Source organism: Trichosurus vulpecula, chromosome 1 (assembly GCF_011100635.1).
Source record: "Trichosurus vulpecula isolate mTriVul1 chromosome 1, mTriVul1.pri, whole genome shotgun sequence".
Lineage (NCBI taxonomy): Eukaryota > Metazoa > Chordata > Mammalia > Diprotodontia > Phalangeridae > Trichosurus > Trichosurus vulpecula.
Window position 1 is genome coordinate 173256899 of NC_050573.1, and position 106480 is coordinate 173363378.

General features: G+C 38.3%; 2 protein-coding genes across 3 annotated transcripts; both read left to right on the forward strand.

Annotated features, from left to right (window-relative positions):
* Nucleotides 1-13809: 13809 nt before the first annotated feature.
* LOC118834812 (desmoplakin) lies at nucleotides 13810-65825 on the forward strand. 2 transcript variants are annotated; one of them, XM_036742253.1, is made up of 25 exons: nucleotides 13810-14250; nucleotides 14422-14539; nucleotides 30462-30567; nucleotides 33528-33676; nucleotides 35041-35215; nucleotides 38847-38975; nucleotides 39887-39937; nucleotides 41475-41636; nucleotides 42657-42761; nucleotides 43148-43243; nucleotides 43908-44033; nucleotides 44603-44755; nucleotides 45886-46040; nucleotides 47351-47477; nucleotides 49373-49574; nucleotides 49995-50215; nucleotides 53099-53265; nucleotides 53945-54083; nucleotides 54535-54728; nucleotides 55375-55537; nucleotides 55867-55950; nucleotides 56345-56452; nucleotides 57118-57216; nucleotides 58299-60593; nucleotides 61814-65825. In XM_036742253.1, the coding sequence occupies exons 1-25, from the start codon at nucleotides 14121-14123 to the stop codon at nucleotides 65030-65032; spliced, it is 8673 nt and encodes a 2890-aa protein (XP_036598148.1). In that variant the 5' UTR covers nucleotides 13810-14120; the 3' UTR covers nucleotides 65033-65825. The 2 variants fall into 2 exon arrangements, with proteins under 2 accessions (XP_036598148.1, XP_036598149.1); XM_036742254.1 differs by having other exon boundaries at nucleotides 13810-14223; nucleotides 14452-14539; nucleotides 58299-58796.
* Nucleotides 65826-76739: 10914 nt separating this feature from the next.
* Nucleotides 76740-100504, forward strand: SNRNP48 (small nuclear ribonucleoprotein U11/U12 subunit 48). Its single transcript, XM_036742059.1, has 9 exons — nucleotides 76740-76948; nucleotides 79315-79428; nucleotides 79874-79934; nucleotides 80645-80719; nucleotides 90955-91143; nucleotides 91522-91643; nucleotides 94580-94698; nucleotides 95071-95235; nucleotides 98498-100504. Exons 1-9 carry the CDS (start codon nucleotides 76772-76774, stop codon nucleotides 98535-98537), a joined length of 1062 nt encoding a protein of 353 aa, XP_036597954.1. The 5' UTR covers nucleotides 76740-76771; the 3' UTR covers nucleotides 98538-100504.
* The last annotated feature ends 5976 nt before the right edge of the window (nucleotides 100505-106480 follow it).

Below are 106480 nucleotides of genomic sequence, written 5' to 3' on the forward strand. Positions count from 1 at the left end.
AAGCTTCCTTGAACTCACACAAAGAGATCCCACCCCCAACTGTAGCTGTAGGGAGTAACCTTGATTTACTTTTTGAGTGTAGAGAAGAGGTCAGGTGTGAGAGGTATTGTTTGTGAAAGAATGTAGTAGCTTCTAAAAGGAGGTAGGTTTCCATGAGAGCAAGAAAATGCAAAGAAGGTGAGACAGAGATCTAGGATAAAGAGAAACTTGTCAAAAGTAAAAGATATCCCAGAAGAATAATTCCTAGCTGTTAAAATGACAATATTTAAACAAGTTCTTTGTCTACCATAGTTATTTCTTCAGAAAGAAAAATAGCTACTACTAGTTTAGCATCTTTTTAAATACTGGCATTTAAAACTAGGATTCTGCTATATTTCATTTTATTAGTCTCATCATATCTGACCAAATAAATTAAGTTCTTAGCAGAGAATGGTCTTGATCCATTGACCCTTGGGTTATTTATTAAATGTGTTTCCACTCTACCACATGCTATAGGCTTGGTCACGCCATGAGAGTGAGGAATAATCAGGGGCGGAGCCAAGATGGTGGCTGGAAAGCAGGGACTTGCCTAGGGCTCTCCCTCAGGACCCTCCAAACACCAATTAAAAATGGCTCTGAACAAATTCTAGAACTGCAGAACCCACGAAATAGCAGAGGGAAGCAGGGCTGCAGCCCAGGACAGCCTGGATGGTCGCTGGGTGAGGTCTATCGCACAGGGAGCTGGGAATGGAGAGGAGCAGAGCCCAGCGTGGACTGTGCCCGGATCAACCAGACCGAGAGCCAGGCAGAACAGGCCCTAGCACCCTGAATCAGTGAACTGTGGCAGTTACCAGACTTTTCAACCCACAAACACCAAAGACAACAGAGAGACTAGTGGGAAAAGCTGCGGGGGACAGAGTGAAAGGAGTTTGAGGTTCAGCCACTGCCCCGGGGGCAGTGGAGGTGGTGCAGCTACAGTACTACAGCTGCAGTTGCTTCCAGTCCCAGGCCCACCTGGTGGGAGGAATTAAGTGGCAGATTCAAAGAGGAGTGCAGAGCCTGCTCATATCTGAGTCCAGTCCAGGTTGGTGGTTCTTGGGAGAGGAGGAGCGCTGGTGTGGCAGAGCTTGCTCTGTAGAAATAGCTCTGAAAACAACAGTGCAGCCCCTCAAGCTTGGGACAAAGTACTCTCTACTTTATAAGCAGTCATACCCTGACAAAAAACTCAAGGGTCAAGTAGTTGGCTGGGAACATGGCCAGGCAGTGAAAAAGGATGCAGATTCAGACTCAGACTTTGGAATCTTTCTTTGGTGACAAAGAAGATCAAAACATACAGCCGGAAGAAGTCAACAAAGTCAAAGAGCCTACATCAAAAGCCTCCAAGAAAAACATGAACTCGTCTCAGGCCATGGAAGAGCTCAAAAAGGATTTGCAAAAGCAAGTAAGAGAAGTAGAGGAAAAATTGGGAAGAGAAATGAGAGTGATGCAAGAAAACCATGAAAAATAAGTCAATGACTTGCTAAAGGAGACCCAAAAAATACTGAAGAAAACAACACCTTAAAAATAGATTAACTCAAATGGCAAAAGAGCTCCAAAAAGCCGATGAGGAGAAGAATGCCTTGAAAGGCAGAATTAGCCAAATGGAAAAGGAGGTCCAAAAGAGCACTGAAGAAAATACTACCTCCACAATTAGATTGGAGCAAGTGGAAGCTAGGGACTTTTTGAAAAATCAAGATATTATAAAACAGAAACAAAGGAATGAAAAAGTGGAAGACAATGTAAAATATCTCATTGAAAACCACTGACCTGGGAAATAGATCTGGGAGAGATAATTTAAATATTATTGAACTACCTGAAAGCCATGATCAAAAACAGAGCCTAGCTACCATCTTTCAAGAAATTGTCAAGGAGAACTTCCCTGATATTCTAGAGCCAGAGGGCAAAATAGAAGTTGAAAGAATCCACCAATGGCCTCCCGAAAAAGATCCCAAAAAGAGAGTGAGGAATAATCAATGGGTAGCTCCTGTGCTTACCTGGTATCTTCCTGGTGTCAAGAAAAAGGTAGCACACTTCACAGACTTATGGAAGGATATAGACAAGAATCACACAGTGGGAGTAGGCAATCTGTACTGTTTGATGGAACATTCACATTGATAATATCACAGACCCTTTTAAGTATTTGAGAAAAACCAAATACAAGTTCAGGACTGTTGGACTCTGGACTAAGTTGTTTAGCATGACTTAAATCCATTGTTTTGTTCTTTACCTAGGTATTTGGCAATACTTTCAAATGTTAAATATCTCTGTGAAGAAATTTGAGTGTAATTAGAGCAATAAACTTTGTCTGTTGTCCAAAAATCAACTTGGCATGGTGCCCAGATGGTCATAACTAGTAGGTTGGCCACTCGGCTTATAAGTTCCTCAAGGTCCCCCAAAACATGGAAGATTGCTTTGATAACTCATCCTGTTTCTGGAAAGAATTAGCTGATTTGGTTCTTTAGTTGCATTTATTGCTTTTTTGAGCTCATACCACATTTATCATAGGGATCATAAAATTTGGAGCTCAAAGGAGTTTGTTGACAATATAATGTTGGTTATTAAAAATAATTTGTGTTATTGGGTATCTTAAATTGTTAGAACTTTGCTAATAGAGCCAAAGCATAAGGCAGAGGTTATAAGTTTGAGCCCATATGGACCAGGTAGCTTCATTCTGTTTTAGGACCACAAACTTCATACTTAGGCCCAATCAGTCATCTCACGAACTTGGACTATTGGTTGAAAAGCAGATGGGGGAGATTACTACAATTAAACAGTACAATAGTAAGACGTTTGCCCTATGCATGGTAAGTGACTATTGTCATTTTCATATGGGAAGGATAGAACATCCTAGTATCTGCTATATTGGCTTGTAACAGAAGAGATCAGGAGCACCCCTGCTCAGGTTGATGAGTCATCCAAATCTACTTAATGAGATGATAAAGTATGGACCTTTGTTAAACTGAAGTACCTCCAATGGAGTGGGCATATACATTTGGCACCTTGCTGAAAAACATGTACTTTTGCTAGAAGGGCATGGTGAGAGCCTTATTGATTTGATGAGTCCCCCAAATCCATTTGACAAAGCAACAAGGAATAGACTGTTGCTATATTGGAGAACCTTTCATGGAATTGGACTTGGCCCCATAGTTTGGGGCATATTTCTTATCTTGAGATTTGACTGTCTCCAGTGACTAGTACTGTCCCCTGATGTTTCAACAAATAAGCAAAAGGGAGTTCTGCAAAATCAACTAGAATATTATCTCTGTGATTCAGGGTTGACTGAGGTCCACGAAGACAGACTCTGACTGGAGGAACCTGCCCCTCTCTAAGAGATCCAAGGAGAAACAGCTATGCCCATTGTTCAGTTTCTATGGTGGAAGAAATAAATAACTGTTCTGAATCAGACATCCAAATTGTACACTTAGTATCTTTTATAGAGAGAACTTGTTACCCACATTTAGTGGAAATCACAGATATGAGTTATATCTAAGTGTTCTTTTAGAAATTTCTATGGGGGTACCTAAGGATATTAAGCCAAAAAAAGAGAAACTTGCCCCCATCCCTTTTAAGAATCAGTTTCCCAATATATTGGGAGGAGAAAGGGAGAGACAGAATGGGGTAAATTATCTCACATAAAAGAGGCAAGAAAAAGCTTTCACAATGGAGGGGAACAGGGAGGACTTGAGAGGGAATGAGTGAACCTTATTCTCTTCAGATTTGGCTTAAGGAGCGAATAATTTACACTCTTAATTGGGTATGAAAATCTATTTTACCCTACCGAAAGTAGGAGGGAAGGGGATGGGGGCGGGAATGATAGAAGGGAGGGCAAATGGGAGGAGGGGTAATCAGAAGCGAACACTTTTGAGGAGGGACAAAGTCAAAGGATAGAATAGAATAAATGGGGGGCAGGATAGGATGGAGGGAAATATAGTCTTTCACAACATGATTGTTATGGAAGTGTTTTGCATGACTACACATATATAATCTATATGGAATTGCTTGCCTTCTTGATGGGAGTGGGTGGAGAAGGAGGAAGGGAGAAAATTTGGAACTCAAAATCTTGTGGAAATGAATGTTGAAAGCTAAAAATAAATTAATAGAAGAAAAAAAGAATCAGTTTCCCAAGCATCAAATCTAGGTCTACAAGTCTGGTCTCCTTTGTGGATCCCCGGTCCACAGGATACACTATGGAGACTTATCTAGAGGGTATGATCTTAACAAATGCAAGAAATACTCCAAAACAGATGATCTAAAGATGGGGGAGCTATTTCTCCTTGGCTCTCTTATAGGCCACGGAGGGAGACCTTCTCTGACAAGAGTTCCTCCTCCTTGTTCTCAGGCAGCCAATCAGCAGAAAACAGCTCTGGTCACTAGGAACAATCAGAAAAGCTCAAAGTGACTTCCAGAAAGGCACATGTCCCTCCGTAAGGGGCTATATCCAGCTTTGTGGGAAGTGCCTGTACTCTTATCAAATGGATTTGAGGGATTCTCCAGATCACCCAGTTACAGATTCCAATATAAGACATATCCTTTTCCCAAATATGTTTTTTTTTTTTTATAAAATGCAGCCTTTGTAAGAGAATGCTAGTGAAAAGGATAAAGAAAAGACAATAAAGATGATAAAAAATAACTGATACCTTTATTTGAATGGTAGGAATTTATTTTAAAGTTACTTTTTACAGTAAACATATTTTAATATTTCAATTCTGTACAATAATTTGATCAGTAAGGACACTCCAGCCAAAATATCTTTCTTGCTACTGAGTCCTACGTGACATTCAAATTCTCTCTTCCAGGCCTTTGCACAGTGAATGTCCTCTCTCCTTACCTCCTCCTCTTGGAAACCCTACCTTCCTTTAAGGTTCAAGTGTCATCTACTTTAAGAAGCCCCCAATTATTAGTGTCATCCTCCCCCACCATACTGTATTTATTTGATTTGGGGTTTACTTTATCATTAGATTTTATTGGTGTCTTTTGCTTTCCTATCATATTTTTTCTCTTAATAACCCTTCTGTCCCAACCCAGTGAACCTTCCCTTGTACCAAAGGTGATTGATTAAATAAGCAAACAAAAAACTAAGTCAACTAAGTCAATCAACACAGAGACCACATCTGACACCATATGTTTTTAATTTTATTATCTATTCTATACTTATCTGTGAACATGTTATATCTTTCTCCAGTAGAATGTAGGCTCTTTGAGGGTAGGACTATCCTTTTGTATTTGTGTCCACAGTACTGAGGCATAGGAGGTACTTACTTAATGCTTGTTGGTGGTTAATGGTGGATATTATTTTCTGGACCTGTGATTTCATTAGTGTAGGGAACTTACCAATGTAAATGGGCACTGTGTCAATAATTTATAGTCTTAGAGAATAACCTAAGTAACTGAGAATATAAGGAAATCGACTACAGTCACACTGAAGTTGATAGTAGCTGTTAGATGCAGGATTTGAATTTAGATCTTCCTGAAACCAATGCTAGCTTTCAATCTATTATTCCATGTAGCCAGTTAATGATGGAGGATATTCCTTGATATTATAGGCTTTTGAATAAAAGTGCTTGAGTGCCACTTGTGATCTAGCTCCTTCAAATCTCTAATTGCATTTCATACCTCTCCTATGCAATTATTACATTCCAATTTGTAATATAGTTATATGTGTCCTTCCCTGTCTTATCAACCCTACTATCATTTAAATTCCCTGAAGGCATCTTTGTATCTTCCACAATGCCTCTTGCCTATAGTAAGTGCTAAATGTTCCTTGAATTTTACTTTACATCTTCTATGTGTGAACTAAAAAACCCAATAATTGTATTTAACCCAAAACTTCAAGATTTCTATGACAATTCACCTCAACTATTTAACTTCTAAATAGTTACTTAAAAAACAAAATACCACATTCCTGTTCCTAAAGGAAACTTGAGCTAATCAAATTTTATAAAGACTGCCAACCCAGATATAGGTTTTCTTTCTTTCTTTCCCTTTTTTTGTTTTAAAGAAAAAGGGTACTTCCTTCTGATTGTGTTTCATCAGTGATTTTCCATTTCTGAAAAAAAAAAAGTTGATATTTATTATCAAGCTTGTCGACTCATGTAAAATCCTTTAATTCAGGATTCCTTAATCTTTTTTTATGTCATAGATCCCTTTGGCAGTCTGGTAAAGCCTATGAACTTCTCAGAATAATGTTTTTAAATGAATGAAATAAAATTCATAGGATTATAAAGGGAACCATTTATATTGGAACATAATTACCAAAATTTTTTTTTTAAAAGCTCATGAATCCCAGGTTAAGAGCCTCTGCTTTATAATTAGTTTTAACAATGATAAAATGGACAGTTCCTATTTGTTGACATATAAAGTCTTGGTTTTGTAATCTCTAGAGCACTTGAATTTATTTATAACCATGGTAGAATTAGAAGGTGATGGAGATATGAAATGTACTATTAAATTTCTATTAAGCACATCATCATTCAATTGAATCTAAGTCAATAAACATTTATTAAGGTACTTACTAGAAGCAAAGGCTTCTATTTTTATTTTTTAAATAAATTCTATTTTTATTTTTTAAAAAAATTTTAAATAAATTCTATTTTTATTTTTTTTAAAAAAAAGGTGAATGAGCTTTTTCATTTCAATACTTCTTTTTCTTAAAGTCTAATCCCTTGCCCCTAATCCTGTAATCTTGAAGTTGTGAAAATACTTACCACCCAGGCAGGGTGGCTGTTCATTCTAGGACCAAAAATCTTCTGTGTTGAACAGATATCTTTTACCAAGGAAATACAAAGCTTCCATGGAATGTTGAACAGACAGAGAATACCTATGTTCAAGGTGTTTTGTTTGTGTAATAAATCCAGAATGTGTCTGATTCTTTTTTTCTTGATTAGCAAGGTCATTTCTTTGGTCAGTCAAGGAGAGAGAGACTGTACCAATGCTTTTATCAGCTCAAGGGGAGGTAACCATAAGTGGGTGGAAAAAATAGCTGACTCTAGTAGAGCAGCTTGTCAAGAAATGCTTCGCTTCAAACTCTGGATCACTGACTTTTAAAGCCATGTGGTGAGAGACAGCCTGGCCCAGTGTCTTAGATTCAGGTTGACCTGAGTTCAAGTTCAACTACAGGTATCTACAGCTTTTTGACTCTGGACAGCTCTGCAAGAGTGTAAGTTGCAAAACACTTATAATCAGTTTGCATTGGTAGAGGGAGTTTCCTAACCTGACTGACTTTTCCTGCCCTGATGAAAGCACATGTCCAGACCAAAATAACAATAACATCCTAATACCTTATGCTGAGTAACTGACTACTCTTGGATCACTGAATCTGAAAACTTTGGAGCTGAAAGAACTCTTTCAATTATGTATTCTAAATCTCCATAGGTTTACAGGCTCAGTAGATAGAGCACTAGGCCTGGAGTCACAAAGACCCAAGTTCAAACCTGGCCTCAGACACTAGCTGTGTGACCCTGGGCAAGTCACTTAGTCTGTGTTTGCCTTAATCTACTAAAGAAGGAAATGGCAAACCACTCTAGTATCCTTGCCAAGAAAATCCTATAGACTGTATGGTCCTCAGATACTTACTGTGTGACCCTGAACAAGTCATTTAACCTCTGCTGGCCTCAGTTTTTAATCTGTAATAATACCCTGCCTACTTCCCAAGGTTGTTGTGAGGATAAAATGAGGAAATGTTCTTTACGAACTTTTTTTGCACTTTGCAAACCTTAAGGCAATATATAAATGCTACCTAATACATTATTATTACTATAGATGAAAAAACTGAGGTCCAGAAAAGTTAGTCATTGACTCATCACATAGCTACTATTGAGGCAGTTAAAATGGCAGTGGATAGAATACTGTACCTGGAGTCAGGAATACCCAAGTTCAAATCCAGCTTCAGATACTCATTAGATGTGTGACTTTAGGCAAGTCACTTAACCCTGTTGGCTTCAGCTTCCCAAATTGTAAAACTGTACCCACCTCCCTGGGTTGTTGTGAACATCAAATTAGATAATATTTGTAAGGCCCTTAGCACAGTGCCTAGCACATAATACAGAGTATTTCTAAAGTCTGGACACATAGGCAAAAATGCATATTTTCAAGAAATAAAATGAATGAAATTTTCAACAACTTTTTATTTAATTGGAATATTAACAAATAACATCTTCAATATGATTTCCATCACTTGTGATGCAAAGGTTGATGCACTTTGCAAGATTCACGTAACTCGATGCAATAACTCCACATTGCCATCAATTGCCTAGGTGTCCAGACTTTAAGAACACCCTGTAGATCCTTTACAAATGCTTGTTTCCTTCCTTCCTACTTAGTAACAGCTAGGACTAGGACTCAGGTCTCCTAATGCTGTTCTTTTTACTATTCCATCCTAACTCAAAGTTAGGTTAAATATGACACAATGAGTGATAAATGCAGACTCATGGAGGTTTTTATTTCTTTGTGAACGTGTGTTTTTAAAGGATGTATTTTTGGGTGATAATATCCAGTTAAATGTTTTTATTTTTAATCATTTAATCCAAGGAATAAGAAAGCTAACAGAATATTGCTGTTGAGTAGAGATTCTCATAATTAAGAATAAGGAATGAGCATTCTGATGTATATAGTCACATTGAGAGCAATGCTTTTTTGAACTATGTTCATTTTACAGACCACAAATGTTTTTAAATTGTACCTCCCTGTTATGGTAATTAGGGTAGGATTTTTTTATTGTTTTTCTCTTTGGAATGCTGAGGTAACCTTTGATGAATCTTGCCTTTCAAATGTAATGGCAAGCAAAGTGGACATTTGTTGTCTTTTGTTTCTTTGATTGAATCAAGTCTTTGATCTGCTTAACAAACAAGAAAGCCTAGTTCACATGGGTTTGAGTCTCAAGGTTGTGATGCCCTTTGACCCTGAAGATGTGTATATAAACTCAGAGGTTAGCATTTTGTTTGGGGGCTCACTCATTGTGGAGACTCTGGGTAGCCATTAAAGAGCACCCCCCCCCCCAGCTTTGAAAACCCAGATGTTAGTGCTTCTCTCCCTGTTAACTATGTATGTATAGCTTTGGTCAGATAGATAGAAGCCTGTCTATTGATCTCTGTGTATTATTTGCTCTGTTTATATGATGTATGCTTATAATTTTTGGTTGTATTTGCTCTGAAGTTCAGGGTGCTGACTTTTTCCCCTGAACTAAGTGAATGATATACGTATGTTTAATTAAAGTAATATTGTTAGCCCCTTAAAGTTGCTTTCCTTAGAAAAGCAAATCAAAAGATCTGTGCTAGCAGCCCTTCTGTGTGCTCTTGTTGTTGGTCTTTCACCCCCACAAGTGTTGTTACACTGCTCCCTTCCCCATTATAATGCCTCTGGGAGATAGCCTGGTAACTTAGTGAAGAAAGCTTCAATGTTGTAACTAATGAGTATAAAAACAAAGCCCCAAAGGTTACTCCTGAATAGACCTGGGATATTTTGGTGGAACTAAGATAGAGAAGGGAAAAGCAAGAGACAATCCATGACTTCCTGATACTGTTAGGTAGCAAATAATACAATATAATACAATACACATTTATTAAGCACCTACTATGTACCAAACACTGTGCTACGCAATGGGGTTACAAACAAGAAAAAGAAAGACATTCCTTGTCTTCAAGGAGCTTACATCTAATGGGGAAGACAGCACACAAAAGGAAGCTGAAAAATAGGGGTGAGGTGGTGGTAGAAGGTACCTAAGGCAAAGGGGCATGATAATGGTGGAGTTGAATCCAAGGAGTATAGTTGGTGGGAAATGAAGAGTTGGCTGGACTTCTGAGTCCTCTTTAAAACTGGGCTTTGGGAGGAGTTTTTTGGTCCCACTTTCAGAGGGACAGAGGCTACTGTCCCTCTGATGACAGTGGAAACAATGATGCTTGAATACCAAAACTGATGCAAACCTCTTTATATAAATAAAACTCCTTTATAAAATCCCTTTATAATGCAGATGCTGAGACATAGGTGAAAGGCGGGATGAAAGACACTTTGCCAATTGACATGTCTTTTAGCCTGGCTTTCATCAATTTTTTAAACCTCGAATAAGTTACAGGGATACACAGGTAAGCCTTCACTCATTTGTCTTATGCTAACCTTGGTCTGCTATAGAACTTTTTTTTTAGTTCCTCACTAGACCTAACTCCATAGTAGATTTGTGTATATATTTTTGCTTACTTACTGCTCTCTTTTGTTAACTACTACCTACATAGACAATGGGATAATATAGGAGGATTTAAGAAGTATGGCAAGACACACCTATCACTAACTTGCCTCAGTCTAGATGAAGGTTAGATGAAATGACAGCTATCTGGAACTGGATTAAAAGGTTTGGACTCCATCTTTTGGTGTTGCTGATCTCTTTCTTATCTCCTTTCATTTCTTACACCACTCTTGGCAGGCATATAAAAAGCCCTGTGGGATCTAAGGTCCTCAATAGTGCTTCTGCAGAGTCACATACTAAAGAAGGGTGACCAGTTTCAAGAGAGGCAGATGGAAGTGTGATGAGCTTGGGGAAAGGATGGATCATACAGAAGAACTTACGGGAAGTGAGATGTAATGGGACAAGAGCCTGACCTGGATTCAGGAGACCTGGGTTCCTGTCCTAGTTCTGACACCTACTAGCTGTATAACTTTAAGCAAGTTATTTCACCTGTCTTCCAATTTCCTTTTATGTGTTTTCTTTCCCCACTAGAATATAAGCCCCTTGAAGGCAAGGATTTTTTTTTTCTGCTTGTGTTTGCAGTCCTAGAGTTTAGCACACAGAGCATGGCACATAGTAAGTTTTTAATAAATGCTTATTGACTGGTCTTTCTGAGCATTACCTAAACAAATTTTCCCCCTTTAAAGGAGTAAAAAAGTGTGTTACTATTTTTAATTAGCAAATATTTATTGAACATCTTCTCTTTGTAGGACAAGTCATTATCCTTTCTTCTTTTCTGTTCTTCTACCAATATACAAATATACTTTGGAAAAGCATAGATTGGTGCTGGTGGTATAAGGGTTGTGAGTAGCTCTTTGTGGTTGTAAATTAATTATTTTTTGATATCCCAGGATCTTTTAGAAATAAGAGCATGTCACCTGTAAATAGTTAATATCTTTTTGCCAATGTTTATCCTTTTTTTCATAGTAGCGCCATTGCAAGCAGCCTAGCTAGTGCTCCTTCCTTTTCCTATTAGAATACTGAATTGAATAAATATAAATTCAACTACTTCATATTGTTGTCAATACTGGTTCACCTGCAGAGATATTTTGCACCCATCAGTTGTTCAATATATGTCCTTTATTGTTTCAACACAGTTTGGAGGGTCCTATCCTTTTCTGAAAACTTCCTTCTAAATTTTGTTCTGAGAATCCAGAAGCAGTAGGTGGAAGATGCAGAGACAGATTTAGATTTGAATCATGTAAAGGAAAGCTTTTTAACAATTAGTACCAACCAGACCTGGGATGAGGTACCTCAGGAGGCAGTAACTACAAATGAAGGTCTAGGAGATCACTTTTTTGGTTGTTGTTAAGTTGTTTCTGTTGTATCCAACTCTTCATTTGGGGTTTTCTTGGCAAAGATACTGGAGAGGTTTGCCATTTCCTTCTCCAGCTCATTTGATAGATGAAGAAACTAAGGCAAACAGGGTTAAGTGACTTGCCCAAGGTCATACAGCTAGTGTATGAGGCCAGATTCGAATTTAAGGATGACAAATCTTCCTGACTCCAGTCACAGCACTCCATCCATTTCAACACTTAGCTGCTCAGATCACTGGAGATCTACAAATGAGGGAAAGTTAAACCCTTGTTAGGAATGTTATAGAAAGGATTGTTGTTTAGGTATGGGTTGGATTAGTCAACTCCTAAGGTTCATTCCAATTCTAAGAGCTTGTGATCCTGCATTTATCAATCCTAGACTTTTGGTTATCTAGGAGGTATTCAGGAAGGTTTATCCTAGGTGTGGATAGTCTATCACTGATACAGACGTTAAAGGAGCATTTTAGTAGCTACACACTGCATATATGTCTTCTGAGATTTATTGGAGGAAAGGGACTCATATTGTTGTTGGTTTTTTTTTTTTAATTTAAAGAAGTCCACAAAGGGACATTATCACCAGGAGAAATAACAAATACCCATCATAGCTATTTTCTCCTTGGAATCTACATATTAACTAACTTTACTTGGGAAAGAGAGAACATTACTATAGGACTCATTAAATCTAGGGCTTATTACTACATGCTTAGGATGTTTTCCAACATACTAAATACAATGAAATTACAAAATCAGAAGTTGCTTGTAGCTTGAACTGTTAGACTGTTCTCTATGGAAGGTAAGGAGACAGCCCAGAATAAAGTAGGATTACTAGGCAGGGCTCTACTGTCACCAACTAGAAGAGTGGCCGTGGGCAAGTCATTTAATTTCTTTGGGCTTCAATTTCTTACTCTGTAAATATGAGATTAAACTAACATCGTTAACATCACAGATCACAGAACTTTAAAAATGAAAGGAACTTTACCACCAACTACTCCAACACTTTCAAAGAAGCAGAAGAAACAGATACTATCTTACTCTAAAATTTTAAGAATCTAACACTATTGCTAGTCTCTGCAGATCACTGTGGTCACACACCATTAAGAAAAAATGGGCTTGGAAATAGGTAGCTTTGGATGGAGAGGTATTGGTTGCAATAAAGGTGCCATACATAAGCTTTTTCAAAACTTGAGGGTTTTTTTTTAAATCCCTCTCTAAAATCGATGCCTTTTCCCATTCCCAAATTAAGAGCACTAGGTCTCTCTTGAAATTGCATGTACTTTGTATTTGTATGTCTCCCTTATATCCATCCAAAAGCATGTAAGTTCCTGGAGGGCAGAGACAACTTCGGTTTTTGTCTTTCTGTCCCCAGCTTCCAGTCCATTGACTAGCACATAAGTGCTTAGGAAATGTAGAATTAAATTCAACATTGTTTATGCTCAATAGATAACTTTCTTGAAGGATAAAAACCGTGCTGTACTGTATTCTTAGTGAACCTTATTGGAAAAAAAAAAAGTGTCTTCTCAAAGGAGGTTAATTATTATTGCCAAAACTGATTGACTTCTCCAGGGACTGGTGTCTGTCTTTCTAAAATAATCAAGGAAAAACAGACACATTAAGGCAGCTACCAGGTTAATTCGAAAAGATCTTCCCCTCCCCTCCATTTTATAAATACTTCTCGAATATGCACCTCCCGTTTTGGAAAGCCCTAGGTAAACTCTAAAGCTGGGATATTCTGCTTATTAAGCCAGCCGGAGAAGGGAGGCCTCAGAAGGTGCGCTCTGTCTCCCCCACCCCCAGCAAAGAGCTTTTTTGCTTTAGCCCTACCTCCAAGAATCACCGGCTCAAAGGGCGGAGCTACTTGGGCAGGGCTCAGGTGCTGAGAGGAACGGAAGGAACGAAGCCAGGACAGGCTTGCAGGCTGGGCGGGCCAGGGACAAACGGTGGGAAGGGACCTGGACAGCTGGCGCGTCCGCGAGACCGCCAGGAGCAAGGGGAGGAGCTGGAAGAAGACTGGGCTAGAGTTCTGGGCTGGTAGGTGGGGGAGGCGCGGCTCGGCTGGTCCTCCACGCCTGGGTGTGTTCATTTAAAAAAAAAAAAAGACCGACGTAGAAGAAAAAGAAAGCAGGCAGGTGTGGCTTCGCCTTTCCTGTGCCAACGGGGAGGAGACTAGCCCTCCACCACCGACCATCACCAACACCCAGCGCGTACCCAGCTTCTCTGCCCCAGTACCCACCCGAGAGCAACCACTTTTCCTCCTCAGGAAGCCAGCCCTCGTCACGACCACCGCTGGGCGCTGCACCTTTCCTAAGCTCTACCCCTACCCCGGCCCGGCCCCCCAGTGGGGTTTTCTTTTTGTCTCCCTTTTACTCTCCCTTCCCCACTTCGACTGTCCCCGGAGCAGCGGAGAGGAAAGAAAGCCAGAGTCAAAACAGTTGCTGTCCGCTCCTCCAGGGGCGTTGGGGAACTTTTGGTCTTTTTTTTCTTTTTTGATTATTAAGCTCCTTTGGCTTCTTTCTCGCCCGCACAACTTTCGCTTATGCCTCAGTCCTAAGTTGCTCTATTAACTTTTGACCAAGATGAGTTGCAACGGAGGATCCCATTCGCGGATCAACACCCTGGGTCGAATGACCCGTGCTGAGTCCGGCCCGGACCTACGCTGTGAGATGACCTACGGAGGAGGTGTCTGCGGTGGTGGTGGCGGTGGAGGTGGCGGCGTCTGCAGCGTGGGCGGTGTCTGCGGCGTAGGCGGGGGCGGTGTCTGCGGCAGTGGCGGTGGCACTGGCGGTGGCGGTGTCTGCGGCGGTGGCAGTGTCGGTGGCGGTGTCTGCGGCGGTGGCAGTGTCGGCGGCGGTGTCTGCGGCATTGGCGGCGGTGGAGGCGGCGTCTGCGGCATTGGCGGCGGTGGAGGCGGCGTCTGCAGCGGGGGATCCAACAGCAAGATGTATTACATGCGGAGGTGTACCACCGTGAACGACCAGAACTCCGACGGCTATTGGTGGGTACCGCAAGGGCGGCCTCCGGCCCCTCCAGGCGCTCGCTGGGGGCCGGGAAGGAGAGTTTCTGTGGGGTTGGATACCTATTCCGAGAGGGAACGGGACATTTCCCCTTTTCCCGGTCAGAGAACAGGTTACCCAGGAGGCAACTGTCATTGTACTTCCAAAGAGCTTTGATTTCTTTCTCGTGGGTACTCTCTCCAAAGACAGAGATCTCGATCTTTTCTGTATCTTAAGAGACGGATTTAAATGTTCTGGTTAAAAAAAGAAAAACAGCTTCCCCTTCCACACTTTAAAAAAAAAAAAGGAAATTAAAAGAATACCGAAAGAAGTAAAGTGGGGATCACTTTTCTTGTGGGAAGCCAGCGGAGTTTCAGTACACTGCTAGGGCGACTGATGGGAATAGTGTGGGAGGGGAATGTATATATTTCACCTACAGACTTAGAGAGGAGACAGGTTTGGTTGGGACTCCCCCGCCTTTGCTCAGAGACAGTGGGTGTTTAAAATTAAGAAATCAGCCCCCTCCTTACCTATCCCACCTACTCGCGAGAGGGGCACGATCTGGGGTTCACTCTTTTATTGTGGTTTAGAGGAGGAAGCTGGGAGAGGGGGAGAGGGGAATAGCTGTCATTCATGCAATCCGCCTCCATACTAAACTACTTGTTGTCTATTGGGGAGGGGGAGAGGGAGGGTCTTGGTGGGAGAGACCTGGTTTTGCCTCTGGATTGTGTTTGGAGACAAGCTCGTCTATTTAGTTTTTGTCTTTGTTTCCGTAGTGCCTAGCACGGTACCTAACACTTAGTAGTCGCTTATTGAATGGTTGTCGATTGGTTGATTTGTTAGGAGAGCAGGGTATTAATGTTAAAACAAAATTACACCGTCCTCCCGTAAAATAAGCAAATACTTTAAAAATTACAAAAGGAAAAGAGATTTCTTCGTCCCCCACCCTCACTCCTCCAGCTCTGGTGTTTGGACTTGGGGAACGGTAACTGGTTGTTAATTTGCTATGTGCCTGGTCCCAGTATAGCTCAAATTTAAGTTTTATTGTTCACACGTACAGCCCAACGAAACCCTCCAGAGAGCCTTAGGCGGGGTCTCCACTTCTGCTTTCCTGCTGAGGCAGTGTAGAAGACGTAGACACTATCAAGTCTTCTCCTTGCCTATCTGCTAGGAATCCCTTCGTGTCCTCCCCATCCTCTCCCGCATCCCCAGCCCCGGGGCTTGTCCAAACATCTTTTTCCCCTCTCGACCCCCAGAATGGGCCAGGCGCTGCTTTCATCCCTTCCCCTGCCAGAAGAAGAAACTGAACCCATTCACGGGTTCCGAGAGATGTACCAGAATGTTCAAATTAAGAGAGACCCGAACCTCTACGAGACTTTCAGGAAAACTGGGAAATCCCGAAGTCATTTCTACCTCTCACTCCCTGCCTGGCCTAAGCCCCCAGGTGCAGCAGAGCTCCGCTCTCGGAAGCGAGTTGCCCGGTGACAATCGAAACCCCAGTCACCCCAGGAAGGCGGTGACTTTGTATTCTCTTTTGCAGTACTGATGAACCATAAGGAAAGGGAGAAATGCTTTAAATTGGTGAACAGGGTGCCTTTTGTTTGGTGCCATAGATCCCGTATCATCAAAGGAAGGTTTCCAGGGCAGTAGAGGCTCCCCAGAAAGTGTGGACGGGGTTACTGAGAGATGTTTGTAAAAGTCGACTTTCCACCCACCTCCAGCGTTGTTGTTAACTCCTGGAATGGCGTCTGGTGACTGAGAGGGCCACTTCCAGAGCTGGAAAGCGACGAACAAGTCGGACTTTTGTGGGGAAAGAGATCAGCTAATGTGATTTTCATGATCGGGTTTCTCATGTGTTCCTGGAGTGCGGAGCTTACAGTATATTCAGCATTCTGTTAGTTTCTTCTCTTTTACTAGCTTGAGCTATCTTTCCCCCTTCAATGCCTTAGGAAGAGGAGTATCTGGGGTGCTTTGCTCCTTGTAGTTAGCATTGTGGCCTTAAGCTAGGGTGGAGCTGAACCAACCTGAAAACACTCTTACATTTTTGGTTTGAAAGTAGTTTTAAAATTGTCTGGGATTATTAAAACTCTTAAACTAGTTTCCACTTGGGTCTAATTTCTTTTCAAAGTAACTCATTTGTTCTAGATATTTTTGTGCTTGGCCAAAGATGTCAATCATCTTAAAACTACTCTTGCCTGAACAAAACAAACCGGGGATTTTTCAGAGAAAAAGCCAAGCAAAAGAGGAATGAGGCTGGGATTTCCCTGTGGACATTTTTGTGTTGGTTATTGAATTTTTAAAAGAAATTTGCCAACTTTAAAAGTCTTGCTCTTGCCCCGCCTTTCTTGTTTTTCCTTCATGTTACCCATATTCAAGACACACATTCTTTTTCTTTATCCATGAATTTGCACTCATTCACAATTTATAGGGAGGTTCTTGAAAGTCTTTCAACATAGCAGGATTATTTAGTATTTATCAAAGTTTTATTTCTTGAAAGACAGTGAATATTTTAATTTGCTCCTCTAGATCTAAGGCCCAGAAAATGCTTCTTTAAAATGAAAAAAAAAGTCATGTTAATACAATATTTTATCTCAGCTGCTTAAAAATACTATAGAAAATATTATTTTATTTGTATTGTAAAATTCTTAATGATTGATAGCTATTAGTTATTGAAAAAACATTCTGGGAGATAACTCATATTTTTAAAATGCCTAACAATTTCTTTTGTCCTGTTTTTTCCAATCTTTAGTCCTATTTATGAATTCCTTTAATAATAGCAAGATTTATATATTCTGTTGGTGGGGAAAACAGACATATATAAACAAATAACCTAATTTTCATGCAACATTGTTATTTTACCCATTGGTGTTGGTTTTTTCTTTAAAAAAATGGTACATGTAATGCAGCTTGGTTTGATGTCACTTGGTTCAACGTGCACACAATCGCAGGCTTTATTTGACGTGCACTAGCATGCTCTCATTCTTTTAGACCCATGTAATATAATTTTCTTAGACCTGTTCTAACCTGTATTTGTGAGAGTGAAGTGGTAATGGGATTATCTAGGAGAGGGCAAGTGGAGGATGGAAAATAATAACAAATGCAATAATAAAATTATATAATATATTATATATATATGTATATATATATACATATATATATATAAAATTATAAAAGTGAATATAGGCATTCACTTTTTTCTAGCTGTGGCAATAGATTAGTGCAGATTCAGCCATACATCTGTAAACGATGGCTTGCAAATTTGGGAAAGGTCACTAAGAGAGAAGCTGTGTGTAGTCTAAGTCTGGGAAAATGTAAAGCTCACTTATACAATGGGAGTGGGCTATCTGATCTTAGTGTTGCTAGCACTCTATTTCCCAGGCACTATCAATATCAGGCTTAGAAAATCCTTTGGAAAAAAATCTCCCGCCCCTCAAAACAGTAAGTAATAACATCGGAGTTAGAAGACCTTAAATGAGTTCTGAGTCTTAGCTTTCATGAGGGTCATTTTCCACATACAAACTATTCTTTTCTTGAAAGACTGTTGTGAGTAAAATGCTTTGCAAACCATATAATGGTGAATAAACATAAGCTATTGGTTTTTTCTTAGGGCTTTTTCTGACCATTCTTTGACACAAAATGTTTTGTTAAAGAAAACTATACATGTATAGTTTTACATGTATGGTTTACACATGTATAAACCACTTAAAAAACCAAGGACTGAATCTGTTAAACAGGCTGGTATTTTTAAAACTACAAATTGTGTGACTGAACTAAATTAGGGACTATCAAAAAAATGAGTAGCTTGATAGAATTTAACTTTTTCCCCAAATTGCTTTATGTAGAAACAACTGAAATACAACTTTCCTTCCATAATTGGTATAAAGTAATTGCATTTTGCCTTCATTTAATTTCTAATGTCTATCAGTTTTTAAGAGAGTATTTCTTTGGAGGGGATTCGGCAAGGCAATTGGGGTTAAGTGATTTGCCCAAGGTCACATAGCTAGTAAGTGTGACAAGTGTCTGAGGCTGGATTTGAACTCATGTCCTCCTGACTCCAGGGCCAGTGCTCTATTCACTACGCCACCTAGCTGCCCACCCCCTCTCCCTTTTTAATGGCAACATATTTCAGTAACAGATCCTTTCCCATATTTAGGTTGAGTGGAGGCTGTGTGAGCTGCATATAACACAGTAGATTGCTATAGTGCTTGATAAATATCACTTAACAAAAATTGGACTACACCTGGAAAATTCAACTTTGAATTCCATTTACATGGCATTGTTTGAATATTTTCTTCCATTAAAATAGAATTAACATTGTTTCATTAAAAGAAATCACGACTACATGCAATGCAATTTTATCATAACAAAAAAGTTAGTAAAGTGAATACCATCCAGGCTAGACTGAAAACTCAATCACATACTTATGTCCCTCCTTGATATCAAGATGGATTTGCCCAAAGATTAAAAGCAGAACAATTGAGACATATGTAGTATTAATAATTGTTTTGCCCTGTGTAGCTCTTTGATATTTCTTCTTTTAATTCCCATGGCTTCAAAATCCTAAGGTATGCTATTAGTTTGGTATATAGAAGTCATCTCAGCTTATTTATGAGACTTGTAAGCTTAGAATCTTAGAACCAGAAGGGGTGATAGAGATCATCCAGATCCAACCTTCTAATTAAAAAAAAAATTAAATAAGAAACCGAACTCCAGAACGGCGAAGTGATTTAGTAAAGTTTAGTCACATAGCTAGTCAGAGCTAGCTGAGTCATAGGATAATAGATCCAGAGCTAGAAGGTACTTAAAGGTCATCTAGTCCAACTCTCTCATTTTTATAAATGGGGAAACCCAGGTTTAGAGAAAGAGTTTAAGTGATTTATTTGTCTAAGCTAGTGGCTGTATTAGGATTCAAACTCAGATTCCATAACAGCAAGTTAGTCACTCTTGTATCACCCTGTCTAGTTTTAGATCTTCAGATAGGCAGTCTCTTAATTGCATAATTAGATGGTTTAAGTGAATATGTAAGTGAAATTGTAAAACCATAAATAGGAGAAACTGAAGAATTTTAGTGTTCTAACTCCTAAAATACAAATACACAAGCACTGTGATTTTATCTGTGTGTTCTCCCTCTACTGATGCAGAGAGAAACCCCTCCGTGTTTTCCCAGACAGTTTAATGAGTTGCTGTGGTCAAAACTATGTACCAACCCTTTCATGATGAGCATGTACCAATTAGGTGATTACTAAGTTGAAACTCAAAATATACTTTCAAAAATCAGATCAGTTGTTGGATTGTTTTTGTTGTTGTTGTTTTGAAAATAGTGTGTTACCTAACATCCATTTTAGTTCCTGTTTTACCTGTTGTCTTCCTCTGGCTATGTCCTTTATTAAATATTTGATTTTTTAAAAATCCATTCCATTCATTCAGTTATCTTCTTCTGCAGCCTCCACTTCTCTGGTCTACTTGACAGAAGCGCAATCTGTGTTTAATGTGGTGTTACACAGGCATACTAAATTACGGGCTAATTCCATTCAGTGAGTTCCACTAGTGGTTTTCCCCTTGCTAAGGACATATTCTAATTGTTACTCAGATTATTTAAATATCCTAGGAAGAAAAGAAGAAGAAGAAGAAGAACAAAAAGATTGCTGATGCCTCAGTGCCAAAATGCTGAGTTTTCAGGGTGGGGTTAAGGAGGGACTGGGTGTGACTTTGGGATTCCACCTCCCAACCAGTCTTTCCAGACTAGGAGGTTCTAGAAGCACTCGCTGTCTTCAAGAGTCTGAGGTTTGATTCTAAGCTAGCTACTGCTAGATAGCTGGAGCATACCAGCTAGCCTTCCCATTTCTCCTTTTCTAGCACCAGCATTTGGGCAGAAGGGCTCAAGTGGTTTTAGGACTCAAAAGCAACTGTAATGCAGCTAAACTCAATAAACTACGAGTGTTAGCTCTCAGTGGATCCTTTCTTAAGCATTTTGCAAAATATTTCTATTTAAAACTATTAAAAACTAGAGGTCAAGCCTTATTAACAACAAAGCATCTTGCTAAAACAAACATTTCCAATGATCAGACTTATTTTACTTGATGACTTATTTCTTGAGATAGTAAAATATCAATAATGAATGAATTAAACACCATCTTGTATCTTGTTATAACTTTAGATCTTAAGAACCCAGAGAGGTGACCTGGAGCGCTTTGTAATTTGACTCCAGCTTTCCTTACCAGGCTTATTGCCCTCTCCTTCATATCCTCTGAGTTCTAGACAAACTAATCCTCTTGATCCTCCCAAATGTGGAATGTACTCCTTTCTTCTAACTCATAGAAATCTTTCTTCCTTCAAAACTTAACTCAAATGTCACCTCCTGAAGCCTATCCTGAATCCTCAGTTTGCTGGTTCCTCCCCACCCGCAAATTATTTTGTTTTTCATTTTTTATGCAGGTGTTTTTTCCCAGCAAGAATGTAACTTTCTTAACAAGTTGAAAGACTTGTTAAAATTATATTTTCAAGTCTTTGGTTCTTGAGCATAAGCTCCCCTCTCTTTTTTCTTTTTTCAAGTAATGAGCATCTCTCTCTTCTATATCCCCATACCCCTGAGAAATAAAAAGGAAAACAAAACCTTTGTAGGGAATATATAGTAAGGCAAAACAAATTGCTACATTGTCCACATCTAGCAATGTGTGTATCATTCTGCATATTTAGTCCATCACTTCTCTGTCAGGAATTGAGTAGAATTCTCCCTCATTGGTCCTCTGGAATAATTGCTGTTGATCAGAGTTCTTAAGTCCTACATAAGATCTTTCTAATAATTTACCTGGCACTTAAGTACAATGTCTTATATGTACTCAGTAAATATTTGTTGGATGAATTAATGAATAGCATCTGAAAAAAAATCAGCTCACATATAATTGTGTAGGAAGGACTACTGAAAGTGTGTTTGAAAGTAATTTAAGTTCATGCAACAGAAGAAGTGATCAGAAATAGAAACCTCAATTTTAGTTGTGTTAGAGTTGACAGGCTCTAGCAAACAATTATAGATTACCCGTAAGATAAAAGAAAGAAAACATAGTTTTCAGAGTTATGTCTTTTCTTGTTCTTGAAATCTTATCCAGACCCTGACACTGAATTGACCACTTTCATTAAATCTTCTGACTTGATTTGGTGTCTTGTAGATATTCGTGAGAGACAGCTTAGTAAAGGCCATAATAGAAAGCTGGTCTCAGAGCTAGGAGGACCTGGGATCAAGTTTCAGTTCTGACAAAATGTCTATGTGAACCTCGGCAAGTCATTTTAACCTTTTAGTTTTGTAGACAGATCTCTAAGGCTATAACTGCTGAAAAGATGCATGCCTGAATTCTTATGGGGAGTTTCCTCATCTGAGAGTTACCTGCACCATTGATATCACAGGTCCAGCTCCTATCCCTAGGTATTCTTAGAAACTCCTGAAACTCCCAAATGACAGGCATTTACTTGCCTTGCGTTTTCATTTAGGATGGCCTTAAAATCATATATTAGGATGCAACTTAAAAAAAGCAAAACAAAGCCCAACCAAATGAAAGCTTCAGCATGCTGGTGTAATGCTAATTATTGTGACTAACCCTCTTCTTCTATTACCTGCTGCCCCTAAACCAAGATAATTCATGAACAAGTTCCTAGCCATCACCAAACTGGGATTTATCCCAAGTACAGGGGTACATTTTTGGAGCCTTTAATTTCTTAAAAAGGAAAAACTTTAGAAAGAGAATCAGATGAAGAAAGTGCTTGTGAAAATTGCTTTGAGATTTATAGTTCACTAAACAAATGTGCTTTATTGGTTTTATTTTTCCAGGAAGTACCTTATGTCTTACATCATTATCATTATTATTATTATCAACAAATATCAAGTGCCTCTGACCTGTGGGCACTGACCTAGTCCCTGTATTCATGGGGTTTACAATATAATTTGAGACATAAAACATGTAGATAAAAGAGAAGTAATTGGGTCAGACCAGAGATTAACATTATACCTACTTAACAGAGAAAAGATCCATTTTTATGCTTAACTACTATCTAAAATGCTGTATGTTCCCTTTAAAACAGTGATGTCTCCTTGATACCCCAAGTAGCTTTCTAAGACTTGTTATAGCAGAATTGATAATCTGCAGTAGTAGAGGGAATTTCCATATCAGGACCAAAGAATTTTAGCTGATGTTTTTCTGCAGGCCTGTAATATTTGTCACTTAGAATAGCAAACTCATGCTTGGATCAAGAATTAAATGTCTACTAGTTAGACACTATGCTAAGCACTTTACAAATATTATCTTGTTTGATCCTCACAACAGTCATAGGAGGTAGGTGCTATTGTTATCCCAATTTTGCAGTTAAGGAAATGGAGGCAGACAGGTTAAATGACTTGCCCAAGGTCACTCAGCTATTAAATGGCTGATGTCAAATTTGAACTCAGGTCTTTCTGACTCCCAGCCCAGTGCTCTATCCTTTGTGTCACCTAATTGCCCTATCAGCTCAGATAGGGTTAATTAAAAAAAACTTAATAAGTAGTTATTATTAAAATAAAAATAAAGTAAGTGCTTAATTTAAAAATAGGATTTAAAGTACAAGGAACCTTCCACACATGTATACCAAGTCCAACTTCCTCACTTTACAGATGAGGGAACTGAGAAGTTAAGTCACTTAGACAACATCACAGGTAGCAAATAGAAGTACTGGGCTTTGGACTCCAAATCAGGAGTCCACTCTTTCCACTATACCCCATTGTAGTTGCCAATATGTGAATCTTATTTTTTCAGACACAAGGGTGATACATTTAAAGGGAGTAAAATCAAAAAGTAAAAACTTCTGAAGCAGTTCAGAGTCACATGCATGTTCATGTTACTCATTTTGGATTTGATTCCAGGGCAGATTTCCTTTTTGTAATTCGAAAAGGTACAATCATGCAACCTTGTTTAAACAAGTTTGAAATGAACTTTTTTTATTTTAACATATATAGGCAGCTTGAAATATGAATCATTTGCTTTTGTGAGCCTGAGGATAAAATAGAATTCAATTTTTTTCTTTCCTTCTTTTTTTTTAACTTTATTTTTTAGTAGTATTTTTTCCAATTACATGCCAAGACAATTTTTAGCATTCACTTTTACAAGATTTTGAGTTCCAAATTTTTCTCCTTCCCTTCCTCCACTCTCTTCTTCTGAAAATGGTAGGCAAATTGATATAGGTTATACATGTGCTATCATGTAAAACATATTTCTATATTAGTCACAGTTGTGAAAAAAACAGATCAAAAGAATGAAGTAAGTAAAAAAAAATATGCTTCGATCTGCATTCAGAGTCCCTCAGTTCTTTATTTGAATGTGGATATCATTTTCCTTCATGAGTCCTTTGTACTTGTCTTAGATCATTGTGCTGCTGAGAAGAGCTGAGTCATTCATAGCTGGTCATCACACAGTATTGCTGATATTATGTACAATGTTTTCCTGGTTTTGCTCATTTCACTTTGCATCAGTTAGTACAAGTCTTTCCAGGTTTCTTCTGAAATCTGCCTATTCATTGTTTCTTATTGAACAATTCATATACCACAGCTTGTTCAGCCATTTCCAATTGATGGACATCCCCTCAATTTCCAATATTTTGCCACCACAGAAAGGGATGCTACAAATATTTTTGCACATGTAGGTCCTTTTACCTTTCTTATGTAGAATTCAATTTTTAAAGGAACATTTTTCCAAAGGGGGAAAAAGTTATTATCTTTAAAGATAACTAATGTAATTTCTTTTGTTTTTTAAGAGAATTTTTAACATCTTGTTTTCTCTACTCAAATTAATGAATTGCTTTTCTTTTGATGTTAGGAAATAGTATGGTTTAGTGGAAAGACCTCTGGAGACAGACTCAGAGGATCTATGTCAAAATCCCAGTTTTGCTGTGATCCTATAATCTAATGTGCAGCTTGTCATTTCAAAATGCAAAACAGAATGATGGATTTTAAAATTGTTTCTCCAGTGGAATAGCTTGAAGATTTTATTTCATTACCTTCATAGAGCTTTCAATCCATATTCTTTTTAACACTACAAAATTTCGTTTTAACACCTACTTGTTTACATATATAATAGAGAAAAATAAAAAAAAGTTTTCAAAAAATATTAACACATTTGTGTGCTGTATAACTTTGTTTCTGGAAATCTTTAGGCATGAATAAGCCATCAAGCAGAATTTTTTTTTTAGCATCCACACAGAAGTAACAACGTAGAGTCTTTAGACATGGTTCCTAAGATTATTGGGTACACATTCCAATTGAGGAGACTTTGGGGTAGCCATTTTGTTGTACAGAGGAAGAATGAACATTGCATTTTTAATAGAAGAGAAAGGGATTTTAAAGATTATTTAGTCAACCTCTTTTTTCTACAGATGAGGAGGTTTGGGCCTACGGAGGTGAAGTGACTTACTTTTGGTCATTCAGTAGTTAATTTCTGACTGGGGACTAAAACCCAAGTGTGCTATCTCTTTCTACCACGTAGAGATCATGCTATTCTCTATAGAGTCGGTCTATGTGACTACTAAAAATTCTAATGCACGATGGCTTGTTGTTTCTAAGAAGCAATACATTTGAATGTGAAATGCATAAAGGACTTATTGTTTTCTCCAAGATTTGAAGCTTTTGGTGCCCTTTATCAAAATCCCTCTTCCTCATTCCTGATTTAATGTAATAGGATCACAAGCTATATATCTGGTTTTCTTCCTGACCTTGGGTTTATGTTTCCTTTCCTGTATGCCATTCTTGGTATGCAACCCAAACTATAATGGTATCCTTCAAGACAAATACGTAATGCAGTTGCATCTTCATTTTTGCAGTAGAACCATTTCTGAAAAGGTGAATTATAATTGGAATTTTTGTAAATATGATCATATCTTTTTTTGCGGATTTAGCATTACATTTTCAGCAAGTCCTCTCATGTACTTCAGCTTTAGGTCTTCTAACAGTTTAGGTTGCTTTCCCCTTCTCACTATCTCCACCTTCTACCCCTAATCCCTTAAATTCAGACAGTTAATAATGTGCCCAAACTAAGGAAAACACAAACACTTAAGTTTGCTGAAGTGGGGTTAGGGTTACTTATTATTTAAGCCAGATGTTCTTAACCTGTTTTGTATCATAGATCTTTGTCAGTCTCTTGAAACCTATGAGCCCCTTCTGAGAATAATGTTTTTAAATGCATAAAATAAAATACATAGGATATATATTTTTTGAAATACAGTTGTCTATATATGTTTATATAATATTATACACACATGTATGTATATATATATATATATATATATATATATATATATATATATATAAAGTTCACAGACTCCAGATTAAAAACTCCTGCTCTAGAAAACCTTTTTTCATCTCTGAATAATCAATAATGGCTGTTATACAAATTTATGTGTTCATGGAGGATAAGGCACGGGGCATGTTGTATTTGGAGTAGAGTAGGAAAGACATAGCTGTAGAGAGATACAAATAAGTCATTAATTTTTAAAAATATAGAAAGAGTTACAATAATTCTAAAAAGAGACTGAGAATGTTTTGTGCATGGTAGGTACACAATTTATATTTAGGAGAAGGAAATAAGCATTTATGTAGTGCCTGTTACGTGCCAGACACTGGGCTAAGCACTTTTTACCAACATTATCTCAGTAACCTGGTAGGTAGGTGCTATTATTATGTCCATTTTATAGTTGAGGAAACTGAGGCAAACAGGTTAACTGAGTTTCCCAGGGTTGCACAGCTAGTAAGTATCTGAGGCCAAATTTGAGCTCAGGTGTTCCCGTCTCCCAAGATCAGCACTCTATCCACTGCACATCAACTGCCTTTATTTGATGACTGATTTTTTCTACTCTTCTTATGAGTTTATTGTCCTAATAATATATTTTGTGGTAACCTGAGTTACTGGCCTCTTGCCCCTTTTCTTTCTAGCAAGAGGAAGTATTGTCTAAATTTATAATCTTCTTACTGATGCATGCCAGATAGCTCAGTGGATGAAGTCCTGGGCCTGGAGTCAGGAAGTCCTGAGTTCAAATTTGGTCTCAGACATTTACTAGCTGTGTGACCCTGGGCAAGTCACTTAGCCTCTGTTTGCCTTAATCCACTGGAGAAGAAAATGGCAAACCAATCCATTATCTTTGCCAAGGAAACCCCTGTGTGGTCCATGAGGTCATGAAGCGGCAGACATGACTGAACAACAACATACATCATTATATGTAGAGGTGTACTTTTCAGGACTCTTTCAGAGCACTTTAAATTAAAGATTGTCAGATAGAACGTTTCCTTCCTAGGCACAAGGAATTTCTGGGAATTTAGGCATAAAGGCCAATAGAACTGTTTTTGTTTTCCCGTTTTTATTAAAGCCTCATCAGTCTCCGCTAGTAAATTAGTTGCTTAGAGAATAGCATTAACTCTAAGCTGACTATGGTACTTTGGCAAAACTGATACAGTGCATTTAATGTTTATATCAACTTTTATGAAGAGGGCTAGTCCACAGCAACAAAGTAAAAAAAAAATAAAAGATTCAAATAAGAATCTGCTAATAGGTAAAACAAGACTTTCTTATGCCCCCAATCCTTAAATAATTACCTGAAAGATTACATCAGCCAGTAGCATAATAATTGCTTTGAGGATCTTTCTCTTTTCTCAATGTACCTAAATACCTGACTTCTCATGAGGGAGATAGATATTTCATAAATTTGAGACTTTTTCTCTTGGTAAAATAAATCAAAGAACATCAAGACGCAGAGGGATCTTAAAGATCATTTTGTACAATCTCTCCTTTTTTTTTTTTAATGAATGGGAAAACAGAGGCCTGTTTCTTTTTCTTTTCCATTTCCTTTTTCCCCTCATAGAAAGGGATGGAACTATGATAGAGGATAGGGAAAAGGTAACAAAAGAAAAAAGAGAAGAAGGTCATTGAGACATCTTAAAAAAAAATTAGTGCACAGAAGAAAGGCCAGAAAGAAGCACAGACAAGCGGGACAGCTTTGAAGGCCCCAAGTGGAAGATATTGCATACTTAAAAGGAAAAGCAAGTTGTACATAATAGAGACCTGTAGTTTCATGTGCAATTTTTTTTTTGTTCTACTATGTTAGTGCAGACTCCCATCGTATTTGGTGTTGTTTCGTTATAAAATTTAAAAAGAAAAAAGGTAACAGAGGCCCAGAGTGAATCTGGTTGGAAATGTTCTAGGGTTATTAGTAGTGGAGTCAACATGACTTCAGTCAGAAACAACAGTCTCCTCCCCTACTTCAGTGCTCTGTCCACTATCTTATCTGTGCAGCAAAAAGCTTTTAGCTGTTGCATTCTGGTGCTTTACCAGTATTTGCACCTAAATGAGGTGAACCACTCATAATTCTCTCAGAAGATTTTCTCAGTAGTAAAGTATTTTCAATCTACTGAGAGACCTTGACTGTTCCAGTTTGTGAAAACACCCTTTTGTTTCCCAGCATGATACAGTGGACTAGACTGTGATAGCTCCTTTCATTCATCAGTCAGATTTTTCTTCAGTTCCCTTTGTCCCTAAAGTTGTCATGCTTATTATCGTAGCCTGATCTGTTCCTATAGTAGGATTTATGATGCTGTGGATTCAACATGATGATTCACCACAGGGAAAAAGGGCTGTTTCTTTTTTTTTTTTCCTTTGTATCCTTAGTGACTAGTCAGAGTCTGACACAGAGCAGATACCTAATAAATGCTTGTTGATCAATCAAAGCTATCTTACTTGGATGAGTCATTTAGCCTCTCTACAACCTTATCTGTAAAATGAGGAATTATACCTCAGAGGTCCCTTTCAGCCATGATTGATTATATGGTTAGAAATAGCACCTCTGGTATAATTCATTAAAAAAATAACAAGGCAAGGAATTTAGAAATAAGGAGATTTCTAAAGGTACTCCTAAAAGACACCATTATTCCCTCCCTACAGTTAGTAATTGATCATCAAGCAACTATTAAACCTCTACTTTGTGCCAGGCACTGTATTAGGCTTTAGAGATTTAAGTATAAAAAGTGAGACAATTCTTGAATTCAAGGGACTCCCATTCTCCTGGGGAAAAAAGGCAAATATTCTTTGACTTATGAAATTACACAAATCCTTTTGGATTCCTACCACTCTAAGACAACAATTTCCTTTATCTCTGGAAGAACTAAAAAGATTTTTACATGAAAGGTCTATTTTATTATAAACAACAGAAAGCATTATGATTCAGAAGTCAGTTGGAATTTTGTACAAGTTGAGACAGCAAGTGCAGACTTATTAGCTCTGAGGAGTGATAAAAATTTTCCAGGTAGTTTATATAAGTAAGAATACAAGAGAATTACTGCATTGATACAAAAGGATGATATAAAATCCAGTAGGAAAATAGAGTGGATGTAATTGTCATTTGAATGTCATGAAACCACATGGTTAATGTCCAGTTTTTTTCATGGTTCTTCGGGAATGCTAAGGACAACTACTGTGATTGTGAAAAGTTTTTTCAGAAACTACCAGAAATTGTGCTTAGAAGCAGTACATCTTTAGGACTAGTGACACTGGACTATAATGGTATGGTGTTGCATTTCACATTATTTTTTTTTCAATAGCTTATGTTAGCTTAAGAAAATTGGGCTAAGCTAAACAATCTTTTCATTATCTACAGAGAAGTAAGATCTGTAGAAGAATGCTGAACTTGGGATTAGGAAAACCTGAGTTCATGTTTGACTTCAGTGTGACTATAGGCAAGCTACCTATGCCTTTTAGGCTTCAGATACAATAGGGATAGTAATACCTATCTGAGGAGGTTGTTGTGAGGTTCATGTGAAATAATGTATGTAAATGTAAACTATATTGCAAAATTTAAAGTGGTACTGAAATCTTAGCTATTAGTATCCCTGTCCATTCTCCTACATGGCACTTCACTGATGAAGGTTTCCTTTTGGCTTTTATTGGTGGAAGGCTGATCATGAGCTCAGTCTGAGCTTTCCTGGTTCTCCAGTTGTTTCTAGCTAGAAGAACCAACTATTGCTAGTCTGTTGGAGAGGCATACTCCCAGGGAGAGGACAAAAACCTGGTGATGAAAAAAAATCAGTCCTGTTTGTTTATATTCTCTATGTGATTTTTGTGGAAGGACAGGGATTGGGAGTGTAGGAGAGGCAGAATATAAAAGAGAGTGAAGAGAAATAGCCACCACTGTTCACATAGTGTTAATTTATGCTCCACTAATAATACAGGATACTACATTCATCTTGAGCCATTTTGGGATATGTCTTGCATTCCTCTTACATTAAACTGTAGCAGATGCAGCGTTTTCATGATTTCTTTTAACAATTTTAAAAGTAAATCTATATGTTAGCCATACTTTTAGTTATGCAATGGGACAAAGAGGCGTCTTGTGTATAGTGGTACATTTTACTAAAAGATATAGTTGGTAGCATCATTGCCAGGTTATAGTATGTTTGATCCCAAAAAGTGCCAAATTAGAAATATATGTATATTTGGTTGGGTGTTCCCTAAAAAGGAAGATATTTACGCTATGGCGAATATGGAAGAATATTTTATAACTTTTTCTACATTAAGGACAAATTAAATTGGCCAGTGCTTTTCCCTATACCCTTCCCAATTTTTTTAACCATTGTTTTTACCTCTGTCGTTGAATGAAAATACATTTTCATTCATCAGCCAGATTTTTCTTCATTTCCCTTTGTCCCTAAAGTTGTCATACTTTTTATCGTAGCCTAATCTGTTTCTATAGCAGAATTTATGATGTGGTGGATTCAGCATGATGATTCACCACAGGGAAAAGTGATAATCTAATCTCAAGAAGAGCTGTATTATGTGGGAATATGTATTACATAATTTGTAATAATTTTGTTGCAATTTTTCTTTAATGCTATCATTCCTTTCTCCCTTTTTTAAATTGTTTCATCAGTCAAACTGGCGGCACAATGTCCAGGCACCAGAACCAGAATACAATCCAGGAGCTTCTGCAGAACTGTGCTGACTGCTTGATGCGAGCTGAGCTCATTGTTCAACCTGTGAGTTCTCTTTACTTATCTTTACCAAGGCCAGCAGAGAAACTTCTGCTACTCTGGACCATTGGATATTACCTAAGTCTCTCAGAGCCTCCTATTTCAGCAGACTTCTTGCAGATGACCTCACAAAGGGAATTGCCCTTTCATGGAACAGCGTGGAGTGGAATTTGCATCTTCTTACTTAAGTTTTCATGTTATATCATTAAACTAAATATGCACTAGTTCTGATATATTGCCAAACAAATATTAGGCCAGTCTCATTTCACAGAATTTTACAGCTGGAAAGGACTTTAAATAAAATACTCATTTAGTTTAGAAACCATTTGGATATTCTGGTTTATTGGTTTCATTTATTTGTTTGAAAAATCCTTCACTGTTACATTATTTCCCGTTAATATATTGACCTCAGTGGAAATAAGTCGCAGGAAATCAAAGAGGAAAGAGAGGACATTCATTCCACATACAATCCTAATACAAGAAGGAAGCAACTATAGGCTAGTAAACAGAGCCATTCTCTAGGTGGCGCAGTGAGTAGAGCATGGGCCCTGGAGTCAGGAAGACCAGAGTTCAAATTTGGCCTCAGACATTTGACACACTCACTAGCTGTGTGACCTTGGACAAGTCACTTAACCCCAATTGCCTGCCTTCCCCCTCTCCAAAAAAAAAAAGCCATTCTTGTGGGTGAGGGGTTGAGCAAAACAATCTGAAATTGTCTATTTTTTATATCAATAAAAATTGTTCACACAAAATTATATGTTTAATTAACAAATCCCCAAATATCCTGACCTTTTAGGACATTGTAGTAATACCCTAATTTTTTTTCATGTTTAACCTGTTATCCAGGATCAGGCAATGTCTCTGGATTCAGGAATTTCAGTTGAGAATACTTTTTCTGGCTCATATTAACTCCTAAAAAATACATTTTTAGATGTCAGTCTGCTTCATTAAGTAATTAAGTCACAAAACATTTATTTTTACTATTTCAGCTTTAGTTTTGTTCATAAAAATATTTGGGTTCAGTTTGAAGTGTAGCAAATCAAATCCATTACGGGTTTTGATTTGTCCTTTGGTTACTGCCTCTGCTTTGATGGTTTGAAATATAACACTATGATATCAAAATTCACCTCCTGAATGCTATCCTTTAGAAGGAGGAAATGTCCTTGGGATGGTTTAGTAATGAACACACTACATAGCTTTAAAAATTCTTTTTGACTGTTACTGTTTTATTACTGTGTATGGTACTAAAAATGTACCTGCTGTCATGTCTTTCATGCTTTTCTCCCCTAGTCTTACTGGAGGAATTATGAATAGCTATAGTTACTAATATATTTAAAGTTTAAGTTTGGAGAAAAGATATAAAAGTAAGGCTTGGTTCAAAAAGAGAAGAATTAAGAGTCTGAATTATATTCTTTCCATGTATCCAGCTATGTATACATATAAGCCCATCTTCCTTTAAAAGTAAAAAGGAAGAGTGTGCAATCAAACTGAGATCTCCTTCAGTGCCACTAGCGATATTTACTTAGTCTTGAGTGGAAGTCAATCACATGTCCTTTGTGGCTGTTCTCTTTTCCATTTAGGGACTTCAAGAATTTCATTTGTCTTCTTCCACCCCAAATCTATCATTGGCATGTGTCCAAAACACATGAATTAAAACAAGGAAGAGAATAATTCCAAAATAAGATCATTCATGCCACTGAAATGGCATAACTGTCTGCCCTTTCGACTAAAGACCAAGACAGCTTTCTTGTTTAAGAAGTAAAAAATGGCTTGTATAGGTGACACCATAGCATACTTTCTTTTTCTTAGGAAAGCTTGTGGATATGATAAAATACAGCAGGACTTCTTGATGGAGAAGGGGAAAAAGTCATTCAGTAGAAGGACTGTTTAGAGATATCAAAATAGAAATGTACTAAACTGTTTACCCCCATTTGATTTATGTATTTATTTTGTATTACATAAATAGTGAAGCAAAGCCACTGGGGTTGATGTCAATAAATGTGACTTATTGGCATTTGAAAAATGAAAAGTGAAGTGGGATGATTTTGTCTGCTAAAGAGTCTGTCAGTAATGCCTGTTATTGATACAAAAGAAAGAACTTAGGATTTAGGGTCAGTGGCTCTGGATTCAAGTGCTGATGTGACCACTACTGCCTATGTGACCTTGAACAAATAATTCACCTTGTTAAGCTTAATTTTTCTTTCCCTTTGAAAACTATAATTGGACTAGTTGAGTTCTAGGATCACTAAATAAAAATCAATGAATACATTTTGTGTTGAAATCAACATCCATAGTCACCAGGAAGCCTTCGTGTTGTCCTCCTCACTCCATTGTATTTCTCATTCGGTGGTGTTTGTTGTTTTTCGTTTAGTCATGTGCAGTCATGTCTGACTCTTTGACCCCTTTTGGGTTTTTTTTGGCAAAGATACTGTACTGGTTTGCCATTTTCTTCTTCAGCTTATTTTACAGAGAGGGAAACTGAGGCAAACAGGGTTCAGTGACTTATCCAGGGTCACACAGCTAGTAAGTGTCAGAGGCCAGATTTAATAAAGTAGGGAAGATAGCCTTCCTTACTTCAGGCCTGGCACTCTATCCACTTTGCCACCTAGCTGCCCCATCTCACCTCCAGTGGGAGGTGCTAATGAATGACAGATGAGTCTATACAGGAGATACTCAGGTTATAAGTAGCTTTTGAAAAACTAGTAAAACTTCAGGTAACTATCTAAAGGTTGTTAGTTCATAAATTTTCATGGTATAAAATTGGGATTGTTTCTCTTCCTCTTCCCACCTATCAAATTACTAAGATTATTTTCTTTTAAGAATTTGGTGCAGTTAGCTGGGGAAAATGTATGGCATTTGTCAATACCTGTAAAGAACAAATTAAGCAGTGCTACCTGCTTAAATGAGCTTCCTTTGAGTTTCCTTTTGTGAAGTTTTATATCAATTATGTGTATTCTTTCTCTCAGGAGCTGAAATATGGAGATGGTATACAGCTGGGTCGGAGTAGAGAACTGGATGAATGTTTTGCGCAGGCCAATGACCAAATGGAAATCACTGACAGCCTAATCAGAGAGATGCGGCAAATGGGCCAACCTTGTGATGCCTATCAGAAAAGGTATTGCAAATGTTGGGCGTTCAGAAGATGGCCTAGATTCCTTCATTAAAAAAGCCCCTGAAATTCTAGCAAGTTCAGTTATATTGTTAATCTTCCCATGGCACATGTTTGCAGTTAAAAGGGATGCTTCCTTTATGGAAGCTAAATCTTCCAATACACAGCTATTCTGGCTGAGAGAAATATTTGTGTTATGTTTATCTGCTTTGGATGTCTTTAAAATATATCATCTGAAATGCCTCTAAGACAGACATAGAATGGATCTATTTTTGGGTGTAGTTGTAAAGCAACTCTAAAATAAACTAAAATGACTTCTTCAAAAGGGGTAAACGTTTGATTTTGATTCAGGTGCCAATGGTAAAGTCTGGTTTTTAGATTTGAAAAGTAACAATGGCTCATATTTTTTTGTTTAATTTTTAAATAAGAGAGCATATAAACATTTATTCAGAAGATAGTGGATGCTGTTGACTCTGTACTGCAGTTCTAATTTACATTAAAAAAATGTTTACTGGTATATTTGTTTTTACATCACCTTCATTTCCAAACATATCTCTCTCCCTTCTGCTATCTAGACAGCCATCCCTGGTAGCAAAAAACTTTTTAAAAGGAGAAAAGGAAAAAAAATCAGGTCTGAAAAACTCATCATTACACCACCAGAGCCTGACAGCATCTGCAGTGTTTCATATTCGTAGTCTCTCTACTCTCCAATGAAAGTATGGAAGTGATTTTTTTTTCATCTCTTCCTTGTGGTCAAGCTTGATCATTGGTTAAATGGCATTCAGTTTCATTTTCCCTTCCTCCATTTACATTGTTGCCATTGTGTATATAATTTTCCTGATTCTGCTTCTTTACATTAGTTCATGTAAGTCTTCCTGTGGTTCTCTGTATTCATCATTTATCACTTCTTATAGCACAGTTACGTGCCATTACATTCACTTAACGCAACTTGTTATAGCAATTCCACCATTTATAGGCATACACTTCATTTCTCATTCTTTGCTTTTGACTTCTTGAGAATGAAATTTACAAAATGACATTCTTCTATTTGAAAAAGGTCATTCCAGTGACTTATAGACTGACTTTGTATTTCATGAGAACAAATGACCAAAGAATGAATCAAGATTAAAGAGAGAAGGGTTCTACCAGCTTGGCCGATGACAGTTATGTTTTCTGCGATGTTACTTCATGCTTTAATCTTTAAATCTTGAGGATTAGTTTTGCTTTATTTTGAGCAAGGTTTAGGTCAGATATTTATGATGTGAGTAGGCAAATTCAAGAATTGCTAGCTTGTGCTTTCAGAATTTTCAGAGGAAGGAGACTCTAGGATACCTTCCTGACCTTCCATAATTGTTTTCTTTTCCTTTCAGATTACTCCAGCTTCAGGAGCAAATGCGTGCCCTTTATAAAGCTATCAGTGCTCCTCGAGTAAGAAAGGCCAGCTCCAGGGGTGGTGGAGGATACACTTGTCAGAGTGGCTCTGGGTGGGACGAATTTACCAAGCGTCTCACCAGTGATTGTTTGGGATGGATGAGACAACAAAGGGTAAGCATTTTTCTGGGGAAACTTATTAATCTAGTCCTTCTAAACCACAAAGCAGGGACCTTAAATAGTATTCTTTTGGTAAGTGAGATTGAATAGGGTCTGAGACCACACTGTGCACGCGTATATTATAATGAATGCTGAGACCATACAGCAAAGTCAAGATTGCATATTGAAGCAGGTATTTTTGGTGTTTATAGCTTGTAGTATTCTTCCCTTTACATGCCATTTATGAATGAGTTTAATTCACTTCCATTAAGAAGAATATATTAATCCAGATCTGTCGTTTTTTACATAGATCCTTGATGGCAGACTCAATCATAGGAGGTTTTTGTGTATACAAAGTCTCAGTGTTGTACAGTCCTGTAGAAATGAACTTGTTTGGCTATTGATGTAGGAGGAGAGTAAACTTAAAAATCTGCTCTGGCCTTATTTCAAAGACTTGCTTTCCATTTATTTTTATTTACCATTAGCTCGGTTCCATCTCCAGTAGTTAATGATAACTTTTGCTATGTAAGGTTAAACCCTCTATTAAGTCTAGATTTATAACTCAAGAATAAAGGTAGGGAATTGTTTAAAAAACTTAGCTACTTAAGTAGACCTAACATTAGCCTACATTATTGCTATTATGTATATGATATATATGGGCATGGAGAATTGGTATGTATCTGTCCATTAACACAATATGAGAACACTGATTTCTCTGAATTGCTTAAGGAATCACTGTCATTATTTTATTATCATACTTAATGCATACTTAGCTACCACAATTTGTAGGATAGAAAAAAAAAAGTCATAGGAGTATGCCCATTGATATTTTAAGGCATTTGGGGTTTTTTTAAGAGTTTGCCTTACTTCATTTCTGTGATAAGTTTGGGTTTGCTTTTTAAGCAACTGCAGAGGATTGTTTAGAATATTAACAAATTGGATGAGCTCAGCCTGCATTAAAACCAGATTTTCCAGTTTGGGCTTGTTTGTTGATTACCTCATATTTATGATATGACATTTTCTTTTCATGGGGCCATTAGGTTACTAGAGTAGGAGTAAAGTAAAATAATGAAAATTAAAACACACTCTGACCCATTCCCTAGACCTGCAATGTCTATAAAATATGAGTTTTTAGCTCTCGTTAGTATTTTGTTATTTTAAATATCCATTCACAATTATCATCAACCAGTTGCTATAATGGAGGTGTTGGGGATTTTTTTCTTGGAAATCTACTATTGATGAACTGTAATTCTCAGAAATAAGCATATAACTCAGAAAGATGGTGGGGCGGGGGGAGATTGAGCATTTACAAATGTAATTGGTCTGTATCTAGAAGAGAGTTTTGTTATTAATCAGTGTCATGACAGATTTACAAGAGGTAATATGGTGTAGTGGATAGAAAGCTGGTGTCTGAATCATGAAGATCTAAGTTGAAACCCTGCCTCTGACATAATAACTGTGTGACCCTAGGCAAGTCAGTCAACCTCTCAATGCTTTATACAACTCTCTATGACAATACATTTCAGAGAAGGTGTTGACCTGCGTGGGTAGAGGACATTAACTCACCTAAAGTGACATAGACCAATGAAGTCACAGGTCCAATCTCAGTTCCTGTCCCATAACAAATTTAACAGATGTTAACCTGCAACTAGGGCAGCTAGGTGATTCAGTGGATAGAATTCTGGGCCTGAAGTGAGAAAGACTCATTTTCATGAGTTCAAATCTGGCCTCAGACACTTATGAGCTGTGTGACCCTGGACAAGTCACCTAACCCTATTTACCTCAGTTTTCTCATCTATAAAATGATCTGGAAAAGGAAATAGCAAACCACTCTAGTATCTTTGCCAAGAAAACACCATATGGGGTTACGAAGAGTTGGGCATGATTGAACAACCAAAACCTGCAACTATTTTAAAATGTTCTGATGTGATTACTCTCTGGTTGATGAGGTTTTCATCCAGCCAAACCTTTCCCCTCTGAATATGTAGCTTTTCTTAGCATCTACAACATGCATGGCACAGTGTTCCATACTGTGGAGATTACAAAGAAGTAAAAGAGGGGAATGTTCACGTGAAAAATTAAATAACTTGGGGTATGGTCTGTTATCGATGAGTGTTATGGGCAGCAAGTACTATAGGAATTCAGAGGAGGGAGAGATACATAGTGATAAATAGATGGGGAGGGGAGAATTGAGCACTTGCCAATGTAATTGGTCTTCATTTAGAAGAGAGTTTTGTTACTATTTAGTATCATAAATCCATAAATAGATATAGAGTGATAAAGGAGGCCTTCATGGAGATGGATTGTTTTGACCTTGGGCTTGAAGTCTAAGTAGTGCATTGAGTCACCTACAGACTATAGGAGCAATTTTAGTGCTTTGATTGCAGTTTCAGGCCACAGCCCCTGTAAAGTAGGTTAGTTATATTTTTCTTAACCCATAATGGGCAGGATCATGAATATAACTGAGAGAGTGAACTTGAAAATTACAGAAATTTGATTTTCTATAATCATACTTGGCCCAGCTCTTTAGCTTTTAGTCAGCAGTAGACCCTATGCAAGCTGTCTGATTTAACCTTATAGAAATACCCTTGTAGCAAAGGTCCACCATTTTACAATGCAGAGAAACTTGCATTAGCAAATGAACCCTGTTTCTTCTTTTAAAGCCGCTAATGTCACAAGGGTTATCAGTAGAAACCTAATGAGCCTATCAGTCTCTGAATAACTACTCACCGTTCCCACCTCCAAGGGAAAGTTATCTTATTATTTACTTTGTAGTTTGCCCCAGCATTCTCTCTTCTGCTGTACTTCCTTGCCTATCCCTTCCCAAGCACACAGCCCTGTATTCTGCATTTCAGTCCCTAGAGACTGTCTGTGCCCAGTTTTAAAGATCTCTTTCTCTAATAGCACAGTCCCTGGGAGATCATACTTGGCTTCTTCACCTTTCTAAGGGTTTTGTTTTGTCTTTCCTTATTTGGTATTCCACTGATGGAAGACTCAGATTTCATGTAGCTTGGTTAAATTCCACAGGGCTGGCAATTATTGAGAAGATCAAGCTTGGAATGGTGCCACTGCATGACCATTTCAGTATATTGCACAACTAGGCTCTTTTGAAGGTTTGCTCTAGCTAATTGAGAAAGGGTCAAAGTTCTTTGTAATGTTTAGATGTAGGACTCTGAAATGGCTCCACTTTTTGAAAGCTTGCCAGGTCTATTTGAGCACAGGTGTGGCTTAGCACAGTAGATATGGCAGTTGTTTTTGCTAAATCCTGAAAACAGCCCTCAGCTGATGAGGTTTGCATAGGAAATAAGTAATGGTGACTTGACAATTTGCAAATAATGTATGCAGGCACACACACATATTTATGCATATATTTTCTATATGTTTACATATTCTATGTGCACATACATGTTTGTGCATGTATATAATATATTTAATTATGCATGTTATTTTACATCATTGTTACATAATATATATTATATACACGGGCAGCTAGGTGGGACAGTGGATAGAGCGTTGGGGCTGGAATCTTCCTGAGTCTGGCTTCAGACACCTAATAGCTGTGTGACCCTGGGCAAGTCACTTGACCCTGTGCCTTTGATTTGAGGAGCTCAAAATGAAGGGACATGTTATTTTTTTTCTTTTATAGGCGGAGATGGATTTAGTCCAATGGGGTGTCGATTTAGCATCTGTAGAGCAACATATCAATAACCACAGAGTCATCCACAATGCCATTGGAGACTATCGGTGGCAGCTGGATAAAATTAAGGCCGACATGGTACTACCTTTTACATGCCGTCTTTTAAAATATGTTTATTGGGAGGGTGGGTAATTTCTCTTATCTCTAAGAAGTCTTGTAAATAATATTAGCTTATGATTATTGCCATTCTGATCTGGTGGTATGTTTGTAAAATTTCATTTCACATATGAGGAAGTGGAATTATTTATTATCACATGGCACAAATAGCACTTAAACTGGAATTTTCAAAAATGTCACAAACACAGTCAGTTTGCCTCTGTTGTGTTTGGGCAAATAATTCAGTGTTTTATGAGTAGGGAAGTACCTTTGGAAATGAAGTGCATACAGTGAACATGATGCATTATTACTTCTGCATCTTTGGCAAATTATTTACTTAGTGGTAACTATTATAGTATTTATACTGAACAATCTCTTTTCCCAACTCCTTTCCATTATTCACTGAAAATTAGGAGAGAATAATTGGATAAAAGAGAATTAAAGCAAATATATTTATCTGCTTTCGTTTGACCATTTAAATCATACTTTTCCTTAGGTAAGAGATACTAAAGGTTCAGCTTTATTATTATTATTATTACTTTTAATTCTAACCTTCCTGCCTATTATTTTACTCTAGATATATGTCCATCTTCTTCCCTTACTTTTCCAAGATAGGAGGTGATGAGAAAATCCTATTCGTGTTTTCCACCTTGGAAAAAATTAATCTCTCAGTGCCTTATTGCATCTAGGCTCTTGAGAATGATTTCAGGCAGATTATCTGGGTACAACTAATTTAACTGTGGTTGAAAGATTCTTTCACATATAGAACCAACACTATATTGGATGGAGAGGGTCTGAAGCCATACCTGAGAAAGAGGAGATCAGAAACAATGCCAAGACTAGGTTGAATGCACAGTGAGCATTGAATAATAACTCCTTTTATTTTCTTCAAGCGTGAGAAATCTGCAATATATCAACTGGAGGAAGAATATGAAAATCTTGTGGTAAGTACATATATTTCTCAAGTACATATAAATCATGTTTATGTTCAGGTATAGCTATTGCGAACATCATAGATGTTTTAAAATTCTATTAGATTATCATTTTGTATTTATTGAAGAATCCACTTAAGAAATTAAATTTGAGAAAATTGCTCACACACAGTTCTCTTTGTAACTAGGTACTTGATAAAAGGATTGTGATGATAGGGATCATTAAAACAGTTGCTAAACACTGGTAGGTGAAATAAAGTTAATGAAGTTTTTCAACCTTTGCATTGAATCCTAGTCCTTTTGTATAGAAAGGGAAAAAATAGCTAAAGAGTTTGTATTTTCCATATAGTTTATTTTACCATCATCACGTGATAATGACATGTTCCATAACAGTGAAGGGAGTGTTTACATTTGATTCTCATAGTCTTTCTTTTAAGACAATAACCTGTTATTCAGCATGGTGTAATGGATAGCATACTTGCCTTGGAGTCATAATAACCTGGGTGCAGGTCTAGTCTTCAACGTTTACTTGCATAGACAAGTCATTTAACGTCTCTATGCCTGTTTCCACATCAATAAAACAGATCCGAATTAAAATCTAACCTCGGATACTTATTAGCTGTGTGATCATGGACAAGTCACTTAAAGCACCTACCTCCCAGGTTTGTTGTGAGAATCATCACGATAATATTCATAAAATGTCCTTGACACATAGTAGCCACTATATAAATGCTGGCTATTATTACAAAAATTTAGAGCTAATGGGGATCAATTGAGATGATGCAGACAAAGTATTTTGTAAACCTTGAAGAACACCATAAAGTCAGCTACTTATTATTGGTGCTTTCATGATTATTTCCTCATTGGCGACAGTCTTCACCATTTTTTCATACTTAGCAAACATTGTGGTTTTTGTGGCATTGGCATATCCTCTTTAGCAATGAAAAAAGATGGTAGAGATGACCATAGGCTATTTTATGGCCAGAGCAGGCCATGTTCCAAAGCCTACTCATCTTTTTTGTTGTTTAAAACACAGTATTTCACTGGGTAGCTGAATTTCACCAGTAGCTGAATCCAGATGAGTTAAGAAAGATACTAGTGAACAGAAGTGTTATGTAGCTTTTACAGTATCATTACTTATTGAGTTGAGTATTAGTAAGACACTGGGAAGCATTACAGTGATAAAGAGCTCGTCTTGTAGCCAGGAATGCCTGGATTCAAATCATGCCATGGACACAAATGGCTGTGTGACCCTGGGTAGGTCTTTGTGCTCAAGACAACTCTCTTAAGACTGTAAGTTGTAGAAAAGATGCCAATCTGAATTGGTAGAGGGAGTTTCTTCTGAGTTCTCTATGCCAATGAAATCACTGGTTCAGTCCCTATCCCTGGTATGACGTTGCCTAGTACACTTTAGCTTAATTTTTTACATTGGTGAGTGAGGCCAAAGTTATTTTTAAGTGAGTTTTTGACCCCAAAGAGGGGCATCAACTAAAAGTCTTATATAATTCTGTAATTGATCACTGAATTGACATGTTTTGAAATCTTGCAGAAAGCATCCTTTGAAAGGATGGATCACCTTCGCCAGCTTCAAAGCATCATCCAGGCCACTTCCCGTGAGATCATGTGGATCAATGACTGTGAGGAAGAGGAACTACTTTATGATTGGAGTGATAAAAACACAAATATTGCCCAGAAACAGGAGGCTTTCTCGGTAAGTACACTGCCCCTCTCTGTACCTCCCCTCCTCAACCCTGCCTACATTTTGTCAGCATTTCATCCTAGAAACTGCTGAATAGAAGGGTGTGCTAACTGATCATAATAGACACTAGATGCCTTTCCTCTCTGGTTAAGCCATCCCATATTCCAGTCTAATGATTACCAAAAAGCTATTCACTTGACATGACCTTTTGGTGACTTGTGTAGAAAAGGTAGTGGTCAGCATCATAGTAGTCAGTTTAAGGTCAATTTAAAAGCCAGCTATATAGTTCAGGGGATAGAGCCCTGGGCTTAGAGTCAAGAAGATGTGAGTTCAGATCTGGCCTCAGATACTTAATAGCTGTGTGACCTTGAGTAACTCATTTAACCTGTTTGCCATAGTTTCTTCATCTGTAAAATGGGGATGATAGTAACACTTCCCAAGGTTGTTGTGAGGATCAAATGAAATATTTATAAGAAGAAATTAGCACATCGCCCGGCATGTAATAAGTGCTATATAAATGATATTTTTTAAAAGAAAGATCCATTCACTCTTATGACATCTAGAACTTTTTTTACATTTAATTTCCCCTCCTCAATTACATGTAAGCAAAAACTTTTAAAATTTATTTAAAAAGAATTATGAGTTCCAAATTCTCTCTTTCTCCTTTCCCCTTCTTGAGAAGGCAAGCAATTTCATATAGATTATACATGTGCAGGCACACACATATTAGCCATGTTGTAAAAAAAAATGAGGACCAAAAAAATCAAGAATAATAAAGTTTAAAAAGTATGCTTCAGTCTGCATTCAGACTCAATCAGTTCTTTCTCTGGAGGTGGATTAAATGCTATTATTATTACTATTAAAATTTAGAAAGAGCCGATTTAGAGTTCATTGATAATTCAGGAACTGTTAAGTTGCTAAGAAAATGCAGTTTGTCTCTACTATTATTTAAAAAAAAACAGTGGGAGAAATGGAATGTTGATGGATGACTTGTTTTAAAGGGTTTGTTTGTTCTTGGTCTTGTCTTCATAGATACGCATGAGTCAGTTGGAACTTAAGGAAAAAGAACTCAACAAGCTTAAGCAAGAAAGTGACCAGCTTGTTCTCAACCAGCATCCTGCTTCAGACAAAATCGAGGTAAACTTCTTATGTGACATTTATATTGTAGTGTCTGGGACTAATTGATAAGCTCCACAAAGGGAAAAGGTGAATATGTGGAGCTCTCTTGTACTATCATAAACGCTCCATTCAAAACAGTCTAATTTCTAGTTTTATGCCAGTAAATTATGCCTCTTTATCAAGCCTGGTTTTAAGAATGAAGTTTAACTTGGAGCCAATTGGACTGTTGGACAGTTCTTTTTTGTTTTAGGAGAAACTCATTTAACTTGGCACTGAAACCAAGAACAACTTTCTAAGTTTCTGATCAAACTGAAAAGTGCTGGTTTGTTCCTTTGGCCACCCTTAGGGAAAATTGGCTTTAGCCTGCTTAATGGCATTTTAAACAACTCCTGTTTTCTCTGCAGGCATACATGGATACCTTGCAGACTCAGTGGAGTTGGATTCTTCAGATCACCAAATGCATTGATGTTCATCTCAAGGAAAATGCTGCCTACTTTCAGGTAAGGTTTTACTTCTGCAGAAACAGTTAACAGTTCACTTATTTTAGGGATTCATATCTTAAATCTGTTTTTAAAGAGCAAAAGCAAAAAAGCCCGCAATGCATAAACACATGAATTGTTCTTGATTTCAAAGAGTACTTATTTCCAGGTCACCTAATGACTCTTAGGCAAGGAAGGCATTCTGAGGCATTAGGAGCAGACAATCTAGACATGAAAAAATTTCCCCCTTTGCTAATATTTTTATTTAGCTATCTCTTAATTGCTCTGGGGCAGTTAGGTGGCACAATGGATAGAGTGACAGACCTGGAATCAGGAAGACTCATCTTTCTGAGTTCAAATCTGGCCTCAGACACTAGCAGTGTGACCATGAGCAAGTCACTTGACCCTGTTTGACTCAGTTTCCTCATCTATAAAATGAGCTGGAGAAGGAAATGGCAAACCACTCCAACCTCTTTTCCAAGAAAACCCCAAATGGGATCACGAAGAGATGGATGCTACCAGAAAGGACTGAACAACAAAAAAATCAATTACTTTTCTCATGCTATGAAGTGTAGACATTAGCTTATACAGCTACTCATACCCTATTTATTGGAAAGCAATTATTGCATTTTCATTGACATGCTCTTTAAAAAGTATTTAACTAGATCATCATTCTCCCTGGTAGTTTTTTGAAGAGGCTCAGTCCACTGAAGCCTACCTGAAGGGCCTACAAGATTCCATCAGGAAGAAGTACACCTGTGATAAGAATATGTCGCTGCAACGCTTGCTGGAACAGATCAAAGAACTTGAGGTATCATCAATATAAAATCTTTGGCAATGGGAAAAAAGCAATGTAGTAGGTCTTCTGTTCACTTAGCATACTGCTTATGATTATTGGTCTATTGGTAATATGTAGAAGAGCCCAAGACAAATAAAATAAGATCCTTAGGTACACATGGGTTCTTGATCTTTCATAGATCAAATTATGTGAATTTCTCTGCATGTTCAATTTTTATCAAGTCATGTGGTTCAGAGTGCTTGGACCCTTTGCAAGTTTCATGCCAAAATGAAAACAAAGAGAACAGTGATTTCTTAGCTTCAAAAATCCTTTGGAAAAGAATACTAAGAAGTTTAAGCAATCCTTCCACACTGTGGTGTTCTTTTTTGCTCCTTTAATTCACAGGTAAGTAGCTTATATAATGGTTTATCTTGAAATGCTCTCATTCTCCCCCCCCCACCCCAAATGAATTTTGTGGCCTTATAGTGAATATAAGTATTTTATCAGTTTATGATAACTTTGCTTTAAACTGTCTGGAAGATTTTGCCAGAAAATTCTTAGGCTATCACTTTTTAAAATATGATTTAAAAATACAATTGCAGAAAGAGCGAGAGAAGATCCTTGAATATAAGCGCCAGGTACAAAACTTGGTAAACAAGTCCAAGAAGATTGTCCAGCTGAAACCTCGGAACCCAGAATATAGGAGCAATAAACCCATTATCCTCAAGGCCCTGTGTGACTACAAACAAGACCAGGTATGTACTGACTGGCTGTTGTTGAGAAGAATTCAAAAGTTCCCTTGCCTACAGGCTATTCACAAGTAATTGAAGTTTCAAATAGCTTGACAATGATGGCTTTGCTTTTATATCTGGAAGAATCATTTAGCAAATAAGCTCAGTAGTTTTGCTTTTCATGCTGATGTGCATAATTATTGAACTTCTTTAGGGAACATTAGCCTTGAATGTGTGTGTAGATATATGTGTTCTTCTATATTACCTTAAATGAGAAGTAATGGAGAGGTAGACTATTAAGTTGAATAAAAAGAGCAGTTAGCACAAATTTTATGCAGCAATTAAATATATTTCTTTTTCTAGAGGCTACTCAGCAAACATAAAGATACCAAGTATTGAGCAATTCTATGTTTTAATCAATTAATTAGATTATACTTTCCAGTGGGTTTTTTTGCATGCAAATTGTCATATTTAATAAAACAATGAAATTTAGTGCTAATCGATTAAACAGAAATGTCCAGACTGCTAACTTGGAGATTAATAAGCATGGTATCCAGGGTCAGATGCTGAAAAGAATGTTGAGATTGATATACATGAAAATAAAACTAGTTGTCATTTCTGTTTAAGGAACTAGGGACCCATTATGTGCTAGCATTTGGTTAAAAGGAGGTATTGCTAGTGCTCTAACATGAAACTGAATATATGCTGGGTTTTATCTTTTTATATTTCAAAGGGAGATGAATATGATATCATTAACTAATGGAGGAGGCTCACTTTATCCTCCCCTTCCCCCTTCCCCATATATACTTACACAACATGTATTATAATCTGAAACATTTTGTCCCCTTATCTCTTAACTCCCCCTCCCCCCTTTCCCTGTGGCTTTGACAAGGTGGACTACACAGAGGTGTCAGACATGTGGCCTGAAACATTCCTGGGTACAGCCTGAACCAAACTAAATGGCAATTGGAAATATTTAACAAAATAAATAAAAATACAATAAAACATGGATAATGTTAATTTGTGGCCCACAGGGATCTGATATTACTTGAGTTTGACACAACTGGTCTAGATGATCTTTAAGGTCAAATCCAACTCTGTTTTTTTATTATTCTATGAATAGAGGCAAAAATACTTTTGTGCTTTTGTGACAGAAAATAGTGCACAAGGGAGATGAATGTATCTTAAAGGACAACAATGAACGCAGCAAGTGGTATGTGACTGGCCCAGGAGGCGTAGATATGCTGGTCCCTTCTGTTGGTCTTATTATCCCTCCTCCAAATCCATTAGCAGTGGACCTTTCTTACAAGTAAGTTTTCTATGAGTCTCACTTAATAATGGTCAGCTAGTAGTTGGGAGTTGGGGAGAGTATCTAGAGAATTACTATTTCTCCAACAGTTCAAGGACATTCTTACAAAGCTGTTCTTTAGTTAAAAAAAATTGTTTACAAAGACAACTCTGCTTCTAACTTCAAAATTGTTTTATGTTGAAATTTTATAATACCTGCTATGGTAAGGCTTTGGAAGAAGATTTGGAAAAGGCATTACACTGCTGAAGAAAAAACCTCAGTCTAGCTGTGAGTGAAAAGAGGAGTCAGTGACATTTGTCATTTACTCCATCTAAATTAAAAAACTTTTCTCTCTTTTGAAAAGTATTTTATTTTTATATTTTAAAACTCTGTTTTGAAGAAATTACCCATGAATATTCCAACAAATACAAGTGAAATATCAGCTTATCAGTCAATCAACAAATATGTATTAGGTACTCACTATGTGCTGAGTGCTGAGAATACTAATACAAGCATAAAAAAAAAGATAGTTTCTGCCCTCAAAGAGCTTATATTTTAATGGGGGGAAGACATAAAAAGAAGATGAAAAGGGAGGGGAGAAATATGAAGGTACTCAGTGAGGTGACATGGTAGAAAAAGTTCTGGAGCATAGCCTGGAAAAGAATGAGATATGCGTGACCTGGTTGCCCTCCTTAAATGGTGGTTTTGGGAAAAGCCATCAAATCAGAGGAAAAGACCCCAGGGGTGGAGGGTTCTTCTGATAGGTGAATTCCAGGATTGGAGTGAGCATGGTAGAGAAGGTCCAGAGTGTAAACTGGAAAGGAATGAGAGCCTATGTGCAGTATTCATTTTGATCCAATAAGATAATGCATGTACAGCAAGATATAACCTGGAAAGTGATATATGAATGTCAACTGCTGTCATTATTTGTGTTTTCCATGGTGACTGGCATAGTACCTTGTACAAAATAGCTGTTCAACTGATGTTTGCAGGAAAATCTGTTGGTCAAAATACACACATACAAATACAGATATACAATATATTTAAAAGTAAAGTGTTTTTGGATCATCCATGCAATGGCTCATCTCCATTAGTATGGATAATTTGAGAATTTTAATGGCTATATCCAAGTTTAAAAAGTGAGTTAAATATTGTCATGTTCCCTATTTTGCATAAGATACAGATTTTGAAAAGTATACTTATTTTCTCCCTTTCTGCTATTATTTTGATTTGAATCTTACTCCATGGTCAATTATATGTTAGTCCTTCATTTCCTCTGTTGCTATGAAATTTGAAAGTTCAACTTTAAATTTCTTTCCTTTTAATTCTAGGATCGAGCAGTATTATGAAGCCATTTTGGCTCTGTGGAACCAGTTGTATATCAACATGAAGAGTCTGGTGTCTTGGCATTACTGTATGATTGATATTGAGAAAATCAGAGCTATGACTATTGCTAAGGTAAGTGTCTTTGAGAGATTGGAATGGGACCCTAACCTTCTCAAGAGATTACCTGTTTCATCGGTTTGGTTGGAGAGCTATGGAAGGCAGTGCTGACTGGCCTTATTATGAGATGGACCAGGGTAGATGTAGAAGCCTAAGCATACTCCTAATGGGAGACAGGCAACCTGGTACCTGTGACAATAGAGAGACGTAACATAGAGTAATCTGATGAGACTGAACTACCAATAGAAAAAGTTTAAAGGCACTCATCCCTGTGCTATTTTATGTGTAGAAACCATCGTGCTTGTTGCCTTAAAATTGTCAGATCCCTTTTAAGGACTAAACCTTTGTATTTTAGAGCTGCTGACTGACCAAAAGAAGGAGTGGTTATAGGATTCTTATTTTTAAAAAAAGTTTTATTAAATATCTTTTATTTTTAGATCACTTATATTTCTTAATAAGTCTCTCTCCCCTCCCCTATCCAGAGTACCTAAAATGATAGAAGGGGAAAGTGACAGATGTTGGAAGGGACATGGAAAAATTCAGACTCTAATTGATTGTTGGTGGAATTGTGAAATGATCCAGCCATTTTAGAGAGAGCAATCTGGAATTATGCCCAAAGAGTTATGAAACTATCTATATCCTTTGACCCAGCAATACCACTACTAGGTCTATTTCCAAAAATAATTAGGGAAAAAGGAAAAGAACCCATATGTTCTAAAATGTGCAACACTTCCTATAACCAAGAACACAAAAGGAAAAAAAAAGTAGTCCAGCAAACTAGCCAGCGCATCAACTAAAGCCAATATTATGTACCAAGTTCTACACCCATAATTTGCCCTCACACCTGCAAAGAAGGAAAGGAGATGCACCACTTGGATCTCTTTTTGGGGAGCCAAGCCTGATTATTTTAATTTCACAGCTTTCAGTTTTGTTTGCTTAGTTATTTTTCTTTACATTTACATTGATGTAGACATTGTATGTATTGCTTTCCTCAGTCTACTTCATCTTGTCACTTTTTAATATCCTCCTATATTTCTCACTCCTCATTGTATTTTTTTTCTTACAGCATAACAGTCCATTACATTCAGGCACCACCACTTATTTAGCCATTCTCCAATTTGTTTCCAGTTGTTTTTTTTTTTCTACTATAAAAAGTGCTTGCTAATTTTGGAATCTTTCTTTTTATCATTGATTTCCTTAAGGTATAAGCCTAGCAATAGAATTGCTGGGTCAAAGGATAAGGGCATTTTATTCACTTTCTTAACATAATTTCAAATTGCTTTCCAAAATAGTTGGATCTGTTTACACTCTACCAACAGTGTATTGTTGTGCCTGTCTCTCCATGCCCTTCCAATTTAAATTGTTTCTGTCTTTTTTCATTATTGCCAATTTTCTGGGTATGAGGTGAAACTTCAGAATTATTTTGCTTTGCATTACTCTTATTGATTGTGAGGGAGCAATTATTAATAATTGGCACTTCATTTGAGAGTTGTTTTTTATATCCTTTCACCACTTCTCTTTCAAGGGAATAAGTTTTAGTCTTATCTATTTGTCTTAGTTCCCTATTCATCTTGGATATCAGCAAGATAGAGTTGAGGCAATGTTCCCCCATCCTCAATTGACCACTTTCTTTCTTATCCTTTATGATTAATTGTGGGATTCTTTTAAGAACATCCAAAGCATATTATAGGGTAGTAGTTGATTCTTGGGATCAGTTGTGTCCACAGAATAATCTCTAAATCACCAAGAATCCGTTTCAATTAGGTTGAGCATACAAAACAGGTAGCCCCTCAGTCACAACTAGAGTGAGGCTATATTTATACAACAGTCTCCTCTTTGGCTTGGTTGCATAATGGAGTTGACCATGTACTTGATTGCTTGTTTAAAATTTCCTCCTGTTTTGTTTTTAGCTGAAAACAATGCGCCAGGAAGATTACATGAAGACAATAGCTGATCTTGAGTTACATTACCAAGAATTTATCAGGAATAGCCAAGGCTCAGAGATGTTTGGAGATGATGACAAACGGAAAATACAGTCTCAGTTTACTGATGCTCAGAAACATTATCAGACCTTGGTTATACAGCTTCCAGGTCACCACCAGCATCAGACAGGTTTGCATTTTCTCTTTCATGAATTAAATAGGCTGTTTACAAATGAAATATTCTGTATAACTTAGCCATTTGGACTCTTGGAGGTATTTTGAGACTTTGAAAACTTTTTTGAAAGGAATTTTTGCCAAAAGTTTTTTTTTAAATATATATAGCAGTCTCAAAATCAGGCTTATTTAATTTGCAAAGAACAATGGATTTTTCAGTGAGCAAACAAGATCTAACTGCCTTAGTGGTTCATGGATTTTGCTTCACATTTATTTATATGAGGAAAAATAAAGGTTTTTCACTTTCCTCTGCTGGAAGGGGACAAGGGAGAGGTCCCATGATGAAGATATGCTTGCTCTCTTCAAGTAATTTTACTACTTTTCCCCATCTTATGAACCTTTAAAGTTTTTAATTCCATGATTTTTTTCCTTTAAGTCACTACAACTGAAATCACTCATGTTAGCAAAGATCCAAACCAAAATCAAGTCATTGAAATCAACAGAGAAAATGACAAGCAAGAAACATGGATATTAATGGAACTTCAGAAGGTTCGTCGGCAGATGGAGCACTGTGAGAGTAGAATGACTCTTAAAAATATCCTTCAAGCTGACCAAGGCTCTTCTCACCACATCACAGTGAAAATAAATGAACTAAAGGTATGTGTATGTTAAATTATATTAAACATGTGTCTTAAACTTTCTAGTAAATTCTAATGGTACAAGTCTGGGTAATTTCAGTGTGACTTTTTAAAAATCATAATTTTTATATCATCCTAGCTTTGTGTAGGAAGTGGTTTGCACTTCTTCTGAAGTGCTGAGAGGAAAGAAAAATGTAATAGTAAATAAAACCTTTTATAGACGTGGTCTTTTTCTAAAGTTGCCAATTGCAGAAAACAATTGGCATAGGAAATGCGATATGCGTAATAAAACAGCAGAGTTTAGCGCTATTCAAATTTAATGGTTATTTCTTTCTAGTATTGTTTCATTTCCCCCCCCCCCAACCTTTAAAAGATAATCCTGTCATTTCTTCCTTTCATTCCTTGTTTCTTAGACTTACAGGATGCCAAAGAGGCAAAAGTTCTATTCTATCCTTTCCAATCAGCAAATAAATATCTATTAACATACTCTTGTGTTAGGTATTGTTGGGGGAGCAAAGATGTATAAGATGGTTCTTCCCCAAAAGGGCTTACACACTAGATATAAGACAAGCTTGAAAACATAATGATTGTTGTAAGACAATATATAATAAGTGCCAATGGAGTAAGTGAAACAGTAAAGGCCGATGGGGTACAGAGAAAGGACAGGTAATTTGGAGCTAGGTTGGTAAGGAAGAGAGTTGTGGAAGAGGGAGGATTTGAGATGGTCCTTAAAAGAGAGGTAGGATTTCAATAGAGAGGATGGGGAGGGCATTCTGAAGAGGAGATAGTAAAAAGCTTTTTTATTCTCTCTTCTTTTCTTTTCTGACCAGGTTTCCTTGGTTGCATTATAGAATATTCTAGTCACTCAGGCATATAGGCTCTGGCTATACAGATACTAGGAAAGAGCAATAGTAACTAAGCCTCCTTTGCAATTAACATGATTACTCAGCTAGATGGTTTAGTGGATAGAATATTGAACTTGGAGTCGGGAAGAAATGCCTCTGACAGTTTTTTAGTTACTAGTTGTGTGACCTTGAGCAAGTCACTAAACTCAGCCTCAGTTTCCTCATCTCTAAAGTGGGGATAATAATAGAATCTACCTCACAGGGTTGTTGTGAGGAGCGAAAGATGTAATAATGTATGTAAAGTGCTTTGCAAACCTTAAAGCACTACATAATTATTAATAATCATTATTATCACTAGCATTATAACTCTTTTTATGGAGTCATTTAGTCAAGTGAGGGGCTGCGTGTCAAGAGCACTAGTCTTATACCACTAAGGGTTTCCTTTGTGACAGTCATAGGCAGGCTATACCTTATTTTAAGGTGCGTAGTATACATACCCTTGTATTTGTGAGAGCTGCTCTGTCTCCTTTCACCTTGTAAACCCACACGAGGTTGTCCACTGTGTTACTATACCAGTCTGGATTTGGAGGGCCAGTATTTATATGGGAGAGATGTCATTTTATATCTTGTAAATACCTACCATATTTTATTAATAAACTTAATTCATTCAGAGAAATAGTTTTTCCTTTTCCATGTCCCCCAGTTCGTGGGATAGTCTAATCTATGACAAAATTGGCTCATTTTCCTCTCCAAAAAATGCACACAACTGTCATCTAAATTAGAAGTAGCATTCCTTTTGCCATCTTCTAATAAAGATGACAGATTGCCACTCCTGAGGAATCAGGATGCTTTTGTCCAATGTTATTACTGTTTCTGAATTCTCTTAATATTAGTAAGAGTTTTGAACCCATCTCTCACCATTTTCACATTGCTGTATTTCTGTAAGTAATGCTAGTTTTTGCTGACTAAAAAAATGAGCTGTTTAGAAATGCCTTCACTATCCAACTATTGTAAATGGCAGTTTACCTGTTTAGAGCTCTGCTTTCCATTTTTTTTTGGAGGGGGGAAGGCCAGGCAATTGGGGTTAAGTGACTTGCCCAAGGTCATACAGCTAGTATGTCAAGCGTCTGAGGTGGGATTTGAACTCAGGTCCTCCTGATTCCAGGGCCGGTGCACTACTCACTGGGCAACCTAGCTGTTCCTTTCCATTTTGTTTTTTTGATCAAAATAATACTAGGTATCTTAAGCTTTAGTAGCTTGAAATGGCACTAAGACTTTGCAACACTGTATCAGCTAACAGTCACATTCCATTTAAGATCTACAAAAGCATGTTAGATACATTGTCTCATTTGATCTTAATAGCCTTGTGAAGTAGATGCTACAGGTATTGTCCTCATTTCACAAATGAGGAAACTGAAGCTCAGTATAACTGAGTGGCCTGTGGTTGGATAACAGTTAAGTGTGTCAGAGGCAAGATTCAGATCAGATCTTTGCTGACTCCAGTCCCAGCACCCTTTCGACAATACCACCATGCGTATACCACAGATCTTTGCAGTGTCCGTGTCAGCTGTCAAAGGACCAGCCATTCTCAGAGCCATCATGGTAACTGGGGATCAGGGTGATGATAAATCCAAAGTGCTTGAATATATCTTGGTGTTGTGTATTAGTTTATAATAGGCATCCAGATTCTCTTATTCTGGTGCTGCAGGGCACACTTCACAAAGGCGAGAATTCAGATAGAGAGATTAAGTGACGTGTATATGGTCACAAATGTAGGGACAGAGCTGAGATTAGAACCCAAATCTTTCAACTCAACTTAAAACTCTTGGAGTTAGACTGCATTCCATCAGTATAACCTAAATTCCCCACAGACTGACACATTTATATGCTACTTTTTAGAGTTTTCTAAAAGAAGAAAGGTGAAAAAGCCAACTCTTTTTCTAATATTGAGTGAATAATATTCAGTGAATTTTCTTTGAAGTAAAAATGAAAAAAAAAAACGGATATAGATACCTGAGATGTGTTGACATAGGCATTCCTTCCTTTTTTTTTGGCAGGGTGTACAGAATGATTCACAAGCAATTGCTGAAGTCCTCAACCAGCTCAAAGATATGTTAGCTAATTTCAGAGGTTCTGAAAAATACTGTTATTTGCAGAATGAGATATTTGGGCTATTCCAGAAACTGGAAAACATTAATGGTGTTACAGATGGCTACTTAAATAGGTAAAGAACATTAAATTTATTAACTTAATAGTCTGAGATGTCTTCATTTTCCAAAATAGTCTTTACTTGTTTTCTATGCATAGCTGTCTCTTTCTTTAATAGAGGTTTACTTAACATTCCATAGTATCTTCAGATCACATTTTGAACTTTATTACTTTAAGTTCCTAATACATCTTAGAAGATGCCCTCTGAGAGCATGCTTTAAGGATTAGGCCTTATAATTTTGCCTGTGAATATATTAGGTTGAATCACTATGGGGGGGGAAGAACTTAGTGCCAATGTATTTTATAAATTGTGTAAAATCAGTTTTTTTAAGTTACTATATTTCTTATTTATAGCTGGAGAGCAATAGAGTGGAACAGAAAGAGTCCTAAAGTTAGAATTGGAAATAGACACAGGTTCAGGTTATGATTCCCTATTTGCTAGTTGGGTGATCTTGAACAAGGCACATCTCCAAGCCCTGAGTTCCTCATCTGCCACCTTGGACTAAAATACTTTTATTACCTACCTTTTAGAATTGAGTTTTTCTGATTATCAAATGAGAATTAATGTAAATGAAAGAGCTTTGTAAACTATAAAGCATTATATAAATTCCAGCAATTAGTGATAGCATTAAGACTCTGTTCATCATTAAATCACTGTGTTGGTAGCCTGATTTTTAACTCTTTGCTTATTACAGCTTATGCTCAGTTAGAGGACTCCTTCAGGCTATTCTCCAGACAGAAGACATGCTGAAAGTGTATGAATCCCGACTCACTGAAGAGGAAACTGTTAGCCTAGACCTTGATAAGGTGGAGGCTTACCGCTGTGGACTGAAGGTATTTTCACTTTATGGAAAATGGCAAAGGCCCAATACCCAATTTATAAAGCTAGATAGGCACATATACATAAATTTACACATGTGTGTGTGTGTGTGTGTGTGTGTATAGTGTGCATCTGTGTGTATAGATACACACACACACACACACACACACACACACACACACACACACCCCAAGATAGCTAGAGGTAGCTTCACTAGATTTCCATGGTTTTTTTTTCAGGATCATTAGATTCATTTGACCACATGTCTGTCAACTCATCAGTAGGTATCCTTAGCAAATGAAAATTAGGGGACTAGATTATTTGAGCTATTGAGGTATCAGCATGATTGCAAGATTTTTAAAAAGACAATTTTTAAAAATTGCTCCATTTTGATTTTGTCATCAGTGTTCAACAGCATGGAGTTGAAGGAAGAGATTCACCATTACTTGTTTTGTTTTCTTCCAGAAAATAAAAAATGATTTGAATCTGAAGAAGTCATTGTTGGCTACCATGAAGACCGAGCTACAGAAAGCTCTGCAGATCCACTCCCAGACTTGCCAACAGTATCCACTTTATGATTTGGACCTTGGAAAGTTCAGTGACAAAGTCAACCAGTTGTCGGACCGTTGGCAAAGGATAGACAAACAGATAGATTTCAGGTTGGTAGAGCTTCCTTGTGAGACCTTTTCCTTTGTTGGGTTGTTACTGAGATATTATTAGTCTTAAAGCAACGAGGTTTTTTAAAAGTGATTCTGCTTTCTGGGTGGAATGGGTAAGTAAATATTGAAAATACTTGGCCTCTTGTCAGTTCCTTTCTGTTAGTTCTGCTCTTCTTGAAGTGGTTAGAAGGGAGGCCATCATAAATAAAGATATATCTAGACTATGAAACCTATAAGGACTGGGATCATATCCTACCTAAGCTTTGTATCTTTCCTACTGCTTAGCATGACCCTTGGTACATAGTAGTTGGTTAATAATTATTTATTGAATGGAATGGAATTGAATGTCACACCCTAGACTGAAGTGGCATGGGCCTTATTCTCTCTCCTGCCTAAATTGATCTGGTGCTTGGGAAGATATAGTCACTCTCACACCACTGAGCTATTATTCAGCATACTCTTGTATTCTCTCTGAGTTCTGAGAACGACTGTTGGGATATAGTAGGAAACTTGTGTAGTCTTTCCCAAAATGCCTGTGTAAATGAAATCTAATGCTAATCATCTTACTCAAAAGTTATTGGAATTACAACTTAAGAGCCATTTTAATGAAGAAGCTTTAATATTTCATTATTTCTTTTATGATCAGATTATGGGATTTAGAAAAACAAATTAAGCAGCTGAGAAATTACCGTGATAATTATCAAGCATTCTGCAAATGGATCTATGATGCCAAACGTCGTCAGGATTCTTTGGAATCCATGAAGTTTGGAGATTCCAGTACAGTTATGAAATTTTTGAATGAACAAAAGGTACAAGCCATTTTGATGTAATAGTTTTAAACAGTCATCTCTTCTGGCAGGAATTAGGGCTTGGGGTATTTATTTTCTGTGGTTTGAAATATTAAACCTTTAGTATTTTTAGCATAATTAGAGAATCTTTAGGGCAAAATCAGTTGAAATAATTGCAAAGAAGTGCAAATATCTACTGTGAAAAATGTTCCTTCATATACATATTGTAATTCTGAAAAGCCTTACTAGCCAGAATGAGCCTGAATGTTCTTGACTACTAATTAGGAAGGCTAGAGGATGATGGCATCTGTTTCGAAGTTGCCTGATAAGTGTTTACATTTCTTTTGTAGAATTTGCACAATGAAATATCTGGTAAGCGAGACAAATCAGAAGAAGTACAGAAGATTGCAGAACTCTGTTCAAATTCCATTAAGGTATGTTGTTCTTTATGACCATATTAATACTTCACTAAGAAAGTTACTCGTGTTACATTTCCTTGCATATTTAACACATATAAGCTTCATAGGATAGAGATTGTGGTTCTTATTCCTTATAGTGGAGAGAAAATGATAAATGTTTACTAATAAATTTGAATGCATCCTTGGTTACCTTAGGAATAATTTAATTTTATTTTGTACATTTTAGGATGGATATGTACCACTTACGAGAAAGCAATGTCATATCACAAATTTACGTACTTAGGACTTCATGTGGCCTCTGTTTTGCATTTATTCCTGGGGATGCAAATTGTTAAGGAAATTTAGACCCAAATTATTTTTCTGAGATCCTTTAAGAATTTATTTTTTTAACCTCTTCTTTTTTTTTCAGGATTATGAACTTCAGCTTGCATCATACACCTCCGGACTGGAAACTCTGCTCAATATACCTATAAAGAGAACTATGGTTCAGTCCCCTTCAGGGGTCATCCTGCAAGAGGTCTATAATAATCTTTAAAACTTATTACATTAAGTTGGGGGGTATATTATAAACAAAACATGGTGCATTTGTTGCTTTTGACAATCCTTGACTCCTCTAATGGGAGCCCTTTTTATATAAAGTATTTCAGTTGAGTTTGAATCTATCATTCATAATATTGCAGTCTGAAAAAAATGTATTTAAATTGGAATGGTCAAAAAGAGTTTTGAGTAGTCTACACAGGAAATTTGTAATAAATGATAACTGAATTGAATCTGTCTTCAAGATAATCTTAAAGAACATACATCTGAAATAGGATAATGGAGGGGTTCTTGTGCCATAAACCACTTTGACAGATCTGATGAAGGCTGGGCACCCCATTTTGGTTTAAATGCATAAAATGAAATACATAGGATTAGAAAAGAAACTAATTATAATATAATACAGTTCACGATCCCAGGTTAAGAGCCCCTGGTTTAGTGAAAGCTACCTAGAGGCATAGGGCTATATTATTTGACCTCTAAAGGTTTCCTTGCAGCCTTTTATTTTGCTACAACTCTGGACTTTTGCATGACTAAGCTTACTATCCTGAAAACTAAAATATTATTTCAGAAGACATACTGGTAAACTTTTTTGTAAGGCTGTTTGGAATATGATGTTTTGTTCTTTGTTTTTCTCCTCTTAAGGCTGCAGAAATTCATGCTCGGTACATAGAGCTACTTACAAGATCTGGAGACTATTTCAGATTCCTAAGTGAAATGTTGAAGAGTTTAGATGACCTGAAGGTAATTTGTTTTGGTGATTTCTTTTAACATAAATAACAAAATACATTTGACTAAGGACGTTTATTAACATTTATTGATATCTTTGTTTTAAATTTGTAGTCAGCATGCACTAGACTGACAAAATTCTTCATATTGAGAGTATAATACATTTTTTTTATTGCGTAGTGTTTCTCTCTGCAGTGGTAAAGGAAGTTTCTCCTCCTCAGGAGCTCCCTTTCCCAATGAATTCACAGGTCTGCAACTGGATGGCTTTGAAAGTTACATGTTGAGTTTGTTATATGCTTAAAGGAAGAGAAAGCATTACCTGAGGGACATGTGTGGCCTCATGAGAAATCCTTGTGTTTTGTTTGGTTCTGTATTTGGCGGTGTTATTTGTTTGTGAGCTCCGTGAGGTCAGATACTGTCTTTTGCTTCTTTTTGTATCCCCAGCACCTGGCATGTAGTAGACACTTAATGAATGTTTATTGATTGACTGCTAAGTTCACGATTTAAAAAGAATAAATTCCTAACTTGCCCCAAATAAATAAACAAAAGTTTGGTCACCTAAAGTGTGACCAATAGTTAGTAGAGAAATATTTATACATATACATACATACACACACAGACAGTGTGGCACAATTTTCAAATATCTTCCTTATTTTACAATTGAGCTTTTTAAACAAAATAGAAAAATGATTAAAGTTCAAAAGAAGAAAAGTTTTACAATGTCAGATATTGTACATAGCTGTTTCCTGTCTACTTTATTTATGCAGATCTGTGATTTTATTGGTATAAGGAGCTCCTGGTGGGGAAACATCCTCATCCAAAGCAAATAAGCTACTCTTCATTAATTTACAATATAAGAGAGTTGCCAGGAGGCCATAAGAAGTTAATTGACTTGCCAAGATCCCACAGTTAGTAGGTGTCAAAGGTGAGGTGGGACTTGAACCCTGATCTTCTTGACTCTGAGGCCAGCTCTTTAACCACTCTAATGTGATGTGCATATGCACACATATATGTATACACACACAGAGAATGAGATGTTCAAGTCCTGTGTTAGGAATGCAGTTACTTCAACATGTTTTGTGCTTTCAATCCAACAGCTGAAAAACACCAAAATTGAAGTTTTAGAAGAGGAACTTCGTCTCGCCAGAGATGCCAATTCTGAAAACTGCAACAAGAACAAATTCTTGGATCAGAATCTGCAGAAATACCAGGCAGAGTGCTCCCAATTCAGAGCGAAACTTGTGAGCCTGGAGGAGCTAAAGAGACAAGCTGAGCTGGATGGAAAATCAGCTAAACAAAACCTAGATAAGTGCTATGGGCAGATAAAAGAACTCAATGAGAAGATCACAAGACTCACTTATGAAATTGAAGATGAAAAGAGGAAAAGAAAGTCTGTGGAGGACAGATTTGACCAACAGAAGAATGACTATGACCAGCTTCAGAAAGCAAGGCAATGCGAAAAGGAAAACCTCGGGTGGCAAAGATTAGAATCTGAAAAGGCCATCAAGGAGAAGGAGTACGAGATAGAAAGGTTGAGGGTTCTTCTTCAAGAGGAGGGCGCCCGGAAGAGGGAATATGAAAATGAGCTGGCAAAGGTAAGAAACCACTATAATGAGGAGATGAGTAATATAAGGAACAAGTATGAGACAGAAATTAATATTACGAAGACCACAATCAAGGAGATATCCATGCAAAAGGAGGATGATACCAAAAATCTCAGAAACCAGATTGATCGACTCTCAAGAGAAAACCGAGATCTGAAAGATGAAATTGTCAGGCTGAATGATAGCATCTTGCAGACCACGGAGCAGCGAAGGCGGGCTGAAGAAAATGCTCTTCAGCAAAAAGCAAGTGGGTCTGAAATTATGCAAAAAAAGCAGCAGCTAGAGATCGAGCTTAAACAAGTCATTCAGCAACGCTCAGAGGACAATGCCAGGCACAAGCAGTCTCTTGAGGAGGCTGCAAAGACTATTCAGGATAAAAACAAAGAGATAGAAAGACTCAAAGTTGAGTATCAGGAGGAGGCTAAGCGCCGCTGGGACTGTGAGAATGAGCTAGGTAAGGTAAGAAACAATTATGATGAGGAAATTATTAGCTTAAAGAACCAGTTTGAAACAGAGATAAATATTACCAAGACCACACTCCACCAGCTTACCAAGCAAAAAGAAGATGACACCAGTGGCTACCGAACTCAGATAGATAATCTAACCAGAGAAAACAGGAGTTTATCAGAGGAAATTAAGAGACTGAAGACTACTTTAGCTCAGACCACAGAGAATCTTAGGAGAGTAGAAGAAAATGTCCAGCAGCAGAAGGCGACTGGCACCGAGATCACTCAGAGGAAACAGCAGCTGGAGTTTGAGCTGAAACAGGTCACTCAGATGCGCTCAGAAGAGAGCATAAGATATAAGCAGTCTCTTGATGATGCTGCCAAGACCATTCAGGATAAAAACAAAGAACTTGAAAGACTCAAAAAGTTGATAGAAGCTGAAACAAATCAAAGAAAATGTCTGGAGGATGAAAACGCAAAATTACAAAGAACACAGTATGATCTGCAGAAAGCAAACAGTAATGCCACAGAAACAATAAGCAAACTGAAGATTCATGAGCAAGAACTGACACGCCTGAAAATTGACTATGAAAGAATTTCCCAGGAGAGGACAATAAAGGACCAAGATATTTCACGGTTCCAGAGTTCTCTAAAAGAGCTCCAGTTCCAAAAACAGAAAGTAGAAGATGAATTGAACAGGCTAAAGAAAACCTCTTCTGATGAATGTTCTAAGAGGAAGAAGCTAGAAGAGGAACTGGAGTCCATGCGGAGATCCTTAAAAGAGCAAGCTATCAAAATCACCAACCTGACACAGCAGCTAGAGCAAGCATCCATTAGCAAGAAGAGAAGTGAGGATGACCTTAGACAGCAAAGAGATGTGTTGGATGGGCATGTGAGAGAGAAGCAGAGAACTCAAGAGGAGCTGAGAAAACTGGCATCCGAGGTTGAAGCCCTGAGGAGGCAGTTGGCCCAGGAACAAGAGAATGTTAAACAGGCTCACCTGAGAAACGAGCACTTCCAGAAGGCAATTGAAGACAAGAGCAGGAGTCTGAATGAAAGTAAGATAGAAATAGAGAGACTGCAGTGTCTCACGGAGAACCTGACCAAAGAACATTTGATGCTAGAGGAAGAGTTACGGAACCTGAGACTGGAATATGATGATCTAAGAAGAGGAAGGAGTGAAGCTGATAGTGATAAAAATGCTACTATCTCTGACCTAAGAAGCCAACTACAAATCAGCAACAACCGAACCTTGGAACTACAGGGGCTGATTAATGATTTACAGAGAGAAAGGGAAAATTTGAGACAGGAAATTGAAAAATTCCAAAAGCAGGCTATAGAGGTATTCACAAATATTTGATCATGGCTTTACTCTTTCTCAAATAATTCGCTCAAATTGTCTTCTAACCTTAATTAGTCTTTTGCTATTCCAACTAACTCTAATTGTACTTATTTGCTGTGTATCCACTAAAGCATGACCATCTATCATAACCCAGAAAACTGCTTGACAAGAACTTTTGGTGCTATTTGTCCTTATACCCTGACCCTTAGCCAAAATTTAATATGTGTATAACCTGCGTGTGACTCTTTCTGGAGTCCTCAAGAGCAGGTGGGACGTTTGGGATAATTTCCTATGACGGCAGGACTGTGTCTGTCTTGCTTTGTGTGCTAGAGTCTAGACCAGGGGTGGGGAACCTGCGGCCTCGAGGCCACATGTGGTTTTCTAGGTCCTTGGGTGTGGCTTTTCGACTGAGTCCAAGCTTTACACAACAAATCTTTTTATTAAGGAGATTTGTTCTGTGAAATTTGGATTCAGTCAAAGGGCTGCAGCCAAGGACCTCGAGGGCCACATGTGGCCTTGAGGCTATTTAACACATATCTGTGTGATTTCAAATTTGCTTGAATTAAAAATTATACACTCAACAAAGCTGTTTTCTATGCAGGTTTTTAATCTTTCTTCTCTTTTTGCTTATTGATTACTCTTTTTTCACCATTCTCAGCATGTTGTTTCTTTGCATGTCAGTTTTTGTGTTCCTGGGTTTGTTTTTTGGTTTGATTTTCTTTAACACCTAATTTTTAAAAATTGATTTCTTTAACTTCTAATATATTTGACTGCTATAGACAATATTTGTGTGGGAGGAGAACTGTGTCTATATCAGTGGAAGTATGTATATACTCATGTGTACGGCAATGTGCAAATGCAAAGTATTTACATTGCTATATTAAATATTTTAGTGTAAGCATAGTAGGTATGATCAACTTTAACAAGATTAGACTTCTTTTAAACTCACATAAGAGATAAAGGTAAGGTAGTTAGGGTTGTGACTTCCCCATTTCCTTTGAGGAAATAAGAGTGGTGAGTATGAAGCAATAGATGTTGGGTGGCACTGGAATAAATTTTTTAAAAAAATGTGTAGAATGACAAGCTACAAGTAAACTGGGGGCACAGATTGGAAGGGGAAGGGTGTGCACATGTAAAGTGAAAATATTAGCACCAAAGAGGTTTAATTATGAGATATTATCAATACTGTTATTTCATTTATTTTTATTTTTTAATTTTAGGCATCTAATAGGATTCATGAGTCCAAGAGTCAATGCAGTCAAGTTGTGCAAGAAAGAGAGAGCCTGCTGGTAAAAATCAAAGTCCTGGAACAAGACAAGGCAAGGTTGCAAAGGCTAGAAGATGAGCTGAATCGTGCAAAAGCCACACTGGAATCAGAGATTAGGGTGAAACAGCGACTGGAGTGTGAGAAACAGCAAATTCAGAATGACTTAAATCAATGGAAAAGTCAGTATTCCCGCAAGGAAGAGGCTATTAGGAAGATTGAATCTGAAAGAGAAAAGAGTGAAAGAGAGAAGAACTCCCTGAGGAGTGAGATTGAAAGGTTGCAGGCAGAGATCAAGAGGATTGAGGACAGGTGCAGGCGAAAGCTGGAGGACTCCACCAGAGAAACACAATCACAGATGGAATCGGAACGTTGTCGAATGCAGAGAGAGATTGATAAACTCAAGCAGCGTCCATACGGATCTCATAGGGAGACTCAGACTGAAGACGAATGGTCCATTGACCCCTCCAAATTGATGTTTGATGGGCTGAGGAAAAAGGTGACTGCAATGCAACTCTACGAATGTCAGTTGATAGACAAAACCACTTTGGATAAGCTGTTGAGGGGGAAAAAGTCAGTAGAAGAAGTTGCTTCTGAAATCCAACCTTTCCTTCGGGGAGCAGGTGCTATTGCTGGGGCTTCTGCTTCCCCTAAAGAAAAGTACTCTTTGGTGGAGGCCAAGAGGAAGAAATTTATTACTCCAGAATCCACAGTAATGCTTCTAGAGGCCCAGGCAGCTACAGGAGGTGTGATTGACCCCCACAGGAATGAGAAGCTGACTGTTGACAGTGCTATTGCTCGGGACCTCATTGACTTTGATGACCGGCAGCAGATCTATACTGCAGAAAAGGCTGTCACTGGCTTTGATGATCCATTTTCAGGCAAGACAGTATGCGTTTCTGAGGCCATCAAGAAAAATCTGATTGACAGAGAAACAGGAATGCGCCTATTAGAGGCTCAGATTGCTTCTGGGGGTGTGATAGACCCTGTTAACAGTGTCTTTTTGCCAAAAGATGTTGCTCTGTCCCGTGGGCTAATTGACCGAGACTTGTATAGGTCCCTTAATGATCCTCGAGATAGTCAGAAGAACTTTGTGGACCCCATCAACAAAAAGAAGGTCAGTTACATGCAGCTGAGAGAAAGATGTAGAATTGAACCACACACTGGCTTGCTTTTACTGTTAGTACAGAAGAGAAGCATGTCATTCCAAGGAATCAGGCAACCTGTCACAGTCACTGAACTGGTGGATTCTGGAATTTTGCGGCCATCCACTGTAAACGAGCTTGAATCAGGCCAGATTTCCTATGATGAGGTTGGCGAAAGAATTAAGGATTTCCTCCAGGGTTCCAGCTGTATAGCAGGCATCTACAATGAGACCACAAAACAAAAGCTTGGCATTTATGAGGCCATGAAAATTGGTTTGGTCAGACCTGGTACTGCCCTTGAACTTCTAGAAGCTCAAGCAGCCACTGGTTTTATTGTAGATCCTGTCAGCAACCTGAGGCTACCAGTGGAAGAAGCCTACAAACGAGGGTTAGTGGGCATTGAATTTAAAGAGAAACTCCTATCAGCTGAACGGGCAGTTACTGGTTATAAAGATCCAGAAACAGGAAACATCATCTCCTTGTTCCAAGCCATGAACAAAGAGCTTATTGAGAAGGGTCATGGAATTCGCTTATTGGAGGCTCAGATTGCAACAGGTGGAATCATTGACCCAAAAGAGAGCCACCGCTTACCAGTTGACATAGCCTACAAGAGGGGTTATTTTAATGAAGAGTTAAGTGAAATCTTGTCAGACCCCAGTGATGACACAAAGGGATTTTTTGATCCAAATACAGAAGAAAATCTCACCTACTTGCAACTGAAAGAAAGATGCATGAAGGATGAGGAAACAGGACTCTGTCTTTTACCCTTAAAGGAAAAGAAGAAACCAATCCAGACATCACAAAAGAATACACTCAGGAAACGCAGAGTGGTCATAGTAGATCCAGAAACCAACAAAGAAATGTCTGTTCAAGAGGCTTACAAGAAGGGTCTTATTGATTATGACACTTTTGTTGAACTCTGTGAGCAAGAGTGTGAGTGGGAAGAAATAACCATTACTGGATCAGATGGGTCCACCAGGGTGGTCCTAGTTGACAGGAAAACAGGCAGTCAATATGATATTCAAGATGCTATTGACAAAGGTCTTGTTGACAGAAAATTCTTTGATCAATATCGCTCTGGCAGCCTTAGCCTCACTCAGTTTGCTGATATGATTTCCTTGAAAAATGGTAACAGCAATATTGGCAGTGGTAGTGGTGGAGATGAAGTTTTCAGTAGTTCTCGACATGAGTCTGTAAGCAAGACCTCTAGCATTTCTTCCATCAGAAATTTAACCATCCGGAGCAGCTCTTGGTCTGATGCCTTAGAGGAGACAAGCCCCATCGCAGCCATCTTTGACACAGAAAACTTGGAGAAAATTTCAATCACAGAAGGTATAGAGAGAGGGATTGTAGATAGCATCACAGGTCAGAGGCTGCTGGAAGCTCAAGCCTGTACAGGAGGCATCATCAATCCCACCACAGGTCAGAAGCTTTCACTTCAAGATGCAGTCTCTCAGGGCCTCATTGACCAAGATATGGCGACCAGGCTGAAGCCAGCACAGAAAGCATTTATTGGCTTTGAAGGTGTGAAGGGGAAGAAGAAGATGTCAGCAGCAGAAGCAGTTAAGGAGAAATGGCTACCCTATGAGGCGGGTCAGCGCTTCCTGGAATTCCAGTACCTCACAGGAGGCCTTGTTGACCCAGAGGTTCATGGAAGGATAAGTTCTGAAGAGGCTATCAGAAAAGGGTTGATTGATGGCCGAGCAGCTCAGAAGCTTCACGACACTAGCAACTATGCCAAGATCTTGACCTGCCCCAAAACCAAACTGAAAATATCCTACAAAGATGCTATGAATCGGTCCATGGTGGAGGATATCACTGGGTTACGTCTGCTGGAAGCAGCTTCCGTTTCATCCAAGGGTTTGCCAAGCCCATATAATGTATCTTCTGCTCCAGGGTCCCGCTCAGGTTCTCGATCTGGATCTCGCTCTGGCTCACGTAGTGGATCCAGGAGAGGAAGCTTTGATGCATCTGGGAATTCCTCATACTCTTATTCTTACACATTCAGCAGCAGCTCCATTGGGCATTAGTAACCAGTGGGCAGTAGTTGCTAGATCTTAGATTGTATGAACCTACACTTTTATTAAAACAAAAGTTAAAAAAAAAGAAAACATATTTGTAGTGGTGATCATATAGTTTACTCTTAGGGTGATGGCCTACTAGAAGATGAAGCTATATTTAAACTCAAATAGCGAAGCCATTCCTGGCTGTTTATCTTTTCAGCGCATCTCAAATGAACATAATTTGCTTTGGGTATACTCTGTATGTAGTAGTAGTAATCATTTGTAAGAATATCACAAATTATGAGTTTAGAGTTTTTTTTTCTTTTGTTTCCCATTTAGAGTTTTGAGTAATTCTTTCTGAAAAAGGTTTTGTTGTTGCATATACCTTATATTGCTATTCATCTTGGGATTAAAAAATTAAACGGATAAGATTTTTGAGATTGCAGTTTATTATGTCGCTTATCTAAATTTTTTCGATTTATTGTGTTATAGCCCCCAACTTGAATGTAGATTCACAACTGCAAGGTAAACAAATTAACAAACAAATAAATAGGCCAAGCACTGTGGAATGAGTTTTGTATTTTAGTATTTCGGGATGGGCTCTGACCTAAAATGAAATACTTGGAGTTTTTTGTCACATGCATTTGGATGTACTTTAATGTACTTGTTTGCTACAGCTGTAACTCGACAGGAAGTGCATGATTCTCAGTAGCTTTTCTTTTTTGTTACCTCACCTGAAGTCTGTTAATCTTGTCTTTTTCTTTGTAATCGTAAAAAAGGGGTCTGCAGCAAGTTTGCAATAAACTTTTAAACTTTTAAAGTCTTCTGTGTTTTCATTTTAAAACTGATTGTACATCTGAGGAAAATTAGAAGTAGCTTTTTGATCATTAAAATATATCTAAAAGTGGGCCATAAAAATGATCAGTGATTTCTATTCTTAGGTTTCTCTCAAAAAAACTGACCTTTTTAGAGTCTTAGCTGTTTAAAGATAGAAGCACATATAGTAAAATTTCACAGCCAGGTGATTTTTTTCCACAAAAAAATTTTATTTCTGTTTTAAAATGAGCAAATTCAAATGCAACATTAACCTCTTTTTCTGGTACAATGAAAATAACAACAAATGCACATCTTAAATTTGGTTAGTCACAAATCCTCTCTTTTTGATGCAGCAGAAAGTAATAAATGAAAATTAAATACTTCATATCAACAGTTTGTTATCAACAATTCAGCAGCACCACCCCACATCTGAAGGACAGCACAGTCTGGTTTTATAAAAAAAAAACCTGATATGTCATGTCACTTGGGCTAAAGATTATATTAAGATGATATTAGTTGTTCCTTTTTTCTTCAAAAATGTGATCACTGTCCACCAATGCAATAACACATTTTTAACGGGGGTAAGTGACCAGTTGGTCCATGACACCATCAAATATTTCACACCTCTTGTCAGAATGAAACCTGTGCAAAAGATTCCATGTTTATAAGTGACAATACAAATTGATGATGCCATCAGTCCTTCACACTTTAAAAAAAAAAACTATATTTATCCTCTTAAAAACCAGGTGGTTTTTTTAAGAGGCTAATGTTAAAAGGAAGAAGTATTAAACTGCTACTATGTGCCAGACATTGCACTTAAGTGCTTTATAATTCATTTGGTGCTTATAACAGCCCTGTGAGGTAGGTGCTACATTTTCTCCACTTTTTACAGTTGAGGAAACTGAGGGAGACAAAGGATAAATGACTTACCCAGGGTTACAGAGCTACTATGTGTTTGAAGCTGGATTTGAATTCGAATCTTCCTTAAGTCTAGGCTAGTACTCTGTCCCTGTGCCATCTAACTGTTTCAGGAAAAAAAATAAACTTGCTAGAGATGGTAGAGAAGAAAGAGAATGGGTATCTAGAAGGCTTTCAGTGTTCTTAAGTGAGGAGATAGTTTATTTTAAATAGTGAGTTCTTATTGAATAATAATACTTCATATTAATAAGCATTTTCATCTGAGGAATTTAAGACATTTTCTAAATTATATACTAACTAATTTCTCAATATCTATTTTAGATATTTGAATTTCTGCTTTTGTTTTTGTTTTGATCCATAAATTGTGATATAGGACAAACTTTTTTAGCCTCAGGACCCCTTTACACTTAAAAAGTGAGGACCCCCTGACTCCCAAAGAAGCTTTTGTTTAGAGGGATTATATATTTATTAATATTTGCTACATTAGAAATGAAAACATTTTGTTTTATGAAAATCATTTTGATCTCATAGTATCTGGACTATGAGAACCAGTGATGGAGAGGACTTCTCTGAACTTAATTTAAATTTAGGAAAGTTGAGGGAGAGTTTCTTGATCATATGAGAAGCAAGTAGGATGGCCAGAAAACTTTAGTTTTTCTAGACATCTGGTAAAAAGTATCAAGTATAGTATTACATTTTAAATCACAGGAAAATATGAAGGGACTCTGCATGAATAAGGAAGGCATGAGTTAATATCAAGAAATTTTTCAAGAACCTGCTATGTTCCAGGCATTGCATTAGGTCCTGGGGATATAAAAGCAAAAATGAAAGTCCCTGTCATCAAGGAGCTTACTTACATTCTGTCAGAGGAGACTATACACATAAACAAGTATATGTAAGATTCATACAAAGCAGATACCAGACTCCACGAATAGCAGCTGAAGGAAATTATTCCAGGCAAAAGGGATCAAGTTGCATTTGTTTGATGAAAAATCCTTTTGAGAAATAACTCCAAGTAGTTGGACTGTTTTAGGTCTCTTCAATTTACATTGCCTACTTAGAGGTATGGATTAGTTTTTACTGACATTGGCAGGCAGGAAAAAATATTACTGCTCCCTCACCCCCGCCGCAAGCTGACACTACCCTGAATCTGGCCTCTCCTGGGCAAGCAATCATTGGTAACTTGAATTATAATTATGTGTGTTCATAGGATCGTAGATTTTTGCTTGTAAGGACCTTGACAGGTCATCTAGTCCAGTGGTGTCAAGACTAAACTATACATAAGGATACCTGCAGGCCCATAGTGACTTGGGAAAAAAACACACTATGTTCTATTGTATATTTATTGATTTAGTTAAATATTTCCCAATTACATTTTAATATGTTTGGGCAACACTGAGAAGTGTTCAGCCTCCCTGTTTGATACCTCCAACTAGATTCTAATCTTACCTTCCATTTTATATATGAGGAGGTTGAGACCCAGAAAGGTAGAATGATTTACCCAAGGTCTCAGGTGCAAGTAGCAGGACTGGGATATGAAACAAGGACCTCTGACTCCAAATCTCTGGTCTTTTGAATTAAACCCCTTTTATCAGTTTTACTAAAGGATAAACTCCTTGAAGGCAGGCATTGTCTTTGTCAACAGGACTTTACTGAGCCAGTCTCTAACCTGAGAATGATGAAACAGCAGGCCAGAGAAAAAGTGCCAGTAATCAGGTAGCTGTTTAATTAATTAGTTTCATAACAAGGAACAGATTTGCCCATCAGGAATTCTCCTGATCAGAATTCTGCCTGGCTGAAGGGAAGACAGAGATTATATACATAAATTACAAGTGGGAAGGGAGGGGGGAAGGTGGATTACAAACAATCTTCCCAGGGCCAGAGTGGTTTCCCATGACAAACCCACAAATGGAAGGCAATAGAGCAATTCTGGAGTCCTGTGGGAGCAATGCTGCTAAAGTCCTTGGGGAACATTACTCACTGGGTCACAGGAGCAGAGTTCTACAGTCTTTGATTCATTTCACTTCGGGTACACAGGCAGAAGCATGCCAGTGATTGTGAGCCTAGTCAAGGTTTGATTGATCAGTTCAACGTGCATTGTGTCCAGCTCACAAGCTGGAAAAGAAATTCTGCAAACTCTATTGGTATATTCATTACATACATATTGATTATTATAAAAATCAGAATTCCCTCCACACCTGTATATAGCTTGCTTTCCCTACAAATCTTTAAAAAAATTTTTTGTATCTCCAGCACATTTCACCTACCAGGTGCAGAGCTTTAATAAGCTTTTGATAAAGTAAATTTACCAAATGGAATGGATTATAGCCATTGACTCCTCTACTGAAATTGGTTCTTTGACACTAAAAATGGATGCATGAAAATTTACAATCATCCATGAGGGCGCTCATGTCCTTGGATTCACACCATCTCCAAAATCAGATCTAGAGAGGGAGGAAAAGGGTGAAGACCCCTAACACCGGCCACAGAAATAATATCTTGCATTTATGTAACACATTTATACTTTTCAAAACGCTTTCACATCCATAATCATTTAAATTTTTTGAAGGGAGTGATTTCACTAGCTCCCCAGGAAGAACTTCCTTTACTAATGCAGACAGGTACCTTTGCTGCAATTTACTCTTTGGGAACTGCTTGGAGTCCTGAGATATCCAGGGATGTACATGGCAAGGGTCACACAGCCAGAATGTCAATCTCTGTAAAAATAGGTGGTATTGATCAACAAACATTTATTAAGCACCTACTACTATACCCCAGGCACTATGCTGGGTATGGATGATTCAAAGACAAGAATCAATGAGGAGGAGCATTTATTAAATGCTTACTATGTGCAAAGCATTCTGTTAAGTGCTGGTGATGCAAACAGAAAAGTGAGACAGCCCTCAATCTCTAAGATTTCACATTCTAATGGGGGAGGTTTCTACTGCAAATCAGATAGAAAGGTCCTATGGTCCTTAAGAGCACTGCAAAGCAGATGGTAATGCCTTGAATGTCATTTCCACTGACAAAAATCCTATCAGTTTCTGATGTTAAACCATTTGATGATGTGAAGGATTTTGGTGGCAAGAACTTTCCTTTCTGTGTCCTCAGTACGTGTGGCTGTGATACAGGAATGAGCATTTTCCAGGCCACATCTCCACAGGGCTTGCTTCTCAGGATGAAGGGTAAGGGCACTGGGCTGGAGGCAATGGATCCTAGGGTTTCTTCATTGGGGTCTGAGGGGAGACAGTGGTGAAGGGGGTAGAAGTTTGACTTGCCTGCTGCTCCTGGTCCCTGCTTCAGCTGGGCTGGCTTTCCTGCCCTGTGGGGCATCATCAGGGAGCAAACTTTCTATAAGTGAAGACAATATTTACTCATTCATAATATATATGAAGTAATTACCAGATAATTTCAGGTTGTAGGCAATAGCAGGTGGAAGATGAGTAAAGTCCTAAATAGGAGGATCAAAGGAAGTGAAGAATTCTAAGAGGCAGAGGAGAGGAAGGAATATATTCCAGGAATGGGGGACAGTCTATGCAAAAGCATGGAAGTCAATGGACATGTGAAGGACTACAAGAAGGCAGGTTTGGTTGGAACACAAACTACATGAAGGGGAGTATATAATAAACCAGGAAGGAGAAGTTGAAACTGATTTTGTTTTGTTTTGCTTTTTAAGATTAATTAATTTATTTTTAGTTTTTAACATTTATTTCCGCAAGATTTTGAGTTACAAATTTTCTCCTCACCTCTACCCTCCCCTCCACCCCAAGTTGGCAAGTATTCTCATTGCCCCTTTCTCCAGTCTGCCCTCCCTTCTATCACCCCACTCCCCCCATCTCCTTTCCCTTTACTTTCTTGTAGGGCAAGATATATTTCTATACCCCATTGCCTGTATAGCTTATTTCCCAGTTGCATGTAAAAACAGTTTTTAATGTTTTTTAGAACTTTGAGTTTCAAATTCTCTCCCTTCTTCTCTCCCCATCCCCCTCCTTGAGAAGGCAAGTATTTCAATATAGGTTATTCGTGTATCATCATGCAAAACACTTCCATAATAGTCATGTTGTGAAAGACTATATTTCCCTCCATCCTATCCCATCCCCCATTTATTCAATTTTCTCCTTTGACCCTGTCCCTTTTCAAGTGTTTGCTTCTGACTACCCTCTCCCCCCAATCTGTCTTCCGTTCTCTCATTCCCTCCCTTTTCCCTTTACCCCTACTTTCTTGCAGGGTAAGATACCCAATTGAGTGTGTGTGTCATTCCCTCCTTAAGCCAAATTCTATGAGTAAGGTTCACTCATTCCCTTTCACCTCCCTACTCTTCCCTTCCATTATAACAGCTTTTTCTTGCCTTTTTTTGTGAGATAATTTACTCCAATCTCTCCCTTTCTCCTTCTCCCAATATATTCTTCTCTTACCCCTTAATTTTATTTTTTAGATAACATCATTTCACATTCAACTCATCCTGTGCTCTCTCTCTCTCTCTCTGTATATATGTTTTCCCTTCAACTACCCTAATACTGAAAAAGGTCCCATGAGTTACAAATATCATCTGTCCATGTAGGAATGTAAACAGTTCAACTTTAGTAAGTCCCTTATGATTTCTCTTTCCTGTTTACCTTTTCATGCTTCTCTTGATTCTTGTATTTGAAAGTCAAATTTTCTATTCAGCTCTGGGTGTTTTTCATCAAGAATGCTTGAAAGTCCTCTATTTTATGAAAATCCATTCTCCCCCCTGAAGCATTATACTCAGTTTTGCTGGGTAAGTGATTCTTGGTTTTAATCCTAACTGTTGGAGCTGAATTTTATATGATATATTAAATATAGGTGTTTTCATCTAGTCCTAGAATAGGGAACCACTGTCTGATCACTTTGGCAGCTAGGTGGAAGATGGATTGGAGAGGGGAGGGACTTGAGACAGGAAGATCAATTAGGCTATGTAATATCAATTAAATTGGGACTTTCTTACTGTTTTAAAATGATTAATTAAGTGCTTTGATTGAGCCTAACTAGGTGCAAAGCCCCAGGACCAAACCCCTATTAGGTGCTAAGCCTATGTGGGTGTGAATTGGTAACTACTGTGGGGCTCCAGGTGGGGTCAGTGAAGGGAGGTGCTAACACCAGAGCCAATCGAAGGAGCCTAAGTTCTGGTCGACCAGATGACATTTGATGACGTTTGAAACTGCATAAAAAGGGAAGACAGAGCCATTTTGCTGAAGGGCTCTCACTCTTGGCAGTGCACTGATGTGGAGACTCTGGGCAGCTGTAATTAAGAGCCCTCCAGGTTGAACTCAGATGTTGATACATTTTGGTAACTATGAATTGCATTTGGTCTATTTGCAATTTGTTTGTATTTCCTGTGAAGTTCAGGGTGCTGGCTTTTTCCCCTGAACTAAGTGAATGATATTTGTATGCTGGGTTAAAGTAAGATTGTTAACTCCTTAATGTTGCTTTCCTTAGTAAAGCAGATCAAAAGGACCTGGGCTTGCAGCATTGTGTGAGATGGTTGTTGTTGGTTTTACATACCCACAGCAGCTGCTAGCCGGATTGTTGAAACAGGCTATTATTATAACAGCTTTGGCAAGAAGTGAGAAGGGTCTTAACTAGGGGTGGTGGCTATGTGACTGGAGAAAATAGGGACAGGAGATGTTATTTCAGTAAAATGGATGACTTAGTAAATGTGGGGTGAGGAAGACTGAGGAGTCAAGGAAGGTTACAAACCAGGGCGACTGAAAGTATCCTCAATCTTAACAACAACAATAACAACAAAAGAGTAGTTTGGAAAAAGGCTAGGTTTGAGAGAAGAAAATGTCTTTTTGGACATGTTGAATTTGAGATGCCTATGGGACATCCAGTTCAAAAATTCTAAAAGGCAGCTGGCAATATAGGTCTGGAGCTCAGGAAAGAGAGGGATGGGCATATAAATTTGAGTCTTTTGCATAGAGGTGATAAATGAGGTCCTTGGAGTTGATGAGGTCACAGAGAGAAGAAGTCCAGAAATGATTGTTAGGACGTTTTGGATGATGATCTACCAAAGAAGACGAAGAAGGAGCTTTCAAACAGGTAGGAGAATCAAGAGGACAATGTCCTAAAACCTCAGATTAGAGGGAAAATACAGGAGAAGTGGTCACTAATGTCGATTCTATAGGTGAGAAAAGGGAAACAGAGGTTGAAACTTGCCCAATGTTGCAGAGGACATGACAGAGTCTAAATCTTCTGACTCTTGGTTCTCATTCCAGAATACTAAACTACCTCCACTCTCTTGGCTCAGGATTTTCAGGGTCCCTCAAGCCAAGTGTCCTGATATCCCTCAGGTTCTTGAAAGGAAATAAACAAAAATGCCTTCTGAAATGCTCCATATTACAAAAAAAAAATGAACAAGAATTTTTTCAGCTGGTAAGGTATCAGAAGTAGATATTCACCAGTCTTTAAAACTATATGCATATTCTAATGATAGACTCTTTGAAGTGTGGAACTCAAGGAGACCTCAAGGGGTTATCTGGCCCAGTGTTTTGTCTCCAGGTATATGAAGTACTATAGGATCTGTTCTCCTGAACCCTGCCCAGGCTAAATCTTGGACCTTGAGAGGGGATTATGAAACGTGTTTCCCACCTCTCTAGAGATAGGGGTGGGAGAGTACTTCCAAAAGTACTCTACTACATTTTTCAAGATATTTGGGTCTTTTCATGTAAATGCAACAAGAGATGAGTGATGCTTACGGACATCATGTAAATAAATGAAATTATACATAGCAGTTATTAGGAAAAAAAAAGGTAATCTTTTAAAAGGGGCAGTTGGCTGGCAAAGTGGATCCTGAGCTGGGCCTGAAGTAAGGAACACAACTTCCTGAGTTCAAATTTGGCCTCAGACACTTACTAGCTGTGTGACTCTGGGCAAGTCACTCAACCCTGTTTGCCTCAGTTTCTTCATCTCTAAAATGAAGCTGGAGAAGGAAATGGCAAACCAATCCAGTATCTTTGCCAAGAAAACCCCAAATGGGGTCATGAAGAGTCAGACATGACTGAAATGACTAAACAACAAAACCTTTTAAAAGAGAGCTGTTCATCTCACAGAAATCTTGTAATTTATATCTAATATCCAGAAGTATGTTCACTTAGCATGGAAACATATGTTAAGACCTCAGTTGTGTTATAAAAATTAAGAATATCATATACTTCTTTGAAGTCCCAAAACTTCCTTGAATAGGAGACAGTCAAAATTGGGATTGTACTTAATTCCTCAAATAAGGCAGAGATAATTGGTACCTAGCTCAATAGAGGGAGTTTTTAGTAAGAGTGACCACACTAAATGGGAATATCTTTCTATTACTCAAGAGAAGCTTACCTTTTGTATGTCATTGAAAAGATCAGAAGAGTGAGTCCTCATGCCATCCACATTCATAGAAAGAACTACAGAGTCTGAATGCAGAGCAAAGCAGATTATTTTCTGTTTTTTGTTTTTTTTCTTTCTCGTGGTTTCTCCCGTTCATTATAATTCTTCTATACAACATGACTAATGTGAAAATATGTTTAATAGGAATGTATGTGTGGAGCCTATATCAGATTGCAGGCCATTTTGGGGAGGGAGGAAGAAGGGGGAGGAAGGAGGGAGAGGGAGAAAATTTAAAACTTATCGAAGTGAATGTTGAAAACTAAAAATAAATAAATTAACTAATAAAAAATAAAGAGTGAGTCATCAGAAGCAGTTTTTAGAAGACATTTTCTCCAAGGGCAAATTCCTATTGAAGATGTACTCTTTCTCCCCTCAATATAGAATTTCTTCATCCTTTATTTCATTATTAGTATAAAGTGTGAATACTTTCCCCAGAATGGGTAGAAGAGAAGAGTTTGTTCAGACAGCCATGAAGGCAGCTGAAGCAGGCAATGTGGAGAGCTTAGAGCTTAGTCAGGCATCAAAGACACCAAAGTCATCCACTATATCCCAGATTATCACGAGTCCTCTAGTCTTTTGTTTTCCTGCTGGACTTCAAAGAGTCAGGAACAGAGAGTGAAGCTGAAGACTTGTGCAACCCTGCCTCCGTTAAATCCAATTCATGCACAAGTCAAGACATCACCTATGATGTCACTGGTCAAACAACAAGGACAAATCACAAGAAGGATAACATGTATCTTGGAAACTGATCGGGAAGAAGGACTTTTCTTATACTTCAGGGGAAAGTCTACTAGCCAGAACCTCTTTCCAAGTAGAATTCTGGTATGTAGCCCAACCTATGCAGAAGCTCCCTGGAAGGACAGCTAGTATGCACTAGACAGTAAGCTTCTTGAGATGGGGATGGTTTTTGTTTTTGTCCCCTAAGTTCCCCTAACCCTTTTTTGTATCCTAGTACTTGGCACACAGTAAGTGCTTAATAAATGCTTTCTGACTTACCAACTTAGGTGAGAGGGAGATGTGACTTTTGATTGAGAGATTTCTGAGCCCATAAGATTTTAGAGATAAGAGAACAGTTTGAGAAAGAAAGTGAGACCTTTGGAATGACTAACAGGAGTTAAGCCACAGACAGCTGGGTAAAGCTGCCCCACCATGTTCTTTGATTACTACTGCATGCAGCCCCAGAGACAGCTTGCAGTGGAATTTTCCTGCAAGATTGTTTTCTCTTTCAGCTGAACTGAGAATTTTATCTCACTCTAGAGTTGAACAAATGAATAACCTATTTGTTAAGTGTTTACTATATAAAAGCACTGTGTTAAGCGCTGAAAATAATAATAGGAAAGTAAAAGTCCCTGTTTTCAAAGAGTTCACATTCTAATGGGGAAAACAACACATGGGAAAGGTTAGTGCTGCAAGTCAGATGGAAAGGTCCCATAGTCCTTAGGGTGCAGCAAAACATAAGGCAATGCTTCTTTCTTTAATGTCATTTCTAGTGACAAAATCATATTAGTTTTTGTGAACTATCTGACAGTGCCAAAGACTTTGGTGGCAAGTACTTTCCTTTCTGGATCACCCGTGGCCTTGGCTGCAACATGTGCAGGAGCAGCTGCCAAGCTGCATCTCCACTGGGGCTGCTTCTTAGTGGTAGGGTGGGAGTAATAGCCCTCTCAGTGACTGAGGATAGCAATTCCAGGTTATGTATGTAATATGGTTGTAAACCTGGTAAACATGTTAACCAGCATAGCTAGTTTATTTCTATTATTTTGCAAATGCATATATGTGAGGGTTATTTCCCTCCCTAAAACACAAGCTCCTAGAGGGCAAGGAAGAAGCAGTTAGGTGGTCCAGTGGATAAAGCCCTGAGCCTGGAGTTAGGAAGACTTGAATTGAAATCCAGCCTCAGACACTCACTAGCTGTGTGACCCTAGGCAAGTCACTTAACCTCTGTCTGCCTTAATCAACTGCAGAAGGAAATAGAAACCCACTCCTGTACCCTTGCCAAGAAAACCCCATACGGAGTCACGAAGAGTCAGAGTGACTGAACAACAGAGGACAGGGACTGTTTCATTTTGTCTTTGTAATCAAAGCACCTGGCAAAGCGTTTGGCCCTGAAATGTTCGATTGAGGACAGGAAACTGAGACCTAGACAGTGGCTTGTCCAAGGTCACAAAAAAATTAGTTCTCAGACATCCTCATAGCCGAGCTCCTTCCCACATCCTGTTATTATTTAGCATTAATTTTCTCTCTGCCCAAGGTCCTTCCTCTGAACTGGGTAAGAGATGAGAAACAGAAGGGCTGGAGTCTCTAGAGGATGGTGGACACATATTTCCCCTTCCATTGCGGTTTGGGTAGAAGCATGTACAGCATAAGGATCACAGACTGCAAGCTCCTAGAGGGCCAGGAAGTCTAAGCCATCCCCTCCCATCCCCTGGCTAGGGGCGGAAAGAAAACGTGACGGAAAAGCAGACCACCAACCCATGCGCTGCGCTAGCACCGCGGACTCACTCGTCCCTAGCGCACTTTCCCTTCCAGAGCCCCCGCCTCCTCCTCATTGGCTCTCCCGGTCACGTGGGCGACACAGTTCTGCCCGCCCCCTTCGACGTCCCGGCAGCCCTTGCGCGCGGCTGGCTCGCCCAGAACGCAGCTATGGAGCTAACGCCAGGCGTAGGGCCTCCGCCTCTGGAGGAGCGGCAGCACCTACAGCAGGAGCTGAGCGACTTTGTGGAGACCTGCTACAAGACGCTGGAGGAGGTGACAGCTTCTCTAGGCTGGAGTCTCGACGAGCTGGATCCCGGGGAACGAGACCATGAGGAACAGGAGCAGGTTAAGGCACCGGTCCGCGGGAGGGGCGGGGCGGGAGGCGGGGCCCGCTGGGTTATTCCATCCAGGGGCAGGGGGTTGGAGACTTCTTGTTTCATTCTCTGGGCTGCTCTACCTGTAATAAAAAATAACCTGAAATGTAAAGAGGAGAGAACAGAGAGGAGTTTCGTCTTTGTAAACCAAACACCTAATCCTTCGGTCGCGTTTATGAAATGCCTGAACGAAATTAATAAGTTGCCCTCCCCCCTTCCCTCAGTGGTCGGCTCCACTCTTGTCGCGTGACCGGAAGAGCCAATGGGAATGGGGAAGTTGGGAGAGTGGGACTATGTTGGTTTTGCCAGTGGGATGTTAAGACGAGGGTTTAGTTTTTCTGGATCAGGGAATTGATACTCGAAACTCTTGCCGCCCCATTCCATCCTTGCCTGGGGGATACGTAATAATAGCTAGCAATTTTATAGTGCTTTAAAGTTTGTAAAGCGCATTACATGTGTCTTATTTTATCCTCTCAGCAACCCTATGAGATAGGTGGTGTTGTTAACCATTTTATATATGAGAAAACTGAGGCCGAGGTTAAGGTGCAGACAGCCAGTAAATGTGTGAACTCAGGAATCTGCTGCATTCTGAGTCCAGCCCTTTGATCTACTGGATCACCTGGCTGTCACCAGGTGAGTTAGTAGATCCATTTCTTGGCATTTTGCAGGAGTTGTAGGGTTAATAAAGCGGAATGAGGAGGAAACGGGGAACAAAAAAAATGTCGCTTCTGCCATCCCCGTTAGATTTCCCAAGATGCAGTTGCTGTATAGAAAAATTCACAAACAAGCACAGATTGGGTAGCCCTAGCCATGTCACCAGCAAAATGCCTGACTTTGGGCAAATCTTTTAACTTCACTGTGTGGACAGACTTGGGAGTCTGGAAAAGATCAGCATTTGAATTCGGACTCTGACCTGAATTCTCCATTCAGCCACCAAAGTGAATATCCTGAAATGCAGGGCCACCACTACTTAATAAACCTCAGTGGCTCCCTATAGCCCCCAGGAGCAAAAACGAAATGCTCCGTTTGGCATTCAGAACCCTTTGTAACAGTCCCTTCCGATCACGTACTCTTGGATCCAGAGTTTTGTATATGCTTGTATATATTTCTTTATTCAGTCTCCCCCCATTAGATTCTAAGCCCCTTGAGGGCGAGGGCTGTCTCTTGCCTCTTTTTTGTATCCCCAGCACTTAGCACGGTGTCTAGTACATTGTAGGAATTTAATAAATATTTATGTAATTAATTGAACTTTAGCCAAGTCACTTAACCCTTCCGAACCTTGGTTCCCTAATCTGTGAAATGGAGATAAGACTATTTGAAATACCTACCTCTTAGGGTTGTGGAGAGGGTACTTTGCAAATCTTGATATGATAACATGAGTGTGAGCTATAATTTATGGTAACATTTGAAGAACCTGATTCTTAGTCTCAACTCTCAAATTCTATTTATTTGGACTTCATGATAATGACTTGCCAGGTTTCCTTTAAGTCACCTTCCCATTACATTTAAAATTGTTGATTTACAACAGAAAGAACTTCTCGTCTTTTTATCAAGAGAAACCTGTAGTTTTATACTTCATATGAAAAATATGGTGAAAGTTTTTCAATTGATTGTTACAATTTAGGGTCACTAATTTCCTTGTAAAGGAGAAGGAAATGATTTATTAATGTGAATATCACTGAATGGTACCAAAGGAAAACCTGTTTCCTATTCTACTGTTTGCCCAATATTATAATAGTAGACACTAACTTGTCTCCCTTGCAATTCAGTGGTTATATATGTTATGTTATCAGGTACACTTGAGAGTTGCTGAGTTAGCAGTTTTGGTAAATGATGTCCTTTGATCCTCCCTATAAATAAGTATGGCCAGAAAGAATGGAATTATAGGATTGTAGAATTTTTTTATCTAGAAGGTTAAAAATTATCTAATTCCAACCTTTCAGTTTATAAATTAGGAGTTTAAGCTTGTTGTTTAAGGTCACAGAACTAGATCTAGAATCCAAGTTTGAGGACTCACCAGGACTCTTCTCATTGTGCCTTTGATTTTTCTGCTGACATGTTTGACTTCTTGACATGGAAGTTTCCACTTAATTATCATGGAAGAATTGTTGAGGCCCAGTGGATTTATGTCCTGTGATGCTATATATTTATCTGTAGATAAAAATTTTTATTAAAATTTATTGTTCAAGAAAAATAGAATGGTGTAGTAGACAGAGCACTGGAGGTTAGAAAACCTCCATTCTAGTCCAAGGTCTTCCACTAACTAGCTGCATGCTCTGGGACAAGCTGTTTAACTTTCATCTCTAAATTCTATAATTATAATTATTTTCTTTGCAGAATGAAACTGTGGTATGCCCATATGATTCTAATCATCACATGCCAAAGTCATCTTTGGTGAGGCACATGGCATCTTGTAGGCTCAGGAAATTGGATTATACAAAAGAAGAAGAGGTACCACAATATATATGTATTCTTTGTAGATCTATGTATATCTATTCTATGTAGTAGTCTATGTATTTCTTATATTTTTGTGCAGGGTGAAATTCCAAATACTTTTTGAAAAAATGAAGCTTTGTTGTTGCAAGAAAATGCGAATAACTTTGCTTTGAGGCTTTAAATAAGAAATGTGGGATTTTTAGGATGAGCTGCTCATCCCTCGTGATCACTTTGTATGTTACCCTTTCCAAAATAATTTTGCAGTTTATTAGTAGCACCTTAGTGCCATTCTTTATAGGATGGTAATATTAATGCTTGCCTAATTCTCAGATTATTATAGAAAGTTAATTTAATCACACCAAACTGACGTTTGCATATTTATAAAAACCTTAATGTTAAAATTTTTGATACTCAAGAAAAACATTTTAAAAGTTTTTTTGTTTTGTTTTTTAATGTTTAGGCTGAAATGTATGATTCTGCTTTTTTCTATGGGAATGCAAGGATACCTGTAGTTCACCTGGGTAGGTATCGAGTCATCAGTTTGTTTTTAAAACAAAAATTCTGTAATAACTTCCACATATTCCCTAGTAGAACACACTCTAGTTCTAAGTATACCTAGCAAATAGAAAAGAAATCTTTTTCCCTTATGGGAAAATGGAATGAATGAGCGAATGAATGAATGGTGTACCTGAATCTTTAGTCCATGGTTTGGAGAACAGGTTCATACTTATGTATGGCAGATGCTTTCCACAGATGCTTTATGTGGTTTGGGAGACTATGCCTGTTCTTCCTGTGAAAAAGTGGGACCACAGCACTACCTGAGGATGTGACTGGGGTAAAAAGATTGTTAGCACACATTCACAATCATTCCCTGGTATATACAGCTACTCTTGCTTCATGTGTGATAGAACAGTTCCTTAAATGCTTTTCTAAGCTCTTGGCCACTGACATGACTGACTTCATTACCATTCAAATTGGATGGGCTTTAGGAGAGAATTTTTGCCTTTGGCCTCTAGAGCACGTCTGGCTCCATGTATGATAAGTTGTAGAAGTAGAAAATGGGGAAGACTTCTAAAATGGAAATATACTTGGTGTAGTATTTAATTTTTTAAAACTCCTGTGTGAATTGTGGAATTGAGTTTTCAGCATAAGGAAGATGAGCTACATTTCATAATTTTTATACTTCAGCATTAAGCAAGCCTTTTGACAAATCCTTTATGCCTTTTTGCAGATAAGAATTTACAGTTCCAGATACTTAAACAAGCTAGAGCTTCAAGTGGAAGAGACAGTGATGTTTATAGTCAAAGTAAGTGTCACACATGGCTTAAGTAAGCTACTGACAGATGAAATATTGTCATTAAAGCTTTTACTTGTCTCATTTTGCCACGGGGGGGGCAACCAAGTTAATTTTTTGTACATGTAACCAAAATTGCAATTTTCTTCAAGATAAATCATGTGGAAAGACTATGAGGTGAGCAGAGTATACGTTTTAAGTTTCTAAAATGATAATCTTGGTTTCAGCTTCATTTTGCATCTATGACCATCTTAGTATAGCAGAGCCTCTTTCTAATGGTATCTTAGGGAATTCACTCACCTCTTTATTTTATTTATTTATGTAAGTCAAATTTCATGGCACATGTTGTGAATAGAGCACTTTTCACAACTCTGGTGAAGATGAAGAGTTGGGTTTTTGAGGTAGGGGAACCACTTTCTATGTGAGACTGCCTTGTAAGTAGGTTCTTTTTAGCTTATGAAGTAACTCTTTTGGATGAGATCCAAGATAAATTTGCATTGTTCTGAATTTCATTTTGGTGAATAGCAGAGGCATTCCTCTAAGACAGGAAAAGATCAACATTCGTAGCTGTTTCCAGCTCATTTCTGCTGGCTCCTTATTTCTTGGTTGGCTCTTCTGGAATCCCAGAGCTCATTTGGTTTGCCGCTCTCAAAAGCATGCCTTGTATTTGTGGGTGTACTAACTCGGGACGGATAGAGGTCCATTTCAAATGCCATCTTTCCCTTGAAGCCTTCCCTGATTCTGTCTCTTTTCTTCCGCTTTGTATGTCTCTGATGCTCCTATCACTCCATTCTGCATTATACTATCGTATGTTTGTATATGTATCATGTTCCCTATGTTATAAGCTCCGTGATGTCAGGGGCAATGTTATTATAGTTATTTTTTCCCTAGTGTGTTTGACTCTTTGTAACCCCATTTTGAGTTTTCTTGGCAAAGGTACTGTAGTGGTTTGCCATTTTCTTCTCCAGCTTATTTGACAGATGAGGAAACTGAAGCAAACAGGGTTGAGTGACTTGCCCACACAGCGAGTGGTCACGTGGCTAGTAATTGTCTGAGGCCAGATTTGAATTCAGGTCTTCCTGACTCCAGGCACAGCATTCTATTCACTGCGCCACCAACCTTGGTTTGCTTCTCCCCCAGTGGCAGGCTAAACAAAGATATTTAGCTCTATTACCTGACTTAGATTGAAGTTGGCTCTGCTTCTAGAACTAGATCTTGCTTCTAGTCTTGTCTCCCAGTGTGGGTGCTCCAGCCCTTTGGTACCAAACTGTACTGAGTTTCAACCCTACAGCTGCTTTAATCTTGCAGAGCTCTGTCCTGCCTGCTTCCTGGCTTCCTGGATGAGCAAAGCACTATTACTATCTAACTTTTAAAGATTTTTTTCCTTTGTGCTTTAGGCCAACCTTCTTTCCCTTTCCTAGAAGTTTCTAGGTCCCTGGAAATTTCACATTTACCCTGACCCATTTCTCTCTAAACTCCTCATTTTATGTGAATCATAGCCTCTAGTGGTACTGTCTCTTGTTGATGCTTGGCTTCTTCCCCTGTGATTCTTAGCTAGTCTTTCCTTAAGACCTGTCTATCCCATATCAGGTCAATCTGACAACAGATTCTTTGTCTCCTCTTGTTTCAACACTCATAGTCTTTTGTGCCACTAAGTTCCTGTTTCCTTCCTGCGTACAGGGTACCTGTACCTCTCAGCTCTTTTGCAGAGCAGATATGATTGACGTGAATGACCTCAATGAGTGTCTTTTCTGGTCCAGGTTACCAGCTTTCCTCAACTCCCTATTAGATGATGAGTCATTACCTCTGTGATTCGTGGTAATTGGCCTTCCAGAGAATTTGATCATTATGGGCATTTAATACATTTCTTAAATGTACAGCAAAAATTAGAAATAATTTCCTTGATTTCCACTAAGGGAAAAGACGTTCACTCAGAAGCAGACATGGGAACTAACTAGTTAATTAGTTTAAGGTACTAGAGAGATTTCTGGTGGAGGTTCAGTGACATTCCTGAGCATTGGTGGTGGCTCTGATATTCACATTGTTAAGAAGTTGTCAATGACAGTAAAAGTGAGAACGGTCAGAGGCAAGAATCTAGGTTAAGATATCAAAATTAGCCTCTGTTAAAAGTTGATTCCTTTAACTGTCAGTATTTTAACTTACTGGCTAAAAGGTAAAGAGGTTTAAGGAAATTGATTTTACCTTAACTTTGAATGAGGTAACTGAAGTTAATTCCCATGTCTGGTTTTGTTATAAAATTCCAGAGCGTTTGTTTTGAAAAGTTGTGTACAGTTGTCCTTCTTTAAGATTTGTGCATGTCTTTTTAAAGTGTTTTATATCTTTTCTCATAGGATCTTCATGGAGAGACCTTAGAGATAATTTAGTTTAACCCCTTCATTTTATAGATGAGGAAAATAAGGGCCAGAGACATTAAGGCATTTGCCTAAAGTCACACAAGTAATAAGTCCTAGGACTTCAAATGTAGTAGTACTAGGAGAGGCACCATGGAGTAATAGAGAGGGTGGCCGACTTGGAGTCAGGGCATTGGGGTCATATCCCACCTTGATACTCAAGTAGCTACGTAGCCATCCTCACTTCATTTAACCTACCTGAGCTTCAGTTTTGTTATCTGGAAAGTAGGGATAATAATACCTGTTGGACCTGGTTATTCTGATGTCCAAATAAGATAACATTTTAAAGCACTTTACAGACTAGGCATGATACAAATCTTTTAACCTCACTTCCTTCATGAAAGAAGATCAGTAAAAATTAGATCTTTGGGTCTTTGTGAGGAAGAAAATTTTAATTACTCATAGGAAGACCTATCTTAACTTGATAGAAGCTCCTTTAATAAAGACATACAAAGAATATGGAACAGTAGGAAGTATGTGAAACTAATACTGTGTAATTAGTATCAGAGAATCTTTCATGAAATTTCTGAGAAGTAGGTAGGAGAGAGGGCATTACACTTGTTTGACAGATAAAGAAATTAAGGGGCCAAGTGTTTAAACCATTTGTTGAAGGTCACATCATTAATTAATAGGCTGAGCTGTGATTAGAACCTAGTTTTTCAGACTCTTAGCCCATATTCTGTGTCTAGGATTTTGTGCTTTTCCCAAGGAGCAAACTGCCTTAGAGAAATAAAGGAAGTATGATTCTTCACCTCTAGGTGTTGCTCTAACCTAACTATAACAACTCAATCATAGTTGACTTAAAATTCACGGAATTCTGTTAACCAGCTACATGTGTTTAAAGACACACTCTAAACACATATTGGTGCTATCCACGCTTCACACTGTTTATCATACATTTAATAAATAAGGCTTTCAACAAAAGATTCTTTGTAAAAGTAAGACTGTATATAAGTGACCGAAAATAGTGACATTAATTCTCTATGCCATAGTTTTTCTACTTGTGCAATAAGAGGGTTGGAGGAAATGATCTTTGAGCTTCCTCTGGCTCTACAGTTCCCTGTTTCTAGCAGCATTCTTATACTTGGCACATGTAGTAACGATCATACTCTCACCTTACATTTGTATGTAGTTTTGTGGTATTTCTAAGTGCTTTTATTTAAATTCCCATTTGGCCCTTACAACAACCCTCTGATTAGGGCAGGTGTTATCTCCATTTTATCGCTGACAAAACTGAAGCCAAATATTAAAGGTCGAGATTAGTCCAGTGTGTAATATAGTGGAAAGAATATTGCTTTAGAGCCGGTGGGCCTGCATGTAAGTCTTGGCATTACCACTTGCCGTCTCCATGACTTTAAATATGTTGCTTCACCCCTAATGGCGTCTCTTCCTCATCTGGAAAATAAAAGGGTTAGATTAGATGATCTCCAAAGTCCCTTTTAGTGCCAAATAAGGATCCTGTGATCCGTATCCTATTTCTAACATATCATACTGTTACTATTAAACTATATGGGATACTTAATTGTGCCATAATATTTTGGAAGAGAAGCTTGAGAATTGAATGCCAGTTGTGGGTCAGTAAAAAAGTGGCGGGGAGGCAGAAGCCACCTATAAAGAACGTTCGGGTGTAATATCCTATGTACTGTGATGTTTCAATGCGAACCTTGTTTGTCTGTGTTATGGCATTTCGTATTGTTTGTTTCTCAGTAATGTGATGTATTTATATGTAATACGTTCTTATGAATTAAATGCAGTTTATGGTTAATAATTTTTCCCCCTTCTTCTCTTTCAGTAATTGGGGTGAGTATAAGGAGGATTTAGGAACATCATTGTACTCCCTATTAAAAGATTTGCAGTATCCTTTTTGCAGATATCCTTTCAAAAGTATAAATATGTTACTAAACTTTGTATATTTAACTGGAATTTTTTTCTGCTTAATTCAGAGGAAAAGAAATATTAGCACTCTTTCTCCTACCCCACTTTAGTAACGTAAAAGAAAGGGAAGTGTGTCGTCTCTTCTCCCCTCTCCCTGCCACATTAAAGAGTAAATTGTCTTTCTGTTTTTAAGGATAGTGAGCATATGGGCAAAGCTGATTAGAGAGTCAGTAGTTACACTTTTCTAATATTTGTGTCACATTCCCTAAATTTTCATTACCCTTACCCTAAGTAATTGGATATTAGAGTTAACTTATTTTTGAATTATATCTGTGATAGAAATGAGACTTTAATAGTGATTACACAAAGGCATTCTTTCTTGTGCCTACTAGTAGTATACTCTAGATTGACTTAAAATAGAGAAAGCCTACTAAATGAAACCCTTGCCTAGTAGACATGGCTGGGGTATTGGTATAAGGGCCAGTTGAGGGAATTGTTTTCCAAATAACTTTTGTTTTAATTTACCTACAGACTGGTGAACAGTCATCTGTCATTCTGGGTTGTTTAATTCTTCAGATGTTCTTTTAAGAGTTCTTTTCAACTCTACTTTTTGTCTAGGGTGTCACTGAGATTGTTTCTTATGCAAATAAGTATCTGGGAAGAAGCAGTGACTTGTGTTGTATTGTATTATGAATTAGGACATTAAGATAAAATTGACTTGAGTTACTCCCTTGGGTTAACCTAGTAATGATTAAAATAATTCTTTAGTGTCACTTGGTATATGTTGTATTATAACCAATGCAATTTGGAAATTGTTATTTGCATTAGTAAATGAAGAATTCTAGGAAGAATATAACTATTACTTTATCTATAATCGCATGATTATTTTGAGAAACTCGAATCCTCAAATACTTCTGCTCACTTGTTAATTTGTCACTTCAAGGTACTGTGCCTATTCATTTTTTCCATTAATGAATTGGTTTGGAAAGTTGCAAGTGTTGCTAGACACTGCTATTAACTGTTTTTGAATTAATTTGGTATTTACTTTTTTGAGGATGCTATATGGTGATTAATGTGAGAAGAATTTGGCATAAATTTTGTTGGTTTATTGTTGACTTAGAAAATTCTGGAATCTCTGAGTGTAAGCCATGTAATTATATATAGCAAATTATGTATTTCATGTAGTTCCATATTGACTTACACCTCACAGATTCTCAATGGTCCTTTAAATTAACTCTTGCCTGACCAAGGATCTCATCTACACCAATTACCAACAAGTGGTCATATAGTCTGTGCTTGAAGAGCTCTAGTGAGGAGTGACTTACTGCCTTCCAAAGAGGCCCATTTCATCTTTAAACAGTTTTGATTGTTAGGAAATTTTTATTTACATCAGGCTTAAATATACTTCAGCGCAGTGTCTACCCTTTGTGCTTCGTTCGACCCTCTGGGAAGAGCAAAGTAAAGCCAGTCCTCCTACATGACAGTCCTTCAGATACTTTGAAGGCAGTTTTCACATTCTTCTTAAGTAATCTCTTCTTCTAGCTAAACACCTCCAGTTTATTTAACTGATCCTCCAATGGCGTGTTCTTGAATTCTGTCATCACTCTGGTTACTCTTCTGGATATGCTTCTTTCTTTCTTAAAAATTGGCACCCAGAATCGAACACTGGGGCAGAGTGTAGCAGAATGATTATCTTCCCTTGTTCTGAACAAAGTGCCTATCTCAGTAATGTAGCCTAAGATATTCACTTTTCTAGTTGCCATGTCCCAGTGTTGACTCATTGAGTTTTCAGTTCACCAAAACCCTTCATTTTTTTTTCCACAGGAAATGTTGTCTAGCCATGTCCTCCCATTCTTTTATTTGTAAAGTTGATTTTTAAAATCCCAATGTAGAACTTTATGTTCAGGAAGCAAAATATCCAAACAAGCAGTTAAACCAGCGGCATTGTATCTATGTACAAGAGTGGGTAACAATCAAAGTAAATTAGAAATCCTAACATAAGGAGGTACATTTGGAATTATCTGTGTCTCTGAGGCTTGGTGGGATGAGACTGATAACCAAAACATGAATCTGGAAGGGTGTTCTGTATTCAAAAGGAATATGATATGCAAATATGGAATTAGAGAATGTATTGGTATGTGGGATGGGGGAGGGAGGAGTAGCATTATTTAATAAAAAAATAATAGCTAGCATATCTATAGCACCTGAACGTAGATTATGAAGAGATACTCATAAGAAAATCCAAGAACTAGGGAAGGGAAATGTGGTGAAGACCAACAGAGTCAGGAGTGATAGTGTAATGATAAAAGAAGTGTATTACAAATCTGAGGCATAGTGGGGGACTCTGATTATATATGTATCTGCTAGAGCTGTTTTTGGCCAAAGAGAGCAGCTAATAATTTTTTGACTTGCTGTAAGGTAAAATTTCATTCTTAAAAAGGTGAAGGATCCAACAAAAGGCAACTGCTCTTTTGGATCTGATTGTTAACAGGGAGGAACTGGTTGCTGAGGTGGAAATATTACGAACTTTGCATGAAGTGACTGCTCCAAGATAGTTTGTGGTAGAGGAGAAAGCCAGGCACAATCTTATGTGAACCTCAGATTTTAGAAAAGGAGCTTTCAAAGGGTTGAGGGAAAGGATAAGTAAGATATTATGGCCTGAAATTCTGTAGAGAAAATCAGCCTAGAAAGGATGGGAAACCCTCCAGAATGATATTCTAAAGAGAAAAAAATACTACTGGGGGAAGTTGTTTAAGAAGACCAGTGTGGATGAAAAAGGAAATTATCAACCAATTTAAGTTCAAACAAACAAACATACATAGAAAAGGTTGGAACTAAGCTGGGAGCAGGTAATAGAATGAATATGAAGGCATATTGCACTCTTGTGGGATTTGTATAAGGAGATGTAGTTCAGAGAGACCTGAGGCTTGCCAGTAAAGCAAGGATAAAAAAAGTTGACCTTGATTCATTAATGCCTGTTCTTTTGGTCTTGCCCTCCCATCAGTTCCAAATGAATTGTAAGGTCTTAATGTTGTTTTGTCCATTTATCTTCATTTTTTTTCTAAAATTTTGGCATGAGATTTTTACAAATGTTTTGCTAAAATTAAAATCTGTGTTTATAGCGTTACTAGTTACTAGTCTGGGTACCTTGTTAAGAAAGGACATAGTCTGATCTGGCTGGTTTTTGTTTTTTTTTATCTCGTGCTAGATTTTTAGTCATTGCTGTTTTCCTAAGTGCTCACCACATACCATCCCATGATGACGTGTTTTAGAATCTTGCCAGGAATAGAAGTGAGGCTTACTGGCTTATAGAATACAGATTCTATCCTCTCTCCTTTTTGGAAATTGGACATTTTCACTTCTCCAATTCTGTTGCATCTCTTACTGTCCAAGATGAGCTAGTATACGTCTCCCGTATGTTGGGCCCAGGGCTAAGTGCTGAAGAAAGAAAGAAAAAGAACAACAAAAGAGCCCTTACCCTCAGGGAACTTCCATTCCATCAGAGGTGACGACCATGGACGTACACAAGTCTTTACAAAACTGATACAAAATAAATCCCACACAGTCAGGGAGGGAGGAAAGGCTTTGTATAAAAAGTCGTGCTTGACTTGAATGTTGAAGGAAGTGAGGGGTTCTTTGAGGCAGAGGGAAGAGGACCTGCAAAAACAGAAGGCAGAATGATGTGTAAGGATCAGAGAGGGGGCCAATTTGGCTGGGGCCTGAAGTATAAGAAGAGCAGTAATACATACTGAGGTTGGTAGGAAGTCAGGCCTGTGCTTAAGGAAAATCACTTTGGCATCTGTGGAGACTAGATTGGGGAAGGGGGAGACTTGAGACAGAGATATATTAGGAGGCTATTGTGCTAGTCCAGGAGAGAAATGATGAGGCATGAATTAGGGTGCAGATGTGTTAAAAAGGTAGATAGATTTGAGAGAGACTGTGAAAGCAGAAAGGACAAGATTTGGCAGTTGATTGTTTACGTAGGGTGAGGGAGAGGGAGGCATTGAGGCTGATGAGATTGGGAGCCTTGGAGACTGGAAGAAAAGATGGTACTCTCAATTGATATAGAGAAGTTTAGAAGAGAGGGGTGAGTTTGGGGGGAAAATTCTGTTTTGAATATGTCGACTTTGACAAGCCTCTGGGACATCTAATTTGAGATGTCCAATGGGCAGTTGATACAGTGTTAGAGATCAGAGGAGACACTGTGGCTGTATATATAGGTCTGTGAGTCTTCCGCATAGAGACAGGAGTTAGACCCATGGTATCTGCTGAAGACATTGTGTGAGGCTGTAGAGAGAGAAAAGGTACCTAGGACAGAGCCTTGGGGCCCACTCCCAAATTATAGACTGTAATATGGATGATGAGCCAGCAGAGTGGTTCACCCGTCATATCTGCCAGTTCTTTTAGTGCTCTAGAAGGTACTTTGACCAGAGATAGTGACCTGAACTCATTGAGGAAAATGACTCCTCACTTACCTTAGGTTTCTACTTCCTGGTCCTGTTTTTGTTTCTCTTCCAAAGAAAAGAAAATCAGAAATTAAATGAGTTCATTAGTTCAGGCCTTTTTTTGTTCTCCATCATTTCACCTCTCCTTCCCCTGCCCCCTTCCCCAGCAGCAGTTTTAGCCTTTTTTTCAATGCTAATAGCTCTAACATAAGTAGGAAAAGAACCACTTTTTTTTGTCTTTGGTATTAATTGCCAGGAATATCTCATCCTTGGTTTTAATTTTGATGGAATTCTTATGAAACTATTATGCTAGCATATTCTCTGTTATTTGCCTTTGGTTTCATCTTCTATTCTTGGTTTAAAAATTTGAGTTGGTTAATGAGTTTCCTGTGTGTCTACATCAGTCTTTTCATGCAGTTTCTGTTTTTTTTCCCCCTCATTTGAATAATTTATCTTTGTAGAACTGAAGAGACTAATATAGATGCACAGGAAACTCATTAACCAAAGCAGACACTTTCTAATATGAGTCATTTTGAAACTGCACAGTAGCAATGTCAAAAGTATTACATTGAGGAGTTTCCTAAGTCATTGGTAAGCCTTGTGCTATAGTTAATGTCTTTGTCACTGCAGGGATCTCTCTTCACTACTATTGTGAATAAGCAAACCTTTTACTATGGACATAGCACATTTAAGACAATTGACAACATAAATACATATATTAAGTATTCAGGAGTTGCTTGATGAGTGTAATTTGTCCTGGTGTCTTTATTAATACATTACATTTTTATGACAGTGTTCGATTAAGCTAGGTTAGGTTCGGATTTGGATTCGCTCTGGCAATAAGGCACACTCCCAACAGAACAAAGTTTTTTATTGAAAGACAGGGAAGATACTCTATCAAACCCACAACCACATTAATCACAACAATTCCTAACAAACACAGTTAACACAGCAACCAAAGTAGAGACACAGACATACAGAGGCATCTACAAATGCAGCGATACAGACAAAAAGATACATATAACATACAACATACATATGTTCACCACCTACACCAAAGCTTTTCCTAAGCTGGAGAACCCCGTCTTTTACAGCCACTTTGGTGAGTTCCTTCTGAACATAACCCCAGGCGAAGCATCCTCCCCATGGGTGAGGTTCCTATGTGTCCGTCCCACATGGTAACTTTTATAGGATCCTGAACAAAGAAAGTTTTTCCCGCCAGAGAGGGGAGCCACCCTCCCCCTGCCTCATTCCTAAGACCCGGCCAGGGTAAAGTTTCTCCAGGGGGAGAGGAGTTATTTCCTATCCTTTGTCTTCAGAGTTTCCTGTTATCAGTCTTTAAGCAGGGGAGTCTGCAAAAGAGGGGGCGGGGAGTTTGACACGTGCTGAGCTTACACTGGAATATGGAGGATCTTCTTAATGATTTATCATTCAGCCAGTTATGTATTCATATCAGCCAAAAGTTTTATTCTACATTGTTTCATGTAGTTTTCTTTTCACTGTGTTTCTACTCTAGGGATTTATTCTTCAGTGCCTATTGAAGTGCCTCAGAATCATAAGCGTTTCATCTGTGACCTGACCCAAGCTGATCGTCATGCCATCTTTGATTATGTTCTTGAGGAGACAAAGAAACAGCGGTCCAGGTCTCAAATCACTGAAAATGACAGTGACCTTTTTGTAGACCTGGCTGCTAAAGTCAATCAAGGTTTGAGATAAATACTGTAGTTTTAAATATTTGTTATTTGGTACAGTATTATGATTATACAGTCATTTAAAAAATCCTTTAAAATGAGCTAAAATAGTATAACTTCCTGATCAGTGAAATTCCATGTATACGTTTGCATGGTACTTCTGAATTGAGATTTGTGAACCTGAGCACCTCCCTCTATACACCCCCCCCCCCCAATTTAATGCAAGAGCTCTGCTTCTAACTTCATTGCTACATGGCCCATTTATATACAGCAGAATCTTTTTTCCTTCTAAAGCGTGCACTACAGTTGAAACGTCATTTGATGGTATACTGTGAATGCTGATTTTTTCTGAAAAGCACGTTGAGGATATGATCATTGTGTTTCATTCTTAGATGATAGTCAAAAAGGTCCAAAATCTCATCTTGAAATTCTGGCAGAAATGAGAGATTATAAAAGACGACGTCAGTCCTACAGAGCAAAGAATGTTCATATAACCAAAAAGTCTTATACTGAGGTAAGTGATGACTAGAAAATGATTTGTATGCCTTGAGTCCCTGCTTTTAAAACTCCTTATAGGACTCTAAGATGCTGCAGGGATATTTTGGAAGTAAGTAGTAAGTTGGAGTAAGTAGTGAATTGGATGTTTGGAAGTCGTTTGCAAAGAGGCGATAACTAAAGACATGGAAGTTTCCAAGATTTCCAGTAGAGAGTGTACGAGAGAAAAAAGAAACGGGCCAAGGACTGACCTTTGAAGGACACCCATACTTGGGGGACAGGAGTAAAAGGAACCAGCAAAAGATATAAAGATGTAAAAACAATAGTAACAGTAATAGCTGCTAACATTGATATAATACTGTTAAGGTTTGCTAAGTGCTTTAATGTGTATTATCTTACTTGATCACCTACTGTGCAGTAGGTGCTATTATTATCTCCATTGTATGGCTGAGGAAAAAGACTGAAAGGTTAAGGGACTTGCCCAGGGTCATACAACTACTAAGTGTCTGTTGGCATCAGGATTGGAATTCTAGTCTGCTTGACTCCAAAAACAGTATTCTCCACCAGGACGCCTAGCTGCAAGAATAGGATTTGAGCCAATCTCTTTTAGCTCCAGATCTGTGTCTCTTCCCACTGTACCATGCTTTCTCAACATTTCTTCACTTCTTAGCTTTCTACCATCTGATTTTTATCTCTTGTCACTTTATTAAAGCCACTCTAAGGTCATCAAAGATTACTTCTTTCTAAAAATGTTTTTTTTTAATCATGTAGTAATATGCCATTCCATTCATTCATTCATTATCTCTAACCTGAACTGAAATAACAGCTGCCTAATTGATCTCCCCGTCTCCAGTATTTATTCTTTACATACAGCTGCTAAAATGATCTTTCTGATACTTATGTCTGACCATGCCACAATTTGTGTGTGGCTATTCCCCAAATGATGGATACCCACTTTGTTTCTAGTTTTTCATTTTCATAAAAAATGGTGCTATGAATGTTACATAAACCAGTTTTTCAGGCCTTATCATAGTCTTGACTTTTCTGGCTCCCTAGTGTCTAGACCTTTCTCCAACATTTAATATGATTGATCGCTGTTCTGCCTTGTCTTTCTTGGCACCAATATTTTCTGGTTCTTTTCCTACCTGCCTCAGTATTTTGGGCTGGGACCTTTTCCTCCTGCCACCTAAGTTTGAGTGTCCTTCATGGGTGAGTCCTTGGCCCTTTCCTGTCTTCTCTGTGCGCTCTCTCCTTTGGAAGTTTCCTAAACAAATTATTTCCAAACATCCAGCCCTAATTTCATCCTCAAGCTGTAGTACTCCATTTCCAGTCGGATGCTGGAATATTTCTATCTGTATGTCCTGACAGCACATCAAACTAAAAGTATGTTCAGAATGGAATAATTACTTGTCTTTCCAGGCCTGTCTGTCCCACAGCTTTTCAGTTGCTGTTCATTACATCACCCTTCTCCTAGTTTATACAGGTTCAAAATCTCTGAATTATGTTGAATTCCTCCCTCTACCCTCAAATCCAGTCAGTTGTCAAGTCCTTTTGATTCTGTTTCCACAGTTTTTGTCTCATCCTAGCTCTGGCCCTCATATCTCTAACCTGAACTAGAATAACAGATGCCTACTGTTCTCCCTGCTTCTGGTATCTAGTCTTTACATGTAGCTGCCAAATAAGCTTTCTAATACTCATCTCTGACCACATCCTGCTCAAAAATTTTCCCTCCAGGATAGACTCAGTCTGGTAGTTAGGCCTTCTACAGGCTGGCTTTTACCCACCTTTGTAGCCTTATTTCATATCTTCTTGGCGTTGGACATTCCCGGTAATCTTTCTGCTCTCTGCATCCTTGCCTCGATATCCCATGTGTGGAATATACATCTCTACATTTCTACTTCTTCAAGTCCTTCTTTCAAGATGCAGCTCAGGTGCCACTTCAGTCATCTGTGACCGCCCCCTCGCTGAAAATGATCTCTCTTTCAAATTTTCTTACATCTCCTTTGCCCTTACCACATTTTATTTTGTCTTGCTTGTATGTGTGTTTTTCTATTTGATTGTAATCTCTATGAGGACAGAGTCCATATTATTTTTATGTTTTCGTATCCTAGTACCTTGCACCAAGTAGATGCTTAATAAATAATGTTTTTAATTGACTTGCTATGTATTATAGTTATAGTCCATACCATATAATTGTATATTCTTGTTTATTTAATGTATTTTTTCATTAACTGTATTATAATCTCTTTGAGGTCATGTAGCATTTTAAAATTTCATATGTATTTCTCATGTACTGGACATGTAAAAGACACTCAATACACTTGTTGACTTCTTTCCTGGTTTCTTTTTCTTTCACTCAGTCTTATGTGCTACTCCCAATGTTTTTCTTTCTCCCAGAATTGCTAATTGTTGCATTTTACTGTTTAAAACCTTTAAGTGATTCACCATTTCTTAGCTTACTTCTAATCTTCACCCTTGATCTTTTAGTCCTTGCAGTTGTGTGTATACCTTCTAACCCCTTTTTTTCTGACATGCCAGCTTTCTTTGAGGCTGAGAACATGACCCCACTGTTTAGCCTACATGAGACACTTCCAGCTCTGAATTTATTTTCCCCATTTCCCCCTCCCTCCCCAATCTTCTTTTTTCAACTTCTTAGTTACTTAGTTACACAGAAGGGGGAAGAATGGACTTTGTACAAATTGTCTGTAGTTGCAAACAGTTTCAGAATCACTGTGAACACTGGTTGAAGAAAGTTGAGAGAGGAAGATGGGGTATGAAAGAAATGGATCAATGGTCCCTCTTCTCAAAAAATTTCCAGTTTACTTAGGAGGTCAGAATAAATACTTGTGAAATGACTGAATAATTCTGTATTTTACATATGGAACATATAAGCTCCTTAGTTGTTTGTCTTCTCTCATTTTCAATGAATCCCTCCTATGTCCTCCCTCTTCCCAGGTGATTAGAGATGTGATCAGTGTGCACATGGCAGAGCTCAGTAATCATTGGCAAGAGGAAGTGGAACAAGCAGAGGATGATGCTGAAAATGCTTCTAACTCAGCCAAATCTTCAGGAAGGTGTGTGTGTGCATCATTTTCTTGGCACTGTCAAAATGTTCTTTTCTGAGCATGTCATAAATTCATAAAGTTTGCCATAATCCTAGAATTTTCAAAACCATTTAAAGCAATTTAATTAAAAAATACTTTTTGCTATCATCAAGATAAGATTTTTTCCTGGTGTAGTACTGTAATAATACTCTTAGTCTCTGCTATAGGACTGCCTTTGCAGAAAACATATTTGATTTTGAATTCCACTCTGGAGTAAATTATATCACTTTGAGATCTCATTGTTTAAAATCGTTCGCATGGATGTGGTATAGGTTCCTTTTGCACAAAAAAGAGGGAAGGAAATAATCTACTGAAGATTCTCCGGTTAATATTGCTTTCCAGAAAGGAGGAGAGACGCTCAGCTTCAGCAGACTCACGACAGTCTGGGGAAAGCCATAAGGATACCGAGCACTCACGACATAGAAGAGATAGAAGTCGGAGCCCACGTAAACGCAAAAGAAGTAAGGAGAAGGAGAGAGATAGGGACTTGAGAAGAAAGAGAGACAGGTAAGTTTAAATGCCATTCCTGCAAACTATAATCATTGTTAATCCTACCTTATCTATTACTGGAGTACTTAACTGCTGCTGCCTGGCAACTAGGTGGCGCAGTAGATAGAGGCAGGAAGTGCCTGGAAGTCAGGAAGACCTGAGTTCAGATCCACCCTCTAACACTGCTGTGTGACTCTGGGCAAATCACTTAACCTTTTTTTGCTTCAGTTTCCTCAACTGTAAAATGGGAATAATATCACTTACCTCTCAGGGTTGTTCTGAGGATCATGAGATAATATTTGTGAAGCACTTAGCACAGTGTTTGACACATTAGTAAATGCTTCTTTTCTACCATGTTGTTGTTCGGTCATTTTCAGTTGTGTCTGACTCTTCATGACCCCATTTGGTATTTCCTTGGCAGAGACACTAGAACAGTTTGCCATTTCTTTCTCCAGCTTATTTTATAGATGAGGAAACTGAGGCAAACAGGGTTAAGTGACTTGCCCAGGGTCACACAGCTAGTATGTGTTTGAGGCAGGATTTGAACTCAAGAAGATGAGTCTTCCTGAGTCCAGGCCTAGCACTCTGTCCATTATGCTACCTAGTTGCCTAGGTACTAGTCAGGTAAGAAACAGGCCCTGGTCTGAGGGAGCTTAGAATCTAACAGAAGGCATAGGGATGAATGCTTAAAGAGGTAAGGACTGAAAGGAAAAAGAGGGATCCAGGTAGGAGGCTGTGAGCATGTGGGAAGAGCGTGTGGTCACTTTCTCATGTAGGGAGGATTCATAGAGGAGATGGCCTCTGAGATGAACCTTGAAAGAAGAAATGTATGTGAGTGAGGCCCAAGGCCAGACGTTGGGGATGCAGCTCAGGTGGCAGGTCAAGAGCAGGAGACCAGGATCAGTTATCCAGTGGCTCTACGACTTAGAGGATGTGACGAGAAGGCCAGGCAGGGGGTTGGAATCTCATGGTGGAGGACCTTGATTTAGGAGCTTCTGTAGGTCATAGGGAGGCACTTAAGGTTTGTAAGTGGAGGAGTGGTGTGAGGACAAGATTACTTAGGCAGCAGTGTGGGAGATAAATTGGGGAAAGAGGTTAGACCAGAGTCAAGAAAACCATTTAGGTAGAAGACTGGTAGAATGGTCTAGGGCAGAAGAGAATACTTGAGCTAAATGACTGCAGTGGTGTGAGAGAAGAGGGCCGTATGTGGTGGAGGTAGGGATGAGGAGTGCTGGCCATCAAAGGGATGACGTGTGAGAAGGGGAGCCAAAGATGATGTCGAGGATTTGAGTATAACATGGCAGTGCCATTAAAAGAGATGGTTAGAGGGGAGGCAGGTTTAGGGGGAGGATTCAGAGGAATTGTTCATGTCTTTTTTGCTTCCTTCGTTTTATTGTTTTTAGTGCTTATTAGTGTTAGCTAGACTTTGTAGGGCCAGGGAAAAAAACCAGATTCTCAAACTAGCTAATTTTAGTCTATGATAATAGCTCTTATAAGGGTTTCAGTGACTGAGGTCACTAACACGTGAGTGATGTTTTTGTATTAACTGTGCATGTCAAGTATCCTTATTATCTGCCCTCCATTACCACTGAAAATCAAGAATTAGCTATATTCAAAGAATACCATTTTAGCCATTTGCTTATCCTAAACTTTTGCAGTCATTCATTTATTTATAGGCTCAGACTTAATCAGATTTAATCCATAATTCACAGAATTGAATGTTTACTTTGTGATCCTTTCTGATTAATAAAATGAAAATATATTGTCTTTCTCTGGTCTGTTCTTGATTATTGCTTATTCTTGGATTGCCATCTTTCAATATTGTTCTTAACCAACTATGTTTAAGTAATACTTGAAATTTCAAATTTCTCTTTTGCATAGCAAGAATTCTTTTGAAATTAAATGTATCTCCATCCCCTCCCCTTTCCCCAGATAATTTGAAAGAATGTAAACCTGTCCTGTGGTTCAGTCATCAAACACTTGGCCCCCGAATGACCCCACAACACTCCCAAGTGTGCCCCAAACCAGATTACAATGTAATTAGGTAATATTTAACAAAATAAATACCACAGATAATATTACATTTGGAAACAAAGTCATATGGGTCGGACCCTCAGGGATTCTTAATGTCTGGCTTAGTGGCCCCCATTTCTATTTGACTTTGACAGCACTGCTGGAGTACAGGGCTAAATTCTACAAGTTTTTTCTGACATGGAATGGGTTGCAGGGTCAGATGAGGAATGAAATAGGGATGGGGACATTAAAGAACTTCTGTATTCCCATGTTTTCATTAAAACGATTACTGGAAGATTCAACATACTTAAACTCAAATGTTCAGTGGTGGGGAACAGATTTGATTATTTGGTGTTCTGTTTCCCTGTCTTTGTCCATTACTATGATTAATAGAGAGTTGATTCTGTAACTCTGGCTACTCCAAAAAACTAAAAAATTCGTAGTTGCTTCACAAGATATGGAGTAGGAAAAGTTAAAATCGGTACCTAAAAATTTTCTTTGCCTTCCCATTATATATTATTTTATGTTCTAAGTGCTTACCGCAGTTTAACTTAAAGCACAAAATTGTTTTTCCCTTGTTAGAAACAAGAAAAAAAAACCTGTGACCTGTTTTTTGCTTAAGGAAATGAAAACGGTCATTTTGTGCAAAGTTGTAAAGCTGACAGAACTTGTTTTCTAATACTTAAGGTCACTGTCTGTCTCTTCCTTTGGTTCTTATTAAAAAAAAGTTGCCTTTCAAAAGTTGTGTCAGATATGACTGACTGCCCCTTTGCTCCTTACAGGTGCCCTTATCTCATCTGGGCAGCCCAGTTACATCCTTTTTTCTCAGACCCCTTTCCTGCTCAGTGCTAGTTCGTAGTACTCAGGACTGAGGTCCCTAACATGGGGGCCAAATGAGTTCCTGAAACCCCTTGTCTGCCCCGGCTCCTGAACTCACTAAAACTCCTTCATTTCCCATCCCTGATCTAGTACCCTAGTACCTATGTGTCTGTAACAGTGTAAGTATTCAGTCATATTTACTAACGCTTTGGAGCCCATTACTCAGCTGTAGCTGTTCACATTACTCATTCAACAGTTTGCCTGCTGACCAGATTGTGATCTTGCGCGTTACCAGGATGCTTAACTGAATGTTCCTTTGTAGCTATTTTCTGTTTTTGTTGTTTTTAGTAGCAGTTTGAATGTTAAGTGATCTATCTGTACTTAATAGTTAAATTTTTTGAAACTGACATTAAAATGTTTAGTAGCTTATAATATCTTTTTATTTCAGGGATGAAGAAAGGCATCATGGCCATAAAAGAAGAAAATAGCAGAGTAAGGGTCAGGAAAATAAGTGGAATTATTTATACATATGTGTTTATTAATGATGTTTATGTAATATAAACTAATGAAGATAGTTCAACTATCTCAGCTACTTGAGGGACCAAGGAACATAAAGTACTTATTTTTATTGTAATTGCGTTTTGCTGGGACTGTGTGTAATTAAAGTATCTGTGTAATGCTTGGATTATTGTTTTTTCAATAAACATTCATTAATATCAAACTTTGTTAGTTGCTAAAAACCTTAACTATATACTTTAATTCCCTTGCCGTGATGGGATATAGCTAGTTTCTCATTTCCGAATTTGTTGGGGAATTTTGTTCTTGGTCACTTATGACATATATCATAAAATGCTTAAGCTAGTCTAAATAAGAAAGCATATGTTAGAGCAAAAGCCTTAAGCCAAGAAATTTGAGACTTGGCAGTCAAAGTCCAGTTTTCTTAAGATCTCATAATTTCCTTGTGCTTTCAAGCATTCAGGTGAAAAATTGGCATAAATGTCAAACATCTGGGACCTAAATGGCAAAATACTGGCCTTTCATCCGGTAGCCCTGGGTTAAAAATTCCAGTGTGCTTCCCAAGTAAAAATGAAGCTTAAACTCTTTCAAGTTAGTAGACAGTGACAAAATAACCATAGAATTTGCCTCACCAGTTATATTAACTTTCTTCATACTTGACATCCATAAGATTTATGAGTAGGGACCTTGAAGCACATCCATTTTGCTTGCTGGATTTATGAACAGCTGTAAATTGCCTTAGATTAAATTTTTAGGACTCCTAATAGCAAGAGTTTTCCTTTTAAATTTTGTTACAGGCTAGGCATGGTGGCTCATGCCTATAAGTAATCCCTGCTTCCAAGGAGCCAGAGACTGTCTCTTGAGCTAGGGACTCCTGAATTGCAGTGGGCTAAGCTGATACTGGGTGTCTGCAGTAAGTTCAACCTTAATGTATTGAGTCCCTTGGGGCAGAGGGAGCACCAGGTTGCTTAGAAAGGGTCAAACCAGCTTAGGTTTGGTCAGAAATGGTCAAGCCTCCTGTGCCGATCAAAATGAGACTGGGCCCGAGAGTAACCCCTGCACTGCAGGCTGGGAGAGATGTGGAGACTCAGACTTTAAAAAAAAAAAATTGTCACATGCTTTACTTGTGGGTAGGCACTGTTTTTCTTGTGGTTTTTTGTTTTTTAGATATAGAACAATTATTTCCTCCAGCACAGAATTTGCCTAAGATTAAAAAGATTCGTATTAAAACACTCATTAGACTCTTTATGTTTTCTTGGGAGGTAAATACAAAGCTCTGGCACTGCTTCCACAGCTGGGCCTGACATTTTACATTTACTTCAGCAGATCTGCTGAGCACGTCACAAGATCTTCTGGCTAGCCAGGCATGGCTTTTAGTTATTCAGTTTTCAGAATGGTCTTGTCAGTGGTCATCTGCTCATTTTGAGATATGTGCTAAGATGGATGTGGCCCTCTGGGTCCCTGGCACTTGACTTCAGAACATCCATTTCTCAGAATCAGTGTTTCTTGACCTCAGGGGGGAAAAAAACCCAGAAAGGTACCAGAAGCAAGCAATTAATGAGTTGGTCTTGCCTTAGAAAGCACATGTTTACAGTGCCATGTACTACAGCTACTGTTGCCAGGGGGGCAATGGGAGAGAGGAGTATCAAGGGAAAGAAAGCTGGATGGATCCCCAAAATATCAGGGTCCAAAGAATCCATGCCTTCATTTAAGGAGCATCATTTGAATTTCTTTCTCACTAGGATGTTTATGTTTTACCAACTATAAAAGAAAGTCTTTATGTAAAGATTACATTATAAATAGTAAAACTGAACAGCTAAATCCAGTTTGTGGAAATGAAAAGAAAGGAGAGATGTGAAAAAAAATAGCATAGAGAAGAGGAAACCTCTAAAATGAGACAAAATTAAAATCCAAGTTGTAAGGAGAAAAAATATATATATGTGTCTGTATAAAATGGATATCTGTGAAACATTTAATAAAATTAAATTTTAAAATACATTGTATAGGCTGCCTTGAAAATATTAGCACTTTTAAGCTGTTATCAGTCATTTTATGTTTATTATTTAAAGAAATATTGAGAATTCCCAGAATATGGAGATTGCAGTAATTTCTTATATAAACTCTACCATTGACATGAACACCAAAAAAAGGCAAATGATCTATTTGATAATGGGTTGCGTTTAAAACAATTTAAATTTAATTTTGCCCATAGCATTTAAACTAATTGTAATAGAATTTCATTTTACAAAATAAAATAATACTTTGGAGCAGACACTTTTGATGTTTAATTCTTTATAAGAGCACTAATATCCCTTTCTGATAAGATAATGGAAAGAGCACTTACCTGACTTTAGGAGTTAGAAGAACTGGGTTTGAGTCTCAGTGCTGCTGCTTCATACTAGTTTGATGACCTTTGTCATGTCATGTAACCTCAGAGACTCAGGTTTGTAAAATGAGAACAATGTGCTGACTTACAGAAATTATTGTGAGGAAAATATGTTGCAAACCTATATAAATATTAGTTTTTATTCCAGATCTAAAATTCTAATCCTACATTTAAACTCTCGACAACAGAATCAGTCCAAACAGAATAATACATATTTTATCATTCGGCTTAATAATTTGCCTCCTGTTGAGTAAAACTGATTTTATTCATGAGAAATTTGAGAGGTTCACAGCATTTTAACAGATTATAATATGGTACAGGACTTGGAGTCTGTGGAGTGCTGTGCTTGAGATGATTAACCCTGTTACCGGAAGTTTTTTTCTGATCTAGCTCCTGGTGTTCCCTTCCCGCCCCCCCCCCCCCAAAAAAAATTTAGATTGAATTAATGTTGGATGTGCTTACATACATACTGTCTTTTCTGATAGAACACAAATTTATTGAGAGCAGGGACTTTTACTTTTTGTCTTAGTATCCTAAGGGGCTAGTGACCATGCCTAATACATAGAAGAGACTTTAAAACATTACTTGCTGACTGGCAGGCACAGAGAGCCACAGGGACTGCCCAAATAATGCATTTACAATGGCATTTCTTTGTCATGTCTTTTGAGAGCCTAAATAGTTAACTTTCATTATTCCTAGATTTTACTTTCCAAGGTGAGGCAGATGATCTAGGGACTCTGGGGCCTCTGGAGAGATGTCTTGAAGACCAGTGTGAACTGAATGCCTGAATGATCTGACTGACAGCATCCACTGGTTAAGGCTCACGTGTCAAGCCCATCAACTCCGATGTGGAGGGCTGTCACCACAAAGCAGAAAAAGCCCTTTACTGACAGGTGCCAGCCCTAGGAAGGCAGAAAAGGAGGCAGGTGGGTCTCTCCCATGGCTCTCTTACTGCTCCCTGACCTCACAGAGTTGCTCTTTGGTTGTGGGTGTCATCAACAATCAACAAGAGGCATTGCTTTTTTTTCTTTCTCCTTTTTCTCTCATCTTCCTTTCTTCTCTTCCTTCTTCTTTTCTCTCCCTTGGTCTTAGGATGCCCACCAGCACCCACAGATACTCATAGGTGACCCCACGGGGGTGGTAGAATTTGGCAGGTTCCAGAGGGAGGGTTTGCGGAGTCTTCCTGTGAGAGAATCAACCTGGAATCCCATGGGGTTCCCCAAGCCCCCAACTCTATCCCCGTGCTATCACAAGATCACAGAAGTAAAGCTTGAGAAATGTCAGAGCCTACCTTGTTGGGGAAACTGAGACCCAAAGGGGTCTCACAGAAGAGGGTAGTTTCTGTGGTGGTGCCTAGGATTAAATGGTTTGTTGATCATTGGAATAAGACCTGCCTGCTCCCTGGCAATAGACTTATCCTTTAATGATTCCCTGTCCCTCTGTCCCTTAACTTCTCTATCTGCTGCCTATGGGCAGTGCCTACTCCCTACATCCCTGGGGATGAGGTAACTGCTTGCATGGGACAGGTAAAGATACACTGTGTGTGTATGAATGTATATACATATATGAATGTATACACACTATAGGTGTGTTTGTATATATACACGCTATCTGTAAATATAAAAATAAATGTATAGATAGATACATGTATGAGCAGTGTCACAAAAACTCAGGAGAGAGCATCTAGGAGGAAGGGTAGTGTCAAATGCAGAACTAAAGGCAATATATTCAAAATAAAAAGAAAAGTTGGAGAAAAGTCTTTATGCAAAGTTTGTCTGAAAAAAAAAATGTGACACCCAGAATTTGTAAGTCCCTCATATAAATCTGTTAGCATCGTACATTCCTCAGAGAAGTGTTTTGAATGACACAAATAGGCAATTTTTAAAAGAAGAAACACATTTTATGTACATTTGTATATACATTTATGTATATGTGTATATATGTGTTTTTATGTCTAGGTATAGGCATATAGACCTACACATGTACACCGTGTAGCTTTATTTGCCCCATCCAGTTTATGAGTGTATGTATGTGTATATATTTCTCTGTCTCTCTTTATTTACATAGCTCCAGGTGAGAGGGTCTGAGGACCCCAGTCCTCTTCTCCAATGTCAACTAGTCCAGAAAAGAGCCCTTCTTAAGAGAATGGCCCTGGTTGATTAGTGTTCTTTTCACTGCATCCTAGTCCTGGCTATACAGCCAACCAACCATCTCAACCCCTTAGCACGTGGTTGTCAGGCTGGTGCCAGCTCCCGGACATCTGTGCATGCTTTAACTAAAGCGTATGTATTTCCATTGCATGTTATCATTCCTGTTTGGAAGCAGGCTTCCCCTCCACCCCCCAGTGTCTTCCATATAGAGCATTACTTCAGTCAAGCACTCTGTATGTGCTCATCAGGATTGGGTTTATTGGCTAGTCTCCTGTTCTATACATGTATAGGCATATACTGTATAGACACAGAATGAACACAAGATAACCTTGAAAGGGGAGGCTTCCTGTAGAAGGGGGCACTTGAGTCTTGAAGGAAGCCAGGGATAATGTGAAGTCCACTGGAGAGGCAAGAATGGGCCAGGTTATGACGTGCTTTAAATGACAGGGGTCTTTCTATTTGATTCTTAATGTATTGGGGAGCCACTGGAAATTTTTTTGGGGGTGGGGCAATCAAGGTTAATTGACTTCCCCAGGGTCACACCCACAGCTAGTAAGTGTTAAGTGTCTGAGGCCAGATTTGAATTCAGGTCTGGTGCTCCATACGATGCGCCACCTAGTTGCACCATAATCTTTTCTTTCCTGCCTTCCTGCCCAGGCTCACACAGCTACTAAGTGTCAATTGTCTGAGGCTAGATTTGAACTCAGGTCCTCCTCACTCCAGGGCTGGTGCTCTAACCACTGTGCAACCTAGCTGCCCTGCTGCTGAAATTTATTGAAGGCGTTAGGGTAACATGGTCAGATATGCAGATAGGACTGTCCCAAATCAGACATTTATTAGCTATGTGGCCCTAAGCAAGTCAATTAACCTCTGTGTTCTAGGTTCCTCATTTGTCAGAGAGGGCCTGACTTGACCTTTGGGGTCCATACCAGCTCTAAATCTATCATCCTGTGACAATGTTGAAAACAAATGCTTTAAAATGATAGGATGTGACTGCCCTTGCCAAGTCGTGTTTACATTTTTGATGTGGAAAATTATGAGGAAACAAAATCTTTCATTCCCAAGCATTATTTGCTGACTTTTTATCACCCTATGGGAAGCAGAATCTCTGTACTCTTTCCTCTCCCTTTTCTACCTAGTCATGGGACTTGTGACTTCAGGCATTCAGAACCCTCCTCCCTTTTTGTTACCTTAGCTTGCTCTTAGGAAGCTCAGGTTTATCAGTGGGAAATTAAGTAAATATGATGTTCCTTCCAGCGATATTTGCATCTTAAGCTTCTCTCTCATAGTGGAGTAAGTGATTTTGTCTCCATTTAAGGGAATTTAAGAAATGGAGACTTGATGGGAGCTAGTCTCCTGGAGTGCCCCTTCTAGGACCTACCCCAAGTCTAAGGGTAAGACTGATCCTGGCATAGGGGATCAGGTTTGGGTTAGCCCCCTATATTTCAAATATACCTCTTACTTTTACCATGTTTTTTAAAATTTTTTTTTTTTAGAAAAATAATTTATCTATGACCAATCTATAATATGAGGATAAAAATACAGTAATACCTGCCTTTCTTGAACCAGAGTAAGGATTAACAAGGAAAGTATTTGTAAAACATTTGAAGGTTCTTAGAGGCAGGCACTATGTAAAAAACATTAGTATTTCATTTTGTAAAGCAATTGACTGCAAACCTTAAACCATAACCTTGTTTACTTCCATGTGACATCATTAGACTGAACCTGAAGTCACTTACCATTTATAGTCTTTCTAGGAAAAGTAATGTCATTTTACTCCCCTCCTCTCCCCTGCCCAACTCCAAACTTGGGAACATGTATATGGGAGGAGAACTACATAAGATGTGCGAAGTCAGCTTTGGTAGTTGGGGTCAGAAATGCAGAAGGCAGTGGAATCAGAAACATGTTTGTTCCAAGTTTAAAATATTGCAACGTTTCTAAAAGGGTTTCTCTTATGTCTCTTGGAGGAAGAGGCAAACTTGACGTCACAGGGCAAAAAAAGACCAGCTCTTTATTTGGCCTTCCAAGTCACTGGACATACAGACTGTATCTAGTTTTTTTACTGTGACAAATAAAGCAACTCTGAATACTTCGTACAATTAGGTCCTTCCCCTTTTAATAGAAGCTGTAGGTTATTGCAGCTAGGTGGTGTAGTCCACTGTCCATAGACTGCTGGGCCTGGAGTCAGGAAGACTGATCTTCCTGAGTTCAAATCTGGCTGGAGACATTTACTACCTGTGTGACCCTGGGCAAGTCACTTAACCCTGTTTGTCTCAGTTTCCTCATTTGGAGAAGGAAATGGCAAACTACTCCAGTATCTTTGCCAAGAAAACCCCAAATGGGGTCACGACTGAACAACAATATTAGATTATGGTCCTAGCAATAGACAGGGTCAAAGGATATGATTGTTTAAAAACTCTTATTGTATATTGTCAGACCGTTCTCAAAAAAACTTTTATAGATTTAGTCCCATCAAAAATATAAGAGTAGTTGTTTCCCTACAGCCCTCCCCCTCTCCCATGTTTAATCATTTTAAGCTATTTTTGCCAATTGTCTTGGCTGAGCTTTGTTAGGTAACACCTTAATGGTGTTTTAATTTGCATTTTCCTGATTATTAGAGTCTGAATGACTTTGCAGGTGCTTATTAGCAATATGTTTCCTGTTTTGAAAATTCTGTGTTTGTATCATTTGAACCACTTTTCCTTTGAGGAATGAACATGATGCTAATAGATTTGTATGAGGGTCTTACAGATTCTGAATGTCAGATTTTCTTTCTCCCTCCCCCCCCCCAGATAGACTTTGCAGAAAGATTTTACTTCAGCCTTTTTATTTTGGAGATTATCTTTGGTTCTGCGTCTGACACTGTTAACAGCCATTCCTCCTACATGCTCTCTCCTCTGTGTTTTTGTGACATTGTTTTCTCTCTCTTGGTACTTCTACCAATCTGACACCTCTCTTCAGTCTCCTTTGTTGGATCATCATTCATGTTGCACCCCCTAACTAAGGGTGTTCCCTAAATCTCTTTCCCAGATGCTCTTCTCACTGTTTCTACACTTTCTCATCAGCTGCCATGGGTTTCATTATCATCACAATGCAGATGACCCCTAGTTCTATATATTCAGACTTTCTCTCAGGCTACGCCCCCAGATCACCAACTGCCTGTTTGGATATTTTCAATTGAATGTCCCAAAGTCATCTCAGACTCACTATGTATGTAACATCCCCTCTGAATTCACTCCCCTAACTTGCCCTAGGACAAGCAGGTTGGGTCCCTAGAGAGATGGCTGTTACTTTGAGTTCTAGAGGTAATCTTGTGGTAGTTTATCCTCCCAACTCTATGGCTCATGAGCCCTGACTGGTGTGCTTCCCATTAATCTGG

Excerpts from the sequence above, each read along its gene's own strand:
- SNRNP48 (XM_036742059.1), top strand. The coding sequence starts at position 76,772 with ATGGAGCTAACGCCAGGCGTAGGGCCTCCGCCTCTGGAGGAGCGGCAG. Across the intron at positions 91,144-91,521 it reads GGCTGCTAAAGTCAATCAAG|ATGATAGTCAAAAAGGTCCA; the intron begins GTTTGAGATAAA and ends TTTCATTCTTAG. Across the intron at positions 94,699-95,070 it reads TCAGCCAAATCTTCAGGAAG|AAAGGAGGAGAGACGCTCAG; the intron begins GTGTGTGTGTGC and ends ATTGCTTTCCAG.
- LOC118834812 (XM_036742253.1), top strand. The coding sequence starts at position 14,121 with ATGAGTTGCAACGGAGGATCCCATTCGCGGATCAACACCCTGGGTCGA. Across the intron at positions 41,637-42,656 it reads AGAAACAGGAGGCTTTCTCG|ATACGCATGAGTCAGTTGGA; the intron begins GTAAGTACACTG and ends TTGTCTTCATAG. Across the intron at positions 49,575-49,994 it reads TCACCACCAGCATCAGACAG|TCACTACAACTGAAATCACT; the intron begins GTTTGCATTTTC and ends TTTTCCTTTAAG.